The sequence below is a fragment of the Sarcophilus harrisii genome, chromosome 1, assembly GCF_902635505.1.
Source record: "Sarcophilus harrisii chromosome 1, mSarHar1.11, whole genome shotgun sequence".
Classification (NCBI taxonomy): Eukaryota; Metazoa; Chordata; class Mammalia; order Dasyuromorphia; family Dasyuridae; genus Sarcophilus; species Sarcophilus harrisii.
The window spans coordinates 686,488,050-686,611,250 of record NC_045426.1 but is presented as its reverse complement, the minus strand read 5'-3'; the positions used below and the strand labels follow the sequence as shown (position 1 = coordinate 686,611,250).

Sequence of the window (123,201 nt, the reverse complement as noted above, 5' to 3'; positions counted from 1 at the left end):
AAGTGTCTGAGACCAAATCTGAACTCAGGTCCTCCTGACTTCAAGGCTGGTGCTCTAACCACTGCACCACCTAGCTGCCCCACCCCCATTTCTTTAATGAAATGAGAGAGAAATATTTTCTTCTCTCTTCTCTGGGGCCAAACCTGGTTGTTATAATTGCATAACATTTAGATTCCTTTTTTTTTGCACTGATATTCCATGGACTTTGTGTGTATTATTTTTTGATTCCACTTATTTCACCCCACATTGGTTTATTTAAATCTTTCCAGGCTTCCCTGAATTCTTTATACTCATCATTTTTTGAAGTAATATTTTATCACATCCATATGCTGCAATTTGATCTGTAATCTGTAATCTTTGTTTCCAATAAATGTTTTGCTACCACAAAAAGTGTTACCACGATTATTTTGTTATATATGGGACTTTGCTTTTTGTCTTTGATCTCTTTGGGGTATGTCTAAAAGCTGAGATCTCTGGGTCCAAAGATTATGGGTATTTTGTCACCTTTTAAGCAAAATCCGGATTCCGAGACAGTTGGACAAGTTCACAGCTCCATCAACAATGTATTATTGTGATGGACAGAAGCAGCTACACCCAAAGAAAGAACACTGGGAAAGGAATGTAAAATGTTTGCATTTTGGTTCTTCATCCCAGGTTATTTCTACCTTCTGAATCCAATTCTCCCTGAGCAACAAGAGAACTGTTCGGTTCTGCACACATATATCTATACTGCAACATATTTAACATGTGTAGGACTGCTTGCCATCTAGGGGAGGGGGTGGAGGGAGGGAGGGGAAAAATCGGAACAGAAGTGAGTGCAAGGGATAATGTTGTAAAAAATTACCCAGGCATGGGTTCTGGCAATAAAAAGTTATAATTATTAAAAAAAATATACATATTATTGTGCCTCTCTTTCCACGACCCCATTTTTTTTTTTTTTTTTTTTTGGTAGAAGCAAAGTGAAACTTCAAGGTTGCATTGCTTTGCATTTTTCTTATTAGCATCTTCATCATTTCTGAGAAGCCCTCCTCCTTTTCTAGTCTAAAATTTAATCCTCTTTTGTGAAGATTCCTTTAGATTGTAAACTCTTTGGAGGAAGGGACTATTTTTTGGCCTCTTTGTATCCCAAGCAACTTAACACAAAATAGGTACTTAATAAATGTATATTGATAGATTGATTGAAGATGTTTTATAATGGCAAGATTTCACTTGCCTTTTAAAATAATAAGAATCAACATTGTAACGGTATTTTTGCTCTCATAATTTTTTACTTCCTTTCACTGTTTAGAAACTGGGACCGTATCAAGAGAAGTGACTCTTTTGTTTACTTTTGGACCTCATTAAAAGAGGAAATGCTTTGGATTTCTCTCTCTGGGCCTCAGTTTCCCCATGTTTAAAGCAAAGGGTATTTAACTAAAGGCCCTGCAATCTCTGCTTGATATTTTATGTTCAAGTGATCCAGGCTTAGGAAGTCTGAGGGCTAATCTTAGCAATAACCCTTCTCCAAATCACTCTTTTTGATTTGTTTTGTCCCTATCCAAGGTGACAATATCTCAGAATATAGCTTAAATATATATCTGTGTCTACTAGATCTCTACAAATGTGGGGAAAAAGGTTTCCAATTCCCATAGAAACACTCAAAGTAATAATGTATATAAAATCTAGGATAAATTCTATTTTAATCCACAGGCTATACAAAGAAGATTAGAGTAGCCCCTAAGTAATTGACACAATTCTCTTTCTTCTGTAACGATTCCCTCAGAGTCCAGTATAATTCCCCAGATTCGCAGCACCGCTCTGTGTATTGAACGAAAAGAAAAAGTAGCCTTGTGTTGGAGGCACTTTTATCTCATGCCTTGACATTCTTGTGGGTCCAACCAGAGACCCATAGAGACATGCAAGTTTATTTTTTTAGATTCCCTCAGGAAAGGAAATACACTCGGGCTTGCTACAGAGGGATTTAATTTTAACAATCTGAATAACACTAATATGGAAGAGTTAAATACAGATATTTTTTCTCTTCTCCAAATCATGCCATTAGTCCCCTGCTGATTATTTAATTAGAGAGGCCCTCATTTCTCATATAGACTAACACTATTCATGAGCTTCTTCTCTCACTAAGAACTCTTGAAAGAGTTTTTGAAAAGGTGTTTTATGCCATTTTTGAACATGGGTTGTATGATGAGGGAGGAGACAATATCAAGGAGAAACATGCAATGGGAAGATCAGGAAGTCTATTAACTTTGTCATCTCCATCCAGTAGATCAAGGAGAGAAAATATAAGAATAATTGGATTTCTGAGGCTACAACCAAAAAAAAATAAAAAAAAAAAAGAATTGTGATACAATACTACAAGAAATAAAGAAGTATCCTGAAGTGTTAGAACAGGAAAGGAAAGTAGAAATAGAAAAGATCCACTGATCACCATTAGAAGGTGATCCTATGAGGAAAACTTCAAAGAATATTATAGCCAAATTCTCAAACCCTCAGGTCAAACAGAAAATAGCATGAGTAACAAGGAAGAAACAATTCAAATATGGCAGAGCCACAATTAGAATCACGTGAGACCTAGCAGTGGCTATATTAAAAAACCACAGATCTTGGAATATTATATTTCAAAGAGCAAAAAAAAAAAACAACCCAAAAAACGGGTTGTGGCTGAAAATATAATATTCAGCAAAGGTAAACATAATCCTGAATGGAAAAAAAAAAAAAGAACATTCAATGAATTGCTGGATTTTCAGGATTTTGTTGCAAAAAGACTGAATTTAATAGAAAATCTGACACTTAAGATCCAAGAGAAGTATAAGATAAACATCAAAGACTAATTACAAAGAACTCAATAAGGACAAATTGTTTAATTTTTTATAAGTAGAAATATGAGCCACATGTCTAAGACTGTCATTAGTAATTGAATAGTTTGAAAGAAAGATTGGGATAGAGCTGTGTATGATGTGCTTCTAAAACACAAAACTGTTTAGGAAAAGGTAAAAGAGGTATGAGGAAGAACTGATAAGGATTGGATGGGGGGGAGCTGGTAGTTCTGGAACCCTACTCTTATTGGGAATGTGTTAAAGAGGGAACAATGTATATAAAACATATATAAGTAGAAGGGAATAAAAGTCTTCTAAATTTATAAAGAAATAATAAGGTAAAGGAAAAGGATAAGGGGGTGGGGTAGAGAAGGATATGTAGATGAACAGGAATGGGATAAAGAGAAAACAACATATGTATTTGGAAACGTATAAAAACCTTCTCACTCAGAGAGAAACAAGAGAGCAAGAGGCTAGACAAAAGGGGAAAGAGAAAAAGGAGACTGGACTAAAGGAGGGCAGTAGTGAAGCCATGGGCCACAAGTTGTGTTATATGGAAAATTTAACCTCAGAGACTTGAGAGAACTTGGATTTCTGACTGGAGTACCTCCACAGAGATGGGAACCATGGAGCTAAATTAATCTGCATCAGAGCCTTCTTTCTGCCTGCCCCAGGGAACAATTTAATTTTTATCAATACTTCACTTTCTCTCTGTCCACCACACACACCATTCAGGACCTCATCAACTGGACTAAAAAGTATGATTCCCAAAGTAAAATGTAAGAAGACTGGAATTGTAAGAGGAGACTAAGTTACAAAGGGCTTTGAATGCCAAGCAGAGCACTTTGTATTTGATTCTGGAGATGATCCTTGAAATTTAGTATCAAAACTGTCCCTTTACTACTTGCCCTCTAGGGGAGGGCTTGGGGGAAAGGGGAGTGGGGAATTGGAACACAGGGTCTTGCAAGAGCTAATGTTGAAGAATTGTCCATGCATATGTTTTAAAAAATAAAAAAAACTTTAATATAAAAAAGAAAACCATCTAAAAAACAAAACCAAAAAACCCTGTCCCTTTGAGTAATGGAGTCATTGTAGACAAAGTGGGGAGCAGAGAGACCAGGAACCTGTAGGGGGTGTCTCCAGGGATGCTACAAGCCCCCTCCACAAAGGCTACCCCCCACCCAGCCCAGCCCAGCCAGCCATTTGGCAGCTTCCTATCTAACCAATGATCTTGGCAATTAGTTGGAAGCTGCTCTGTTTCTTCCCATCTGAGAGTGGCCGGGCCACAACCTCTCTCCTGGATCCTCAGCAAGGGTTAGATGGAAGTGACTCTAGGGATCTCTTAGCCAAGAGGCTCTTTGTGCCATAATCCCTTTGCAGCCATTCTGGTGCCTAATTCTCAGAGGAACTTTTTCTTTTATTTTCTTTTTAAACTTTTTTATTTTTAAAGTACACGCAAAGACAGTTTTCAACATTTCATCCTTGCAAAACTTGTGTTCCCAATGTTTCTCCCTCTCCCTTCCTCTCCCCCCCCTCCCTTAGACAACACGTAATCCAATATATGTTAACACGTGAAATTCCTCTATACATATAGGAATGTTTTTTAAACATATAAAATACTCGGAATTACAAAGGAAAGTAATTATATTGAGATGTAGCTATCAACTTATTAAAAACAAACAAACTCCATGGATTCCAGGATGGGAATTTTGGGTTTAGTTCTTTTATGGAGAGGGAAATTAAGGCCCAATTTGGTGGATTGACTTGGCCATAGACACACAAGTAGGGGGAGAGCTTTAGAAGACATTTGAATCAGTAGCCATGCTGAGACTTCCAGAGTCTCAAGGAAACCCTCTTTCAGCTAGTAGTCCTTCAGTCATTTTTCATTCATCTCTGACTCTCTGTGATGCAATTTTCTTGACAAAGATAACTATGTACCTGGCTTGCCATTTCCTTCTTCAGCTCATTTTACAGGTGAGGGAATTAAGGCAAATAGAGTTAAGTGACTTGTCTGGCATCATACAACTAGTAAGTTTTTACCTAGAATGTTTTCCTCCTCATCTCTGACTACTAGCCTTTCTGACTGTCTTTAAGGTTCTGAGGAAATTCTCTCTTTTGCAGATGGCTCCCTTCCCCAGCATAATTTCTACCCCTTTCTTTCCCTCAGAGTTTATCTTCAAAATAACACTTTTTATCTATCATATCCTAACTTAGTCATTTACATGTTGTAAATATTGAAAGTAGTATTGAGAATAGAGATTATCTTTTGCCTTTCTTTGTACACTCATCTGAGTATTTGACATATAGTAGGAGCTTAAAAAAATACTTGATTGGCTGCCCCTTTGTGTATACAATGTCTTTCCCTGAAAGTTGAGAAAAGCTTAAAATTTTCGTATGCTTTATTTTCAGGATGTCACACTCATTTTAAGCCGATAGTTGCACTACATATTTTCCTAAAACTACTTTCTAAGAGTACTAGGAATCAGGCAGCTCAGTGGATAGAGTATTGCCCCTGGAGTGAGGAGGATCCTGAGTTCAAATTTAACTTCAGAGAATAGAATAAACAGGGGGAGAAATACACTTAGTAATAATAACTGAAAAAAGATTTTTAAAAAATTTCTCTGGTGAAGGCCTCATTTCTCAAATATATAGGGAACTGAATCAAATTTATAGATAAAAAAGTATTTTTCCCAATTTGTAAATGATCAAAAGATAAGAACTATACCCAAAAGGCTGCTCTAAACTCATGCATATCCTTTGATCTAACAATAACACTGCTAGGTGTGAATCCCAAAAGAGATGTTAAAAAAAGAAAAATGACCTAGCACCAAAATGTTTTTAGTAGCTCTTTTCTAAGGGCAAAGAATGGAAATTGAGAGGATGCCCATTATTTGGGGAATGGCTGAATAAGTTGTGGTGTTATGATGGAATATTATTGCTCTATGGGAAATGATGAGCAGGATGCTCTCAGAAAGAGAAAGTCCCCCAAGAGCTCAAGCAAAATGAAATGTACTGTATACAAAGTAATAGCAATGTTGTGGGATGATCAGTTGTGAATGACTGCCATTCTCAGCAATACAGTGATCCAAGACAGTATACTCTGAAGGACTTAAGATGAAAAATGTTATCCATTCCTAGAGAAAGATTTAATTGTGTCTGAATACAGATTGAAGCATACATTTTTAACTTTATTTTTCTTGAGGGTTTTTCTTTGGGGAGGAGACCTATGTTTTCTTTTGCAAGATAATTTTTATGGACTTTTAAAAAATTAAAGCTTTTTATTTTCAAAACATATGCATAGAAAAATTTTCAAAATTAACCCTTGCAAAACCTTGTGTGTTGTGTTAAACTATGTTTAACATGGTAAAAGTATATGTTAAATCCAATATATGTATACATTATTTCTACAATTACCTTGCTGAACAAGAAAAATCAAATCAAAAAAGAAAAAAATGAGGAAGAAAATAAAATGCAAGCAAACAACAAAAAGAGTGAAAATGCTATGTTGTGATCTATACTCAGTTCCCATAGTCTTCTCTCTGGGTGTAGATGGCTCTTTTCATCACAAGATCATTGAAACTGGCCTCAATCACTCAATCACTGCCAAAAAGAGCCATGTTTTGGGAATGTTTTGTATAACTGCATAAGTGCCTTTTTAATAGGGAGTGAGGGTGGGGAGGAAATTGGGGGAGAGTTCCCAATTCTCTAAAAATTTTTAAAACAAATGTAAAAAACTGTTTTACATGTAACTGGGAAAAATAAAAATATTACATAAGAAACAAACAAAAAAATTTAATCCCAGAAACTTATTATATGACCCTAGGCAAATCACTTAACCTGGATTGCCTCTAAAAAAATCCCTAAAGTATTTTCTAGGTACAAGTCTCCCACCTTGGATTTGTGAACTTGTTTTATTTAGCCTGCCTAGAATATTTGATTGACCACTACTAAACTGCATCTCATTCATATCAGAGCATGATCAGCCCGTTAGAGATTTTTTCAGCTCTGATTTCAAAATACTCTGCCCTGGTCAGCTACCAGCAGGAAGAAAGTGTTCAGTCTTTGGCATCAGATTTTGTAAATACACAAATAAATGGAGTATGTACAGTTTATAACAGGATGTGAGGAAGCTGGAGGACAGAGTGGATTAAGGATCAGTTTAAGAAATTTGGGTTGTTTAACTTGGAGAAGGGGAGATTTAAGGATAAAGATGGTTTAGAGTAAGTGAGATCAGTTTACGTTGGGCCCTGAGGGCAGGACAGAAAGCAAGGCAGGAAGATTTAGATGTGATGAAAAAAAAAAGAAAAAGAAAAATCTGCTATGACAAAACCAAATAGATTGACTCAGAAGAGAATTGCTTTTCCTTCTTTGGAGATCTTACAGAAAGGTCTGGATGAAGCTCTTTTGAGGCATCATACAGAAGGGATTCTTGGTCAAGAAAAGTCTATACAAAGTGGGCTCTAGGTTTCCTTCTAGGTCTCCCAGTTTATTGCAATGTTAATGTCATTTGAGCATTTATTAAGCACTTACTATGTACCAGGCAGGGTGGCTACAGGTACTATGGACAGCTTGGTCTAGAGTCAGGAAGACTCACCTTTCTGAGTTTAAATCTAGTCTCAGAACAGTTACTAAATGTATTATCTTGGTTAGGTCACTTTGCCCTCTTTACCTCAGTTTCCTGATCTATAAAATGATCTGGAGAGAGAAATGGCAAATTACTCCAGTATCCTTGTCAAAGAAACCCCAAATGAGTTAGTTAAGACTGAACAATGACATGTTCCATACATTGTGTTAAGCACCAGAGAAACAAGGATAGGGAACAACAATTCTTACAGTCTCATAGGGAGACAATATACAAAGTACCAACGAGTTATGTGGTACAAAAGATGGATCAGTTGAGATTGTCTACATAACTCTAGGGCAGCGCTGACAGGGACCGACTTCGGAGTCTCTCCTTTGGGCTCAGAGGCACCCACACAAGGCCCTGGACGGCAGCCCCCCAGGCCTGGCCATAACCTCTCTCCTGGATCCTCTGTAAAAGTTAGACTGGAAGTGACTCCAGGGATCTCTTAGCCCAGAGGCTCTTTGTGCCATAATCCCTTTGCAGGCTGTCAACCATTCTGGTGACTAATTCTCAGAGGAATTTTAAATACATATATATATATATATATATATATATATATATATATATATATATATAATTTTACAAAGGAAAGGAATTACACTGAAATGTAGCTATCAAAATATTAAAAACAAACAAACCTCATGGATTACAAGGTAAGAATCTTTGGCTGAATTCTTTTATGGAGAAGGGAATTAAGGCCCAATTTAGGTGTATTGACTTGGCCATGGATACACAAGTAGGGGCAGAGCTTCAAAGGGCATCCATCGAATCAGTAGCCATGCTGAGACAAGTTGCAGACTTCCAGAGTCTCAAGCCAACCCTCTTTCTGCCAGTAGTCCTTCAGTCAGTTTTCAGTTGTGTCTGACTCTCTGTGATCCAATTTGGGGTTTTCTTGGCAGAAATACTGGAGTGCTTGGCCATTTTCTTCTTCAGCTCATTTTACAGATGAGGAAACGGAGGTAAACAGAGTAAGGTGACTTGCCCAAGGTCACCTAGCTACAAAGTATCTGAGATCAGATTTGAATTCATGAAGATGTGTCTTTCTGACACCAGGCCCAGCTTGCTCTGGGGTATAGCACCTCTTACCTGCCCCTACTGCTGGTCACTGCCTCTCATTTGGGGCAGTTAATTGGCTTGTGACACTGAGAAAGTCACACTATGGGGTTTTGGGGGGGGGATTTTTTGATAGCTCTGCTGGGTGCAAGAAGAAACTCAATAATCATGAGGACTTATAGAAAATGATATCAAAATTGGGTTGCCAATCATCGGTGTAATATGCCAGTTTCATGGTGGTGTGTTTGCATGGTTCTGGATAACTTGCATTTTCCTAGTCACCAATGGAGCAAAACTATGCTGTGTGCTTGTTCCAAGGCTATGGGCTTGCTCACATTAAATATTTTTCATTTTTGGCAAGACAATGAATGAGGGTAAAGTGACTTGCCCAGAGTCACACAGCTAAGAAGTGTTATGTACCTGAGACTGGATTTGAACTCTGGTCCTCCTGACTCCAAGATTGGTGTTTTGTCCATTGTGCCATTTGGCTCCCTTCCCATGCTTTTTAGCATGATGTTTTCAACCATGTTGTCCAACTTCTTCATTGAGGATGAAAACAGCATCAAGGTCAGTTACTGTGCTGAGGGTAAGTTAATTATTGAAAAGCATTGCACTCTGTCTCACATCACCTTTGTCAGGCTCATGTCCTGTCTGTCTCTTGTCCTTATAATGACAGTCTTATTAAACGCCACTGTTTGCTGTGAGGGGGTATCCGTGATGTTTTATTGCATTTAGGTAAATAGAAGGGAGCCTTAGTGATGAGAAGGTCGTGGGTCACAAGTAGAGAAAATAGGATGGGAAAGTAAAGAAGGCAATGTGACTGAAGAAAGTTGGACTGGTCAAAGACCTATCCTCTCCAAGGTAAATATTTGCAGTCAACTTAAGTGGAGGCCCCAAGGCAAGATGAGTTCTAGAAGACTTAATATCAACAGATTAGAGCACTTCTCTGAGCCAGAATTCTTAACTTGGAGGGGAAATTGAGTCAACACAGAGTTGGGAACAGTGGAACAGAAAACAGTGGGAGGCTAATTTAATGTACAATCCTGCATTTCCTCATCTGGGCCAGAACAGTCACAAAAATCGAGACTGGTTTGATGAAAGTGATGGGGAAATTCAGAAGCTGCTAAATGAAAAATGAGAATTCCACAGGCAGCAGGATAGTTTATCTGGCTCTAAGAAGACATTATTTGCTACATTAAAAGTAAAGTGCAAATCTGATTATGATTTTTTCTGCCCTAATGCTGACTAGATACTGTGCATAACTCAATAGCTTGGTATGGGAAGAACAACCGAATAGAATAGGTACAATGTGCCCTGCTTGTATAAAATTCCAGCAATATTTATTGGCAAAGTATTTCTGGGTTTCTACAATAGAAAGTAAACCACAGAAGTCTCAAAAGAAAGTATACATTTCCCACACAATTTAAGGCCATTGACAGCTTTGCTCACTTACAGAAACTGGCCTAAGACCAGCTAATTATTTACTTTATGCTTGCTGAGTCATCTTAGAAAAATCCCATCTATTTGAGGATTCTCCTTAAGATAAATTTGTCCATTTCATTAGGGTTGTTTAAAAGATTTAAAACATTGTAAATACAAAGTGAAGTTGCTATTTGGACTCTGTGTCAGGTCCAGAGAAAGATTCTTGTCAAAATGTAACAATCATTTTGTTAATCAAATAAACAAAAATGCTTAAACTGTATGATGATAAATCCAGGAAAATGTCTTTTTTTAAAAAACCAATTTTTTTATTGTAAAGTATTTGAAATAATGTAAAAGCGAGTCTTAAAAACGTACAATAAAAATCATGTCTTAAGAAACAAACCAAAAAAGTGTAAATTTGGAACAATGCCCAAAGGACTATAAAGCTATTCATATTCTTTATACAATACTACTAGTACCTCAGCATCCCAGGAAGATAAAAGGAAAGAGAAAGGGATCAGTTTATACAAAAATTCATTTGTAGCAGTTCTTTTTATGGTGTCTACAAACTGGAGATCAAATGAGTGCCCATCCATTGGGGAATGACTGAACAAATTGTGGCACATGGTTATAATGGAATATTATTGTGCTATAAGAAATGACAAGCAGGATGATTTCAGAAAAACTTCAGACTTACATGAACTGATATAAAGTGAAATAAGCAGAACCAGGAAAGAATTGTACACTGTAAAAGGAATATTAGGTGATGATAAACTATGAATGGGTCAGCTATTCTCAACCATCAAAGGATCTAAAACAATCCAAAAAGACTCAGGTTGAAAAATGCTATTTGCCTCCAGAGACAGAATTAATGTCGGAATTCAGACTGAAGACATACTATTTTGACTTTCCTTCCTTCCTTCCTTCCTTCCTTCCTTCCTTCCTTCCTTCCTTCCCTCCTTCCTTCCCTTTTCTTTTTCTTTCTTTCTTCCTTTCTTCTTTTCTCCCTTTCTTTCTTTCTTTTTTGTTCAAGTCTTCTCACACAAAATGATTAATATAGAAATGTTTTACATGGCTTTACACATATAATCTATATCAGATTGCTTACCATCTCAGGGAGGGGGGAAGAGAAGGAGACAGAGATAGAATTTGGAATTCAAAACTTAAAAAAAAAAACCCCACAATATATATTAAAAATTGTTTTTAAACCATTCTGGAGAGCAATTTGGAATTATGCTCAAAAAGTTATCAAACTGTGCATACTCTTTGATCCAGCAGTGTTACTACTGGGCTTATATCCCAAAGAGATCTTAAAGGAGGGAAAGGGACCTGTATGTGCCAAAATGTTTGTGGCAGCCCTTTTTGTAGTGGCTAGAAATTGGAAATTGAATGGATGTCCATCAATTGGAGAATGGCTGAATAAATTGTTATGGATGTTATGGAATATTATTGTTTGGTAAGAAATGACCAACAGGATGATTTCAGAAAGGCCTGGAGAGACTTACACGAACTGAGGCTGAATGAAACAAGCAGGACCAGGAGATTATTATATACTTCAACAACAATATTATATGATGGTCAATTCTGATGGGCCTGGCCATCTTCAGCAATGGGATGAACCAAATCAGTTCCAATAGAGCAGTAATGAACTGAACCAGCTACGCCCAGAGAAAGAACTCTGGGAGATGACTAAGAACCATTAAAATGAATTCCCAATCCTTATATTTTTGCCTGCCGGCATTTTGGATTTTCTTCACAGGCTAATTGTACACTATTTCAGAGTCTGATTCTTTTTGTACAGCAAAATAACATTTTGGTCATGTATACTTATTGTGGATATAATTTATACTTTAATATATTTAACATCTACTGGTCATCCTGCCATCTGGGGGAGGGGGTGGGGGGAAGGAGGGGGAAAATGGGAAGAAAAGGTTTGACAATTGTCAATGCTGTAAAATTACCCATGCATATAACTTGTAAATAAAAAGCTATTTAAGAAGAAAAAAAATCATTTACATGTAATCGGGGAAGGGTAGAACAAATTCAGTTACCATGGAGTGAAAGCTCGAGAACAGTTGGTGATTGGTAGTCTAAGGAGACCAAAATGACATCCCTATGTCAGGATGAGGGTGCAGTACATCTAACTCTGGGTGATCAGACCAATATGAGTTCAGGAGGTTCTACCATAAGTTTGGCTAAAGTAGTCCATGTGAAAATTTGGGGTGGATTCTCTAAATTTGTACATCTCATGTTTATTTTGAGCTCCTGCAATTCTGCTTTGCTCATTGAGTAGAGCATTTTTTTTTTTTTTTTGATGTAGGCAACCAAATCCTACTTTCTGCAGAAGGCTCCCTTCTCCAGCATTCTACCCTCAAAGATTATCTTATAGGCACACTGTTTATATATCATGTTTTAACCTAGTCATTTACATGTTATATCTGACATTTTACCATGGCACGTGGCTTATTGAGGACAGAAATTATTTTTCGCCTTTCTTTGAACACTAATCTGAGTGTCTGACATATAGTAGTAGGAGCTTAAATAAAAATACCCCTTTCTGGATACTCTGTCCCTCCCTAATGGCTAGGAATAGCTTAAAGTTTTTGTTTGGTCTATTTTCAGAATGTCACACTCACTTTGAACTGTTAGTCTACTACATATTTTCATAAAACTATTTTCTAAGAGTACTAGGAATCAGGCAGTTCAATGGATAGAGCACTGTCCCAGGAATCAGGAGGATCTGAGTTCAAATTCAACCTCAGATAATAGAATAAACATGGGGAGGGAAAACAGTTAGCAATTGCAATTGAGAAAAGAATTTTAAAGAAGTTTCTCTGATGGAGGCCTCATTCCTTAAATGTATAAGGAACTGAATACAATTTATTAAAAAAAAAAAAAAAAAAGCAATTCCCCTATTGATCAATGATTGAAAAACATGAACTATGCCCAAAGGACTATTATAAAATCATGCATATCCTTTGATCTAACAATAAATACCATTATTAGCATAAACTCCAAAATAGATTTTTTTAAGGAAAATTACCTATATGTACAAAAATATTTATAGCAGCTTTTTTGTCAGGGCAAGAAGAGGTTGGTATTTATCTTATTATTATTTTTTTTTTACTCACTTCCTTTTTGTACTTTTTGCCAGCTTATTTTTTTTCACTAGTTGTTCTAGAACAATGAAGTTATTAATCTTGTCCACTACTTTTAAAACTTTAAAAAAAAAGTTTTTGTAAGATTTAGAGAATTAATTAATATCATAATTAATTAATTAATTAGAATTAATTAATATCAACCAGACCGGAATTGCTCTCTAACCAAAAACAAGTTAGAGAAAAGAGATTCAGAACCTAAAGAGAATTTTAATTAATTTCAGAATGAGGAAAAAGATGTTTGCAAATGGAAGCCATCCCTCCTAAGGAGAATTTAATATGCTGGACCAAAGCCAGGTTTTATATACCACAAGTGAGCCCGTTTAGGACATTATCAATTTTCCATCCTGAGTTACTATTCTCATTGGCCCTGGGGAAACAATATTATCTCAAGCCTTGGGGGATTGTTTCTGTGGGGAATAGAGCAGAGTTCTGCAATGAGAATAGTGGTGCAATACTTGTCATTGAAAAGGAACAAAGATTATGACTATGTGGAGGATGGCCCTGGGAAATAGGAGGAAGTAAATCCCTCAGTGAACAGCTGGTGCTGGTCCCAACAATATACTTTGCCAGAGGGTGCTATCATCCTGAACTTGAAGGATTATTGTTATGCCAAACACAGTACACAGGCCTTAATTCTGAAAAACAAGTATCTCCAAAATATTTTGATAAACACACACATCTCATTCTGCCCTGAGTCTTTCTCCTGTCCATCAGGAGATGGGAAGCATGCCCAGGTGCCCTGGTAAAATTTTAGCAGCAGGATTGGGGAAGGGGAAGAAACGTTCTCATATTTAAATTTTAAATTTCATTAACATTTTCTCTATCACTTTCCTAAGTCTAGACACAAAACAATAAATCAACTTTTTATTTGTTGCTTTCCAATTTCCAATGTGTAAATGTTTACTCTAGAAATTTATAACAATTGGTTCTCCAGAACTAATTCAAACTGATTCCAGCACATCCTTGCATGTTTCATCATGAATCCTCTGGAATTGTACATGGTGATCAGCATGCCTAAGTCTTTTTCCTTTTTTTAAGTTTTATTTAAATTTGAAGTTCTGTATTTTTTCTATTCTTTTATTCTCTTCCTCGACCACTGAGAAAGCATGAAAAACAATGTCTATTTATATATATACAGTCATGCAAAATATACACCACTTCTATACGACATGTGTGGACAAGAAAAATAAAGGGGAAAACTGCAGATTGAAAACAGGCTATTTTTTCACTTTCTGTTTTTATTGTTTTTCCTTTTGTTCTGTTTCTTTTTTCACAATATGACTAATATGGAAATAGGTTTTACATGATTGCACATGTATAACTTGTATCAGAATGCTTCCCATCTTGGGGGAGGGGTAGATAAGGAGAAAAATTTGGAACTCAAAATCTTATAAAAGACGAAGGTTGAAAATTCTTCTACTTGGAAGAATTGGAAAAATAAACTGGAAATTGGAATTGGAATTGGAAAAATAATTGGAAAATTGGAAATATAAATTTCCAATTGGAAATTTATAATTGGAAAAATAATTGGAAAAATTGGAAAAATTTGGAAATTTTGGAAAAATAATTGGAAAAATAAAATACTATTTACTTTTTTTAAAAATTAGGTGATGGCTGAAGTATCTTCAAGGTTCAAATCTGACTCTCAGCAATATGAGAAATGTGAGTTCGTTAGTTAACCCCACAGCTGGCATATATCAGTGGCGCTAAAAGGCAGAAAGCAAAGTTCCACAGTTCCCCGCTCCCAGAAATAAGAGAAAGCATCTTCCTCTCTTTTTTGCAGAAGGAGGAGACTGTGGAGGTGCGAAATTGCCAGACTTTGGTTTTTTTAAATTTTCCCCCTCTTTTTAATCTTTGTCACACAGGATGAGTCCAGAGGGAGGTTAAGGGGGAGGGGTATGAAGGAAGGTCATGTAAAACAATATATGAGTTTTTGCTTGTTTTTAATGAATTTTTTTTTAAATGCAGAGCACAAAGTGCCACCCAGTCAGGAGACTTCGTTCCCGCGGCTTTCTAGCTGAGTCTCCCGGCTCCTCCTCCGAGCGTAGCCACGCCCCCACCCACGTGATCCCCGGAGCGCTTCCCGCTCCGCCCCTGCCCGCTCGAGGCGGCTCTCTCCTCCTCTGCCCCTCCCACAGCTCCTGCGCGTCCCCTGCTACGGTTGCGGACGGAGAAGTTTTGGCCCGCGGGAGGAGCCGTAGTCGTCGCTTTTTCACGTCGTCGCGTCGCGAGCGGCGGTTCAGAGATGTCCGAGAGAAAGCAGTCGGACGACGAGAAGGCCTCGCCCTCGAGACCCCGGACGGCCCCCGTGACCATCAGCGACGTGCAGGAGCTGGTGCGGCGGAAGGATGAGATCGAGGCGCAGATCAAGGCCTACTATGACGTGCTGGAGGATGTGAGTGCGGCCGGGGCTGGGAGGGGGAGGGGCGGGGCGGCCATCCTCCCCGCGCCGGACCTCGCTGTCAGCGTCATTCATGTAAGGCCCCGCCCACCCCGACCTCCCCTGTTTTAAGGCCCCGCCCACCCCGACCTCCCCTGTTCTAAGGTCCTCCCACCCCGACCTCCCTTGTTCTCAGGTCCCTCTCAGCTCTGACCTCTCCTGTTCTCAGGCCCCGCCCACCCGACCTCTCCTGTTCTCAGGCCCCGCCCACCCTGCCCTCCCCTGTTCTAAGACCCGCCCACCCCGACCTTCCCTGTTCTCAGGCCCCTCCCACCCCGAACTCCCCTGTTCTCAGGCCCCGCCCATCCGTCCTCCCCTGTTCTCAGGCCCCGCCCACACTGCCCTCCCTTGTTCTCAGACCCCGCCCACACGCCCTCCCCTGTTCTAAGCGCCCCCTCCGGCTCTGACATCCCTTGTTCTCGGGTCCCTCTCAGCTCTGACCTCTCCTGTTCTCAGGCCCCGCCCACCCTGCCCTCCCCTGTTCTCAGGCCCCGCCCACCCCGACCTCCCCTGTTCTCAGGCCCCGCCCATCCGCCCTCCCCTGTTCTCAGGCCCCGCCCACACGCCCTCCCCTGTTCTCAGGCCCCGCCCACACGCCCTCCCCTGTTCTAAGCGCCCCCTCCGGCTCTGACATCCCTTGTTCTCGGGTCCCTCCCAGCTCTGACACTGTTCACTGTACCCTTCCCTTAGTCTCCCTTGCCTCTATGACACCGTCCTCTCCAGGGTTTTTTTTTTTTTAATTTCTTCTCCCCTCCTCCATCCGTCCTCCAGACTTCTCCGTTTTTGATGATGACCATCCCACGGCTCACCCAGGTTTCTCACCTTGGAGCCATTTGTCCTCTCCCATCCCAACGCCTCCTCAGTTGGTTTTTCCCCGTCAGTCTCTCCTTCAGTCTCTCCTCCGTATAACTTGCCATTGAGGGATCCGTAAAAGACAGTTCAGCCCGTACCTCTCTCCCTCACAAGTCTTCTGTGGCTCCCTATTGCCTTTAGGGTGGCGCACAAACTCCTCAGCCTAGAAGACTTTACTCTGCAGGCTGACTCCCACCTGCTTTTTTAGTCAGGTTTCATGCCTTCCCATTATGTGAGCTTCCTCTGGAGTTGGAATATAGTTGCCTTATCTCTGCCTGGTAAAATCTGAGCTTCCTTCAAAGTTCAGCTCAGGTGCCTTCTTTCCAAAAGGCATTTGTGGTCTTTTGCTCTTAAAATTCTTTCGTATTGTTCATGCATTTCCTTACTGTGTTGTATTTCTTAGGAGACGAGGCGGGGTTGTTTTGCTTTGTTTTCCCCTCATCTAGCACTTGGAGGTAGAATATTGCCAGACTTTGTCTGATTTTTAAAATTTCCCCCCCTCTTTTTAATCTTTGTTACATAGGATGAGTCTAGAGGGGGAAGGGCGGGGGCGGCCTAGCAGGTGCCTTGGACACATTTGTTAAAATGAACTGGCCCTTCCCCAGCCCCGACTTTCCTATCAGCCTCCTTCCATGTCCTATCAGAGACATTTAACGGGCCACCCCAGGGGCCTCCCCACTCCCTGCCCCTCCCGTTGCTGGAGTCTGTAGATTCGCCCATTGCCAAATTCACTTCTTGTAGCTCCTGGTCATATCGAAGGGCAGCCCCTGCCAGCGGACGATGGGAGCTGGCTCTTGTCAGGCCCATCTAGCCACCTGGCATGAGGAGGTTCCCTTTTTGACACTGCTTTCTTCAAACTCAGTGGCAAGTTTGGTTGCCATTGTCCATCTTATTTTGCAGAGGGGGCTGCTGCCTTTCAGAGAAGCACAGGTCACCCCGTTGGTGGGTGATTGTTGAAGCTCCTGTTAGCTCCACCTTCTGTGAAACTCTTTCATTCCCCACTCTACCTCACCTTAATCACTGATCGGAGCGGCCTCAGGCCCACTGAGACCTGGAGAAGACCCTGGAAGGGCCAGGGTCTCCCCCTGCATCCAGATATCCTCCTCCATGGCTGGCTTCAGAGGGGAAGGTGAGACCGGTGACCTTGGCAGCCCCCTGCTCCCCCCCTTACATGTAACTCACCTGCAGGTCATGGAGTCACCTCTCTGAGGTCATGGAGAATGAAGGACAAACAGCTCCGATCGCCATCAGCACAACTCACTCCCCCTGGCTGGGGCTGGGCATACTTTCTTTCTGTAATTGCTTAAGTAGAGAGCCCTGGAATAGGATATTGCTGGAGGCGAGTCTTCCTTTTCTCTTCTCTCCTTTACCCTTCTGAGAGCGTGAGGTTCTGGATGGGATGGGTTCTGTCCCAGGCTTTCTGCTCTGCTCCCGACACCTGACTTGGTTGGCATCGGTTCCTATGGGAGTAACTACCCTTTGCTGACAATTTCTCTCTGCTGACCATCCTCAGATCCATCTTTCTTGCCCTAGTCTCTTTGCTGGCCTCCAATTACCTTCCAGACCTTTCTGCCTGGGTGTCCAGTGACCATTTTAAATAGAGCTCCTCCCTTCCCTTTTACAACAGAGGCCACAGTTACCCTCCTGGTCCCTCGGGCTTCCAGCCTAGTGGTCATCCTGGATTCCTCCTGCCTCACATCCCGTGTTGAGGCTGTTTCCAAGGCCTGCCAGTTGCTCCTTTGCAAGCTCTCCTAATACACCCCTTTCTCTCCTCGGATATCGCCCCCCCTCCTGATTCAGGCCCTCACCATCTGATGCCTAGAATATTGCAGGGCTGCTGGGGGATGTTTCTAGACTCTTCCCACTCCATTCTTCCTTCAGCCAGTAAAGTGATTTTCCTAAAGTCCAGGCCCAAACATGTCACACTTCTACTTAATAAACTCCAAAAAAAAAAATTGCCCTCAGGATCAAATGCAAAATCTGTTTGGCATTCAGAGCCCTTCCTGACCTGCGCCTTTCATCAGTCCAGACTTTTTTTTTTTTTTTTTTTTTTTGGTTGAGACAATTGGGGTTCAGTGACTTGCCCAGGGTCACACAGCCAGGAAATGTTAAGTGAACTGTGGTCCTCCTGACTTCAGGGCTGGTGCTCTATCCGGCGCCCCCTAGCTACCCCTTCTTTCCTGTCTTTGCACTTTCCAACATGTTCCAGGGATATCAGCTTCTTGGCTGTTCCACAAACGAGACTCTCCCTGTCTCAGCTCTGGGCGTTTTCTCTTCCTCTTCTGTCATTACTGACCTTCCCACAGGAGCTTTCTAGTCCCAGCTGAAATTCTATCTTTAAAATGCTGATTCTGGTGCTTCACCCTGTTAATGATTCCCTATTTCTCCTGGATACCGCTTACTCTGTATAAATTTGTTCGTATGTCGTCCCCTCCATGAGACTGTAAGCTCCCTGAGGGCAGGGGCTGACTTTTTGCCTCTCTTGGTATACCCAGTGGTAGTGCAGTGCTTGGCATATAGTAAGTGCTTAATAAGTATTGATTTATTGACGAGGATCCATCAAGGCACTGCACAGATAGGATTTGGAGTCATTGGATTATAGATTTCGAATTGGTTCCCAAAGCCATCAAATCCAATCTTCTCCTTTTACTGATAAGGAAGCTAAGGCCTGGGAACCTGACATGACAGTGATTCATACAGAGGTCTTCCTAGCCCCTGAATCCAGTGCCCTATCCACTATGCCATCCTGCCTTTCGAGAGCAGAGTTTGTTACACTAATCGTGTGACTGAGTGGGTCACTTTTTGTCTGGGATCTTGCTTTCCCACGAATAAACAGGGTGATAATACTAGGACCGGAAAAAGCAGTGTGGTTTGTTGGAGAGGTGGCTGTAGGTCAGAAAGATCAGGCAATCCCTATCTCTCACTCCTACTGGCTTCCTTAATGGGGAAGTCCCGTGCACTTTCAGATCATCCAGACTTTGTGCTTCGCAATCAAGATTAAATGAGACGACATATGTAGAAGTTTTGTAAATGTTACTGTGCCCTGTTTGGGAGCTGCTAATTCTTGTGATCTGGAGTTGCTTCTGAAAAATTCCTCCCCTGATTGCTAATGTGACTGTAAGTGCTGCTGGGTCCTAGATCCAGGAGCCTAATCTGTCTGGGGACTCAGCTTGTACCCCCTAACTCTGTCCAGGCTCCCTTTGGTTTCTGAGAGCCTATTCTTCCCCACTAGGCCACAAATTCAGAATACAAAGCTTCCTTTGGGGATGCATCTTTTTGCTTTTTGTAGGATGGGGTACTTTATTTTTAAATAGATCATACCAGGAGACAAGAACATTTGTGTCCTTGAGGAGTTTATCATCAGGCAGGAAATTAAGGAGTATTAATAAGTCCATGTGGTAAAGGCTAGAACTGTCTGCAGCCTAGGAAACTTGAGGAGCAGTATGGGAATTGGGGCGCTGTGCTTGATCTGGGCAGCTTCTTGAAGTCTGGAAAAGCTGTGTTTTGCACAAGGGGGAAAGCTAAAATAAAATGAGTCTAAGAATCCGGCCTCCTTACTGTCTATGCTCTGGGGGTTCATTTTGCATGGGCGGGCCAGCATGTTTTTATTTTTTAAGTGTTATGTAGGAAGGAGTGTTTTTTAAAAAATCTTTTAGAACACCTGTTTTTCAGAATAATAAAGTTTCAGTAGTTTTGTTCTGCTTGGGGTTTTCACTCCTGTACTTCCTTTTTTGTTTGTTTCTTTCCAGGCAGTTGGAGTTAAGTGAGTTGTCCAGGATCAAGTCAGTGTTTGTCTTATCATGTGGTTAACCCTTTGAAGCTGGGGGAGATACTCTGTGTGAATACCCAAAGGTGGGATATGGCATGTTTATAAAATGTAGGGAAGAACTGATCATCTAGCTTGGCTTAAACATAGAGTTTTCTAGGAGCAGTGATATGAAATACAGTTGGAAAAGTCTTTTTGAGCCTTAACGAGAAAGGCCTTAAATCTCAGACTGAGGTGTTGATGTTTTTTTCTGAGGCAATAGAGGGCCAGGGAAGTTTTTGAGCAAAGAAGTGATGTATTCAGAATGGTAGATGAGGAAAATTTAAAGAGGAAAAGAAGATCATGAAAGATGTCAGTGTAGGAGTATAGGAGCCTGTGAGCCTCTGGAGGGCACTGAGGAGAGCCTCAGGCCCCAACACAGCATGGCCCCGAAGCTGAGGGTGACGGGGATCCTGACCAAGCCTGAAGCCGCGGGTGGTACAAGAAGCGCCAACGGCATTGAGAAGCGCTGTGTGGCTTTGACCCCATCCCTGGTAGTGGATGCCTGCCCTGGTGCAGCAGCCTAGTGGTGAAACCTTGTTCCAAGGACCCACCTCCCATCCTGTTGTTCTAGATCCGTAGAATCTTCTGGCTGGCTGAAGGGGGTGGGGCCAGCAGCAGTCCACCAGGGCTCCCACCAGGGGCAAGTGGTAAGGTTGGCAAGTAGAAAAGCTCAGACCAGGGAGACATCAGTCAGACTCTGCCTTAGAGAACACCAAGGGTCTGGGGTCTGCCTCGAACGGCTCCTGAGATCCTTGAAGAACACTGTACTTAGTGTCTGAGAACGCAGCAGCTGGACCCCAGGACATACAGATCCGAAGCAGAGTCCTGGATAAAGGCCGGGCAGGTGCTTGTGGCTTCTGACTCTGCCTTCCTTTAGGGCCCAGCTGAAGTCCCACTTTCTTTAAGAACCTTGAGGGCAGTAGCAGCCAGATGGTGCAGGAGGCAGGTCCTGGGGTCAGGTAGAGTGCAGATGTGGCCTCAAATACCTACTAGCCATATGACCCTGGGCAAGCCACTTGATCCAGTTTGCCTCAGTTTCCTCATCTATGGGTGGTGGGGGGGAAAGAAATGGCAAACCGCTCCGGTAAACCCCAAACGGGGTTATGAAGAACTGGGCTTAACTAAGATAACACCCAAAACAAGAAACTTTTCCTGGTTCTCTGTAACGTGCCTTCCCTCTGTTAGCTAGGCCAGGCTAAGTCCTGGCAGATGAGGAAACTGAGGTGCCAGGAGAGTAAATTACTTGCCCAACCACATGCAGGTTGTACATACAAGAGCCTGGATTTGAACTCAGATCCAGCACCCCAAATGTTTAGAGCAGATTACCTGCCTTTCTGAGAAATTCGTTCTTAGGTACTAAGTGTAGATGCTTTGCCCTAACACGAACCCTGCTTTCCCTCCTAAGTACCTGTAGTTCTTCCCCATAGGTGCAAAGAAAAATGCTTTAACAAAAGAGAGCATGATGAGTTTACATTCATGACTTTTGTTAACCCCATTCTTTCTCTCCAGCAAAAAGGAGTTGGGATGAATGAACCTTTGGTGGACATCGAGGGATATCCTCGAGCAGATGTCGATGTGTATCAAGTTCGTACGGCAAGACACAACATTATCTGTGAGTAGAGATGAGCATGACTGCCCCCCTGTGGCTTGGGAAACAAAAGGAGCAGAAGATCAGGTCCTAAATTCCTTTGCTTGGGTGCAACTAGTACCTTTGGGCCTCAGTTACACTTTCTGGTAATATGGGAAGATAAGTGAGTCTCCAGGTTGGAGTCAGAAGACCTCGATTCAATTCCCACCTATTCCAGTAACTCCCTTTTTGCATAAATAACTTCAGTTTTCCAAGCCTCAGTTTTATTATCTGCAAAGAACCCCAAAACAAAAACAAAGGGATTGGACTCAACTCTTGAACTTCCTTTCCGCTCTCGATCCATGATCTTCTGATTTTGCTGGGAGATTCTCATAGACAAAAGCCATTGTATCCAGTGGCTAACTTCACAGTGACAGATGCCACCAAATCACAAGTCCTGGCCCATCATTTACAGCATGGTTTGGGGGGGACATTCTGAGATAATTCTCAACTAACAATTCTTTCCTTTTCCCTTGAGGGGAAATCTGTCGAGAGAACTGTGACTAAGAATATGGCCTTGTTGGGGGGGGGGAGCATGGTTTCCTTCCTTCTCTACTAGGAATTTCTCTTCTAGGTCTACAGAATGACCACAAAGCCCTGATGAAGCAGGTAGAAGAAGCCTTGCACCAGCTCCATGCCAGGGGGAAGGAGAAGCAAGCAAGGGATGCGGCCGAGGCACAGAATGAGGCCTTGAGCCAGGGCCAGGGCCCAAGCCAGGGCTTGAGCCACAGTTCCCCTCAGCCCTTTGCTAAAGTAAACAGCATCAGCCCAGGCTCTCCTGCCAGCAACTCGGTAAGTTGGCAGCTGCTACGGGACCCCGAGTGCAGAGGTCAGCATGGACAGAGCAATTCATTGGGAAGGGAGATAGATGTGCAAAGCTTGGGCACCTTGTGGGCAGCAGCTTTGTGATCCAAGGCTGGTCTTCCTTATCACCCATAGGCCTGGAAGACTTTAGACCAAAGCCTTGTCTTCTCAGTGGCTTTTTTGGAAAATTCCATCCCCCAGGATGGAATGAGGACACAGATCACTGATGATTGCTCTTCCCTCTGAATTGGATTTCTCTGGAACACTCTGTATAGCCCAGTTAAGTGCTGAGGGCAGGAGATAGGGCCAGGGTTTCCTACATTCCCGTGAGAGCCTGTGGTTGTTTTTGCCCCAGAACCCTCCATTAGGCCCCTGCCATAGTTTTCAGAATGTCCTTTCTGTCAGATGGCCCTCAAAAAGTACCCAGAAATATCACAAGTAGCAGAAACTTGTGAGTTATGTTTTCACCATGTCTGCCCTGGAACCAGCAGGAGAAAGTGGTTTCTACCCTCAAGCGTCTAAATCGCTCATTTTTAGACTTCAGTATCATTCCTTTTAGGAAAACTAATCTCTTTCCTTTACAATTCTTGTGGCAAAGCGATTTATTGATGCTTTTAAAAAGTGTGCCCAGCATTTCCTAATGATTCTTCATCCTCTCCTCCAATGTCACCCTGACTCCTGCAAGAGAGTCCCATCCTCGCTGTGTTGTTCACTGCCACCTTGGAGCTTGCACAAATCACTCTTAAGGCAGATGAGGGCAGACAAGAGGGCCCCTCCAGCTCTAAATCCATGACCCTGTGATTGCTCCTGTATAAAGAGATACTGTCGCTCAAAATACATGTATACCTTGGCTGTCATTGATTGTTGAAAGGCATCGGACAGAGGAAGTCTCATTAAAATTTCCCATACGTTTTTGCTCTCATCTTCTTAGGGTCTCCAGGTTGATGATGAGATTGTGGAGTTTGGCTCAGTAAATGCCCACAACTTCCAGAATCTGCAGAACATTGGAATGGTGGTCCAACACAGTGAAGGGGTGAGTCGGGTGGCAACCCCCCCTCTTAATCTGAGGTTGGTCTTCTCGGTGCCTTTTATTTTAGCTCAAACAGTCTGTCCTACAAGAGCCCTGAATGGGCCCCGGTGCTTTTGGGGAGAGATCCTCGGGCCCTTTCCAGTGCTGGGCCCTGCCTGGCCCGGTGCTGAAGGGAGGCTCTGCCCCACTGTGTTCTCAGCCCCTGGCACAATGCCTCAGACATGATGGGTGCTGAAAATTGGCTGTATTGACAATTCCATGAATTCTTCTTCTCATACATAAAAGGTACTTGTGTAATACAGCAGTGGAATCCATTCATTAGGGAGAAAAAGCCTGAAGTTGTCTTGCAGAAAGTGCTGTAAATTCTTCCTTTCTTGATGAAAGCCCACACTAAGGCCCTCTAGAACAGATCTTGATCCTTGGGGGTGGGGGACATTGAAGATCTCAAGAACATCTTCCGCCCTAGGGGTACTTTTTAGTACTCTGCTCATCACCTCTCCTCCAGCCTGATTCTAACTGGGAATTGGGTTTCTTCAGGCCAAGTGCCTTCTCTCAGGGAAAGGGGAATAAGAGCTGCTTGAGCCTGCTCTTCAGAACTCTGTAGGATGGATGGCTCAGAGCCAGAATCCTCTGGGCTTTGCCCCCAGCCCTGCCTGTCTCCTGCTCCAGCAGGTGGGCTCGGGCTTGGCAGGATCAGTACAGAACTTGATTTCAAGAAGCTTCTTCTCATTTGATTTCCAAATTGACTTTTCTTTGTCTTTCAGCATCCACTGAATGTGACCGTGCTGCGCAGAGGTGAGAGGCTCCAGATCAGACTTGTCCCTGTGCGCTGGGCTGGGAAAGGCCTCCTTGGGTAAGATGGGGCTCTGGGAAAGTCATGCACAGTAGCTCTGTGATCCAAAGTAGCTGGTCTTCCCTACCGCCCATAGGCCTGGGGGACTTTAGGCCAAAGCCTTGTCTTCTGGGTGGCTTTTTGGGAAAATTCCTATTATTTTCTCTTGCTTTTGTTTCACCTTCCTTTCTAAATGTTTTCTCTAACTTTCTTTGCTCAGTAAGTCAGCGCTCATAACAAAAAAAAAAATTGGGGGTAAAAATGTGGTTCAGTAAACTCCTTTCTTAACTGAAGGTGAAAGTAGATGCAGTGTTCCACACCCAAGCATGGCACTTTTCCATGTGATCTCCACCCACCACCTCTTAGGACAGTGGAGGGAAGGAAGAAGCTACATTTCCCCTGCTCTTCTCAGGGGCCAGACTTGGTCATTAGGATAGCATCCAGCCCCAGTTTATTCTTTATATAGTGTTGTCATCATATAGATTATGGATAATTTTATTTTTTGTTTTTAATGCCTTGATTTCCCCCCAAATCCCTCATGCTCCTCCTGCTTCTCAAAGAGCCATTGTGATAATAAATGCTTTTTTTTTTTAAATAAAAGAAAGAAAAAAATCAGTAACAATCAATACTTTAAAAAAAAAAAAAACAGACCTTATTTGCAGTGTTCCCTACCAGTGGACCCTGACCTCTGCCAAAGAGCAAGCAGAAGGGGAGGTCTTCTTATTGGCCTTTTTTGGAACCAAACTTATTCTTTTTTAAAAAATCCATTTTTATTGTGATTGTGTCTTCTCTGCTCCCAGAAGGCCAAAGAATTTTTTTAAAAAGAGGAAGAGGGGCAGGTAGGTGGCGCAGTGGATAGAGCACCAGCCCTGAAGTCAGGAGGACCTGAGTTCAAATCTGATCTCAGACACTTAACACTTCTAGCTGTGTGACCCTGGGCAAGTCACTTAAACCCAATTGCCTCAGTCAAAAAAAGAAGAAGAAGAAATTAGAAAAACTGATACTTATATTGAAATACTCTTGCCTTATCATGCAATAATCCAGAACCATAGCTTCCAGCCTGCATGACAAGAATTCAAGTAGATATTCTTCTTCTCTCTCTTTGGGGCCATCATTTCATATGTGATTCTTTATATATTCACAGCATTCATTTTCAGTTGTTTTGGTTCCATCGAAAGCATTGGTGAAATCTCTGTGGATGTGCTTCCTTCACTGAGAGGGAAGCAGAGACTAGTGTGGCTGCAGAGCTCTGAATTCTCTTATTCCTCTTTTCTAACATTGCAGCACTAAAACTTCCTTCACTTTCAGGGTCCACAGTTAGTTTAGCCCTTCCCAGATGATGGGCGGCTGGACAGCAAGCATTTTCTTATGTTAGTGTAGATTATTATAGGATTATGATAAGGCACTTTGCACGTAGCTGTTGCTTGTTGTCACATTCAACTCCTCCTCAAGCTGTAAATTGTATTGTTTTCTTGCTTTTGTTTCACCTTCCTTTCTAAATATTTTCCCTAACCTTCTTTGCTCAGTAAGTAAAAATATGGTTCAGTAAACTCCTTTCTTAACTGAAGTTGATCCCAGTGTCAGCCATATTTAAATAGCTAACGTTTATACAGCATGTTAAAGATTTCAAAGTGCTTGATATATATAATCTCATTGGAGCTTCAGGATGAACAGCACTCTGGGGTAGATGCTGTGGGTATTTTACAGAAGAAGAAGCAGGTTCATGACATTTAAAAGACTTGTCCATGACAACATAGCTGATAAGCATGGGAGTTAGGATTTAATTCAGATTTTCTGACTACAAGTCCAGCACCCTATTTATTGTGCCGCATTGCCTCTCACTCTTTAAGTCACTTTTAGAAAGCAGAAGGCTTACTCTTTGGGCATCTGCTTTAAGATTGAATCACACAGAATTAAAGATTTAAAGCCAAAGAAGTAAGAGAACATCTTCTGGATTTCCTTAATGGTGTGCAAAAAGAAACCTGAATCCCTGTTTATTTTATATTTCAGCTGTAATATTATTCCTTTACAAAGATGATTGTCCTTCAGGACCAGTAAAGAAACCTTCCCCTTCCCATCTCCTGGACCTGGAGATGGCTTGGATTTCCCAGTTTCTACTCCTGCCGGGAGTTTAAGAATTTGCAATGGGTTTGGATGAGTGAACTCTCTTTCGGACATTGGAGATATACTTCCAGCAAGGGTTTTGACCAACATAGTCAGCCTGGATTGAGGCTGAAGTTAATTTGCTTAGAATCTCTTACAAATTATGCCTTGGTCTTTAATGGAAATTATTTTTGCTTGTGGGTGAGAATTTAATTTGATAGTATTTTTATTCTTTTAGAGGTTGCTTTTTTTTTTTTCTAATTTGGATAAAGAGATATGATTTGCAATATGCTGCTATATTGTCTATATATATATATATGTATGATCTATATGTATATATCACATTTAAACAATCCACTTAAACCAAAGTGGACAAAAATCGGAGTCCTCCCATAGAATCCCATCTACAAGAAGCTGCCAGTGGTGATGAGCTGCCCAGGCATTTCTGAACTCCTAACTTGACCACCCACTCTTACTTCCATGACATATTGTCTTCCATAAGGCTGGGACTATTGAAGCTGAGGATAGGGGAGGTAACTTATCTGGAGCATAGATGGTGAGGTTGTGATAAGAGTAAATTCTGGACTGTGTAAGCAGGGACCTATTGCAACTTTTTGGGGAAGGAACTCCGATCTCATTGGGAGGTGCGAATTTTCTGCCTCCACGAGGGGGCAGCAAGAGCTCCAATGTGTGGAGTCTGGGTCCCAGGAACCCACTTTTTTTTCTTCCACAATTCTGTCTCTCCTCTGTCTCAGCTAATCTCACACCCTTCTCAAGTTCTAAGATGGAAATTGTGAAATTGAACCCAAACGTTAACCCATGGGAATGCCAGAGTTTTTTAGATTTGGACGCTTCTCAAGTGTTTGAATTCTTCAAACATGTATCCTAATAAATATCAGTGATTATAAGTTACTGCCTGCCATCCTCATAGCTATTCTGCCTCTTTCAGGGTAAGGATTTAGAGATCTGTTTCCTTCTGGAAGAAGACAGTTCCATTAAGATGTATAGAGCCCTTGTTCACCAAAGGAGTATTTATTAGGTAGCTGAGATGGTGGGATTCAGGTCTGGGAGTGGGAGCTACCTGGGGCACCATTGTAGTCCTCATGCTCCAACAGAAACCTTGCTGTTGAGCATCCCTGCCCATATGGAGAAATCGGGCTCCAAACTGTGTTCCTTCCGTGTTCTATTGTAACTGCCAGGGCCTGCAAAGCCTTCTCACCACTCTGAGTGTTTTTGGATCTCTTTCCCCTGCATCCCAGTTTAATAAACACAACCTGTGCCATCCTGGTCCTTTGAGTCAGTTCCTTCCTTGTCAGAGGGTTGCACTCCAGAAGGGCAGGGAGGCCCACATCAAACATCCTTCTCTGCAGAGCATTCCCAGTTCTTAGGTGGCCCCAACCTTTCTAACTTCCAGATTTCCATCTCCAGCTGCCTATTGACATCTCAGACACCTAAACCCCAGTGGGTTGAAAGCTGAATTAGCTTCTTTTCTCTCTAGCCCCCCAAGACTGGCACCCCCCAGTTAGCACCTTGTACACCTAGTGTACGCCCTTGCACACTGTTAAGTGCAGTTCCCAGCACACAGCAGTCCCAATACATGTATGTGGAGTAAATCAGCCGGGCCTGCCACAACCAAGGCCCAGACCTGCCGCTTTTCGCCGCATTCGGGTAAGGATGGGTTTTTTGCCTTTTCAAATACAAAGAAAAACCAACACCCATCCACCCGGGACTATCATTTGCCAAGCGCGGAGAGGCTAACGCGGACCGGGTGGGGAGTTGGGGGGGAATATGGTTTGATGCAGAGCCGCCAGGAGTTGTATTCAGAAGGCACCAGGTGGTGGAGATTTCTGGTGAAGGCCTGCGGATTCATCAGCGATTATTAAGCACCTACTGTGTGCCAGAAACTGCTGAGGAACTCGGCCTGATCCAAATGGAGGGCGCGCGCACAATGGGGACACCAAGGAGCCTAAAGACAGCCCTGACCTCTGGGAGCGGACACAAATGGGAGATTAACGTGCAAACCCACCCAAGCAAGCCCCGGATGCGCGGCCTGAGGGGGAGGAAGGAGGCGGGGAGGGGCGAGAAGGGAAGGGCAGACGGCAGTGCAAGGGAGAAAAGGCCAGAGCCGCGGAGCGGAGCGTAGGGGGGGCTGGGAACGGGCATGGCTCGGAGCGCTTGGCGTTCCCTCCCGAAAACCCCAGGGAGTCCCTGCGGCCTTTTATTCTTTTGGGGGGTGGGGGTGCCTGGGGGGGTGACTAATCGAGCCTGTTCTTTAGCAAACATGCTAACATTTAAATGCCTCAGGAAAATGAGGGGGGGGAGACGGTTGTGCCCCGGCGGGGAATCACGGAGGGCTTCTAGGAGGAGGGAACCTTGAGCAGTCTCGAAAGAGGGATGTGAAACAGAGGAAATGAGGGCGGCGGGGTGGGCACGGGCGCCTGCTGAGACAGACAGAAGCCGGGGCGGATCCGAGCACCCTGAGAACGCCAACGAGACGAGAGGACCGAGCTCACAGGGGAATCGAGCACGTTCCCAATTTCCCCCGGAAGCACGTGGCCTACTAGGCTCCCTTCCGCCGCGTGTTCGCTCGCTTTACGGCCTGTCGTTCGAGGCGGCGGTGGCGGCGGCACCGGTTACTATGGAGACGCGGCTAAGTTGTAAACAGTAACCAAGGAACCGGAGGAGGAGGAGAAGGTGAGGGCGCTTCCTCTGGGACCTGCGGGGCCTGGGAGTGTGGAAGCGGCGGGCGGGGGTGTTGTGAGCAGAGGGGGCGTCCTCGGAAGCCGATGAGTCCAAGCTCCCACTTTACAGATAGGGAAACTGAGTCCAAGGGGAGGAAGCGCCCTGACTGAGACGCCCCCCGGCGGGTGAGAGTCTGAGTCCGCCCCAGGAGTTCGCGGGGGTCCCCGGGCCTTCTCTGGGAAATGCTCGGTCACGTGCCGGGGGCACTGTGGGAGAGGGGCTGTTAGTGGGTGTCAGGCCCCCCGAGTCTGAGCGCTTCACGCGGCCTCAGTGCACGGACGGCAGGGGCTTTTGTTTGTTCTAACAGCGCCTGCTCGTCCCACTTGTAGCCCATTAAAGCCAAATACTTGCACACAGTAGGTACGATGTAACGGCTAGCTATTATTAATGTCTTGACTATCTGCACACAGTAGGTGCTGTATAATTGTTAGCGGTTGTTATTGTTTTGAATACTTGCACACAGTAGGTACTGTTAGCTATTATTGTCTTGACTGTTTGCACACAGTAGGTGCTATATAATTGTTATTGTTTTGAATAATTGCACACAGTAGGTACTATGTATCTGTTAACTATTATTATTAGTGTCTTGACTGCACACAGTAGGTGCTGTATAATTGTTAGCGGTTGTTATTGTTTTGAATGCTTGCACACAGTAGGTGCTATCTGTTAGCTGTTATTATTGTCTTGACTATTTGCACACAGTAGGTGCTATATAATTGTTATTGTTTTGAATAATTGCACACAGTAGGTACTATGTATCTGTTAACTATTATTATTAATGTCTTGACTGCACACAGTAGGTGCTGTATGATTGTTAGCGGCTGTTATTGTTTTGAATACTTGCACACAGTAGGTACCATATAACTGTTAGCTACTATTATTATTGTCTTGAATATTTGCGCTTAGGATTCTAAATTCTGTTCAAAGTTCATTTCAAGTGCTTCTTTCCATTGCGGCCCCCATTTGTTCTCTTTCCACTTCCGATCACTTTGCACTTATTTCTTCATCTGCACCTGTGGTGTTTTCTCCCAGTCCCCGATCTCTTTGACTTTTTGGGGTCCCAGGAGCCTGTATGCTGTAGGTGATTGATCGCCACTTATTGAATTTCAGTACAATGGACTGAGCTGGGAAGGAGAGAGACTAGAGACTGGGGGAGAAGAAAGGAGTTTAAAAAGAGGGAGATGGGAGGAGGTTATGGTCAGAGGGAGTTCAGAAGGAAGGGTGATGGCAGGAGTGCCATTATGGGAGCCCACTGGGGGGGCACGGCAGTGGGTGAAGGCAGGGATTTCTGAGGAACGAGTGGCCTGGAGGCCAGTGAGTGACCGTGACAGTGGGGCTAGACAGGGCTGGGCACCCACGGAATGACCTTCAGAGGGAGGAGGGTTTGGAAGGGACAGCGCTGAGCAAGGGCCATGAGCCTTGTTTGCCTCCTGCGGTGGAGAAGGGTGGTCTGGGGTCTTAGGCCTTCAGCGGGAGCTGGATCTCTGTCAGCTTCCAGAAGATGGAGTGACTGAGGGAAGAAGAGGAGGTCTAGGACCAAGGGAAGAGGGTTTGATCAGTCAGCAACATTTATTAAGCCCTTACTGTGTACCAGACACTGGGCTAAGAGCTGGGCCTACAAAAGGCAGCCCCAGAAACAATTTCTACTCCCAAGGAGCTTACATTCAAACGGAGAGACCAGGACAGGAGAAGGAGGTTGAGTTTGGAGTCCTAATTCCAAGTTTGAGAGAGAGGAGCAGGCTGGGGCTCAGCAGTGGATGGGAGTAAGGGAGAAGTGGGTCCAGCAGAGGGAAGGGGCTTCAGCTCACAAACACTGATGGGAGTTCCGGGCTTTGGAGAGGGGAGCTGAGAATTTCCCATTTATCAGTAGTTGACCAATTCCCAGAGACTTGAAGGTTCGCAAAGTGCTTTAACTCACTCGACCACAGTCTGGAGCAGGCCGAGCTGGTTCGGGCTGCCCCCCGCAAGGGTCCCGTGAGACCCCTGTTGTTATCTCTCAGACACCAGAGCAGGGCTTGGCCGGACAGGGAAGGGAGCCAGGTGACAGATAGTTGGCAAGCTGGTCTCGGGGCCCAACTGAATTCATGCTCTTGGAGAGTTTCTTTGTCCGTACCAAGATGCTGGGAGGGCCCAGGCAGCCCGAGCCTGAGACCCCCACACATGCACCTGGTAATGGGGAGTCTCACCCCCTGGGGCTTTGTGGCCATGGAGGCTGTGCCAGGAGAGCACTTCCATACGCTTCTGCTCCTTCAAGAAGTCTGTGCTCCCGCAGCAAAGGTGGAGGACCAGAGGCTACTGAAACAGGAGCTTTGGCCCCTGCCAGTCTGCACAGTCTGTCCATGGAGGGGCCCTGGCCTCTGTTGGGGAAGGACTTTGGGAAACAGCAAGGTTCCCAAAGGAGCCCCCAGGAAGGGGAGCCCGAGAGGAGAAGGCTCAGCGGACCTCATTGCGTCCACGTGGAGCAGAGAGATTTGTTCCCTTGGGCCCGTGAGATAGAACCGTGAGCAAGGAGGAGAGACCGCAAAGAAGGGGAGTGAGGGCGCAGCCACGGGGTGCGGGCCTGCGGTCGGTGGGATGAGTCGGCCGACTTCCAGCGGGGCCCCAGGCTCTCACCAGCTGGGGGCACCCTGGGTGCCTCAGGGGAGAAGGACGTGGCCGGCCTGGGCTCTCCCAGGACCACCCCAGATGGGATCATGGAGGGGCAGAAAACAAGCGAGTCACCACCAGAACTGTTCTGGGCTGTGGAGAGGCCAATGGGCCGCTCAGCGGGGCCGGCTCTCCCAGCTACAGGCGCTGCCTCTCAGCACACGGTGCCAGAACTCGGGGGCCACCAGAGGGCCCCCCAGCTCCGGGCGGCCGGTCCCTGGGGAGTCGGTGAGAGTTGTGCCGGGCAGATCTTTGGAAGCTGGCCGTGTGGTCTGTGTGCGAAGGTGGGCTGTGTGAGGGGGCTCTAGTGGATGGTTGTCTCTGCAGGCCTCGAAGGCCGAAAACTGGAAGGCGCCACGCTATGAGAAGCCCCGGCCTCTCCTCCTGCCCCTTCCACTGGCTGGGGGGGGAGGGGTGGGGGAGAGGAGACAGGGAGTGCGTGGCTTCGAGTAGGAGGCTGGGGGGGGGGGGTGAGTGGGTGAGAGATGAAAGTCAGAGGGACAAGGCCGGGGCCATCTTGGGGGCTCCCAGCAGGAGGCCCGCAGCCCTTGCTCCCGCCCCTTGCAGAGGGGCCCCTGGCAGCCGGCCCCGGGTGATGGAGCAGGAGGAGTGGGAGGACTGCTGTCTGAATTTGGATGCAGACCCTTCCTGGCAGTGAGACTCTGGGCAAGTCCCTTTGCTTCTGTCTGAGTGGGTTCCCCCTCCAGAGCGGAGATGGCAGTCGCTCTCTTGCAGCCTCCTTTGCTTTCCCCGCCACAGGCCGGCCTTTGAGTTGCAGGAGTCCCCGGTGGTCCTCGGCCCCCTGCGTGCAGCCCCTCTGCTGGTCTTGCCCAGGCCTGGGGCTGACACTGCTGGCTGCCAGGAGCCGTTCCTCACGGCTTGGCTCTGGACTGTCTCTTGGGACTGGACTCCTGTGATCTCCATTCCAGCCTCCTCCCCTCGGCCTTTCCTTTCCAGACTCCTCCTGGCCCTCCTGGGGTGTCGGGAGCCCACCACCCTCCTCGGACAATCAATGAGGCTGGGTTTTTTCCCCAGCAGGATGTAGGTTCCTTGAGGGCAGAGCCCCCGAAGGGGTGCGCGCTCTCCCGGGGGAGCCGGGCCTGGCTCCTCCTTGGAAGGGTGCGGAAGTGTTCCCCGGGACCGAGCCTGGGGAGGGAGAGGGGCCGGGGCGGTTCGGATGACCTTGTGGCCTTTTTTTTAAGGAAAGTCCCACAGGGAAGGACCCCGGGGGACAAGGAGGGACAATGGAAAGAAAGGACCGCGAGGGCTCCTCGGATGACTCGGGCTTCCACCGAAAAGGCAGCATGGAGCGCATCCCGGAGGCGCCCAGTGAACCGGAGGCGCCCAAAGAACCGTCGGCGCCCGGAGAGTCGGAGGTGCCCAAAGAACCGCAGCCGTCCAAAATGTCGAAGGGCCGCCGGAAGGATTCATCCCACGAGTCCATGAAGAAGATAGCGGCCCGGGCCATCCAGGCCCTCAAAGCCCAGATGCCCTTGGAAGAGGAGGAGCTCAAGTACTTGCAGACCCTGACCTCCGTCTCCCCCGCCGACTCCCCCGCCCCCCCCCCCCTCGGCCCCCCGGTGAGTGGGGGCCTGTTTATGGGGGTCCCTGCCTGCGGCCTCCGGAGACCCGACGCTCCGCCCCTTTCTTTCCTCTCGGCTCGGAGGACTTGGAAGGACTGGGCAGGCCTGGGGGCTTGTCCCGCCTCCTCTGCTCCCTCCCCCCGCCTCCGGCCCCCTCCCACCCCCCCCCTCTGTCCTTTCCTCTGGCCCCACTTCTCTCCCCACCCCCTTTTCTCCTCCCCTTTCCCCCCTCTCCCCCCACCTCTCTGTTCTCTCCTCCGAGCTTGCTGGTAAATCTCCGGGAATCTTCCCGGAGCCGGCTCCGCTCACCTCCCTCGGGCCCCTCCCGCCTGGGGTGGCCCCCCATTGGCTGAGGAGCCGGGAGCCAGGGCTCCCCGGGGTCTGCCACCCCCTTCCCTTCCCAGCTTTGCCCCCTGCTCCGCAGCCACGAGCTCCTTCCCCCAGCCTCTCCCCGAAGCCCGGCCCTCTCTCGCCCCGGGCCTGGGCTGACGCCCCATTCGGCCTCCCCCATCCGGCCGGCGGAGCCCCTCCCCCGAGAAGCCTTCCCTGGTTGCCCGCCTGCCTTCCCGAAGCACTTTCCTGTGGCCGGAGGCTCCCGACCCTCGGGCGCGCCCGCCCCCTCCCAGGCGCACCCGGAGGTGTCGGGCGGTGGCCTTCCCCGAGGGTGGCCCTGGCGCCCCTTGCCAGCAACCAAGCCCAGGGGACGGAGGCAGAGAGCGGGTTTCTGGACCTTTGTCCCTGGGCCCCATCCTCTCCATCGGGGCATTTCCGGAACCACAGGGCCCCTTGACGGGCTTGAATTCCTTTTTTTGCCTTTTTCTTTGTCCCTGGGTCTCCCTGCCTCGCCAAGGCCGGAAGCACCCGCTGCTGCCCGCACCCTCCGGGGGCAGACCGGTGCCAGCCCCACCGGCGGGGAGCCCCCCAGCCCCCACCCGCGGTTCCGCCGGCCCTGCTCCGTTCCCACCTCCTAGATGAGCTCGGGGCCGTCCCCATTGTTCCTCTCTCCCTCCTAGAGCCCAGCATCTGGCTCTCCAGCATCTCTAACCGAGGTTCCTGTTTTGTTTCATTATGATTCTTAAAATTATTGTTCTATTTTGTTTTTAATATCACTTTCAATTTCTGGCGCAAGCTTCCCTCCTGCCACCCAGAGAGCCGTCTCTGGGAATAAAATAAGGGGGAGAATTCATCAGTACATGAACTCTGTCAGATGGTGGTGCATGTTGCACGCTCTGTCAGACGCCATATGCGGTTCCACACGCTCCCACCATTGCAGGGAAGGAGGCAGGGAGCGGCCGCTCATTGTCCCTGGGCTGCAGCTTTCTCGGGGTCACAGGGCTAGGCCCCGAAGGGTAAGGGCTGGGGGGGGGACCTCCTTGCTGCATCTCTAGCCTCCTGAGAGCACTTCAAAACCGCAGCTTGTGAGCCCCTAACTTGGAAGAAAAGCTCCCATTAAGCGCTGACCTACTCTGTGCCAAGGAGGCATTCCCTGCCCACAGCCAGCAGCAGGAGCCAGCACAGGGAGGGGGCGTTCGGGGCACCCCAGCACAGAGGTGCCCTCTTACCCCACCCAACCAGAGACATTAGCTCAAAACAAAGAGTCAGCTAGGCAGAATATCCAAAGAAAGAAAAGCAAAAACCTCTCCCTGTGCGAGGGCTCCATGGCCAAGAGATTCTCAGGCTCCCAGGGGCCAAGGCAGCATTTATAACGAGACAAGAAGCATTCCGGGGGCCTTGCCTCCTCCCCCCTGTGGACCACCTCTTTGCCTCGAAGCTGTCGGGGCCATCTCTGCTCTGGTCTCTCTCGGCCGGGTTGCTCCCTCTGTGGAAGTCTGTCTGGCCTCCCATGAACAACCGTGACATGGAGCCAGTCATGAGGTTTCCCCTTCCAGGAAAGGGCTCTAATGTGATTCAGTCTTAGACACTCAGTAGCCGGGTAACCCTGGGCAAGGCACTTCACCCTGTGGCCTCAGTTTCCTCAGCTGGAAAAGGAAATGGCAAACGACTCCAGGACCTTGACCAAGAAGACCCCAAATGGGGTCAGAAAGAGTAGGATATGACTGGAATCTCTGAACAACAAAATGCGAGCCGGTACAGAGCTGAAGGCTCTTTTCATTCCTTTGTGAGTCGGAATCACAGCAGTGCCCAGCACAGCTGAGAGTTAGTTACTCTGTCTTTTTAAAGTAAGATTTTGTTTTTGAGACAAAGGTATTGTAGACTACAAAATAAGCTTGTTTCCTTAAGGGTCATGCAGAGAGGTGAAGGAAGTAAGAGTCTTAATGGGGAATTAAGCTTGAGCTGCAGTGTCCTGGAATTCTAGGTGAGGTCAGTAATAATAATAATAATAATAATAATAATAGCTAACATTTATGTAGCACCTATTATATTCCAGGGACTGTGCTAGGTGTTTTATTACTGGTATAATTATCTCATTTGATCATCAAAACAATCTGGGGGTAGGGGGAAGAAGGGTAAGTACTACAATATCACCCTCATCTTACAGAGGAGGAAACTGAGGCAAACAGAGGTTAAGTGACTTGTCCAGGTTCCCACAGCTAGAAGGTGTCTGAGGTCAGATTTGATCTCAGAACACCCCCCCCCAATTCCTTCCAGTGTGTTACCTAACTGTCCCTAAAAAGAGCAAAGTCCTGAACTAGTTTCTGATGTTTATGAAATACTGTGGACATTTTAAACTCTAAATGGAGGTTAGAGATCACTGAGCCAAAATAAGGGAGGAAAGGAGCTACTTGATGCTATTAGGACAGCGTCCTCAACTCTGTAGCACTAACTCAAGGCCTTTTTTGTTGGGGAAGGGCTAACTAAGCCAATCTTTTCTTCCTACCTCTGGGCGAGAGGCCGGGCCAAGGGCATTCCACTCATCCCCTGCACTGGGGAGCCAGATGCTCATTACATTTTTTAACAGTTGAATAGATAACCCAATTGACAAGATGTCAAAGAAATAATCTGGTTAGTGTTGACTGTGGTGGTGAAAGGGATAGAATTATAGTATGGGAGACATCAGGATATTTACCTCCTTCAAAGTGGTGACTAATTTTTGAATTACCTTTTTTTCCCCCCGTGACAAAAAGGCAATTGCAGGTGGAAAGTCTGAAGGAACAGAGAGAAGTGAAGGAGCAAAAAAAGTTTTTGGAGAATTGAGTAGACAGGGTACTGTACGGTCTCCTCACAGTACTAAGGTCTCCTTCCTTGAAAAAAAACCCTCAATCCGCGTTTATGACAATGGGGCTTTTCCTTATGATGAGAATGAGGAAGAGGAGGAAGAATACGAGCAATTTGGAGAAGAGGAGGCTTCTTCCTCCAAAGAGCCATTACTACAAGACTCATTGGTGTACCACTCCAGGGAAGATGGTCTCTTTAGAGAAAAGACTGAGAAGGACAAAATGTATCCCCTGGTAAGAAATGGAGATTTTTTTTTCAGCACTTTTATAAGACTCACATGCATATTTTTAAGGCCAATTAGCAGAATAATAATTTTAATCTTATGTTTTGTTACATTGTTTTGTTTCCATTTTTAAAGACCATTAAAGTGTTGGGCCCGGGGATGGTGTGACAGACTGTGAAATGTGTCAATATTGTAACAATTTCAACGAACAGGAAATTCCCAGCAGAGTTTGTCCTTTCCACCGGTACGCTATTTTCTGTGGGCTCTTCATTCTGATTTTCTGCTCCCTGTGAATTGTGGCACTTCTCCCACGTTTGACAGCCTCTTTCCGATCCAATTCCTCTCCCTTCTTCTCTTCTGTCGTGTCTTTTACCCTTATGGTTTGAAAGGAGTTGATCTAATGAAAAGCAAAAAAAATCGAACAATACCGAAAACTGTTGAAATGCGTCAAGCTTTTTCGAAAAGCAACTGCCAGTGCCAAGCCTGAAAATATTCCAGGGAGGAGCCATCTGTTAAGAATAAAAATATTCTCATTCACCCAGAGAAGGAAGCGGGGCTTGGGTTTTTCCTTCCCCCATCTGCTAACAGTTAGTTCTGAAAACTCCAAAACCTGAGATCGTTTACGTGTAGGAACAGGGCCCATTTCACCTGTAGAAGACCATGACTGCCGATTCCTGCACTTTGAAAGATTTTAGTGTCAGTCTGCTGGCCATAAAAGACCTTAATTGAAAGTTTACAAGAACCGTGTCCTCTGTCTTCCCATAGCGTTGACAGAACAGAAGGGGGTGGGGGGACTGAGTTTTGAGGCCTCCGGGAATGGTTTGTTCCGTTCATCCTGGACCATTAAGTGGTTTCATGTCAGGGACAGTGTTGCATAATGGGCATGCCAGTAATTCCTCTCATCATCCACCAGATGGCCAGGACGCTTAGTTTCCTAGGATAGCTAAAAATTTCCAGTGTCCCATTTGCCAAGTTCCCTTAAGCTCTCTCTAGTCTCAACATTTTTATTTTTATCCTTAGGCCTGCCATGCCACATTCTTAAAGAATGTAACTGTCACTTCTTATATAAGAAGTAAACTCATGATTCCCATAGTTATGTGATGTGACAGTGGTTTCCATTTCAATTATAGAAACAAAAAAGGAAATTCCAAATTGGTGAGGTCTTATGAAGGGTCAAATACAATCAGATCTGTTTTTAGTATGGATTTGGCTGAAAAAATGTTTTCAACGAGAAATATATTTGACAGATCCCATGTCTTTAGTTGAGAAATGTTGACGGAGGAAAGGCACACATCGTCCCCTGCGTTTGCAGCAAACGTTGGACCCGAGTAGAGAAGGCTTATTAGTACATAAATTCAGCTGCTGGTTGTCAGTGAGAGGCATCCAGCTTGAATAAGCAACCTTTGTCATAGCTACATGACATGTAGCTTCACCTTTGAATTTATAACAGCAAGTGTGGAAAACCGATGGCAGTCAACTGTTTAGGGAGCTTTGGTGTTTGTGCAGCCAGTTTTCCAGAAGCCAGCATATATTTGAAGTTTTAATTCCTTAAAAAATTCTGGAAAGATTCGCACGTTCTGAAAAGAACAGTCAAATTTCTAGATATGTAGAAAGGGTTTTCAAAAGGGAAATCAGATGTTACATGATTCTGTTCCTGGAAGTTGCTGCTTGAGACAATTAGGATCCTATGAGTCTATCGCTCACACCTACGCACGAGGTCTGAGTAGAAAGGATGGGAAATAAGCAGATGGAACCTGGAGCTAAGTGGAGGAGAAAGGAATCAGTCTCTGTATGTGTGATGGCTTCTAGGAGGGTCACATCTAGAACAGATCTAAAATTTAAAAAATGTTTTGTTTTTAAATGAGATTGCTATCAATTAGCCTTAATTAATCTCTGAATAGTAACATTCCCATCTAGGAAAGGTCATTTGGCAAACATTAATAAAAGTTCAGTGAGAGGATTGCATACTGCAGATGGTAAATGGCTCTCTAAACAAGTATTTTGAGGAGCACTGATTTCCGTATCTAATCCAGTGCTGGCCACTGTGAGACCTAGAATGGTTAGAACTCATGATCCTCCTCCCTCCCCTCAGAGGGGGACATTCTATTCTATTTAGAATATATTCTATTCTAGTGAAGGGAACAAGTCTAACATGAAAAAGTTGGAAAAACAATACCAGACAGTCTGTGTTTAAGTGCTAAATTATCTGATGCCGTTTATCTTTGTGGTGGGAGGTCAGAGGAAAATGCCTTACCTCAAGGTAAGCAAGGAAATTTAGCAAGGAAATAAATGAGCATGGTGGTGTTCAGTCATGTTCTCTGGGCAAAGATATTAGAGAGGTTGGCCATTTCCTTCTCAAGACATTTCCCCGATGAGGAAATAGGTCCTGGGTCACCCAGCTAGTTAGTGTCTGAGGCCAGATTTGAACTCAGGAAAATGCTTCCTGATGGCAGCTCTGGAGCTCATTAGCTGTACCACCCAGATGTCCAGTGTGGCTCCGTCATGGGCAGCAACTGGTTTTGGTTTTTTATTAAGCATGTCTTGCTTTTTAAAAAATTAATTAAATTTCTCTTTTTCAGTTTGTTTTAACACATTTTGTTTCCAGTTGAATCCTAACCAATGTGTGATATGTGGGGGAAGAACAACAAGTAAAACAAGAGAACAATAATTCCTCTTAAAAATCTGGAAAAAGAAAAGGTGTTTCTAGTCTTTCTACATTTCTTTAAAATCTCGAAAAACAGAATCTCATATTAAAAATAGTGTATTAGTGTACATTGTTGCTGGAACTGTGAACGGATCCAACCATTCTGGAGAGCAATTTGGAACTATGCTCAAAAAGTTATCAGTCTGTGCAGACCCTTTGATCTAGCAGTGTTACTACTGGGCTTATATCCCAAAGGGATCTTAAAAAAGGGAAAGGGACCTGTATGTACAAGAATGTTTGTGGAATCCCATTTTGTCGTGGCAAGGAACTGGAAAACTGAATGGATGCCCATCAATTGGAGGAATGACTGAATAAGTTCAATATTATACGAAGATCAATTCTGATGGATGTGGCTCTTTTCAACAGTGAGATGACTGAGGCCAGTTCCAATGATCTTGTGATGAAGAGAGCCATCTGCACCTAGAGAGAGGACTGTGGGAACTTAATGTGGATCACAACTTAACATTCTCACTCTTTTTGTTATTGTTTGCTTGCCTTTTGTTTTCTACTCATTTACTCTTTTTTGGATCTGATTTCTCTTGTGTAGCAAGAGAATTGTATAAAGATGTTTATACATATTAGATTTAACATATATTTTTAACATGTATAACATATATTGGATCACTTGCCATCTAGGGGAGGGGGTGGGGGGAAGGAGGGGAAAATCTGAAGCACAAGACTATGCAAGGGTCAATGTTGTCAAAATATCCATACATATGTTTTGAAGATTAAAAAGCTTAATAAAAAAAGAAAAATAGTATATAGCTTCAGCACCAACTTATAAAGCATATATGTATTATTTCTTTTAACAAATAGAAAATTACAATTTTTATCTGAGTTGTGCTACTGTTTAAAAAGGTGTGCTCGTTTACAGAGTTCAGTGATGTTATATATTGTCCTGTGACTTCTGCACCATTTAAGCTGTATCATTTTATGTGTCTTTCTATGTTTCTTTAAAATCTTCATATTCATCATTCCTTATAGAGCAGGGTTCTAAGTCCTGCACCCTTTTTTATTTTCCCTCTACCTGATTTCACTTGGTGATCTCGCAGCTTCCACGGATTAAATGACCATTTCTTTGCTGGTGCCTCTCAAATCTACCTTTCCTGCCCCAGTTTCTCTGCTAATCTCCAGTCTCACATCTTCAACTGCCTTTCATCTTAAACTGGATACACAGGAGACATCTTAAATGTCCAAAACCAAAACTGTCTTTTCCTGAGTCCTCTCCCCATCTTTCCTATTACTGCAGAGGGCAATACCTACTGGCTTCCTAGTGCCTCCAGATCAAAGCCAGAATGTGCTGATCAGATCCCTTCGTAGTCTGCCCCTCTCCTACCTTTCCAGCTCTTAGACCTTACTCTCTGATATATGCTTTTCAGTTTAGTGACCTGGATCTCCTGCTGTTCCAACAAGCAAGTGTCTCCATCTCTCAGCTTTTTCTCTGGCTCTTCCCTATCCTTGAAATGTTCTCCCTCCCTCTTATTACTAAGCTCCCTGGCTTCCTTCAAGTCCCACCTAAAATCCCATCTTCCACAGCAAGCCTGCCCCAACCCCTCTTAATTCCAGCGCCTTCCATCTGTTAACATTTCTTCTTTATCCTGTCTATAGCTTGCTTTGTATTTATTTGTTTGCGTGTCCTCTCCTGCATTCAAACATAAGCTTTATGAGGGCAGGGCCTGTCTTTTGCCTTTTTTTGTATCCCCATTTTCAGCAGGATGCTTGGCTCTTAACAGGCACTTAATGTTTATGGATTCGTTGATTAAACAGCCAGAAAGTGAGCATTTGTGTTCAGCTCTGGAGACAGAAAGACCAGAATGACACTGTCATTGCCATCAGGAAAGTTACATTTTATTGAGTGGAAACAGTCCGGATACCTAAAAGTAAATGTTCTACTTTCTCTCCAAAATCTTGGAAACAAGCCCTTGCATTTGTTCCATTTGTTCTCCAGTAGAAATATACAGGAGAAAGAGATGACTTTTATAGGTGATTTTCTGCAGCGCACCTTATTGTCATGGGCACACAATGCAAAGATGAAGGAAACAGAAGCTCCTACTGTGTTTATTGATTACAAAAAGTCATTAGTCTTGAGAGGATTGAATAGGGCTCCCATTTCATCTCCCAAAGCATATGTGCTGACAAGGGGCCTCCAGAGATGCAGCTCCCTCCCCTAGTGACCAGCCCTACTCTTTATGACAATCAAAACAATGATTAGATAAACTCCAAAATGTCAAATCCATTATTTCTTTTTTCAACATTTCGAATCATTTTTTATACCACTGTCATTTCTTAATTCTTCCCTCGCCAGTAAAAAGCAAAAGAAGTCAGACCTTTTAAATAATTCCATCTGACAGAATATGTGATATTCTACTTGGGTGTGTAGACCCCTACTTTTTGCCAAGAATGGGACATGGGCTTGGGTCTCCCATCTCAGGAACCAAAGCTGTTCATTGTCTCTAATCTGGATTCTGAACTTTTGTTGGTTTTTTTTTTTTTTATCCCCCATTTGTATTTGTTTGAATATACTGGTCTCATGGTTCTGCTTTCTCTGCTCTGTATTAGTTCGGATGAGTCTTTCATATTTCGGGGAGCCCTCTCTCTCTCCCTCTCCCTCCCCTGGCTGTCACTCACCCGGAGAAGGTGCTGGGAGATGAGACAGGCCCTCGGAAGCCGGGACCTCGTGGGGCGCTGAGGTCCCGGGCCTGCTTTTCCCTTGCAGAGTCTGGCCTGGTGCTACGGATGGAACAGCTCCCTCCCCATCTACAACATGCGCGACGGGAACGACCGGGTTGTGCTCTACGCCTGCTCCCACACGGCCGTGCTCTACGACGCCTTTAAGAACTGCCAGCACCATCTCCAGGTGAGGCCTGTTCCCCAGAAGGGGAGGGAATCCCAGCCTCGCCAGCCGCCCTCGGCCTGAGAGGGCAACGGGGCAGTCGGGCGGACGTGGCCCGGCCGGCGGGCGAGTGCCCAGTGCCGGACTCGACCTCAGACCAGCCTTCCCGACTGCTGCCCCGAGGCAGTAGGACTGGCAAAGGGGTGTGTGGCGTGCGTCCGGTGCCCGCTGGGATCCCGGGTGCTTGGAGCGGCCACGTCAGGCCTCCCGTGAGAATCAGGAGACAAGGCCTTGCCTGGCCCAGAGGTTGCTGCCTGGGCCCTCGTCTCGGCCCCCTCACTGACCTGGGAGGGGCTGGGAGATCAGGAGCCGGCAAGGGAAGAGGGGCCGAGAGGGGCAGCGGAGACTCCTCCCTTCCCTTCCCGGCAGCAGAAGCACGAGGCTTCTCCCGCGGAGCAGGCTGGCCTCCAGAGGAAAGAGAGCCTGGGGCCAGGACCCGATGCTCTGGATACGGGGGTGCCAGGCTGTAGAGATGCCCCGCTGACACCCAGGGGGAGTCCCTATGCCAGGGGGAAGGCGGGCACCCTGGCGATGGCAGCCAAGGGTTCTCGGATGGAAAGAACGGGGTCAGAGCAGTCCAGCAGCAGCAGGAGTGGGAGCCGTCTCCCTGTGTGGTCCCTCCGCTCGGGAACCCCAGGAGAGCTCCCCTCTTCCCACTGGCACGGGGCGAGACTGCCCCGAATGTCTGAGCTGGCTCTGCTCTCGAGCTGACGAGACAAGGCCGACGTAGCGGAGGGGGGGTTCCTGGTGGTGCTTGGTGCCAGTGGATGGCCAGATACCGTTCTTGCCTTTGCTCTAGACATGGCCGCCCGCCCTTTCCCTGGGATCAGCAGGAGCTCCCCCCTCCTGCTTCCCATCTCTCCATCTCTTACCAACCCTTCAGTCTTTAATTGACTCATTGGAGTGGGGGGGGCACACAATCAATGGGGCCCCTGATCCACCTTAGACTACCCCCAGATTATGTGTAGAAACTTTATGCTGTTGATTGTAAACTACCAAAGGGAGAACTTGAGGGAAAGTCCAGGTGGACTGAGTTGTGGGGAAAGGGCCTGGAAGGAGACCAGACTGGAGTCTGGGCAGGATTTGACGGGGCTGGGGGGAGGGGGAGACCAGGATTTCTTTAATGGGAGGAGAGAGGGGGAGCAAAGGCCTGGAGGGGGAATGAGCCAGCCCAAGGTCAGGTACCGGGAGGGGTGGAAGTAGCAGGGAGAGAAGTAGCTCTGGCTTTGGGGGGGGGGGCCGGCTTGTGAAACCTGGAAGCAGCATTTTAGGTCCAGGTTGAAAGCGGATCTGTAGGTTACAGGATAATGCTGCTGTTACCACCAATAATCGGGAGACATTTATAGATGACTTAATGTTGCAGAGTGCTGCCTAGTCATCACCCTGGATTTGATGAAGTAATTAGAGGATAGTGGTATGGAAAGGTATGGAAGATAAGGCCATTAGTTGGATTCCAATTCCTCTACAGATACTCATTAATTTTGTGACATCCCTCCCTCCCCCCCCCCCCCCCCCCCCCCCCCCCCCCCCCCCGCCCACTTCCATCAGTCACTTAACCTTTCATTCCCTCAATTTTCCCAATCTGTAAAATGGAGACAATACATTACCTTCTTAAGGTGATTGTGCTTTAGAAATTTTGTGAGCTATATAAACATTAGTTACTACTAATTATCATTGTTCCAGTATGTTTTTTCATTAAATAATTCTCATTACATGTAAAATTTTTTAAACATTAAATTATCAAAATTTTGAATTTCAAATTTTCTCCAACCCTCCCCCTCCTTGAGAAAGCATATAAGTGGATCGCAATTATATATGTGAAATCATGCAAAACCTATTTCCATATTAGCTATGTTGCAAAAGAAAGACACAGACAAAAAAAAAAGGAGAAGGAAAAAAATTATGTTTCAACTTGCACTCAGACTCCCCCAGTTTTCTTTCTGGAGGTGGAGGGTTCATCGTGGGTCCTTTGGAATTGTCTTGGATCATTGTTTTGATCAGAGTGGCTAAGTCTTTCACAGTGGATCCTCGGTGTTACTGTCTACAATGTTCTTCTGGTGCTGCTCATTTCACTTTGCATGAGTTTATGTAAGTCTTCCTGGGTTTTTCAGAGGCCATCTTATAGCACAGTAGAATTCCATCACAATCATGTACCCACAGTTTGTTCAGCCATTCCCCAATTGTTGGGCACCCATAATTTCTAGTTTGTTTGTTTTTTGCCACCAGAAAAGAAAATATTCTGATACAAAGAGGACCTTTTCCCAAAGAGATCATAAAGAAGGGAAAGGGACCTGTATGTGCACGAATGTTTGTGGCAGCCCTCTTTGTAGTGGCTAGAAACGGGAAGCTGAATGGATGTCCATCAGTTGGAGAATGGCTGAATAAATTGTGGTATATGAAAATTATGGAATATTACTGTTCTGTAAGAAATGACCAACAGGATGATTTCAGAAAGGCCTGGAGAGACTTACACGAACTGATGCTGAGTGAAATGAGCAGGACCAGGAGATCATTATATACTTCAACAACAATACTATATGATGACCAGTTCTGATGGACCACGCCATCCTCAGCAACGAGATCAACCAAATCATTTCTAATGGAGCAGTAATGAACTGAACTAGCTATGCCCAGAAAAAGAACTCTGGGAGATGATTAAAAACCATTACATTGAATTCCCAATCCCTATATTTATGCACACCTGCATTTTTGATTTCCTTCACAAGCTAATTGTACAATATTTCAGAGTCTGATTCTTTTTATACAGCAAAATAATGTTTTGGTCATGTATACTTATTGTGTATCTAATTTATATTTTAATGTATTTAACATCTACTGGTCATCCTGCCATCTGGGGGAGGGGGGAGGGGGTAAGAGGTGAAAAATTGGAACAAGAGGTTTGGCAATTGTTAATGCTGTAAAGTTACCCATACATATAACCTGTAAATAAAAGGCTATTAAATAAAAAAACAAATAAAAAAAAAGTAAAAAAACCAAAAAACCAAAAAACAAAGAGGACCTTTTCCCTTTTTTTAATCTGCTCTCTTTGGGATACAGATCTATTTTCTGTGTCAAAGGGTACACACAATTTAATAACACTTTGGCCTAGTTCCAAATTGAACTACTTTACAATGCCACCAATAATGCATTAGTATCCTATTTTTCTAAATCCCTTCCATCATTTGCCCTTTTCCTTTTCTTTCTTGTTGACCAATCTGATGGAACCTCAAAATTGTTTTAATTTTCATTTTCTATTCAATTACTAATTATCGTTATTCATTATTATTACTGTCATTACTAAAAAATTAAAACGATAAGGCTATGTCTCAGGGAGAAGCTTAGAGTCAGTTAAAAAACTTTTCAGCTTCCCTAAGTCAAGCTAGCCTACTCTCCTCCTGTTTAAATCTAGGCCCAACTCATTGGTAATGTCCATCGCTGAGTCAGTCAATAAGTATTAAGCTCTTCCTAAATACCAGGCACTGTACTAGGTATTGGGGATTCAGAGACAAAAATGAGGGAGTTCCCATACTTAAGGAGCTTTCATCCTATTGGGAGAGACAACAGGTACCCACAGAAATGTAAAATCAATGTAAGAAAATAAGGAAGATGCTTTGAGCCCAGTCTGACCCTGGACCCCCCCTCCGATTTTGCCCCACATGCAGTTCCCTATGCTGTCCTCCTATGGGGCTGGTCTAGCCTTTGTGTTTTTCTCTATCTCTGTAGGGCCACAGTAACGTGATCACTTGTATGTGTGTGAGTGAAAACAGAAGGTGGATTGCAACAGCTGACAAAGGCCCCCACTGCTTGGTGATTGTATGGGATGGCTTCTCGGGGTAGGCTTGGAATTTAATATTTTTATCTTCTTTCCCGTTGTCGTTACTGGTGTGCACAATAGTAAACAAGCCATATTTCTGCACCTTCTGTTTTTATATTGTGAAGGGATCATGGCTGTCACCCTGTGAGGTCCAGAGAAGTAACCTTTGCTCAGTTTTTCAATTTATAAGAGATTTTTTAAAAAATCCCCAGATAAACCAGTCCTTTAAATCAATCATTAGAACATGATAAAAAAAAATTTTTTTGGTTTAAAAATAATCCTGTTACCTGAATGCTATTGAAGGAGGCCAACAGAAGAATTAAGTTATCAGGATACTTTTGGGGAAAACAAAGAAGAAAAACTTGATAATTGGGTTTGTATTGTCAAGCCCTAAAACTAAATTTTTCTCTCTTTAAAAATGTCTTTCTCCACATAACTAATTTTCTTCTATTTTGCCTCCTGCTTTTAAAATCAAATTTGTAGAATGGTTTTGATTCACAGATATTTTCACTATGAGATATTCTTATTTCATTTTAGCTTCATTTTCCCCTCTTGTACTAAATTCTCGGAGCTGTTATTCAAAGTAAAACTATTTTTATACATGTGTTTGCATAGTCACTTGAATTATTTCACAAAAAGGGCTTTAATAATAAGCAATAAGTTCCTTGAATTCCTTTTCCCATAGACAGTATATTTCTCAACTCATCTTCTTGAAGCTGTGAAAAAAAAAGAAACAAAATCAGAAAAATTCCTACATGTTTTTCCCCTGGGTAAATGAAAGGAACATCAGTCTATACCCTACCCCTAACCCGCCTCATCATAGTGGGAAGGTGACCCTTCATTTACTAAAGCCTTGCCAGGCAAAACACAAGTTCAGGCAGGTCTGACCAGGCTGGAAAGGTTCCAAGTGTGAGTCTGGCTCAAGGACCCGGGCTCTTTGCTAAACTCTTAAGAGCAAGGGGTTGGGTTCAGTCTTTGGAGCCCGATGCATTGACCACAAAACAATTTTAATGCTAGCTTTTAAAAAAATTATTTTATTTTCAGCTCCAGATTCAGTTTTTCCTTTCTCTGCCCCTTGTCCCCTTGAGAAGTACAAAAAAATTACAATACACATTATACATATGACAAGACATAGTTCTATATTAGCCACTTTCCAAAAAAAATAAATAAAAATAAAAATAAACCAAAAAAAGAGAAAAAAGCCGGCTTCAGTCTGCATGCATTTTGAGTCTGTCGGCCCTCTGTCTGGGAGTGGGATAGCATTTTTCATCCCGAGTCCTTTGGAATTGTGGTGGTTCATTGTGTTGATCAGAGCTCTTTCACAGTTATTGTTACAATATTGTCATTTCTGTGTACGTAGTTTTCCTGGTTCTGCTCACTTTACTCTGTATCAGTTATTAGGGATCATCCCAGTTATTTCCAAAACCGTGCCCTTCATCACTTTTTACAGCACAGTAGTAACTTATACAAGTCACAGCTTTACCCTGTCTGGGGAAGCAAAGACCCTGAAGGTTTGTGGGGCTCCTAACCACGTTTCCCCTTTGCCTCTGATCTCTACCGTCCAAGCAGCGGTTTTGGGGTCCATCTCTTCTGGCTAGCCAGACCTTCTCTGGGGGTGGGGGCTCCTCCTTCTCTTCTGAGAAGGGCCCCTCCTGCTGCCCCTCAGTACCCCGGAACTCCTGAGGGAGATAGACAAGCCCAGGAGAAATGCACCCACAGAAAATCCTGTGCCCTACCACTGTAGCCGAGCTCCCCTTCCCCCTGGCCTGGGGCTGGGAAGCCAGGAGACTGAGAAGTGTCTGTATGTTGGATGTTAGACAAGGGTCTCTGAAACTCCTTATTAAAAACGGTTCCCTCTTCATCACTGAGCAGGGGGCTTCCCTCCGAACCGCAGCTCGTCCCTTCCGTTGCACTGCATGAGTTCCCAATCCTGACCTACAGAAGGGGATAGGCCTGGCCACCCCCTACTTCAGAGCCCCCTGCCCAGAGAGCCTGCAGAGGAGAGTCCCAAGCCCCATATTCCAAAGGGAGGAGCACAAGAATGGCCCTTGTTCTCTTTGCTTACTGGCTTGTCCGTCACCTTTGATGCAGCCTTTAGTGACAGGGACACCCCCAGGAGCCTTCAGCAAGAGGCCCAAGCCTGGGACCCACCAGGGGAGGTCAGGGAGGACAGACTTGGCTCTGCAGGAGGGTCCCAGCCCAGCTGGTCAGGGGGATTCCCTTGTTGGCTCCTGTGACTAAACAAACACAAGGGAATAGACCACCATCATTGGTCAGCGCTCTTTGTGGAGCTCTGCCTTGAGGACACAAAGAGGTGCCGTCCTTGAGGACACAAAGAGGTGCCGTCCTCAAGGAGCTCAGGGGCTGGTTGAGAAATGGACCTTGGATCCAGGGAGAGAAGCAGCGTCCTTAAGAGCCTCGGTCACAGTGATCGAAGGCTGGGGTAGCGAGGAAGGGTCTGCAGAGGGGCCTGGGAGAAGGGGCAGAGGGAGGGAGGGAATCGCAGGGTCGGGGAAAAGGCGAGCACGGAGTGGGGAACGGGGAGCGATCTGGTGACAGAGCACAGATGAGGGACCCAGGTGACGGGGGGGGGGGCTCAGAAAGGTGGGGGACACCAGCAGAGACTGCTGGGGCTGCAGGGAGGTTTAGGTGGTGCCCTCTGCCAGCACAGGAAGGAAGAGGCTGAATTTACTTGCTGAGATTTAGAGAAATCAGGGGGAGGCTTAGAGCCTGGCAGCTCTGAAGATGATTTAGGGGAACTGCCGCCCGGATTCATTAGGTAGGGAGGAGTCAAGGGATGGATGAATGATTGTTACAGGGTAGTGAGGGCCCAGTAGAGATTAGCCTAAATTGGAAATGGGCCCAGTCAGCCCTGTTAACCAGACTTCTGCAATGGCCATCAAGCAGCCAAAGACCAGGGAAAGCACTCGGTGGGGACGGCCTGGGCTTGGCGGTCGGCATGGGGGCAGGTGGTGGGGAGGGACCTCAGGTGACATGGAGGATGGCACTGAAATGGCAAACGGTGGGGTCCGCATTGATCAGAGGCCAAACCAGAAAGCGATTGATAGACCGGGAGCCTGTCCTTGTGAAAAAATGACCTCATGGATTCTCCTGAAGCTGAATGGTGTGGGAGGAGGGGGGAGCAAGTAGCCAGCCCTGGTCCAGAAAGGCGACAGTCGTGTCTTAGTAGCCACTTGCCCCTCTGTTGCTTTGCAGCATTCCCGTGCACACGATATTCGACAGCTGCCCAGAAGGAAACGGCATCAAAGCCATGGCCATGACCAAAGATGCCAAGTTTTTAGTGACAATCGATGACGCGCCACTTCAGGTAACGGCTGCGCTGGGTCTGCTAGTAAAGCTCTGTCTCCTCGCAGCTCCTGCAGACGGGTGTCCCCAAGCCTGCCTGTCCCACGTGCCCCTGGTCTCCTCCCCGGGTGGAGCACCAGCTGGTGGCTGTGCCCGGGGACTGCGCGGTGTCACGGCTGCTCTCACTCCCCCATCAGCCCGCCTTCCTTACGCTCTCTTTGTTACCTTCCCTTAAAGAGACTTTGCATCTGGAGGTGGACTGTGGACACAGAGACACCCACGTGTTCTGTCACCCTACAGGCAGATATCGGTGTGCAGGTGAGTTCCCTGTTAGAAGCTGGAGAAGGAAAGAGGAACTGAAAGATGAATCGGGCCCGTCCCGTTACAGGAGATGCTCCCACTTTTTGTCATAGTGGGAATCAGATATAGGTCTCCATCCACTGAGCCATTTTCTGAAGCAAGAGACCCAAATGGCATTCCCGTTTTGGGGCGCATCGGTCGGTCATTTAGCAGGTATTAAGCACCTGCTGGATGTCAGGAATTGTCCTAACCCCTGGGGATCCAAGAGAGGCAAAAGTCAGTCCCCGCCCTCAAGGAGCTTACAATCTAATAGGAGAGACAAGGAAAATGTGCAAACAAGCTATATAGGAGATAAAGAGGGGATGTTAGCAGAGAGAAGGCCCTGGAATGGAGAAGGTTGGGAAAGTAGAAGACGGGATTTTAGTGGAGGCTTAAAGGAGGCAGGGAGGCCAGGAGGCTCGTGTCGCTGGATCAGAGAGAGTGTGTGGGAAAGCTGGAAAGGCAGGAGGAGCTTTGAATGCCAAGCAGAGCGTTTTGTCTTTGCTCTCGGAGGTGAGAGGAGCCCTGGAGGATCTGGAGCGGGTGAGGGAGGGGGTGACGTCTCTGCAGTGGCCAAGGATGTACCGAAGCAGGGAGAGACTCGAGGCAAACAGGCCCCCCAGGATCTGCCGTGATGGTCCCGACACGGGAAGCAGAGGCTGCACCAGGGTGGCGGCAGGGGCTGCCGGGGCTCTCTCCCCTTTCAGTGCCCTCTCCATCAGGCCGCCAGAGGGACCGCCGGGGACAGTGTGAGCTTTGTCTTTGCCTCCCCCTTATCCGGTAGTGCCCAGTAAGTGCCAAGTCCATTGAAGCAATGGAATGAAAATGATTTACCTAGTACTACTTCTCTATTCTCCTCTGTAGTTTATTATATAATTCATTCAGCAGATATTTATTGGAAATCTGGAGGGAACCTAGAGATCATCTGGATAAGTTTTTATCCTCATGGGATTTACAGTTGTGTACAGGGGAAAAGACAATTAATAATACACTGAACACACAGGAGGGCCAAGCTCGATCCCCTTCAGAGGGGAATGGTGCCCTGCTGCTGAAATGGGGCCTGAGGCATGTTACGGCTCTGCTTTTCAACATGGAGACTGGAAAATGCAAACTTTATGCTAAAACTGGATTTTTTTTACCCCATTGTTTTCTCTTCTAACATTTCAGGAATACATTATTTTTAATCCTGGTAATCACAGAGAATTGGTGAGCAACAGCAAAACCCATCTACTGTACTTTGAATGGGTAAGTGAAACTGGAAGTAGCTTTGGAGGCAGGGCAGAAACAGGATCATTCTCTAGTATATGACTTTGGTCAGGTCCTTGTGTTAGATTATTTGTAAATTTAAAGAGGTATCATATTTCAGAATGTTTTCTTAAAATTGTGCTATCCTCATCCTGTTTTTTTAAATATTATTTTTTATTAAAACTTTTCTTTTTCAAAATATATACATGCATAATTTTTCAACACTGACCCTTACAAAACCTTGTGTTCCAAATTTTCCCCTCCTTCCCCCATCCCCTGCCCTAGATGGCAGGTAGTCCAGTATATGTTAAACATGATAAAATATATGTTAAATCCAATATATGTGTACATATTTAGACAGTTATCTTGCTGCACAAGAAAAATCAGATCAAAAAGGAAAAAAAATGAGAAAGAAAATATAATGCAAGTGAACAACAACATCAAGAGTGAGAATGCTGTGTTGTGACCCACACTCAGTTCCCACAGTCCTCTCTCTGGGTGCAGATGGCATTCTCCATCACAAGATCATTGGAACTGGCCTGGATCATGTCATTGTCTATTCTTATCCTATTACAAAGCATATCTTGATTTTTCAACCCTGGATCTGAAATTCCAAATTCTAGGAATCCTTCCTTAAGATGATAAAAAAAGATTTATTTGAGAACCGTTTTCTTCCACACAGCTAGAAACTTTTCCCCCTTAGTAGACATTTCCTTAAAATAAAATGCTCCTGAAAGAAGTGGGTGGAACTTGAGGCGTTGGTTCTCAAATACAGTTCACTGTTTTCTTATGTGGTCAGCAATATTCAAAAAAATTCCCGAGTACAAAGTTGACTCAAATCAGTATCCTGGAGGGTAGAACTGACTTATTCTCCTAGAAGGTGGGAGGGGAGGCTAGTCAGTCACAGAATTCTCTTCCCAAAGGGGCTGCTAATCCACATCCTCCTACAGGGAGCACCCATCTCCCTACACCCTCCCCAGCAAGTGATTGGCCAGCATCCCCTTCCAGGCCTGTGATAGGAAGCTTGCCGCATCCTGTTCTATTCTGGGGATGCTCTAATTAGCAATAAATTCTGTAAATTGAGTAAATCTCCAGAACTTCTACCCCCAGAGAAAGGAGCATAGCTGGCTCACACTATGTCCATCCAGGAGTGATTCTGATGATGAACTCATGGTGCTACTGCCAAGAGCCTTTAACCTTACTCCTGGCTGCCTGCCTGCCACGCAAATCTTGGGGGCACTCAGAAATCCAGGGTGTCTGGTGTTTCTCTTTGTGCTGATTGTATTATGATGGTACAGAAGCACCCTGAGAAAGAGGAGGCAGCAGCCCAAAGTGACAGGTCTCTCCGGCCCTTAGACAGTTCCCCAAGCTCTACCCGCCCTAAATGGAAGGTGCCCCCTTGCCCATTCCTGTTCCCTCCTACCGTCTCTTCTGGTACCCAGAGATCCTGAAAAGGTCGGATGGGAAAGGAGGCCAGAAGGAGTGAGCAGCAGAATTCTGGCTGCTACTGTAGGAGGTTACGGCCTGGTTTTTAACTCAGTTTATAACACATGAAATGCCTTTTAATTTCTGTCTTTGTTCGGACTCTGATCCTGGGGAGTGTGCAAGAGACAACTGGTCATTTTTAACTCTGTGAGATAAAACCCTCTTACCCTTGTCAGGCCATTTATATGTTTTTGTTGTGACTGTCCTGATGTTATGAAATTCCTCTTTTTGGAACAGAAATATTAACATTCACCTGTACTTAACAGGATGATGACAATGAAGCTATTGAAGTTAGCCTGCCAGCTTTAAGTGAAAAAGTGAGTATGTTTATGGCATTTCCGAACATCGGCTTTTAGAGAGAATGTTTCATTGCTAATTAGAAAGGTGCTTATGGGTTTAAGCTTCCCCATTTTCTGTATGACCGACTAAGGCCAAAGAGGCACAAGTAAGAGGGAGTGCTAGGATTTGACACAGAGTCCCAGGAGCTCCCGTTGGAAGGGCCCTCAAAGATCATCGCATCCAGCCCTGACTTACTAAGGATCAAGTTCTCTTCTCTAACATCCTTGAGAAGTAGAATGCCATCCCCCCCGTGAAGGGCAGAACTCTGGGAAGTATACTTGGAACAAGGTGTCAACTCAGAGGAAGTGATAAGACAGTAGTTATCTAGTTTAGCATGGGAGCTCTCTAGTTCCCTATGATTGATTTAATCCTAAAACAAGGTGTTAACTCAGTGGAATTAAGATAATGATTCTCTGGTACTTAGTATTGTTCCACAAGATTGACACCTATGATGATGTACTTAGAGTAAAAAGAGCTCAGAGACCTGGGAGGGAGACAGACTGCAAGTCTCCTTGGGGGCAGGGAGTATCTCGGCCTTTCATCCCCAAGACCTGGCCCACAGGAGGGAGTTCTTAGATGCTGGTAGATTGGCTAATGGATTGAGATGGTCAGCTGAAGGCAGAGAGGACAAGGGAGAAGAGATAAATAATACAAAGGAATCTAGGAGCTAAGAGGTGAACTGAACCCCGAATAGAGACAAGGATTCCAAGAGATGGGGAGAGAACATTTCTGGCTTGGGGCCCACAGCCTCTGCAGAGCCAGGGCGACAAGGGGGACGTGGGGGTGGGGAGTGTCCAGAAGCCGAATGCTTGTGCTAGACCTGGAAAGGTCGGCCGGACCCACATTGGGAAGAGCTTTCAAAGCCAAATAATAGTTACAGCAGTGTTTGCATAGCACCTACTATGTGCCAGTCACTGCACCCAGCTCTTTCCAATAAAATACTGATAATATTCCCATCCGTCAAACCAACCCATTATTGTCCCTAGATACCATTATTAGGTAGGTGCTGTTATTACCCCCATTTTAGAGATGAGGAAAATGGGGTGAAGTGACTGGCTCAGTCACACCTGAACTCGAGCCTTCCTGACTCCGGGTTCGCACTCTCCCCACTGTGCCACCCAGCTGCCTACACAGAAGCTTGTCGTTATCCGTGAAGCAACAGGAAGTCAGTGAAGTGGAGCAAAAAAGGGACATTCTTGTGCTTTAGAAATATCAACATGGGGCAACTAGGGGGGTGCAGTGGAGAGAGCATCAACCCTGGATTCAGGAGAACCTGAGTTCAAATCCATTCTCAGACACTTAACACTTCCTGGCTGTGTGACCCTGGGCAAGTCACTTAACCTCAATTGCCTCAGGAAAAAAAAAAGAAAGAAATATCAATCTGGTGACAGTATTGAGGATAGGTTGGAAAGGGGAGAAAGAGTCCAGTTAGGAGGTTATTTCAATAGTCGGGGGAGGAATGGGGTTGGAACAAGGGATGGGGCTGTGGAGTTGAAAGAAGGAATTGGGTAAGATTTATATCGTAGAGAAAGAATCAAGATTTGCAACCGATGGCTTGTGCAAGTGAGAGAATGAAAAGTCAAGGATAACTCTGCGACGAATGAGGAAAGAGGGATATTGAGAATAACGGGTTTGGGTGCTTGGGACCTGCTGAGTGGGTGGTTAATGGGCTCTGGCAGGCAATTGGTGACACAGGGCCAGACTCTGAGGCTGACCTCAAATATTGTCCTTTATGGGGTGAAGTTTGGAAAGTTTGATGTAAGGAAAGGCCCCAGAGTGCAACGGACCCTCTTAGAGCCTCCACCCCAGGGGGGTGCGGGTTCTTGCCGGCCTTCTGGTCTATAGACAGAGGAGTTTCTCCTCCCTGCAGGGGCAGCAGAGCCCAGGAGAAAGGGAGCTGTCAGGCAGCTTTGCCTCCCCAGGGCACAGCCTCCCGGTGAGCCACCAGGTGTCACTGTGGGCCCAAGCTGCTCCAGCTCCCCTTGGGCAGGGGCAAGTGGGGCAAGTTCCCAAGCAGGGTCTTGTTACTCGAGGGTATGAAACACCGAGATGATCATAAAATACATGGGACTCGTGTCCTGATTTCCATCTTTCCCACTTCATTTAAATGTATTCAGCCAGCCTCCCTGAAGCTTTTACCTTGCTCTGGGTGCTGGGCTGAGCTCTGCAGCTGCTAAGCCCCCAAAATGCATATATATTCCCTGTCCTCAAGATCCAAAAGGTCCAAAAGTAATTGCCTCTTATGGCTGGGAAGAGTTCCTGGTCTCCAGGAACCGTATGTAATGTGAGTCTTGATGACAAAGGAGAGCATTTGGTGAGTTTCCTCTAGTACCAGGAAAGATAAAACACTGATTTTCACTAACCCCTTCCTTTCAAAGAGCTCAGGGAACTTCCTCGACTAGTGGTCTTTATTTGATTGATTGTCATAATATGTTTGAGACAGAGAGAAAATATGATGATTCCCATTGTACATTTGGGGAAACTGAGTAATATACTTGAAAAATCACATAGCGAATCACTAAATTTTGCTTTGTTTCCTTTTTTTTTTTTTTTTAGGACTTAAAAAAATAGGTCTCCTGGTACCTAAACTGATACAGTCTAGGTGAATGTATGATATATGTGAATGTATGTATATACATGTATATGTGTAAATATATATGTATTTATATATATCCATGTGTGTGTGAACATAATGCACATATGTGAGTATATCTTTATAAAGCACTGACTTTGGGTCCCGTCTCTCCTGGGATGAGACTTTTCATCCTTACTTACCTTCACGTCCGTGACCATTTAACCTCCATGGGCCTCTGTTACCTCTGTACACAAACAGACTTCTGGTGCCGTGACTAGGTGGGCTCTGGAAGCCCCTGGAGGCTCCTAGGCCTTCTCACACATCACATTGAAAGCCAGTTCTGATGCTTCCTTAGGCAAAAGAAACTGTGATCAACCACTCACAGCCTCAGTTTCTCCATCTGCACAATGAAGAAATGAGAATTGGTGGCTCTTCCTATAGGCCTAAATCTTATGGTTCTATTGCAGATAGGGCTTCATTCTTCTACAAGTGAGCAATAAGCTACGTTCCAGGGCTGATACTACTTCTCCTGAATCATCCTGTCCTGGAGAAATAATTTTCTGGCAGAGAGCAGATCAGGAAATTTTGAATGTGTCGACATTATTCTATAACTACAGCAAGGTTTTTTGACAGGTTGCACCCACCTGAAATTCCCTTCTCACTCTCTGAAAATCAGAGAAGTTTGAGTGATTCATCTCTCTTTGATCTGCTTTTAGTAGATTATTTTATTAAATTCAATTCTCTGAGGCCCTCACCAGGCTTTTAACAGTTCAGGTCTTTTGTGGACCTTAGAAGTGTCTACAAAGTAACTGTGTTTTTCTTTTAGGGGCTTAAATTGTATATTTATTTTTGTACTGATAAGTATTGCAGAATTTTCATGGGCGGCTTCTTTGACTTGCAACCCCTAACTTTTCTCCTGTAGACGTTCAACAAGATTGTGGGCAGATTTAGCCAGTCCGTCTTTCATTTTGCGGCCAGACAGATTTTGACCGCCACGCTGGAAGGGAAGCTGGTGGTCTGGGACCTTCACCCCCCACCTCGATCTTATACTTCCTTAGAGGTGCTTCATATCAAGGCCTGTAAACTGCTGCATCTGCAGAAGGATGGTCTTACCGTCTTAACTACTGTGGACAGGTAAGGCGTGCAGCCCAGCCCTGGGACTGACCGCAGAGGCAGTTGTTCCAGCTTCCAACTGATGTTTCGTTCCCTTGGCAGCTCCACTGAGGCTCTTTGTTTTTAATATATGGGTGATAGCTAAAAAGATGATAAAAGAAATAAAGGGGTTGTGGTCTTTATTTAACACACCGTTAAGTGCTTATTACACACCTGCTTTATGTCAGATAATAAGTGGCCTTGTTCTTGCCTTAAAAGAGGGAGGATGATGAGAATCTAACATACCTAGAAAAGTATAATCTACTAATAATTACTCCTGTCTGCAAGGGTTTTGAGATTTGAGACAAAGCAACCAAATCAAAAGGTAAAGTACAATTGTTTCCCTTGCAGCTCTATTAACCTTGGTATGTATCTTCAAAAACAAAAACAAAAACAAACAATAGCTGTGGCTTTGCAATTTATCCTTTTATAGGTTCTGAATTCATTCAGGGTTGGAGTGAAGGTGGAGTCCCTCCACCCTCTCCTACCCCCAGCCCAGCAGTGGAAGCTTCCTAACTTAAGCCTCCCAGAACTCTCTGTTCCCTTTGGAGATGGCTCTCATTGCTGGGAAGTTCTTCCTGACATTGGGGCTAAGTCTGTCTTTTCAGATGGCCTGTGTTATTCCTTGTTGCTGTTGCTTTCTCTTAAGTTCATACCAACTTCATCATTTTAGTTCCTTCCACTTAGTTTCTTGATGGATACATACATACACTCTCTCTCTCTCTCTCTCTCTCTCTCTCTCTCTCTCTCTCTCTCTCTCTGTTTCTCTCTGTTTCTCTCTCTCTCTCTGTTTCTCTCTGTCTCTCTCTCTCTCTCTGTTTATCTCTGTCTCTCTCTGTCTCTGTCTCTTTCTCTCTCTGTCTCTCCAAGAGAGAGCAATGTTAGACCCCTGGGGCACCAAGCTGATGCTTTTGACCAATCTCAGGGCACGGCTTAGCACGGAAACAAACACTTGCCTTGGTTCTGTGTTCTGGGGCGGCTCTCTCATGTGGGAAATGGGAAACATGGAGGGAGGAAGCCGCGGGATTGACACATGGCCTTGTGTTTTCCAGGTTCTTCGTAACCGGTGATGTCAAAGGTCACATCAAGTTCTATGATAGCAAACTGTCCCTGGTTAACTGGTACAGCCAGTTGAAGCTGAGCCCCATCATAATGCTGTCCTTTTCTAAGGACCCCCTCCTTGTTGCGAGCAACAAATCGAGCTTCCTCTCAGACTGCACCCTTCCTGGAGACCCTTTCATGGTGAGGTGAGTCAGGCGGGCTCTGCCCAGGGGACTTAGAAGCCAGAAACCCCTCACCTGGACCCTCAGAGCACACCGACCGTTGTGGACAGATGTGTTTCCTCCGTGGCGACTCCTCAGATTCAGAGGGGGTCTCTCCCTGGAAGGCCTGCCTGCTCCCAGAGATCAGGCCTTGTTTGATTTCTTTGGGTAGGAAAGCCACTCACTGGCCTGCAAAGGAGTCCCTTCGCTGATAACTTTATTGCTAATGAATAAGCAATAATATTCAGTAATGAATAACCTAATGAATAAGGTTTCAAATACTCGATAAACCTGAAAGATTTTTCAGAAACTTGATAGATTTTTTTTTTTTAAAGAATTGTCTGAATTTATCTGAAATCGGGAAGCTCCTCCCCTTGGCGCTCCCCTCCCTGTTGAGTTTGGTTTCCCTCCTGTGCTGTTCTAGCTCCTTTCTTCTTCTCTCAGCTCATCCTAGCTGCTGCATTTAAAGATGTTTGATAATTAATAGCCATAAATTTTCAAGACCAAATTGTCAAATGAGGCTGTTTAATTACCCCTACAACATTTACAGGCACATCTGCATATGTGCACAGAACTCTGCATTTGCATACACAAATGAATATTTGCATGTGCAGATTAGCTAATTGTACAATGGCTGTCCATCTGCATACCTAATGACTCAATTTGCATGTTGAAAAGTAGGCTTTTTCACTTGCAAATGGTGCTGTTGGATATTGATGGTGTATTTTTGGAGATGGAAGGTTAATAATGTCACAAAATTACAGACACAGAGTGGTTTCATGTGCAATTAGGAGCTGAATGGCTGTTGTGGCCCAGCTCCCCACAAACGCTGACATGGCCTGGTCTCTCCTTGGCAAACAGAAATTTTATCATCGGCACATCGAATGCCAGAGTGTACCATTTCACAGCAGATGGGAACAAACTGGAGAAAGTCTTGATCGAGCCCAGGGAAGCCATTCACGCCATTGCTTGCCATCCTTACAAGCCCCTTATTGCTATTGGGAGTATGTGTGGGCTGCTCAAAATGTGGAATTACCGCAAGAAGATGTACGTGGTGAGCAGGATCTTCGACGAAGGGCTGGGCGTCCAGTGCCTGACCTTCAACCCTGAAGGTATTTATCTCCCCTTGGATGGGCCTTCCCAGGCCCCAGCCCGTCTTCCTGAGCCCTTGTCCTCTGGCCTGTGTTGTCAGGGTACCTTCTGGGGGCCGGCTTCAATGACGGGGCGGTTTACATCATGGACGCCGTGTCCCTGAAAAACGAGATTTCCGAGCCTTTCAGATATTCCAGAGACACCGTGACCCTCATCAGCTTCTCCCACGACTCCCAATACCTGGCAACTGCGGTAAGTACGTCCCCCGAGAAGGACCCAAGGGCATCTGGGCAGCTGCCTCCTTGTCAGCCCCATATGGGGGTCCTGCCGTGTTTGGCTCTCGTCAAGGACCCTGCACTAAGGGACCTGTTCACTTGAGCCCTAGTTTTCTCCTAACGCACAGCGCCCGCTGCGTCACTCCCTTGCTCAAGAAGCTGCAGGGCCTCCCCGTTGCCTCTCTCAAGGTCCTTCTGCCCGTACTTGGCTCTGGTCTGTGTTTCTGGCAATTTGGCCTGCTTCCCTGTTAAGATTGGACTTAGGATCAGGGAGACCCAAGTTCAAGTCCCGCCCCAGACAGAGTAGCTTTGTGAAGTCTCTTAAATCTCTGTTTTCTCATCTGTAAAATAGAGATAACAGTATTGTCAGCTTTCCCAGGTGGTTGGAGGATGGCCGAGAAGGCCACAGATGCACTGAAACACACACCTTCCTCTCTCTCACCTCGAGTTTAAGAACCTGATTCCCCCTCCAGCTACTAAGGATTTTTTTTTTTTTTAAACTTTTGTATGCACTTTGCTCTGTCTCTGTCCCTCCATTCTGTCCCTCAGGGGAATATGGGCTCCTTCAGGGCAGGGGCCGTTTTGTCTTATCTTTTCTCCCTTAGCACTGGGCACAATGACCAGCTTAAAGTATGGGCTTAATAAATGCTCGTATGTTGGTCCTTTGCCAAAGATTTTTTATTAACTGTACTGAGACTGATGAAAGTAAATGGAAATTCACTGGTAAAACATCCTAAAGGGGGGATAATGATGAAGTCTATATTTTGGGGTTCCCTTCAGTCAGGAAACTAAATGATGAGATTAGATTCAGGGAACCAGATGAGGAGATTAGGGTTCCTGGTGGTCAGGGAGTAAAATGGTGAGATTAGTGGCAGGTTCGGGGTTCAGGGAACCAAATGAAGAGGTTTGGCTCCCCTAAATCCCCGTTAGGATCGGCACAAGGTAGAGAGTTGTTGGAACCTCCTTCTGGCGGTCCTTTGTAAAGGAATTTACAAACTCAAAAAGCTGAATTGGTAAAAAGACGTTTATTATTGGCTCTAGGAAGTCAGCCTTTGCTATGCATGAATAGAAAGGCAGAATCCTTAGTGGCAAGGTCCCAAAAGGAGAGTAAAGTAGCGGAGAAGTCCTGGAGAAGTAAAGTTTCTAGTAAAGAGGTCCTGACAGAGAGGTATAAAGTCTTGTTAGGGATATAAGTGAGGATAAAGAGAGGGTAGCGCTGAAAGAGAATATCACTCCAGCGGGCAGAGGCTGCTGCTGTGCCGAGGAGGGCATGTTAGCTCCTCTGCAAGGACCGAGTTCCAAATTGGCTTTTTATTTACAAGCTGGGTTTTAGCTTGAGCTGGAATTGAATAGAAAATCTTAGAATTGAATGGGTGTTTCTTTAACTTAGTGGGGTTACAATCTCCAACTCTAGGGTCATAGAATGAAGCTGTCTGTCCTGAGGCGGGATCTCCACTGAGGCCAGATTCAAGGAGAATCTCTCCTTCAAGGAGTTTTAGAGAGTTTTGGGGTCCCTTCGTCACTATTAGGGCAAGAGATAGGATGAGAATTCTGGAGTTTTTAAAATGCCCCTTGGTACAAATGATGCGGGGGACCCTCCAATTTTAAGAATGATTTGTATTGTTCTGTTCTCATTTAGGATGTAAATTTTACTGTGGCCGTTTACATGATAGTGATAAAAAATGGAGAAAAGGTCTGGGAATATTTAGCAAGGCTTCATTCTCACCACAAGAAAATCCAGAGTTTGCTTTTTGGGGTTCAGGTGGACAGCTACGAGCCCAGACTTCTCAGCCTTAGCAAGGACAGATTTCTGGTAAGCCGTCATCTGTGGCCTCCTTTGGCGGAGGCTCTCCCTTTAGTTTCTCCTTGAAAGGGAGGTAACTGCTTACCCGGGGCCTAAAGTGTGGGAAGGAAAGGAACAAAGGAGAGGCCATTACGGGCTTTAGGGCCTCAGAGGCGGGCCTGTTTTACAGATGCACAGACCGAGGCCCAGGGAGCCGGCCAGCTTTGTTCAGGGTCCCATGGCAGTCAGTGGCTGAGCGGAGAATCTCCCTCAGAGCTTCTAGGCCCAAACACTGCCTTCTTTCCTCCGAGATGTTTGTGAAGAGACCTTGCCTTTGTGAATTCTGAGAAGAAGGCACGCGAAGCTCTGCCTTGGCTTCCCTGCCTCGCCAGTGGCGGGGATTCTGGCCCAGCGCCTTCCCTCCATCGATCCCGGGGGGCTGGAGCTGGTTTGGACCTTTTATTTGCACGTGGTCTTCCCCATTCGATCACCAGCCCCTGCTGTATCCCTGGCCCTCAGCCCAGAGCCTGCCTCACAGCCGGTGGAAGGGGCGAGGCTGGTGCTACCCCTCCCATAGTAAGTGGGGACAGCTTATTCACAGTGGTCACCGAGACCTTGATGTTTGAAGTGACACAAAAGGGACTGAGCAGGAGGAGAGGAGGCTTCAGGCCTCCCCTCCTGGTAGCTGTGGGACGGGAGCTTTCTGAGCCTCAGTTTCTCCACCTCTAGAGTGGGCATATTACCTAGAGTGGTTGCCTCCCAGGATTATTGTGAAGATCAAAGAAGGTAGTGCATGCAAGGCCCTTTGTAAACCTTTAAGTGCTGTGTAAATGTCCAATTATTCTTCCTGTACCACCCCCCAGGTGACTCAGCAGTTTGAGGGCTCCATGACCCGGATTTAAATCCAGCCTCATCTGTGTAATGGGCTTCCTAGGAGCACCCATCTCCCAGAGTTGGTGTGAGCATCAAATAAGATAATAGCTGTTAAAAAAAAACAACAACAAAAAACAAAAACAGTTCTTAGTGCAGTTCCTGGCACTCATCCAGCGATTCGTTAATTAATGCTGGTTTGCTTCCCCTTCAGCACCGAGGGTCCAGACAAGGTGGGCATCTAGCTACGGGGCAGGAGCAGCCAAAGAGTCTTTACTGTGACCCTTCTTAGGAATTTTTAAGTTCTTCCACCTTGAATGGCAAAAAGGAAACAGAGCGAAGCAAAATGGGATCCAGGGAAGAAGGCTGGGATAGCAGGCGGCCATGGGGTGCCCCCCTGCTGGGCGGCTGTTCTTCTTGCCTGACACTGGGGCTGCTGCTTCCTTCGCAGATAGAGTACGACCTCCTCAACAGCGGCAAGGACCACCTGGAGGTCCTGGACATCCACCGCACGGAGCAGGAGGCCATCCCCAAGTGCATGGTGTGGTACCCTCCCATCACCAGAGAGTCCTTCTTGCTCGTCTGCAATAGCGTGTACAAAGTGAAGCTGTTCAACTCCATCACCAAGATGTGCAGGTAACCCGAGGGTCCCACCCGTGGGCTTCCTTCCAGTCCCAGCTCCTGTGGAGGCGGGCTCTTCCTCCTGCAACTGCTGAGGGGGAGCACATGGGGACCTAACAAACAGGGAGGAGGAAAAGAGGTCCTCCAAGAAGGAGGTGCTCCTCCCTGGAGGCTCTTGCTTTTAACCTGGGAAGAACCTTTTTTTTAGTTGATTTATTTATTTTTAATACATCTTGTTTTATAAATTATGTTGGGAGAGAAAAATCAGAGCAAAAGGGAAAAACCATGGGAGAGATTAAAAAAAACAACCAGGGGAGCTGGGTGGTGCAGTGGGTAGAGTACCAGCTCTGAAGTCAGGAGAACCTGAGTTTAAATCCGACTCAGACACTGAATACTTCCTGGCTGTGTGACCCTGGGCAAGTCACTGAACACCAATTGTCTCAGCAAAAAAAAAAAAGTGACCATAGCATGTGCTGATTTCTATTCAGTCTCCTTAGTTCTTCTCTGGTTGCAGACGGCATTTTCTGTCCAAAGTCTATTGGGATTGCTCTGGATCACTGAACCACTGAGAGGAACGGAGTCTTTCATAGTTGATGATCACAATAGTTGCTGTTATTGTGTGCGACGTACTCCTGGTTCTGCTCGTTTGGCTCAGCATCAGTTCATGTGAATCTTTCCAGGGCTCAGCTTGTTCATCATTTTTTACAGAACAATGATATTCCCTCGCCTTCATGGGTCACATGTAGCAGCCATCCCCCAGATGTTGGGCAGCCACTCAGTTCCCAATTCTTTGCCATCACAAAAAGAGCTGCTACAAACGTTCTTGCACACGCGGGTCCCTTTCCCTCCATTATGGTTTCCTTGGGATACAGACCCAGTCATGGCCCTGCTGGGTCAAAGGGTATGTGCTGTTTATAGCTGGGCCCAGTTCCAGATTGCTTGGACCAGATTGGCTGGATCAGTTCACAACTCCACCAACAATGCATCAGTGTCAACTTGGGAAGACCTTCAGGGTAGCTGAGGTCACAGGGGCCAGAGAAAGGGCCCACCTGAACACTGATGCTGGGTTGGCTGGGGACTTCCAGGGGTCCCCAGGCTGCTGGGGGTTGGGTTCTCCACTGCAATGAGAGCGGGCTGAGGCCCTTGGGAAGAGAATGGGGTAATGGCAGCCATGCTGAACGTGGTCTGGCTTTGGGGAGCTGCCGTGAACATCGCTGCTGCAGAACCAGAAGGAGCAGATGCCCTTCCTTAACAGAGGTGACAAAGCCAGTTCTGGCCAGCCAGGACGTGCTCCTGGGCAGAGGCTGCGCTGAGTGCCGAGCCCAGTCTGCCAGCTCCCTCTGTCACGAGGCCCACCAGCCGAGACAAGGTGATAGGCCGGGGATCCGGGGGGCAGGACTGGTCTGTCAGTGAAGGTGATCTGTGCCTTGGCTGTGGGGAGTCCCTGTCCCCGTGCAGCCCCCAGCCTCTCCCTCAGCCTCTGGGGGCCTACTGCCCCCCAGGATGGCTCACAGAACTCCCCAGGGTGAAAACACATCCAAATGGGCTTTCATGGCAGCAGTTGGAGTTCAGGTGGGGGAAGGGAAACCATTTTAAGGGCAAAGACTAGAGAGAAACCTACCGCAGTGTTCCCCTCAGTCAGTCATTTAGGGAACGCCTGTGGGGGGCCGGGCACTGGCAGCAAACCCGAGATGGACCCTGGCAAGCCCTGGGCCTTGGGCACTTTGCTGCTCTTGCTGCTGAACCCACTGAGGGGCTGTTTGCCTCCCATGTCCGCTGATGGCAGATGGGAAACGCAGGGGCAGAGGCTTGGGAGTGAGAGAGCGTTTCAGAACAACCCGAGGGTGACCTCTGACCTTGGAGCCCAGAGACTTTCCAAAACTTGGTGACTTTCAGCATTAGGACTTAGAGAGCCGTAGGACCCGGCGCTCTCTCCACAACTGCTTAAGGTCACTTGGCGGGCGCTTTTTGGAGTGTGAGCAGGCAGTTTCCCTGCACTTCTGGTGCTTTCAGAAATCACGTCTCAGATGGGCTGGTAACCTTAGTGCAGTCAGCAGTGCCAGCCTCTGGGAAGGAAGTGCCTGCTAAGGTTGCTGGATGCTCCCTTTAGGTCCCTCTGGGCCATAACCATCGCCTTTGCGCCTTCCCTCGTGCTTCTGAATAAAAGAGTGTCATGGCTCTGGCAAGGGAAGAGGGGACTACAGCAGTTTCACTTGGCCCCATTTCCCAGGATCCAGGTTCACCTGTCGCGTCAGACTATGCAGAGCAGTGGAGACCGGCCCGGCCCAGCCCGGACACTGACTGCTCGGGCTCAAGGGCTTTCCCCCGAGGCTGCTCACCTGAAATGGGCCTTGCTGTTCCTTTGTCCTGGGGCATTGTGCCCATCTCTCTCAGTCACCCCGGGGGGAAGCCCGAGTCCCCGACTACTTCTTTGCACAGAGATTTCTCTGCAGCGTTTGCCCTTGGAGCTGCCCCCACACCCGGCCCGCCTCCTCTGAAGTGGTCCTCAGTGTCGTGGATGGCGTTCCGGGCTTGGGCGCTGTGCCTTCCAAAAGCTTTGTACCTAAAATCCCCCCCACTCGGACTGTGCATGCTTAGGTTTGATCTCTGAAACAAGAGCAGACAGACTAGTTTTTGTTTGTTTTTGTCCCTCCAGAAAGACTCTGATTGGGCCGACTTATGGGTCACCCATCAAGCAAGTCCTGGTCCTCCCAGAGGCCTCCTCAAAAGGCTCACAGAGACGATACTTGGCGTTTGTGAACAAAGACAAGGTAGGGTGTCTGAGACTCCTTGGAAGGTTGGGGCCGGCTGTCTGGGGCCCAGGCTTGCCATGGAAGGGCAGCCAGAGGCCTCTGGGCTGTTGGGCTCAGGGAGCCCAGGGACCTCTGCGTGGTGGGGTGTTCTTCCAGTTTGGAATAGTCCTTAGCCATGGCAGGTAGAGCGCCACCGCATCGGACAAGCTGGTGGAGACTTTGGCCACTGACTGGGACGCCCTGGGGTCTGGCTTGGGTTTGGAGTGTCCATGTGGCAGCTGGTAGGGGAGGGTCGGCCGGCCGCTCGGTGGTCCTTGTGGGGAAGGGCTGGCGGACCCCTGTTCCAGCCCCTTCACACCTCTCACCAGGTCGGACTTCAGATCTTGCCAGTTGATGGCAACCCCCACAAGACAGCCGCCATCATTTGCCACCCCAGTGGAGTGTCCAGCATGGCTGTTTCTTATGACGGCACCCACGTCTTCACCGCAGGAGGAGAAGACCACAGCGTGTTACAGTGGGAGATTAATTTAAGGTAAGGGATGGTGACAGAGAACCCTCCCCGGGAGACATGGGATAACTTTCTGATGTCACCTGCCCCCTGGGAGACCCTGTTTATCCAGCAAGCTGCCGTTTCTCATTCGAGGTGGGCATGAGGCTTTACCCATGTCCTATTCTAAACATACATTGATACAGAGCCCGGCTGGGTGGCTGCTTCCTCCAGGTAACTGCTTCTTTTTAGCGGCCCCAGAATCTGAGTGGCCACCTAGTCCAGCGCAAACCCCTAGATGTGACAGAAAGGGAAGGTTTGCTCCTCTTCTCTTTCGCAGGACACGCATTTGTGGGGACAAAAGTCCACATCTGTATCACTTTAAGGAAAGGGTTCCTTCTTTTAAAAGAGATTTTTATGGATAAACTCCCCCTTGCCTGTTTCTCCCTGAATCTCTCTCTCTCTCACACATCCTCCCCTTATTTCTAGACCCTGATCCATTATGATAACCAGTATTTATATAATGCTTTAAGGTTTGCAAAGCACTTCCCATGTGTTAACTCATTTGATCTTACAACAGCCTGGTGAGGGAGGTGCTACTATTATCTCCAGTTTTAGAGTGTATGTGACTTGTGCAGAACCTCACGGCTGGCACGTGTCTGAGGCAGGATTTGAACTCAAGGTTCTCACTCCAGGTTCTGGACTATCCACTGCGTCATCTAGGGGCCCATAGAACAAAGAATTTTTTTTCCTCAATAGTATTTTATTTTACCAATTACATGGAAAGATAGTTTTCAACATTCCTTTTTCTAAGTTCCAAATTTTTTTCCTCCTTCCCTTATTAATCTCCCTATTATCCCAAGATAGCGAGCACTCTCGACTATACATGTAAATCCTTTTTAAACACATTTCCATATTTGTCACATTGTAAAAGAAAAATCAGAAGAAAAGGGAAAAAATTGTGAGAAAGAAAAAGCAAACAAATAAAAAAAAAAGGTGAAAACAGTATGTTTCGATCTGCCTTCACACTGTAATTCTCTATCGGATGCTGCTGGCATTTCCCATCTCAAGCCTATTGGAGTGGTTTGGAATCGCTCAGTTGCTGAGAAGAGCTAGCATAGCTGATCACCACTCAGTCTTGCTGTTACGGAGAACTTTTTTTAAGGAAAGAAAAAGAAGAAGAAAATCAGTCCCCCAATCACTGCCTCGAACTAGTCTGGCGTTACCTGGAGTTCCGCACCTGTGACCCCTGCCCTGTGCCAAGGAGCAGAGGGAGACATCCTCCCATCTCTCTCCAGGCCAGGCTTGTCCCCAGTAGTTCCCCATCATTCAGCTGGAGTGGTTTGGTGGCCATTCCTTAGAGCCACCCTCTTGTCGTCACTGTATCTCTTGTTTTTCTGACTCAGTTCATGCAAGTCTTTCCATGTTTTCCTGTATTTGTCCTGCTGCTTGTTTCTTACCACACGATATTTCATTACATTCACGTTCCATCAAAAAAATCTACTCAGTTTCCAGTTTGTTGCTACCCCAAAAGGTTGGCTACAGATATTTCATCATGTCATCAGTGATTTTCACGGGGTGTACGTCTAACAACAGAACCTCAGGGTCACTCTTTCCAGAACAGTCGGGCCGATTCACAGCTTCTTCCACAAGGCATCTGTGTGGTGGAGTTTTCACACCTTTTCCAACATCGACTCTTCCCACCATTTGTCATCTTGGCCAGTTTGCTGGATGTGAGGGAAATCTTACAGTTGCCTTCATTTGCATTTCTCTTCTCATCAGCTATTTAGAGCACCCTTTATTCTATTTATTAATAACTTGCCATTCTTTTGGGAACTGTTTGTTCACATCCTTTGACCATATTTCATCTTTTATTCTAGGGATTAAATGTAAATAATTTAAGTTGTCACATCCACAGAAGGCAGGAAGAGAGGTTGGAGGGGTGGGGCATGAGAGCAAGCTGCAGTATGCTGTGGAGGACCAGTGGTGTGGGGGCCATCATCGGAGAGACATGTCACGGGCAAGGGGCTGCCTACCATAGGACAAGAGTGAGGACTCCCTCTACTACATTTTAAGTCTCTAAATCAGGAGTCCTCAAACTTTTTAAATAGGGGGCCAGTTCACTGTCCCTCAGACTGTTGGAGGGCCAGACTATAGTAAAAACAAAAATTTTGTTTTGTGGGCCTTTAAATAAAGAAACTTCATAGCCCTGAGTGAGGGGGATAAATGTCTTCAGCTACTGCATCTGGCCCGCAGGCCGTAATTTGAGGACCCCTGCTTTAAATGCTCTTCCCCCTGTGAGAGGGAGAGCTCCAGCCATTCTTTGTAATGAGAACAGAAGAACAACCAACAAAGCGTTTAGAGACAATGTTGAGGGTGGGGAGGGACCCCAAAAGTTTGGGGTCGCAGACCGGTGTCACAAAAGAATTTTCAGGCTTGAACCCATTTCCTGGTCAAGGGGAAAAATTTTTATTGTAATTGTAATTGTTACATCATTATAAGCGGGCTAAGATCCAAAAGACATGAGCAAAGTGCTGAGAGAGGAGACCCTTTATCCAGCTTTCTGTCCTTGACATGCTAATTCTGTGGCCCAGAGAAGTGGTCAGGACTTTGGTTCTCACTGACCAGATTATCAGCAGTGAATTGGGGCAGGGTCTATTCAGAACCACACAAATGGTTGTTCTTAGATTGGGAGTGGGGGAAGTCTCTGGGGCAGACTCCAAAGCCAGAAGCTTTAGGGTCACTGATTTATGTTACAACAGAAGCTCTCTAAGGTTGTTGCTGTCTCCCCTAGAAGCTATATTACATCAAAATGATATTTCTGATCCGTGACATAAATCTTGTGAGTAAGTCCACGTAAACCTAGAACCTGCTTGGAAGAGGGTAATACCTCATCAGCCTTTGCTGTGTCTCAGTGCCTCACCCAGTGCACTTACTGTAAGGGAAAGGGAATGAACATTTGGTAAGCACCTACTGTATGCTGTGCCCCTTCTATATATGATCTTATTTGGTCTCATTAATTAATACCTGGATACATGATGGAGGAATGGATGGAGAGAAGCAATTTTAGGGAAAGAGCATGGGATTCATAATCAGAAGAATGAGATTCAAATCCCAACTCCAATTCTTTTTCTGGTTTCCTTAGGGAAATCCCTTCCTCTCTTTGGGCCCTAGCTTCTTCATATGTAAAATGACTAGATTGACCTAGATCAGAATCTCTTTATTTCTCATCCAAGTCCTACCTTTCATCTCCCAATTTAGGCCGGCTTTCAGCCTGGTCACTCAGCTGAAACTGCTCCCCAAAGTTATCAAAGCTCTCTTAGGGGCCAAATCTAATGACCTCTTCTGCAGCCTTTGAAACTGTCGATAACTTTCTTTTCTTTCTTTCCACCTTCTTATTAAAGCTTTTTTATTTTTAAAACATATGCACGCATAATTTTTCAACATTAACTCTTGCAAAACCTTGTGTTCCAATTTTTCCTCCTCTTCTCCTAACCCCTCCCGTAAGTAGCATGAAGTCCAGTATATGTTAAACATGGTAGAAATATATGTTAAATCCAACATATGCATATATATATATTTATACAGTTATCTTGCTGCACAAGAAGAATCAAATCGATCACTTTTTTTTTCTTGAAAACTCTCTTCTCTAGGTTTGTGGGACACTGTTCCCTCCAGTTCTCCCACCTGTCTGACTTCTTCAGTCTTTTAAAATATGTCTGTATTCACAACCCACTCACTGTGTCACCCAAGACTGTGTATTGGAACCCTCTTTTCTTCCTCCATATTTATCTCTGTTGACGATCTCATCAGCTGCTATGGATTCTAACATAGTCTCTGTGGATTTGAATCTCCCAGTGGTCATCCAGCCCTAACCTCTCTCCTGACCTCACATCTGATCTCACATCATCAACTGTTTATTTGCTATCTTGGACTGGATATCCCATAAACATTTTAAACCCAATATGCATGAAACAGAACTCATTGTCTTAAGCCCCAAGCCCTCCTCGCTCCCTTATTATCAAAGGCTTCCCCATCCTCCTGGTTACCCAGACTTGAAACCTCAGGGTCATCCACAGCTCCTCACTCAGATTCATCCCATATTTCCAATCTTTGCTGAATCTTAACGTTTCTACTTCTGTCTCTCCCACACATCTCTTTCTCTCCACTTGTAGTCCCATATCCCTGGGCTATAAAAATAATCTTCTTAAGGGTCTTTGCACGCTGACCCATCTTCCACTCAGAAGCCAAAGTTTATTGACTACTATAAACTCTGTTGGCTCCTTATTGCCTCCAGGATCAAATCTAAAATCTACTTGACTTTTAAGGCCCTTCTAATCTTTTTTTATCCTACCTTTCTTACTCCCCACTACAACATCCAGTGCCATCCAACAACACTCGCTTTCTTGCTGTTTCTTGTACACAATACTGTCCCCTTTTCGCTAGCTGTCCCCCTTCTTTGAAATGCTCATCTTCATCCCCTCTTCCTCCTGGCTTCCTTCTAGATTCAGCTCAAATTCCTTCTTGAAAGGCCTTTCCTGATCTTCCCAATTGTCAGTGACTTCCCTCTGAGATTTCCTCCCATTTATTTCCATTGTAAATATCTTATAGTTGTTTGCATGTTTACTCCCCAATTTTGTTGTAAGCACCTTAAAAGCAGGGTCCTATTTTTGTCTATCTTTGAATTCTTAAAATAATACTGTGCCTATCACATAGTAAATATTTAGTAATTTTTGATGATGATATCTTAATAGAATGGGTTTCTTTTGCAATCCTGTGTATGTTATTTTATGTGTTTAAGAACATGACTCCGAGAAGTGGTCCATGTTCACCAGATTGATTGTCAAAGTGGTCCAGGAAGCAAAAAACTTTAAGAAACTCTGACCCAGATGATTGCTAAGAGCACTTCTGGTTGTAAGTCCAGTGATACGGTGGGAAAGTCTCAGAGAAAAATCTTCAGAATAATAGCTGTTTTCCTTTCCCCAGAAATGGGGCCTGTTTAAAATTGGAGCTCTGTAAGCTCTAGCAGGAACAGGAGCACAATTCACCACTCCACCTCATTACCAAGGGCCAGAGAGGCAAAGTAAGTGTGAAGAAGTAAAACTATTGATGTACATCTCTTCACAGTGATTGGAGAAGATCCCAGAAGAATGAAAGCTTAGTTTAATTTGATTTGTGTGACAGAGGTCCTTCATTAATTAACTAGCACTTGTAAGTAGCTTTGGCCTTTTAATAACATTCAGCAATTGAGTAGGAAAAAGGCCGTAAGAAATCCAAAACAATCAAACCAACCTTTTTAGGTCAAAATCAACAGGCTGTAAACTGAAAAGGAAGAGGAAATTTAAAAATAACTGCCTGCAGATAGCCAGCAAGCAGAAGGATAGCAGTGGGAACAGCCAGAAATGTACAGGGAAAACCCAAGAGAAGAACCAGAGCTCAACTGTACGAAGGATGGGCAAAGACCAAGAGGAAGCCAAAGTAGAACGGGGCGCCTAACCTCATATAGACTGGAGAGCAGGGTGATGGGCTCGCAGTAGGTTGTTGCTCTGCAAGGGGGAGCAGCTGAAAGGAGCAGAACAGGGAAAGGCAGAAGCTGGAGAGCACTGCAGCTGGGGATGTGCCGGAATCAGGGGGAAAAGGGCAGGAGCTGGGGAGCACTGCAGCTGGGGATGTGCCAGAGTCCCGGGGGAGAAGGGGAAGAGCTGGGGAGCACTGCAGCCGGGGACATGCCGGAATCCGGGGGAAGAAGGGCAGGAGCTGGGGAGCACTGCAGCTGGGGATGTGCCGGAATCAGGGGGAAAAGGGCAGGAGCTGGGGAGCACTGCAGCTGGGGATGTGCCGGAATCTGGGGGGAGAAGGGGAGGAGCTGGGGAGCATTGCAGCTGGGGATGTGCCAGAGTCCCAGGGGAGAAGGGGAAGAGCTGGGGAGCACTGCAGCCGGGGATGTGCCGGAGTCCCGGGGGAAATGGGCAGAAAGCACGTTGGTAACAATCTGGGGAAGAGGAAGCAGAAGCAGCGGTGGCTGGAGACCCCAGGAGAAACAGAGGACTTACTAGAGTTTGATGAGGTCTCTCAGTCAGTGGCCAATTAGGAAGAGCAGACTGTGTGATGATCATGGGATAGAAAGGCAAAAACGTCCCTTCCTGCCCGGGGCTTAACAGTAACAAGGAAGCTAGAGGGGAGGTTTGGGGAGAAAGAGCAGGAGTTGTGCTTTAGACCTGCGGCAGGCCAGAGGGGGGAGGGGCGGGGAGGGAGTGGTAGCAGGCTGCACTTTGTGGCTAATTGTGGCTTAAACTCGTTGGTTTGAGATCACGAGGGGAATCCAAGTCAAAGGATAAGCGGGCAGGCCCTTAGCAAGCCTGTGAATGCAGGACTGTGCCGACCCCATGGGGACAGGTACAGGTGGTCCCCTGCAGAGGGCGGCAACCCAGAAAAGGGGCGTGTGAATCTAAGGCCGCAGAGCACCAAGTACCTCCCCAAGGCGGGCTGATGGTTCTGTAGACATGTGGTGCCTTGATGGCCTCCTCACGACCGGCTGAATGTGCGGTGATAAGGTAATCGGAGGCAAGGACTGCAGGGCTGAGGGAGGGGGTCAGGCCTCTCTGCCACAGCGGCTCTGCAGGGAAGACTCCAGGCTCTGGACTCCAGGGTCCGGGATCCATCTTTGACAAGCCACGTGGCAGTTTGCCCACCTGCTTCCCTCCTCCTAAAGACACCGAGGACTTTGACTGATCCTGACTCTGGCTGATCCTGAGGCCTCCGGGGCTGAGCCCGGACATTGTAGTCCCTGACCTCAAGGGGATCACAGTCTGATGGAGACAGCGTGAAAGGCAGCCATGGGAGGTAGACTGGAACAATCAGCAGAGGGAGGGCTCTGCCTTCGGGAGGCTGGGACAGCCGGCTCGCAGAAAGGACTCTGCCCGAGACTTGGAGGAAGCCGGGAGACAGGACGAGGAGGGAGAGTGTTCCTGACCTGGGGGATGCTAGAGAAAATGCCTGGAGGCCAGAGATGGAGCGTCCCCTGGAAAGGCCGCCTGACACCCATCACGGCACGTGGAGGGGGCGAGGAACTAAAAAGCCAGCAGGCCAGGAAGGGGCTAGGGATGGCGGTTTGGGGGTCATTAGAGTTAGCTGACCAGGAGGAGGACATCAGCTTGACAGCCGAGGTGATGAGATCCTAGACCAAGATGGCGGCAGTGGCCAAGAAGAGTGTGAGAAGGGGACCAGGAGAGAGTGAAGAGGGGAGGATGGCCCCCAGGTGGGCACCTGAGTGGCTGCTGCTGATGTTCTTTCAGGAACAAGTTGGGGGAGGGGGGAGACAGGGAGTTCAGTTTTGTAAAATTTGGAGCTTATGATCTCTGCCAGCTAATACAGCTTTAAATGCCCATTGGGCGGTTGGGAGACGTGAAATGAGAAGGCAGGAGAGGGGTTAGGTTTAAACATATCTGAGAGTCATCTGTGGGAGCTGATGAGATCTCGAAGTAAAATAGAATAGAGGGAGAAGAGCAGAGGGCAGAGTCTTGTAGGATACCCACAATTAACAGACATGACCTGGATGGATAACCCAGCAAAGGAGACTGAGAATGACCTTTGGATGGGAAAAGACAGAATGAAAATGATAGGGAATTAAAACCCAAGAAAGTCAGGGGGTTGTTAGGATTCAGTTACTCTTAATGAATTCAGATCACTGACCCAAATGTATAATAATAAACCCCAAAAATATAATAGCCCAGATTGCTAGAAGACCCAGTCTATATGATAGCCAAGTTGGCATTTTCAGTGATAATATTATTTTTCCCTGAGGCAGTTGGGATTAAGTGACTTGCCCAGGGTCCCACAGCTAGGAAGTGTTAAGTGTCTGAAGTTAGATTTGAACTCAAGTCCTCCTGACTTCAGGGCTGCTGCATTATCCACTGCACCCCCAGCTGCCCCTTCAGTGAAGTTTGAAAGATGATAGAGACAAGGAGAGAAATGCCGTGGTACTGAGAAAGCAAATGTTCTGAGTTTCCAAGAAAGAGAGAAATTGGAATCTTCAAACTATAGGTTAGTGATTTTAACATCAATTACTGGCAAAATTCTAGGATGTTTCATTAAAGGGATGAACAGTGAACCTCCAGAAAAAAGAAATGGTCTCAAAGTGCCAGCAAAGTTTTGTCAAGGAAAGATCCTGCCAGATTAACCTCGTTTTCTTTTTAGACAGGGTTACTAGGCGAGCATGTCCAAGGATGGTATAATGTTAGTTCCCCTAGATTTTTTTTTTGATATATTACTAAGATCTCATACAGTCTTCTTGTGACTGAGATAGAGAAATACAGACTATATTAAGTTCACACTCCATATAATAATAGAGCTTACTAAGAGGTGGATAGAGGGGTCTGGTTGAAGGGCCAGACCCAGCAAAGATCAGTGGAGTGGATCAATGTCAGCTTAGGAGGAGGTCTCCAGTAGCAACCTCCTTTTATGCTATTTTAACATTTATATCAGTGATCTAGATGAAGGAATTATCAGACTTGCATATGACATAAATCTGGGAGGGATAGTCAACATGTTACGTGACAAAATTAGGATCCAAAAAGATTTTGACAGGCTAGAGAATTGGGCCAGATTTATCATATGAAATTGAATAAGGCTGAATGTAATGTTGGTTTTTTTCCTTAACCAGCTTCACAAACAAAAAAAGGAGTCTCAATAAAATGCATTCAATATCTGAAATAAGCTACCCAGATACACATGACTTAAAAAGCTACAACTAAAAATAATATAAATAAAATAATTTTATTTATAAAAATATGTAACAAATATGTTAATATGTAATTATATTAAATATGCAACATACAATATATTATGTATATATAAATATATAAAATATATGAAAAATAACTGGAAAGATGGGCTTTGCCAATATAGCAAAAAATAATCTCAATATCTGAGTTATACTGCAGATTTAGTGCTAAACCAATCAAATTATGAAAGGAATAGAATTAGTCAAAATAATAGCAAAACTCCTTTGGAAGACTAAAAGGTCAAGAAGATCAAGAGACATAATGAAAAAGGAGTAATAATGACAAATAAGAATTTAGAGAAACTAGGCCTGATACATTTTATTACTAGGACTACAGTACACATCGGTCTCTTCCTTATATTGAGAAATCACAGAGGTTGAGGAGTGCAAGGATCCTAAAACAATCTACTCTGACCCACACCTGAAAGGAATTACTGCCAAAACACACCAAACAAGTGGCCATCTGGCCTTAAATATCTCCAAGGAGGGAGACCCGTCATATCCTAAAGCAGCCCATTGCAATTTGGGAAAGCTGTGATGGTCAGGAAGGGCCTCAGGAGATCCAGCCTGAAGGGCTTCTTTGCAGTTTCCTCTCAGGCTCCCGGTTTTATCCTCTGGGACCAAACAGAACATGCCTCCACCTTCCTCCACACAACAGTTCTTCCAGTACTTGAAGTAGCTACCATGCTCTGTTAGACTCCACTTAACCAGAGTTAGTTATTTATTTGGCTTCTCTCATTGTACATTCAAAGATTTTCCAAGCACTTTTGTCATCTTCACCTATTTGCACCTTTGCATGAAATCATCAAATAACAGAGTCTGACTTTTCACGTTCTTCCTGAAATTTCCCTACTCCGTCCTTTACAACTGATGTTGGCCCAGAAATGTTAATTATTTTCATGGTGCATTAGTCGCATGGTTATAAAAACTCATCTTGACCATTACAATATGAAATGATAAAACATTTGACTTAATAATGTTTCTCGTTGCCTTTGGATGCGTGACAAAAAACAATTTTCTCCAGTCTTGTTTGGTTTTTTTTTTGCTTTTCTAAGGAAAAACCATTTAACCACTTGTGTATATCCTCCAATTTCATTATAATGGGAACATCAAGGCTGGTACAGTTTAGTTCTTCAGTGTCAACTACTAGTCTTTGGACAAAGTTCTTACATTTTGTATACAAATTGTTGTAATGTGTTGCCACGGCCAAAAAAATCACCAGTGGCCAGCCTACTGGCAAGGATTTTCCCTGTACTTAGCCAGGCTGGTCTTTGGAAGGTGGGTGCCATATTTTTCTGGGCTTATACTCAAAACTATTCCAATCAATCAATCGATAAACATTAAGTACCTTCTATGTACCAGCCACTGTGCTAAGCATAGGGGATATAAAAAAAGAAGCAAAAGACATTGCCTTCAAGGAGCTCATAATTTTAATAGAAAATATAAACAGATACAGACAAGCTATATACAGGAGATATAGGAAATAATAGGAGGAATTGAGGGCTTCCTATAAAAGATGGGATTTTGCTTAGGATTGAAAGGAAGCCAGAAAAGTCAATAGGTAGAGTTGATGAACAGTCAGAGAAAACACCCTTTGCAGTATATCAGAGTATATAAGAGACTGTGCTCCATTGAAGCTTTTGAGAAGCCAGAAACACTTTCATTCCACCATGAGCTACTGGAGCTGGACTTTGTGGAAAGGATGTGGAAAGTGATCAAGCTAATCCAAAACTCTCAAGTATTCTAGTGCAAAGTAGTTAATTTCTCAATATATTCCAAGTATATTCACTTTCAGTGAAGTTCTTCTCCATTGAATCCTTACAGTGACCTTTGTTTCAAGTATGGGCCTAGCAACTGAGTTTTTAAAATATAGATCCAGCTATGGATAACGTGACATTAGTGAAGACAGTAAAACTAATGTGAGTTTGGAGAGATTCATCATGTTTGGTCATAGGTTGATGTTTTTTTGGCCATAGTAACTCTTGAAAAAAATCTCCTAGCTTCTGGATCATGTAAGCAATAGGATGGAAGGCTAGACATTTTCACCATTCCCCACAAATTCCTAAAACAGAAATTATGCACCAAACATGACATAACTTCTGCTGTTTTCATCACCAGAATCCAAAAGAAGGTTTAAAAAAAATGCACTCCAAGGCTGGGACCTGAACACTGATCCTGAGCTCACTGAGTATTCTTCTCCCATTCCCATGGGGTTGCACTATGAGTCCTAAGGATGCAACACAAGCTTACATCAAAACCCACCCCCGTGACCCTTTCCCTCTTTTCTAGTGCTATATCTAGAGCAAAGTTTCTTAAACTCTGGGTTGTGGTCCTATATGGAGTCTTGTAACTGAATGTTGTAGGGGTCATGAAATTATGATTTAGTATCAGTGAATGTTGGATTTGAGTCCCTATTTTATATATCTATTGGGATTGCATAAAAATTTCTTAGATAAAAAGGGGTTCTGAGTGGAAAAAATTTAATAAGACCTTTAATAAGAAACAGCTCCAGGTTGGGGAAGTTTGCTTAGGCCTTGGTAGCCAGCTTGGGGACAGCTCTTCAAGAGCAAAAGCCTCTCTAGGGCTACAGGCAGGAAACATCAACAATACAAAACTCTGAAGTACTTGGAGAAAGGAGGCTCTTACTGCTGCCATCAGGCCAGAAAACCTAGAAATGGAGGGAGTGGGCCAGGTCACCAGGACAAGATGAATAGATTGTGTGTGCAGCACTCCAGCAAGCTGAGGGAAAGAGCACAGCATCCAATTGGGGCTGGTTCTGATCACCTAAAAGTCAGTCAGAGATATAGGCTGGTGAACCTAGAATTTGCCAGTGTGGGAGAAGACTGAGATGCTTTGAGATCCAACCCCTAAGGGCACCATCATCTAAGGAGAGGGAGTCAGTAGGTGAGTGATAGAAAAAATAAGAGGAATGGGGGAAAGACCAAAAGGACCAAAGATTCCAGGAAGAAGAAATTGTGAAGACTGAATACAAACAGATAAACCAACAGGAAAACCAGTAAGAAGAGAAGGAAATGGGACCCCTAGATCTAGTAAATGAGTTCATTCAATTTATGAATAAAAACTGCAAAATGAAGGAAAATGATCCAGCACTTGATGAGATAGAGGATCCTGGGAAGTCTGAGGAGAACATGGAACTACTACAATATGCTATCCAGATAGATTGGCAAGCTTTACCAAAGAAACAAAAGAGAGAACGACTGATTGGGAATTACACAGACATGAAGGACTATCCAGAAGAAGAGAAGCAAAAACCAAGAACATTAAAAGAAAGTATACTTATTATGAAAACAAAATATGTGGATCTTGAAGACAGGATGAAGAGATAACCTAAGATTCATAGTTCTCCCAGAAGAATATGACAGGGCAAAAAAAACCCCAAACAAACAAAAACTACTCTTTATCACCATCATGAAGAATATATTAGAAGAGAACTGCACAGAACTTCTGAACATAGGAAATGAAATTTCAATGGAAAGAATTCACAGATCGCCTCCAGAAAAATATCCGAGGCTGTAAATTCCAAAATACATAGTGGTTAAATTTAACAATTTAATTTAGAAACAACAAGTACTGAAAGCCATCAGGACAAAAACCTTCAAATACAGTAGAAAAGACATTTGAATAATGCAAGGCTATTCTGTGCCCACTAGAAGAAGGAGGAGGAGGAAATGGAATAATGTGTTCCAAAAAGCATTTTAAGTGAGGATACAACCCAGAGTTACCTGCAAAACTGAGCTTAACCATATGTACAAAAGAGATGTAAAAATAATAAAGAAGAGTTAAACACATTCTTAGAAAGAAAACTAGAACTACAGAGATGATTTATTTCTCAGACACTCCAGTCAACAGAAATGCAGGAGGAGTGAAAAAAGTAGACAATTAGCAATCAACAGAGTGACAATGGAAAACCAATAAGAGATTTCTTTCTAAATGTACGCAAGAAGAACAGAGGTGAAAGTAAAATCTAGTAGAGGAGTGAAGAGCCAGGTGGGGACATTATGGAAAGACCCTGATAACACTCTGCCTAAATAGGTAAGTGCTTCTTTTGTGGAACAACATGGAAGGGCACATGAAAAGCAGGGGAGGGAAATGGGGGGATAGAGAAGAGGGAGTGATGCATCAGAGTCAAATCAAGATCTCTCAGTGAGGGGAAGGTGACCTCTCTGGTTTCAAAGCCTACAAGGGAATAGATAAAGGGGGAAAAGATTACAAAGGTGGGAGCAGGAAGGAAGGGACCCTTACTTTAGAGCTTCACTGATAGTAAAGTGAGATGCAGACTTTATACTGCATGATGAAGTCTGGTGGGGGAGGATTTAGTGATTGAAAAGTCTATTTGTTCTCAAAAAGAAGGAGAAGGAATAACTCCTCCCTGGGAGGAGAGGAAGAACATGGACACAAGGAATCCATGAGGTCATCCCTACCAAGCAGTAACAGCACCTAGAGGCAGGAACCAGAATGAATACCTTGCCACCTCAAAAAAAAAATTGAAGTACAGTATCTAAAGAAACAATACTGTGTTTATAGCAGGAGGCTTGAAAAAAGCCCTGATTTTAGGGACAGACAGATGGAAGAAAATATAAACCTAACTCTTAAGAAATTTTAGATGTGAATGGATTAAACAATCCAACAAGATGAAAAAAAAGCAGCAGATTGCATAAGAAAACAAAACTCAGCAAACACTTGCTTATTAGAAATATTTAAAATACAAAAACATGAAATAAAACAGAGGATGGGGCAAAATTTACTATGCATCAAATGAATTTTAAAAAGAAAAGAAGTACTCTCATGCTATCTGATAAAGCAAAAACAATCATTAAAAACTTTAAAAATAAACAAGGAAAGTATAGTATGCTGAAAGGAATGTGGCAGATAAAAGGTGAAATGACTAAGAAAACAAAGGCTCAAGCTTCCTCAGTTATTTCATCTTTCACCTTCCACAGAAACTATAGACAATTAACCAATATCAGTCTTCATAAAGCTTCAAGAAGACAATGACAGTAACACAGTAGTGAGAAAAGACTCACTTTTTTTCAGTTTTGACCAAGTCTAACAGAAAGACAAAAGGAGAAATAAGAAATTGAAAGTAGAGAAAAAAAACTGAAAAAATTGAATTAAAAGATTTATGGTGCGTCCTAAATGGGATAGTAAAAGAACACATATTTATCCACTCCACAGGGAACTTTTATTTGTTTATCCCCCCCCAACAGGGACCTTTTACAAAAATTAATCATGTACTAGGGCTCAGAGATAATTTGAAACAAATGTAAAAAGGCAGAAATAGTTGATACATCCTTTAAAGACCAAAATGCAATAAGAATAGAAATTGATTCAGAGACAAAAGATACAGGCTCAAATGGAGACTTAATTAAATTTTAGTGAATGAGTCAACAAATCATGGAAACAATAACTATGTAAAAGAAAATTACAATAATGAAAATTACAATTCCAATATACTGAAATTTCTGAGATGCAGAGTTCACAGGGGAGTTCATGTTCTTAAAATCATATATTAAAATTGAAAAAAGTTTTTAAATTTTTGATATTCTCTATTCCCTTATCCATCCCTTGAAAAAGCAAGCAATATGATGTCAACTGTACTTGTGAAACCATGTGAAATATAGTTCCATATTGGCCATGTTACAAAAGAAAATTCATACTAAAAAGTCCCAAGAAAAATAAAGAAAAGAAACAAATTATATTTCAGTCTGCCCTCTGAGTTCTATTATCTTTTTGGAAATGGATAACATTTTTCTTCATGAGTCCTTTGAAATTGTCTTGGATCAATGTTTTGATCAAAGTAACTAAGAATTTCACAGCTGATCATCCTCACAGTATTTCTGTCAAATGTACAGAACTATTCCTAGTTCTGCTCACCTTACTCTGTGTCAATTCCATAAGTCTTCCCAGGTTTTTCTGAACCATCCTGCTGTTCACTTCTTAAAGAACAATAGATTCTATCATATCTATTGTTCAGTCATTTCCTAACTGATCAACATTCTCTCAGTTTCTTTTATACCAAAAAAAGAGCTATAATAAATATTTTTGAACATGTGAGTTTTTCCTTTTCCTATGGTCTCTCTGGGATTCAGATCTGGTAATATTGCTAAATCAAAGGATATGCAGTTTTGTAGCCCTTTGGGCAAAGTTCCAAATTATTTTCCAGCATTCTACCAGTTCACAATTCTACTAAGAGTTTATTAGTGTTTACTTACATTTCTTCTTGTAGCTGTCATTTATCTTTCCTGTCATATTGTAAGAGGTGTGTATCTCAAAGTTGCTTTAATGTGCATATCTCCAGTTATTAGTCATGTAGAGCATTTTTTCATGTGATTATTGGTAGTTTGATTTCTTTATCTGAAAACTGCTTGTTTATATCCTTTGGACTATTTGCTCTTATTTTTAGAAATTTACCTCAGTTCCTATATATTTGAGAAATGAGGCTTTTATCAGAGAAACTTATTTTTGTCCAGTTCCTTGCTTTTCTTCCATTTTTGGCCATATTGATTTTGTTTCTACAAATTAAATTTGTTATGAAAAGTATCCATTTTACTCCCTATGATCCCTTCTCTATCAATCTGACAGGTAATTTTTACTATACTCCCTTAATTTGTTTATGATATCATCCTTGATGATTATATTATATATCCATTTTGTGCTTATCTTGGTATAATATATGAAATGTTGCTTTATACCTAATTTCTGCCAGACTGTTTTCCAGTTTTCCTGACAGTTGTCAAATAGTGAATTGCCCCAGTAGCTAGGATCTTTGGGTTTATCAAACACAAGGTTACTGTGGTCATTTAGTTCCATATATTGTGTCCCTAATCAAATTTCATTCATTAGCCACTATTTCAATCCATTACTTGATTTGTTTGGTGATCACTGCTTTGTAGTATAGTTGAGATGTAATACTGATATCTATCTTCATTCACTAATTTTTTTTCATTCATTCCCATGATATTCTTGACTTTTCATTCTTCCTTATAAATTTTGTTACTATTTTTCCAGCTCTATATAATAATTCTTTGATAGTTTGTTTGGTATAGCACTTAATTAATTTAAATCGAATTGTCATTTTTATTATATAGACCTACCCCATGAGTAATTAACATTTTTCTAATTGTTTAAATCTGTATTTGTATGAAAAGTGTTTTGTAATTGCGTGTATGTAGTTCTTGGGTGTGTCTCATCAGGTAAATTTATATCCTGCAACTTTGCTAAAATTGTTAGTTGCTTCACATAGTTTTTTGGTAGTTGACTCTAGGATTTTCTAAGTAACCCATCATGTCATCAGAAAGTGATATTTTTGTTTCCTTGTTGTCTTGTGCTTCAATTTTTTTTGTCTTATTGCTATAGTTAGCATTTCTAGTATGATATTAAATAATAATGGTGATAATGGATATCTTGCTTCATTCCCTAACCTCATTGGAAAGGTTTCTGAATTTTTTCTGAATATCTCTCAGTATAATTGGTTTCCTTTGTAATCCCATATACTTTATTTTATGTGCTTAAAAATATAATTCAGAGAAAGGATCCAGAGATTTCAGCAGACAGCAAAAGCAGTCTAGGAAACAAAAAAAGATTAAGAAACCTCAATTTCCTCTTCAACTTGGACTCTAATAGATCTCCAGGTCAGTGACAGACACCTTTGGCAAGCACATATCTCTATTTTATGCCTCACTTGACGTTAATGAGCAGAAGATTGCTGAACAAAGTTATCTCAATTGTTAGGCCTTTCCATAAACTTGTATAGTTTTGACATATGCATGCAAAACCTCGTTAGAGATGAGCTTTTAAAGCATTATATAATTCTATTGAATCTAATGTTAGTTTTTGTTTGTTTTTTAATCAGTAATATTTTATTTTTCCAAATACACATGAAGATTTCTACATTCATTTTTGTGAGACTGTGTTCCCAGTTTTCCTTCCTCCCTCCCTTACCTCCCCTCTCTCCAAGATAGCAAGAAATCTGATATAGGTTACAGTTCTTTTAAACATATTTCCCCATTTTTCATGGTGTGCAAGAAAAATCAGACCAAAAGGAGAAAAAACAAGAAACAAAAAAAGAAACAAAAAAAGGTGAAAATACTGTGTTTCAATCCATATTCAGTCTCTATAGTTCTTTGTCTGGATGCAAATGGCATCTTCCATTCCAAGTTCTAATGTTTGGGTTTTTTTAATAGCCAATAAACAATAAGTTCCAAGAGAGCTTGTAAAATAGGAAAGATGTGATTTTTGACCCATAGAACTTTGCTGTGAAGTATCACTTATGAAAGTCTGACTGTTTCCTGCAAATGCTCTTATCAAAGATGTCTCAGTGTATGTGTAGATCATGTCATAATGTTTCCTATGGGCCAGCAGTATCTTTTGGGATTCCCTAAGCCCCCTTTTAACCATAGTAATAAGACACAAACTTTCTCCATGCCTTTGATATCTCCTTTCACTGCCTTTGAGATCAGTCACTCGACACATTCAGAATGACACTGCTGTCACCACAGGTTTCCTCCTTTTTCCTTTGGTGCCATTTCCATTTCTTCTATGAATATATCTGAGACCATAAAAATGTGGTAGCCCAAGTAGGGGTCCTTCCATTAGTACATCTCACTTGGACAGACAGTGAAAATGGGCAGTGAGTTTGTCCCAGAGTTGAACCCAAGAAGGAGAGCATACTAAATTGCTTTGGGGAAATTGCAGAATTCTTGGGATTACCCCAAGTTTTCCTCTAAAACAAAGGTCCATCTTTGAATATCAGTTATTCATCCAGTGATGATATATTGTTGTAAGTCTCAGAACTCTATAGACTACAAAGATTGGACTTAAGGATTACCCAAAGGATAAGGAGGACATACCATAGACATGGTGGATGTGATACCATAGACATGGTGGATGTGATACCATAGACATGGTGGATGTGAGCAGTCTATGACACACTAAAAATAAGGGATGAGGATACTATTAGAAATATATGATATAACATTCTCACTCTTTTTCATATTATTTGCTTGCATTTTGTTTTCTTATTCATTTTCTTTCCTTTTTGATCTGACTTTTCTTGTGCAACGAGAATTGTATAAATATGTTTGCACATATTGGATTTAACACATATTTTAACATGTATAACATATATTGGATTGCTTGCCATCTAGGGAGGGGAAAGAGAGGACAGTCTGACAAGGCTATGAAGGGTCAATGTTGACAAATTATCTGTGCATGTTTTAAAAATAAAAAGCTTTAATAAAAAATACATATGATTAAAAAAAAGATGGACTGGCCAAGAGATAAGAGGTAAGATAATTAAAAGTCCCCATGCTCCGCTGATATCCTCTCAAAGTTTAGGGAATCCAAGATTAGCCACCAGCACATTGGGTGGACCTCCTTGGGGTGATCTCTTGGGAGGCCACCAAGATGATCCCACGTGGAAAGGTTGGGATCTGCCCTGTTGGAGGAGATGCCCACATCAGGGAGATGGGGATCCATCCTAATGTTCTCCACAGGGTTGTTGAGAGCCCTGAGTGAAAGGCTAACTCTAACACACTACGAAGCGAGGGTGCAGCACATGGAATTGTCCGGAATCACTCCATGTCCTGCTCTTTATCTGTTTTCCGTGGCCTGTGGAAAAGCAGGTCTTTACAAGGTTCAGATAGCCTGGCTCAGAAACTCGGACCGTGTGAGCCAAAGCTCCAGGCTGCCCCTTTACCTGGGGTTGTCATTTGATGGCATCCTCAAGGCTCTGTGGGAGCTTTGGCTGTGTTGGGGGAAATTTGAGTTTTAGCTATAATGGGGCCCCTCCTGACCTCCTGTGGGGAGCCCTGGATTTATAGGCAGAAGCCTAAAACTCAGATTCTTGTCTCTACCACTTCCTAGCTACCTGATCTTGGGCAGGGGACCTCTCTGGGCTTCCATTTCTACCTCTGTAAAAATGAGCGGTTTCAGTTCCAGAACATGGGATTTCTCCCCCAAGTTCTGTGCTTTGAGAGACCCCCCAAAGGTAGGTCTGTCCCCAGGAGAGCCGGAGGGCCAGCTGCAGTGTTGGCCATTCAGTGCCAGTTGTAGGAAGTGCCTCTTCTGGGCAAAGCCCAGTGCCCAAGTGACACCCTAATAACAGTCACTTCTTCCATCCTGTGGCTTACCAAGGGCTTGGATTCCCAGCATCCCCGTGGGGCCGGCAGCTTCGCATTTTCTCCACATTTGACAAAGGGAGAAACTGAGTTTTAGAGGGCTTGGCCCGAGGCCACACAACTGGGATGTAACAAAAGCGGGGTTTCCGCGGTCGGAGGGGTGCTCTCCTACCGCTGGCTGCCGCCTGCCATCCGAATGTTCAGTTTTCATGTTGCTCTCCGAGGGATTTTTCCTAACAAGCCAACCAAGACTTTAATTGTGCTTCATTGTCTAATCTAGTCAGCAGCTGCTTGTGTTCTGGGGCAGACTACCGGCTAAAGTCTATTCTTGCATGAGTGCTCCCCAATAGTGATGTTTTGTTATTATTCCAGGGCTCTGGAGGCAGCTGTTCACCTGGGGGGTGAAGATCTGACCCCATTCTATGGTCTGCTGGATGGGGGCCGGGAAGGAGAATTCTATAAGGTAATTGTATTCACAGGAGATACTTCCCAGCAACCTCCGTTGGGATTGTTGAGAAAAATGTACCCAGAAATACCCAAGTGCCTTTTATTAAAGCTTTTCACCCTGATACCTGCAAGACACTTCCTAGAAAATGCTAGCGAGGTGTTGCCTGGTGCATATTATCCCAAAGTCTAAATCGGTCGTGTTTCTTTTGTATTCCCTCTTAGGAACTGGAGGACTATTTTTATTATTCTCAGCTCCGGAGTCAGGGTATTGATACAATGGAGACCAGACAGGTGTCTACACGCATTCCCCTGAGTGAGCTGCCTTTTGTCATGAGAGCAATTGGCTTCTATCCATCTGAAGAGCAGGTAGGTAGAGTGAGCAGGAATATTTTATTGACACCTGAAAAGTCAAATAATCCAACCCTGTATTCTCTGAGAAATAATAGTTGTGAGTCAAAGATGGATCTTACATTTATTCTTGTGAGAAGGATTTGGAAATTCAGTTGTGGACACTACAGATGCATTATTGGAAAAGGACTTAACGTGACAAAGAATATGATATTATGAAAGGGGAGAGAGAACGAGAATGAGAAAGACAGAGGGATAGAGACATTGTGAGGGTCAGAGAGAGACAGAAGAAAAGAGAGAGAGGAAAAAGAGGAAAAGAGAAAAGAGAGAAAAAGAAATGAAAGAGAAGAAAAGAAAAAAGAGAAAAAGAGATATAGAGGAAAAGAAAAAAAGAGATAGGGGAAAAAGAAAAAAGACAGCGATAGAGGGACAGAGATAAAGAGGAAAAGAGAAGAGGGACAGGAAAAGAGAGAGGAAAAGAAAAGAGACAGAGAAAGGAAAAGAGAAAGAGGAAAAGATAAGAGAGACAGAGGAAAAGACAAAAAAGATGGAGAGAGAGAAGAAAAGAGAAAAAAGATGGAAAGAGAAAGGAAAAGAGAAACGGGAAATGGAAAAAAGAGAGAGAGGAAAAGAGAAGAGGGACAGAGTTAAAAAGGAGGAGGAAGGGAGAAGAGGACAGACAGAGACAGAGTGAGTTGCTCTCAGGAATTGGCATAAACAGGTGAAAACAAGGTCAGTTTCTCCTGGGAGGTCTGTTCCTATCTTTGGCTATATGATGCATTCATTCTCTTTTTAGTCTCCTAGAAACACACTTTGTGGCTAGCCAGTGTACTTATTTAATAATAATAATAATAGCTATCATTTATACAACTCTTAGTCGCCAAAGTGCTTTACATATGTTATTTCATTTAATCTCCATAGCGGTTGTGGGAGGAAGGTGCTGGTATTGTCCCCATTTTGCAAATAAGGAAACAGGCTCGAAGGGGCCCCGTGATTTGCTCATGGTCACATGGCTAAGAAGTGTCTGAGCCATATTTGAATCCAGGTCCTCCTGATTCTCAGCCCAGCACCTTTTCCCGTTGCCACCTAGTTGTCTCAGCTTGTTTATTAGCTATTTTTATTTTAATATCATGGTCCTTCTTAGATATATTCCAATCCAAAACTGACTTCTCCTTTGAAACAAAGAAAAAGAGCTGTTAATTAAGTCAATAAGTATTAAGTGTCTGATGTGCCTCTGTCTAACTAAGCTCTAGGGATACAGAGAAAAAAACAAACCAGTCTTTGTTCCCAAGGAGCTCACAGCTATCAGAGACGGCATCAAACACCTGTGTGCGGATGAGACATTCGCAGGAAAAGTGGAAGGGCATCTCCCAGGGCAGGCCCCCAGATTAAGCAAAAATCTCAGGAGGTGGGGGCTGAAATTTGGAAAAGCTACAAGGAGATGGGCCAGAGGAGGAGGAGGGGAGGCGCTGTGGATGTTAGGAAGGGAGAATGTGCAGAACTGGGCCTCAGGTGGGACAGAGGGGGATGAGGAGGCCGTGGGAGAGGCACTGGTGGGTGCGGGAGGATCGAGGCGGCCTCCACTGTCTCAGGGAGCCCAGCCAAGGGGAGCTGGGTCTGGGACAGGTTGAGTTTAAAACGTCCACATCTTGTTGGAGAGGTCTTGTCACTTGGTTCTTCGACTGGAAGTTAGGGCTAGCTCGGCAGATCTGGGTATAGCATAGGGAAGGCGGTTGCATCCGTGGGAGCTGTGAGATGCCCAAGGGAAGCAGTAGAGGTATATGGCCGGGTGAGAGAGGGAAGCCCCCCCAACAGGGTGTGGAGCACCCCACCCTTCCGACTCCTCCCAGGGAGGCCGACGGTCAGTCCTGCTTCAGCCCCCACTCCCCAGGAGGGGAGATTCTCATGGAAACCGGCTCAGGCTCCTGGCTCTCAGCCCCAGCAGGCTTACTTAAAGGGCTCCCCCGGGTTCCATGTGGCTCCAGCCCGGAGGTCTCTCCATTGGGCCCGGCTGCTTCTGTGTCAGGATACTGTGGGACCAGAAGAGAGCTCGTCCTCGCCCCACATGGCCGCGAGCCAGCCAGCAGAGCCTCCCGGTGGATCTCTGTGGGCTCGCCGAGGAGAGCGTTTGTTGGGGCCTTTCAGTTCCCGCACACACCCCTCCTCCCAACATTCATCTCTGAGGAATTAAAAAAAAAGACAAGAAAAGAAAATCTGAAACCCCTGCTGATGAGGGGGGAGGGGGAGGCCCAAACAAAAGCCTCATTTCATCCGCTTCTTACTGAGAAACGGCTTCCGAGAATTAGGCTGGAATGGGCGGAGGAAGAGGTGCCGTTCACCTCTTGATCAGGGGTGAGTCCCTGTCTTCTAGTGATCGTACCATGGACACGTCGTGGTTGGTGATCAAGGGAGGGAACCCCAACAATGGCGGGAAGTTCAGTATATTCAATTCAGATATTTGGCTCCTGTCCTGGGCAGCTCTGTCCTAGGTGCTAAGGACACAGAGAGGGGGAACAGACTCTGCCCCCCTAATTTGTGCAGAAACCAGGGAAGGCTTCCCAGGGAGGGCCGTACTGGGGCCTGAAGGAGGTCAGGCTGCTGAGAGAGGAACGGCTCCAAGGCCGGAGCTGGACAGCATCAGACTAACAGACAAGGATTTATTCAGCTGCAGGACCCAGCCTTAAGCACTGGGAGAGAGACCACTGTACATCGGATACAGCCCCTTTCCGAGATGACAGATAACAGATCTGAACGTATGGCCACAGATAAAAATAGTTGATGTTACAATATGGGAAGGGTGTGCAAATGAGGGAGACTGCCGCTAGCTGGAGCAGGCTGTGGATAGACTTCAGGGAATCTGAATTTGGGTGGTTATTAGCCTCTAACTAAATCCATTTCCTTCCATTACAATTTTTCTAAAAATACATTACTTTTTTTTAACACTTCCTAGCTGTGTGACTCTGGGCAAGTCACTTAACCCCAACTGCCTCAGCAAAAAGTAATAATAATAAACATAAAAATACATTCTTCTGTGGAGGCGCCAAGTCTTGCCCAGACTGTCCCAGAGGTCTGTGACCCACAGACCTTAAGAACCCCTGAGCTAGAGATCACGAGCGCCATCCTGGCCGTATTTAGGCTGAGTGGGATGTTGCCCGGCGGGACTGTACCCAGCGGTACAGTCGGGTGCCCTTTGCTGCTCTTCTGTGAGTGGGAAAGCCCGTTAGGTAAAGGAGCCAAGAGTGATCCACCTGGATTGTCTCAGAGAGACTAGTGACCAGTGGTTAGTCAGGGGCACATTAGCCTGGGGTTGGAGTCGCTGAGGGAGTAGGTCGGTGGGCCTGGAGTCCGCAGGACAGGGGGCACACCCGGCCTGCAGCATTTACTGGCTGTGGCAGCCTGGGAAGGCGCTTCACTCTGTTTGCCTCAGTTTACTCATCTGTAAAATGAGCCGGGCGAGGAAATGGCCAAGACTCCAGCATCTCTGCCAAGAAAGCCCCAAACGGGGACGCGAGAGTGGGCAGCGACTCAGCAGCTGAACAACAGTAACAAAGCAGTCTGCGCCACGTGCCGGTTATTTATAAGTGGAGCCAGCAGGTAGCCCGAGCAGGTGTGGGGAGTGTCAGCTGGCTCTGGTCTGTGCAGGAAGAGGCGCCTGCCTCTGATCAGCGTCATTACAAATCCATTCTCCGTTCAGATGCTGGTGAAGGACACAGGCGCCCCTTTTGTGGCCCTGTGTGAGGACCATCCCAGGCCCTTTCATCCAGATCGCATGGCTTTCCACGAACTCTGCTCACTGACAAGGCATTCTATCTTGAGCTCTTGGGGAAAGCTTTTGGCCCTTTTCTTTTCCTGTCAGATATAGAGACTTTAATAGAAATTTTCTCAGGGCTTTTCTTGGCTCAAAAGCTGCCTCTGCTGTGGTTAATGGGACATTCCCCATTGAGACATTGCCGTCCTTTCCCACATTGACCATGGAGGGCCCAGACGCTGATGTCACCCCCAGCAGTCCAAAGTCACTTTCTCTATGAGTCTGAGGGATTGTTACATATGGTTCCCTTCTCATCATAATTGTCTTAGGAATTTAAAACTGGTTAATGCAGGAATGGGGGTCCGGCACTCCCGAGAGCTGCTCCTCGGCAGCCATGTTTGGGGCATGGGTGGAATGGACCCCACTTTGGAGAAGCTCTGATGTGCTCTTAGGGCCACAGTCTGGTCCTGGGGTGCACAAGAGCTGCTGATTCTGCCCAGGGAACCCCTGATGTTCTCGGTAGCCGTGGCACTGCTGGGCATCTGTGGCAAGTAACAGGCCTTTCAGGAACATGGCTGTTTCCTCGGAGTTCTTCCCAAACTCGGTACACTAATCTTTGGGACTGACTCACTTCCAGTGGGGGCGGAAGGCCTACAGCCAACTGGCATGGCCCCATGCACGCAGCGAGCAAGGGCCAAGAGGCCAGATTTCTGCTTCCGAGCAGCCCGTGGGAACCCCAGAGAGAGTCCTCGGCACCGTGGCCTTCCCCAAAATCCCCAAGCCTGTTCCGGTACAAAAGGGACGAGATCTCTCCTGACTTTGGCTGGAGGGAGTCTGCTCCTCCGGCCCACTGAGCAAAGCCCCTTAGGCCGACAAGCAGCGGGCTGCTCCGCTTTCAGCTCTGCAAAGAAATGTCTCTGATCTGGCTCCATCCACTAAAGATTCTTCCTAACTAATCATGGGCCACCCAGTTCTACAGTAAATAAAATCACTAAGCTAGGATTAAGGCTTTGGGAGAACAGCAAGCAGGAAGGATTTATTCCACAAACGTTTATTGAATTTCTGCTGAGGTTGTGGGTGAAAAGCCAAAAGGGACATTAGAGATTTTCTGGCCCACCTTGGCCTTGTGCTGTCAGGGGGCTGTGGCCAAACTAGGGTTAGACCTGTGCTCTCTGACCTGCCCTATATTGCTGTGCCCCCTTCCCCGTGGTGAGGAAGACAGACCCACAAACAGCCCCCCACCCCATGTGAGCTTGGTGGTCTTGCAGAGATAAGACAAGAGCTCGGGTTACAGTCACGAGCTACGCTGCCAGTTTGGGTCAGAGGAAGGAGAATGGTTTTTAGCCAGGCAGACCAGGGAAGGTTTCATGGAGGGTAGAGACGGTACATTCCAAGGGCGTGGATGGTGTGAGGTTCCGTTCTAGGTGTCCCCTTTCAGAGTGGGCGTTGTTAAACTGGAGAACATCCGGAAAAGGCCAGTGAGGATGCAGAAGGACCTTGAGACCACAAGGATGAGTTGGAGGAATTGGGGATGTTGGGATGGAAGAAAGGGAGGATGAACCTGAAAGTAGATCGGTCACAAAAGGGATTCGGTTTGCTCTCTGCCCCCAAGGGCAGACTCAGGATCAAGGAGCAGAAGCAGTAGAAAGGCTTCCTATCAGAAGCATCCCAAAGTGCGAGCCCACCATGATTGAAAGACTCAAAGACTACCTGATGGGCCCGAGATTGTTGCTTGGGTACAGATTGGGCCAAATAGTCTCTAGAGTCTCCCAAAATGCTGCAATTGTGTAATTTGACAGTAACTTGGCAACAGCCAGAGCATCCAAGAACTTAAATGTCGCGGTTTTCTCAGTCCTTTCCAAGCCTTGTACTAATCTTTGGGCCCCGTGAGAGGCTTCCACTTGAGGTGGAGCAGAGGTTAGGTTGCAGCAAAGCAGGGGATGAAGATCGGGTTTTTTTTCCCCTTTGTTAAAATTAATATTTATTGACCTGAATCACTTTAGTTGTCAGTTTGGACATGCACACTCCTATTCCTGTGATTCTAGCTCAGAGCCTGTCGGTGAAAGAAAGATGAGAGAAAAAGGTAGCTTGGAGTAGTGGGAAGCAGACGGGTTTGTAGTCAATCGGAGCTCCTGCACTGCGTGACCTGGAGTGAGTCATCCCTAGCCTTTACCCTAACTGAGCAAATAAGGAGAACGACAACCCCCTAATAAAGCCCTCAGTATGTTGCCAAGTGGTCCACAGGCCAGATTCCCACTTTGGCTGTATCTGGAAATCTATGGCTCTGCACTTTCATTCTATGGCCTCTCTGTCTGGAAGTGAATGGGATGTTTCATATTCCTTTGTTTGGACCTGTGGTTTGTGTTCTTAATCTTCCAAATCAGAGTTCTGAAATCTCCCCGAGGAGTTGTCATTCTCTTGGTTCTGCTCAGCTTGGTCCACATCATTTCCTAAGAGGACTTTCCAGTTTCCTACACAACTGTCCATTTCATCATCGTTCATGGGCCATTGCTCATGGGCATCCATACACCGCAAATTATTTAGCTATTCTTTAGCAGGAACATGCTCCCTCTCTAATTTCTGGCTATCATTAAAAGAACTGTTGCAAATATTTTTGTATGTAGAGGTCCTTTCCCTCTTTCTTTGATTTCTTGAGGGAATTTCAGATCAAAATTGAATCAAAGAGTATGCACAGTTTGGTAACTTTGGAGGGAATAATTCCAAATTTCTTTCCTGACAGATCAAGCCAGATGAAAAGTAAGACATTTTCAATACTGCATTTAAAAAGTCATTATTTTCCACATTATGATTTTGACATTTCAAAATTTTTCCTTATTTAGAAAAAGAACAAAAAAGAGGATTACATGTAAAATCTGAAATCTAATAAATTTAACATAACGGTTCTAAAACTGACTTGCCTCTTTGTGTCTTTTTTGCGTATTTTTTTAATGTTTCACTAGTGCCTCTTTCCTTTTGTGGGATATCACCTTTTTTTTTCTTTTTCTGTGATATCACTATGATACCTTTCAAATTTTGAGTTCAAATTCTCCTTTGAGAAGGCAAGAAATTTGACATACATTATAAAATCCTATTAACTCTTTTTAAGAAATATGCAATTAGAAGCTTTAGGGTACATAACTTGGTCAGTCCAAGTCAATAAATAGGCACCTGACATCTATTAAGACCTATCTATAATCATTTCAGCTCTGAAGGGAGGACTTATTCAACCACAGCTCAAACTAGATGGGGATTTCCAGGTCAAATGATCAGTAAGATGAACTGAACCTCTCACCCTGTCAACACATAAATGATTAGCCAAAGATAAAGAAATTTCAGTTATATCCATGATCTATGACTCCTAAAATCCAAAAGAAGGTTAAAAAAAATTTCCCCCAAACCAGGAAATGAGCTCAGGTGAGCCTGAGCTCACCCCTCACCCACCTCCAGCACTGTTGGCAGCAAGGCCACACTGGCAGACACAAGGGCACAACACAGGTTTAAAACCACCTGTGCATCCCATTCCCCACTTTTTTCCCAGTGCCTGGCAATACACTACGAAAGTTTGCTCGGGCTGTCAACAGCTAACATGCCTTTGGCGTGCAATCCACAAGTACCAGGGCTGCAAAGCTCCAGAAAAAGCAGGTTCTGCTAGAACCAGGGAGAGCAAGTTCTGATCTACTGGTGCTCGGTCAGAGAAGGAAGGAGCAGAGGGGAGGGAAAGGTCATCAGGACAGGACACTGCGCACTTGGGGAGTTGTGTAGTTCTAAGTAGCCCAGCATCTGGACTTATGAGTTCCCAAGGAAACCACAGTGAGAAGGGAGGGAGTCAGGAAGCGAGCGATAAGGAAAATAAGAGGGGAAAAGACTGAAAGTACCAAAAATTTCAGGGAGGAGAAATCTAAAGGCCTTGAAAATAAATATATAAATCAACAGAGAAAAAAAAAACTAACAATAGAAGGAAATATGGACCTAGATCTAGTAAATGAGTTCAGCTATCTATGAATAAGTATTTATTCATATATTATAAATTCATATATATATTCATATATTCAAAAAAAGGAAAAAGATCTAACCCTTGATGAGACAAAGGACCCTGTGGAAGCTGAGAAGAGCATTGAACCACAATATACTGTATCTGAGTCATTTAAAATAGAAATGAAAATTATGACAGTGGAATTTATATCCTGCTCAGCAAAAATGAGTAGAATAGAAAGATTTGAATGATAATGGCAAACCTCATCAAAGAAATGAGAGAACAATAGATTGGGAATGCAAATACACAGAAGCAAAAGACAGCCTAAAAGAAGAAAAAAAAAAGAAAAGAATTTTAAAAGAAAATATGCTAATTGTGCAAGAAAAACATACTCAACTCGAAGACAGCATGGACAGAGACGGCCTAATGATCATAGGAACAGAAGAACTTAACAGGACAAAAAACTTAACACTAGAATGCAGAAAATAATAGAAGAGAACTGCCCAGAACTTCTAAATATAGAAAATGACATTTCAGTTGAAAAAATTCACACATCATCTCCAGAAAAAAAATAATTTTAGGCTACAAACTCTTAAAGACTTTATTACTGGTTAAATTCGACAATTCAGAAACAAGTTGTATGAGCATCAAGAGCAGCCTAAATGCTTTCTCTTCATACTCTGTCTTTCTGTATGATTGTCTTGTTTAATTGACATAAGATCTGTACAGTGGAGTAGTGGGAAATGGGGGGCATTTGGGGGTTCAGTTCAAATATGGCCTCAGATACTTCCTAGTTGTGTGACCTTAGACAGATCACTTAATCCTTTTGCCTCAGTTTCCTCATCTGTAAAATGAGCTGGAGAAGGAAGTAGCAAACCACTACAATATCGTTGCCAATAAAATCCCAGATGGAGGCATGAAGAATTAGACACAACTGAAAATGGTTAAACAATAAGATGTGTAGTGGACAAGAGTACAGGACCTGCCATTAGGAAGATCTTGTCTTCAGGCATTAAATGGGTAACCCTAAACAAGTCACTTAATTTCTCCTAGTCTGTTTTTTCATCTGGAAAATAGGGATGATAATAGCACCTATTTGTTAATGTTGTGAGGATTGTTGTGAGGATAAAAGGAAATGATCTATGTAAAGCATTATCATCTTTATCATTATTGTTTGGAGTATTTCTGAATCGATGATCATGCTGAGAAAAATTAGACATGGACCAACATTGTGCCTGTTGTTTTCTGCTTTTTTAAAAGTATATGAGTCCTGCATCCAGAGAGAGAACAATGGGAACTGAATGTGGACCACAACATAGTATTTTCACTTTTTGTTGTGGTTTGCTTGCATTTTGTTTTCTTATTTTTTTCTTTTTCGATCTGATTTCTCTTGTGCAGTTTGATATTTGTGGACATACATATAGAGGAATTGTTCATGTTTAACATATAATGCATCACTTACCGACTAGGGGAGAAGGTGGGGGAAAGGAAGGAAGAAAATTACAACACATGATTTTGTAGGGGTGAATGTTGAAAATTATCCATGTCTGTATTTTGAAAATAAAAAGCTTTAATTAAAAAAAGTTTATGAGCAACACACAAAACAAATTAATAGTAAATGTAACAAAATTATAAATATCCATCAGGACTCAAATGAAGAGACTTGAGAACAAACCCCCCAACCTACACCTTTGTCAAGGTAGGAGGTCCACAGGTGTTACGCATTGCACATTTTTTGGAAATTTTTCAATTTATCAAATCAATTGCACTGACTTTTCCTTTCTTCTCTTAAAAAATACTATTTGTCATATGGGATGCTTGAAATAATTACGGTGTTGTAAAAAACAATATACTAATAAAAACTTATTTTTTAAGTATATGATTCCTGTCTACCAAGAGTAAATATACATAGATATATATTTAATTCTACATCTTTTTTAGATTGATGATATGTTAAACGAAATTAAATTTGGTGAGTATGTGGATACAGGAAAGCTCGCTGATTCAATCGACTTGCCAGAGTTTGTGAAGCTTTATATCAATCACAGGCCACCTTTTGGTCAAACCATAAGTGACATACGAAAGGCTTTCAAAATTCTTGGCACTCCTAATGAGGATGGGGAAATGGCTATTGAGAGAGAACATTTCCTAGAACTGCTTCTAACCAAAGGTCAGTATATATACCCAAGTGGACTACATGTTAGCCTCCCACCCACCAGTATTGTCGAGCAATAAATAACACAAAGGGTGTTGTTTGAGATACACAGGATCAGGGGGTGATGTGCTGGAGAGGACTTGGGGGATGCCTCAGCCCCCCAAGATGAGCTTATGGGTTACAATCAGTCAGTTAACATCCGTGAAGGAGCAGGAGGAGGAGCTGTACCTCCATCATGAAATGATGATTGTAACGGGATTGCCGGAGCGCTCGCAGATTTGCAAAGGGCTCTTCATATTTATTGCAACATTGCTCATACTGATAGCAACATCTTTACAGAAATTCAGAGAAAGATAGGATCTTGCTCACCATCATATAGTGAGTAAAGGCCAGAGGAAGAATGGAGAGCCTTGTCCTTTGGGTCCGTGTCTAGCCTTTGGATTAGCCAAGGATATAAGTCCTTTGGAGATGAATGGCAAACAAGGGCCCTCCTTTATATAATAATGCTCCATTTATGGGGGTGAAGATGGATGTTCCCACTGGAAAAAGCCCAAGGGGAAGAGGAGGAAGCCCCCGGGACCATGCTTTGGCAGTGTCCTTCAGCTGTTGGGGAAGCCCCTGGTGACTCATTCCTTGATCTGAGCACCCTGAATTAGCGCTCTCTGCACCAGGTCTCCTGTAGGTTTGAAGAGGGGGACATGAGTATCACCTGGCCCAGTGTAATTGGGCCGCTCTTGGTGGGGACGCGCCCACCATAGGTGGCCTCTTGGGTTCTAAGGGCAGCCGGGGAGCCCCCACTCCTACTTAACACCGACAAGCCCCGAACGATAAATCAGAAGTCCTTTACTCCAGTGGCCTAGCAAGAATTAGGGGATGCTCCTCTTCTAGAGTGGGACCGTACTCTTGCAAATACAGATAACGTCTGTGTGAAGGGGGAGCACAGACTTAGTGTGTTGTGGGCAGCATCAAGGACACAACCCACGTTTGTGGTCCTGCAGACCCCGGAAAGCTGCTCTCTCTCTCTGTGTAAAGAAGTTGGCTCTTTGGCTTGGGTCCCAGGTCCTGGAAGGCCTCTGCCCTCCTGCCCCCACTACCTGGGGGCGGGGGGGAATCGGCCATATCTGGTAACAGCCAGATGGGCTCCCCATCCAAGCTGCAGGGGCTTCCCCTCCGCCCCTCGTGGTCCTCAGTCCACAGAAGGCTTGTGATCTTTCCCTCTTGAACTACTGAAATTTGTCCAGGGCTTAGCTATTTAAAGCTCCCACAGGCCCCGGCTAATTTGTTTGCTCAGCCAATTGCTTTGTTCCCTTCTTAACGGGGAGAAGTGTTTGTGTCTCATAAAGGGATCCCAGGGTAGTCTAGCTTGTTAACTCATTAAAACCTCTCCCCGGCCCTCACCCATAAGTCCAAACCTAAGGACTGAAGAGGTGTCATTAAAAGCTCCTGGGGAAGTCTGGGGGACGAGGAACTGACCCGCGCGCCATTTAAGAGGCTTGTTTTTCCAGTTAAGGAAATAATGAAATAACTGATGAGAGCCCTTCACACTAATGCCGGCTCAGACGGCCTCTCCGCCTCCTCTCCTGTGCCATTTGGGTCCCTGCTCTTTGGTCAATACTCCACAAGGATTGCCCCGACACACAAATGATTAAATTAAAACTTAATCATTTAAAAATATTAAAAGACACTCTCAGTCTTTTAATATTTTTTTGGGGAAAAAAGTCTAATCCTCAGACTTCTCATTTTATTTGCCCCTCGCCTTAAATAGGGGAACTGGCTCCCCTCACTTTCCAGCCACCATCACCTGGGACTGGAGGTAAATCTGGGTCCTGGAGGCCTTTGCATCCGTGAGCTCTGGCAAACTCCTCCAAAGGAGGAAAGTTGGAGCAGGAACTTCTGTCATGGTCCAAAGATCAGCCCGACTGAGCTGGAAGGGGCTTGTCCCCCCAGGGTCAGCCTTCAGTGGGGATGAGCTGGCCTTTGGGGCCCCAGCCAGTCATGAAACCCTCCCTACAGAGGGACAGGCAGGTCAGAGGCCGTGTAAGGGGGGTTCGTGATGAAATAATGAGCCCACAGAGGATTGGGGTTCTCTGGGGTGGTGTCGGCCACTTAGCCAAGCGCCCTCCTGTCCACAGCCTCCCAGCAACTAACCCTGTGTCTTTTCCCTGACGGGGCCTAGGGGAGCACATGACTGAGGAGGAGCTGTCAGACTGCTTCACGGTGCTATTTGGACTGAACCCGGAGGGCTGGAAATCGGAACCTGCCACCCTGGACTACAAAGGTACCGTATGACTTTTCACTCTGCCCAGGCACTAACAAATGTGCTTCAGAACCAGCGGGGCATTGATTTTCGTGACTAGTTGAGTTTTAACCAAATCACCCAAGATTTGGAGGAATGTCAGAGAGGAATGCATATTTCCAATGAGAACATTTTAATTTTAATTTTTTGATTTCCTGATGTCTTGCTTGCTTTTCACTATCTGTCCCCCTCTTAATAATATTACCAAACTCATTTGTACATAATGCTCCAAGAGAAACCGCACTCTGGGAGGGTAGGTAACACAGGCATTATTATCCCCATTTTACAGCTAAAGCTAAAGGTCAGGTTAAGTAATCTGTCTGTGCTCACACAGCTAGTTAGGAGTTGGAGGCACCCTGAAGTCAGGAGGACCCGAGTTCAAATCTGGCCTCAGACACTTAACACTTCCTGGCTGTGTGATCCTGGGCAAGTCACTTAAACCCAATTGTCTCAGCAAAAAATAAAATAAAATAAAAGGAGTTGGAGGCAGAATTCAAATCTAAGATGGCAAAACATTTATTTAAGTGTCTTTGATGTACAGTGCAGTGCCTGGTACCGTGCCAGGAGCTAGGGCTACAAAAATAAAAATGAAATAGCTCCTTTTCTCAAAAAAGACATTTGTGGGAGAAGGAGTAAAACATGAACATAAATAATCAAATAGATGGGCCTTTGAAGGGAGAGTATCAACATTTAGAGGAAAGATTTCTCAGAGGAGGAAGAACTTCAGCTGAACCTTGAAGGAAGCTCAGTAGCTTAGAGGGGATGCTTATACCTATGCAAATTACAGACTGGCAAGGGACTAGTTTGTTTGGAACATCGAATGGGTACAAGGTAAAATGTGGATGGAAAGAAGGTGGGCAGGAGTCTTGAAGTGAAGTGCTTTGAATGTCAGTGAGGGTCAATTGTAAAAGGTGTCCAGAAAGTCTCAGTGTGTGCCATGGCATGGAGACTTTGGGAAACCCCCTATTTTGTTATGGAGGCAATCAGGAAAGAGCCACTAAAGATTTCTGAGTCAGGAAGGGGTATAGTCAGACCCCTACCTTAAGAAGACCATGGTGGAAACTGCAGAGGATGGATTACAGGGAGAGTAAGAGAGGGGAAGAAGGGCAGCTAGGTGGCTCAGGGGATAGAGCCCTGGAGTCAAAAGGACCTAAGTTCAAATGTGACCTCAGACAATTACTAGCTGTGTGATCTCATAAGTCACTTAACTCTGATTGACGTCAACAGCAAAAAAGGCAGGGAGAGCAATGAGGAAGCTGTGGGAATAATCTAGGCAGGTTGGTAGGGCCTGAACTAATGTAACTCCACAGAATGGAGAGCAGAGAGCAGAGGCAAGAGGAATTACAGAGGGAGAATCTCCAACACTTGGCAGCTGGTGGGACGTGGTGGGTAAAGGAGAAAGAAAAGCCAAGAATGACTCTGGGGTTCTGACTTGGGGAGACCGGAAAGATGGCGGTACTTTTGATAGAAATAGGAACTTTTGGAAGGAGAGGAAGGCGAAGGGAGAATTTTGCCCATTTAAAATTTGAGATGCTTTGGGGACGTTCAGGCAGAGATGTCCAGGTGTTTGGTGAAAAGCATCTCTAGTTTGGGTGAGAGACCGGGGCCAAATATGTTCTTTCAGGAGTTTTCTTCATAGAGGTTGCCATTGGACCCATGAAAACTGAGGGGAATTGCCAAGATATAAGGGGGGAGAACCGGGGACTTCCAAAACCTTGAAGGAAGGATGCACACATTCAGAGGCAGGAGATGGAATGATGGTGATCAATGGCTGATCAGATAAGCAGGAAGAGAGCAGGTGCGGAGGGAGGCGGAGGGATTACCAGGGCCAAAAACTGCCCAGGGGTCAAGGAGGACCAGGAGTGAGAACAGTAGTTAAGAGAAGGATGGTAGCTTTGAAAAAAAAAATACAAGGCAGTGTAGTAGAAGGGAAAGGGTACTGGGTGTGAAGTTAGAGAACTGGCTTGTGTGACTTTGAGCTTCAAAAGACATTGGTGGAAGGAGGGGAGAACACCTGCATCTGTGGAGCCGGGAATCAGAGACTCTGGACCTCAGATTCTCCGGTAAAAATAAGGGGGCTATAGGGAGCGAGGTGGCCCGGTGGTAGAGCACTGGCTCAGGAATCAGGCGGCCCTCAGACACTTGGCACTTATTACCTGACTAAGTCACTTAGCCCCTCACAGAAATAAAATAAAATAAAAAATAAGGGGACTAGACTCGATGGCCCTTAAGATTGTCTTTAAGATAAGTCTGTAAACCTATGAACCTTTAAATGGTGGGACTGTAGGCCAGATTGCAAGCCACAGAGAAATGGAAGGGGAGGAAGTGAAAGGAACAGATAAAAGTTATTTTTCTAGAGAGAGAATAATCCCTTTTGAAGGGATGGCAGCTTCAAAGGCAACTTTTTTAACCAATAATAACTATAGCATTTATATTGCACTTTGAGGTTTGCAAAACACCTTACAAAGAGTATCTCTTTTTATCCTCACAAGAGCCTTAGGAGACGGGTTTTGTTATTATCCTCATTTTATAGATGAAGAAATTCGGGGAGGCAAAGATTAAATGACTTCCTTGGCGTCATATAGCTAGTACACATCTAAGGTTGGATTTGAATTAAGTCTGCCTGACTCCAGGTCCCGTGCTCTAATCCCCGCCATCCCTGGCAGCCTTTTTAAGGGTGGAAGAAATATAGACACGCTGTAAGTCGTGAGGAAGGAGCAGCAGATAATGAGCAAATGAGGTGAGAGAGGGGCAGAGGAAAGGATCCAAGGGGCAAAACTCCCAGAGAAAGCACTAGCAAGCATCAAAGGCGTAAATAGAGGGCTTAGTCTTGGCAAGGAAAAGGATCCCATCTCCCCGTCAGACAAAGGAGAGAAGGGAGGTGATGGAGAGAGACTCGGTTGTATGGAAAAGACTCCCGGACTCCGGACTAGTGCACCAAACTGCCTCATTCCCGTTGCTTGGATGGATGGAGACAAGGGCACAGTGAAGGATTTTTTACAAAGAAAGGGATCCTTAGGAAGGAAATGACAGGACTTCTGGTTTCCTGAAAAACTAGCATTTCACAGAATTTTTAAATGCATACAAATATTGTTTTTAATGAATCGGGTCCCTATGTTCCTGCACACAGAATATGTGTGTGCTTGTGTATATGCTTCTCAGGTCTTCTTTCCAAGAGAAGGAAAAATAAAATTCTAACTCTTCCTTCAAAGCTCAGCTAAGTTGCAGCCTCCTCTGTGGAGCCTTTTCTGAATACCACACACACACACACACACACACACACACACACACACACATACATACAAGTATTCTCTCCCTCTTCAAATTTTTCTTTTTCTTTTTAAAAAAATTAATTTTTTTCAGATAATTACAATAGTATTTTATTTTCCAAATGCATTCATTTTTGTAAGACTTTGTATTCTAAATTTTTTACCCTTCATCCATTATTTCCCTCCTCCCCAAGACAATCTGATATAAATTAAATATGTACAATCCTAAAAATTTATTTTTTAAAGCACAGATTTTTTTTTTTTGCAGTTTCAGATTCTCTTCATCCTCCTATCCACTCTCCCAGCCATTGAGAAATCAAAAAAAAAAAAAAAAACCCTAAAACTAAACCTATTATAAATATGTACAGATATGCAAAACAAGTTTCCATCTTCACTGTGTTCCCTGCCCCCCAGGAAAAAGAAAGAACTAGAAAAAAAAAAAGTTTTATTCTGCACTCTTTGAGTTCAACAGCTCTCTATCTGGAAGGGGAACAGCATATTTCATCATGAATCTTTTGGTTTCATTGTATTGATCAGAGTTCACACTTGATTATCATCAGGATGTTGCTATTTCTATATAGATTGTTCTCCTGGTTTTGCTTACTTTGCATCAATCATTCAAGTCTTCCCAAGTTTTTCTGAAACCATTTGGCTCATCAGAGTTGTTTTTCCCTCATTATTCCCTGTCTTATATTATATATCTGTGGACATGTCATATCAATGGTTTTGGGAGAATGTAAGTTAAGCATAGATAATTTTCAATTACATTAAATTAAAAAGATTTTGCACAAACAAAACCAATACAGCCAAGATTAGAAGGGAAATAAAAAGTGGGAGAAAAATTTACAGCAAGTTTCTCTGATAAAGGCCTCATTTCTCAGATATATAGAGAACTTAAGTCAAATTTATAAAAATATGAACCATTCTCTGATAAAGGTCAATGAATAAAAGTCAAAAGAATATGAACAAGTAGTTTTTGGATGAAAAAATCAAATCTGTCTACAGTCATGTGAAAAAGTTCTTTAAATCACTATTGATTACAGAAATGCAAATTAAAACAATTCTGAGGTACCCCCTCACAACCATCAGATTGGCTAATCTAACAAAAGAGGAAATGTTGATGTTGAAGGGAATATGGAAAATTTGGGATACTCATGCACCGTTGGTAGAATTGTGAACTTATCCAACCATTTTGGAGAGCATTAGGAATTATGCTCAAAGAGTTATAATACTGTACATCTCCTTTGACCCAACAATATCACTACTAAGTCTGTATTCCAAAGAGATTTTTTTTAAAAAGGAAAAGGACTTATATGTCCCAAAATATTTAAAGCAGCTCCTTTTGTGGTAACAAAGAATTGAAAATCAAGCAGATGCCCATCAATTGTGGAATGACTGAAGAAGTTGTGATGGAATACTGTTGTGTTATTATAATACATGACAAGCAGGAGGCCTTCTGAAAAACCTGGAAAAACTTACATGAACTGATACAAGGTGAAGTGCAGAACCAGTACGCAGTAATAGCAATACTGTCCAATGAACAACTGTGAATGACTTAGTTATTTTTGGAAATATAAAAATCCAAGAAAGTCCTGAAGAACTTATGAAAAATGTTGTTCTTCTCCAGGGAAAGAACTGGTGGAGTCTGAATGCAGACCAAAATAGACTTGTTAATTTTTTTTCCTCTGTTTTCTTTCATAAAATGAGTAATATGGAAATATGGTTTACATGTCTGCATATATATAACCTATATCAAATTGCTTGCCTTCTCAATGAGGGGGAAGGTGTAGGAGGGAAGGAAAGAATTTGGAACTCATAATTTAAGGAAAGAAAAAATTGTTTTCACATGTAATTAAAAACATTTTTTTCATTTGAATTTTTTAAAAGAATGTAAGTAAGCTCCTTGAAGGCTTGAGACTATCAAGTCAACAGGTACTTATTAATCACCTGTTAGACACTTATGGTAAATCCTGAGGACTCAAAAGTTCCCTGCCTTCAAGAAGTACTTAGCCTAATGGGGGAGAAAACATGCTACAGACGGGATAGACCAGGGAAGCACAAGCAGTAAGGGGGACCATGAATAGCTTCTCACAGGAGGCGAGATCTTAAAGAAGGCAGGAGGTAGGGAGAGTTTTGGGCATGGAGGCAGTCAGTGAAAGTGTGCAGTTATGGCAGGGGAGCAGCCACAAGACTGATGCTGGTGGGTAGCTTGAGTTGGGGAGTTTTGAGCTGCCTTCGGACAGGAATGGATCAGGTGGCCACAGTAGGAGTAATACTGAGATGGGATGCCAGCACTCGGGGCTGCCACCGGGCAGGGGAAGTAGCCAGCTCAGGAAAATGGAGCCAGTTAAAGCTTTGTGCGGATGGTATTGTGACCTGGCTCGGTCCCTGCTCTTTTAACTCGACTGAGGTAAGGAAGAGACTTAGTCAGAAAGGAAAAGAAAGGAAGGGAAGAGAAAGGGGAGAAAAAGAACAGAAGGAAGGGAAAGTCAGAGGGCAGGAAAGGAAGGAAGGGAAAAGGATGAACACTGGGGAGCTGTGGAATCTTGTTCAAAGAACAGCCAGGCAGCCCATGTCATCGGACCCCAGAGAGGCTGGAATGATTGCAGAGATCAGGTGGAGAAGGGCTTTAGAAGACAAAGAGAAGGTTTTCTGTCTGGTATTAGAGCTGAGTCAGGGAACCACTGACATTCGCTGGCTAAGAGGAGGACACAGTCAGACTTGGGCTCTGGATAAATCCAAAATAAAGCAGGGGTGGGGGTGGTGCCTCGGCCCGCGAGGCAGAGTGTGTGGACCCTGGAAGAAAAGAGATAAGGGCAAGAGAGAGGGGACTGGCAAAATGGAGGCAAGACAAATCCATCTGATCAAGCCTCATTTTAATGGGTGCAATAGTACAGATGTATATAGCAGTAGAAAAGAAGGCAGGGTTGTTCAAACACAGTACAGGGTGGGGGTCCTAGACACAGGGTGGGGAGATTCTCAAGTCAGGCTGATCCTCTGCAGTGGTCCAGGTGTGAGACAATGCCTTCAGCAGGTTGGGGTATTGTCAGAGGAGAGAAGGGGGACGTCGTGAAGGACTCGGCAACATACTGGGTATCAGGGCGAGAGAAGGAGGCATCAGAAACGCGTAAGGAGGCGACCATGGAATTTCCAGGCCCCCTTCTGTCTCCTGTCCTCTCCCTGTCCTTTACCTGGTCCGGGCAGGTTGGCATAGAAAGTTCGTTCACCGCATGTAAAGCTTGTGGACAGCTTACCCTTTCTGTCAGGATCTCCCTGGAGTCACCCAAGGGGACTTCATTCATAACTGTTCATCCCTCCATACTGCCAGTATTTTGGGCCAGAATTACTCCCATTCTCCATGTAAGGCTGCTCAATGGGGTTTGCAGAAAATTGGTTAAATCATCACTATGTTGAAAATGAGATTTTAACCAAATTCCCCACAAGGATGTTCAAGAAACTGAAGCCAGGTTCTAGAACAGAGCCCTTTTAATGTTGCTGTTGCTATTTACAGAGCCCTCCTGAGGTGGATCCTGATCATGCTGGGGCCATTTGGTTTCATCTTGTTTATCCGGGGTCTAACATTTCTCTTGAGGAAGAGCTCCCAGAGATGCTGTCTCTCACTATTCAAGTGTCAGAGAGAAGGACGTCAATAATACTAACAAAATTTCCAAATCCAGACCAATCCAGAGTAGGCTAGACTGGCTGGCCATTTTCAGCTTTAAACACGAGCATTCTCATCTTTGACAGCTTTGAGGGGTTGGGGGATAGAGTAGGGACAGAGGGCTGGTCTTGGACCCAGTTAGGCTTGGGTTTGAATCCTGAATCGAATCCACTTAACCTCAAGGAGCCTGATGGAGACAACATCTGCAGCTCCTTTTTAAAAAAAATATTTTATTTCCCCCCCCAATTACCCGATATTTTTACCCATTTTTTCAGAGTTTTAACTTATGAATTGTATCCCTCCCTCCCCTCCTCCCCAAGATGACAAGCAATTCAGTATAGTTTATACATGTGCAACCACGTTAAACAGTTCCATATTAATCATTTTGTATAAGAAGGCTCAAGTAAAAGAAAGAAGGAAGGAAGGAAGGCAGGAAGAAAGGAAGGATGGAAGGGAGGGAGGGAGGGAGGGAGGGAAGGAAGGAAGGAAAGAAAGAAGGAAAAACATAGTATGTTTTGGTTTGTGTTCAGATGCCATCAGTTCTTTCTCTGGAGGCAAATAGCATTTTTCATCATGGGTCCTTTGGGATTGTCTTGGACCACTGCATTACTTGCTAAGAGCATCATTAATAATTGTTCATCCCAAATGTTGCTGTTACTGTGTACAATGTTCCCCTGGTTCTGCTTACTTCTCTTTGCATCAGTCTTCCCACATTTTCCAGAAATCATCTGGCTTATCATTTCTTATGACACAATAATATTCCATCACAATCATTTGCTAATTGATTTAGCCTGTTTAGCTTTTAGCTATTCCACGATTGATGGGCATCCCTGCAACTTCCAGTTCTTAGCCACCATAAAAAGTGCAGCTCTTCCTCCTTAGAGATTAGATGAGATAAGTAGAAAAGGGGCTTTGCCAACCTTACAGGTCTGTAGTAAGGAGAGTTGACAACCAGCATGTGGAATATTTTCGGAAAGACTCAAACCCCGTAGAACACTCACTGAGAGGGGGAGCTGGGCAAGTGGGAGGCAGAGAGCGAGAAGCGTGAGAAGGGGCTGCAGGAACAAGGGGTGTTTGCCCACAGAGAAGACTTGGAGGCTTGAGATCTGGCAGGGCAGGTTGGAGAACACTGGGTAAAAGGTGGGGAGAAGAGTTAGGTTTAATGTTTGTTAAAAGAACTTCCTCACAATGAAAAGTGTCAAGAAGGCACAGGCCAGTCAGTAGTTCTAGGATGCAGTGGCTTCCCCTTCACTTCGAAGTCTCATGTGGCCCCTGGAGGATCCCTTGTCTAGGGTGTTTGTTTTAGAGGGAATTTTTAGGTGAAGGTTATTGGGATGTTGCCTCCGAGGATCCTTCCATTGCAGAGATTCAGATTCATTGAGGCAGTTCCGAAAATACTTACAATGTGTCCTTTCTAAGCCTCCTTTATCCTAACTATAAAATGGGAATAATAATATTTGTGTTATCTACATAGCTCTTTGAGTGAGGAAAGTGCTTTGCAACTGGTAAAGTGCTTTAAAAGTATGAGTGATCATTGTTACTACGTTCCATTTGTTCTTTATTTGGGCTTTTCTTCCCAAGTATCTTGAGCCAGAATTACTCCAATTTTCCATGTAAGACTGCTCAATGAAGTTTGCAGAAAATTGTCATCACTATGTTGAAAATGGGATTTTAAGCAGCTTCCACGCAATGAGGTTCAAGGAACCGAAACCAGATTCTAGAACAGAGCCCTTTTAATGTTGTTGTTGATATTTACTGAGCCCTCCCGAGGTGGGTCCTGATCATTCTGGGGCCATTTGGTTTCATCTTGTTTGTCCAGGATCTAACATTCGTCTGGAGGAAGAGCTCCCGGAAGAAATCACTGCCGAGATATTCACTTCTGATATTCTTGGCTTGCCCATTCCCGAAGACTTCTGAAAAGGCTCTCAAAGTGGGAGCGATGGCAGAAAAGAGAACACTGGGTCTGCTTCCCCTATAGATTCTCCCTTCACTTAACTCCCTCCCTCCTCTTCCCCTCCATCCCTCACCCCGCTGACTCTTAGGAATTTTTAGGATTACAAGGAAATTTCTGTAAAGCACAGCATCCAAGATGTTGGAAGGACCAGAATCCCGCGAGTTGACAGAGCCAGTGAGCTGGAGAATTGGGTTAAATATGAGACATGAAAATTAAAAAGATAAGCTGTAAATTGCAGAAAGCTCTTTGGGTCTGTTTCCATTCTCTGGAGGTGATTTTTCCAGGACAGAGAGGGGCCTCTGAGCGTGACGGCTGAGTAGGGTGGGCGTCGGGGCCTAGGAGAGCCGGTGCACAGGAAGCACCTTCTCTCTCCGACTTCCTCTGCAAGCCTCGTTCCCAGAGGAGTCAGCTCTCTGTAAGTCACTCATGGCTGCCCAAGTAAGTCCTCAGTCTCTGTGTGGGCAGGGTGGGGAGACCCAGGTCCCCTTTGCTGTCAGGGGCGGGGACCTTCTAGAACTGGCTGCAGCTGCAGATGGGGATGGCTGAGCCATGCTCAGCACAAACAGGAACCCCGGCAGCTGGTCCCCTCGCCCGGGCCACCCGCGGGCACTGCCCAGAGCCACCGACCTCCTGGCCAAAGCCAGCGCATCCAAACAGCACCTGGGCTGGCCCACCTGGACCTTCCTGGCACATTTTGTTTGTTCTCTTGTGTCTCCTCTGGGTGGATGACCCTGAGAGTGGGGAGTTGGGGAGTGAATCCCCTCAGCAGGCTTACTCTGTGAACAATCGTGCACATTTCCATGGCTCTTTAGGGTTGCAAAATACTTTCCTCAAAATAGTCCTCTTAGGTGTCAGTTGGCACTTAGTATTTGCCAACGGCTTTGTACTTTATGATCCTCAGAACAATCCAGGAGGAGGGGAGGTGCTCCTGTTATCCCCATTTTATAGAGGGGGACACTGAGGCAGAGATCAGTGAAGTGCCATGCTCAGTCACACTATTTGGAAGTGTCTGAGGCCACATTTGAATTCAGGCCCTCCTGACTCCAGGACCTGGCTGAAAGAACTAGGGAATGGCCAGCAAGGAGAAGGGAAGGCTTGGAAGGGTGAGCAGGAAGTCCCTGGGCTCTCCATCCTCAGCTCCCCTGGGCAGCTCCTCCCCAGGAGACTGCAGGGAGGACCGTCAAGCAAAAGCTGCCATAGGCTCTAGGTGGTGGGACTGGACTCGTGGGACCCCCAAGGTTCCTCCCTGATCTGAAATTCTGTGATTCTACCTCGCACCTTCCCTATCCTGGACATTTGGGAAACAAATGCGAGAAGACACAATTCCAACCTGCCTTTGAGAGTTTGTAGTCAAACTGAGACAGGGCAAGAGGGGCATGAGAATGATGAGTCAACTAGATAGCGCCAGGTCTGGAGTCAGAAAAACCTGAGTTCCAGTCCAGCCTCAGACATGTACCAGCTGCGTGACTCTGGCCAAATCACTTAACCACTACGTGCCTCAGTTCCCCCATCTGGAAAATGGGGAGAATTGCACCTAAACGCCCCCCCCATCCAGATGATGTGAAGATCAAACGAGATATTTGTAATGGGGGTACCTCAGCGCCTGGCACGTAGTAGGGGCGACTGAATTCTATTATGTTGACGAGCTGTGCCGGAAAGATTGTGCTCCAAAGGGGCTAAAAGCGCTAAGTGCAGAGGAGAGGTCCAAACTGCTGGGTTGTAATCACAACGGCCCTTTCAGTCACAGACCTGATCAGTCCCCCCGCCCCTCGCCCAGGCGCCCAATCGATATTCTTAAAGATCAGGCCTGATCAGGTCGCTCCCCTGTTCAAGTAGCTTCCTGTCCCCTCTGGACTAAGATGCAGAGTCCTCCTCTTTTGGTATTTAAGCCGTTTCCCAGTCTGGCTCCAGCTCCTCTGCCCCTCACACATTCACTCCCTCCTGCATCTAAGGACGGATTCTTTCTTGGGAAAACGTGCTGCAGTTTGGCTCCGTACAGGCGCCCGTTCATCCGTGACCTCGAGTCCTATTCTTCGCTGGGAGGCCAACAATGGAGCCGGAGTTCTTGATCCAATTAAACAACTTCCTTCTTCACGGGTGGGCGTCATAAGTGCCAGATGAAATAGCCAAGTCCTCAATTACGCACAAAGCCTCCCACCTGCACCGGCTCCGATCGGAGAAACGCTTCCCGGGAGCTTTGTCGTCCTCCGGAACATCAGACGGAACCGCGCGCCCCAAACCCGCCCGGTCGCGGTGACCTGGGACGGCGGAGGCCAAAAGTCCCAAACACTCGCTAGATTATGTCCTTTTATAAAACCCACAAAACACCACGAATCAATTATGCTCCTGCCCGGGGCCTAATGAGGATAGGACCAAATCAGCAAGATGTTCCCGGAGCCGCTTTGGAGAGGATGCGGGCAGATGGTCCTGCCTTCCGACAAGCAGCCTCGGATGCCGTCTGCACGCGGCGGGGATGGTCGGGACTCCGGAGGAGGCTGGACCACCGACTTCCCGGCAGGGCCGTGCCCAAGGGATTTACGCCCCGGGAGGAAGACAGCCCGGTCCTTTCCAACTCAGCGGGCCTTTTCATTCAGCATGGCTTTTCAAATCTACAAATCTACACCTCCTATGTGCAGCGCAGCTGGAATTAGCTCATCCTCCAAATATACTACAAGGTTAGAAGTGGGATTCTCTGATACGGCCCAGCAAAGCAGTGAAATCTCCATTTAGAACTGCAGCCTTTTTTTAGCCATGAGATATAAAGAGATGAAGGGTATAGAGGCTCTTATGAGACTTCAACAAACATTTATAAGCACCTATGATACCCCGGACCCTGGCCTAGATTTTGAGGATTCAAAAAATATAGAAATGAAAAAAGTCCCCATTTCTACTGGGATGAAACAGTAGGGTCACAGAGAAGTAAATAAAATTAATCAGAGCAACAGCCCACCCCCAAAGCATTGATTTTTATTTTTACTTTTAATATATATATATTTTTTGCTGAGGCAATTGGGGTTAAGTGACTTGCCCATGGTCACACAGCTAGGCAGTGTTAAGTGTCTGAGGCCAGATTTGAACTCAGGGCCTCCTGACTTAAGGGTTAGTGCCCCAGGTAGTAATTTAAATTTAATTTTAAAAAATTAAAATTTTTATTTTAATGGATAGGTGTTGTGTTTCGATGACCTATGGTCTTTCCCTGTTATTTCAAATTGCAAACCAATTGTACATAATTGTACAATAAGCAACAATATACTCTTGTTCTATAAGAAATGATGACCAGGCTGATTTCAGAAAAGATGGAAAGATTTACATGAACTAATGCTGAGTGAAACGTACAGAATTAGGAAAATATTGTTCCCAGTGATGGACAGACTGATTTCAGAAAAGCCTGGAAAGATTTATATGAACTAATACTGAGTGAAACCTACAAAATCAGGAAAACATTGTTCACAGCAGTGGCAGGATTGTGTGATGATCTATGATAGATTTGGCTCCTCTCAGCAATTCAGTCATCCAAGGCAATTCCAATCAACTTTGGATGGAAAAAGCCATCCACATCCTGAGAGAGAACTATGGAGACTAAAGGTGGATCAGAAGTATATATACTATTGTCACCTTTTTTTTATCTTCAGTTTTTCTTTTCTTTTTTGTGATTTTTCCCTTTTGTTCTGATTTTTCTCTTCAATATGACTCAAATGGAAATATGTAGAAAATGAATGTGCATATATAATCTAAAAAAAATAAAATTTTAAGAATTAAAAATATTTAATTTTCCCTCCCTTTTCTATTATAGCTATGATAAGCTGACATTTGCATAGTGTGTTTTACTCACATTATTTTATATGAACCTTATGGGATCATAAGATCCCAGATCTAGACCAGGAAAGAATCATAAAGGCCATCTAATTAGTTTTATAAATGAGGAAATTGAAGTTTGAGAAGTGGACTAGGATAGTGGCCATTGTGTTGGAGAGAAGAGAGAGATAAGAAATAGAATCAGAATCGATAAGGCTGAGTGGGTGTAGGGGGGATAGGAGAAGGGGTGAAGAAGAAGGAAGGGAGAAGGATCATCCTAAAGGTGTGACAGAAAGGCAAGGTTTAGGTTTGGACACATTGAGAATGGAAGAGCAAATCTCCACACAAGAACCTTCTTGACTGTCCCAAAGCCAGGAGAGGGAGTGCTGTTTGCCCGTGGTTCCGGGACTGGCCGCTCTCCAGAGTTGGGCAACTCAGACCTTTGGAATGACCTTCCCTGCTGCCCATCAAGTCAAGTAGCATTACTGCTTACCCTCAGCCAAGAGGTTAGAGGGGCTGTGTAGACCTCTCTCCTCCCAGACTGCGGGGAAGCTGCCTTCTCCTTTCTCATGGCTAAAGTTCATGGTGGTTAGAAGTCCAAGGACCCAGAGCGGTCACTTGGCAGGGAACCGAGTCCTTGAGCCACCACTTACCAGCTGTGGTGAGTCTCTAAGGGGCTGGAGCATTGGAGTGTCAAGGCTGGAGTTTGAATCCAACCACTTCCCTCACTCCATTTATCAGCTAAGAAGCCTCCTCCCAATGAGTGGATGCCCATCAGTTGAGGAATGGCTGAAGAAGTTAAGCTATATGGAAATAATACTATGTCTTGTTCTATAAGATGGACAGGCTGATTTCAGAAAAGCCTGGAAAGATTTACGCAAACTAATGTTGAATGAAACATACAGAATCAGGAAAACATTGTTCACAGCAGCAATAGCAAGATTATGTGATGATCAACTATGATAGACATAGCCCTTCTCAGCAATTCAATCATCCAAGGCAATTCCAATCAACTTTGGATGGAAAATGCCATCCACATCCAGAGAACTGTGGAGACCAAATACAGATCAAAGCATACTATTGTCACCTTTTTTTTCTTGTGTTTTTTCCTTTTTGTAGTTTTACCCTTTTGTTCTGATTTTTCTCTTCCAATATGTCATGTGGAAATATGTAGAAAATGAATTTGCGTATATAATCTAAAAAATAAAATTTTGAGAATTAAAAATTTTAAAAAGAAGCTTCCTTTCAGATCCAGAATCCTTTTGGATTTAACCTTGCTGGATTTAATTCTCAGCCTCCTCCTTTCTAGAATGAGGGATATCATAATGCAAACAAAGAAAAGTAGAGAAAGACCTGGTTCTGGAGACCGAAGACCTAGGTTTGAATCCGTCTTTGGGGGTTTACTTACCTGTGCTGATTGATCTCTGCCCCTTAATTTCTTCATGTATAAAAGAAAAGGCTGCTGAAGCTCCTTCCATTCAGCTTTGGAGCTATGAGCCTATGAAGACCAAATGAGAAAATGGACATAAAATTTTATCTGATTATCAATTGTACTTATTATCACAATCATTACAGAAAAGGAAAGGAAGGAAAAAATAATTTACCCAATGTACAATTTAACTTGCTATTCAGATAGACCACTGGCCATCAACAATCACATTCTTTTTTTTTTAAAACTAAATAAAAATGGTTCAAAAATAGACATTTTGGTAGTGTCACACTGCTAGCTCACTAAAATCAATCCAACCTCAGAAGGAACTGGCTTATTAGTCAGAATGTCGAGCCATCTTGGGCACTCTGCACAGCAGCTGCTCCCTCAGGGACCAGAAGGAAGCCAGACCTGCCCCATCCTACTTCTGGACGTCGTTACACTGTCTAAATCAGGCCGTGGTGGTTCTAGCCCGTTACTGAGAACAGGGGCCAAGATGTGATGGTCAGGAATTGATGAGTATTGACATCTCCTCCCCAAGGGTCAGAGCACTAATGAAAACTCCCGACACAGAGGCGGGTCCTGGCTTTGCCGAGCTGACACTATTTTTCAGAAAGACTTTGTTAAATAAATCAGAAGGTCATTGCCAGCTGTCTAGACTGGGGGTCTCTGTCCCAACAGACTTTTGGAAAATAGAATGAAGTCTCTTACCAAATCCGTGACCTGCTCGCTCCCTGAGTCACTTGCATAACATAGATGGCCTATGAATTCTCAGGGACCTTCATTCTGCATGAGTTAAAACCATCAAAAGCCAATCAATACAAGCTTGGTCAGACCTTCATTTCCTGCCCCATGCATCGAGCCCGAAGACAGCAGCTACTGTCTACTGTGTTCCGAGAGTGATGGAGAGGAAGCAGATGTCTTTTAAAAGATCTGTCCTCTCATGAGACGCTTGGGCTAGATAGAACATTTGGTATTTCCTGGATGGTTGTATTCAGAAGGGATTTGGCGAGCCATTTCCCAAAGGCGGCTGCTTCAAAGACAGCTGAAGTACATATAGGGTATGGACATAAACAGCCAATTGCCAGGCTCTGGCTTACTCCCTATGAGATAAACTTGAAGAAATATATGTATTTTTTGTCTTTATGTATATATTTTTATTGAAGCTTTTTATTTTCAAAACATATGCAAGGATAATTTTTCAACATTGACCCTTGCAAAACCGTGTGTTCCAATTCCTCCCCTTTCCCCCCATCCCTTCACCTATATGGCAAGTAATCTAATATATGTTAAACATGGTAAAAATATATGTAAATCGAATATAGGTATATTATCTTGAAGAAATATTTTAAAAATCAATTCACCACAGATTGGGACCAAAAGAGACTTGTGTTTGGAAGTAAGTTACATAGCTGTCAATAGTGACATGACCACCAAAAAGTCAAAACTCATCTTAGAAATGTAATGTCTAGAATAAGGGAGATATACTTGTTTGACTCTGCCCTAGTAATATTCCATTTAGAGTATGATATTTACTTCTGGGGATACCACATTTCAGTAGGAAGAACATTGATAAGTTGGAGCATAGCTATAGATATAGATAAAAGGATGAAAACAAGGAAACTGAAAAACATTAGATTCAATATAAAATCCTAGATAGCCATTAAATTATCAATCACAAAAGAATATATATTTTTAAAAGTAGGGAAGAAATAAATAAAATTGAAAATAAAAAGATTATTGAACTTTTAAAAAAACAAGAGCTAGTTAAAAAAAAAGAGAGAGATCAATAACCATTAGCTAGATTGACTTTAAAAAGATGAAATTGTAACGAATACAAAAATGAACATGGCAGTTCATAACAATAAATAAAATTATTAGAAATGACTATGCACAATTACATGCCAGCAAAACTCAGAATTTAAGGCAAATAGGTGATTAGTTACTACATATGTGTGTGTGTGTGTGTGTGTGTGTGTATGATAAATTAATGAGAGGCAGTATGGCCTAGTTGATAGAGGTCCTCATCCCCCTTTGGAGTCCAGAAGAGGTGAGTTAGTTCTGCCTCTGACACATACATACTATTTGTGTGAGTACAATTAAGTCACATAATCTCTCAATGCTTTACCTGGCAACTTAGAGACAGGTTGCTAATCTGCAGCACTAAATAGAGTTTCCACACTGGGAACTGCCCACACCTAAGAAATAATTGTACTGACCAAAAACTAAGACCCAAATTAAAATCTTAAACAATCCAATCTTGGATACATCTTCTAGAGACTGACCTGTAAATGAATGACAAAAGGGAGGGGAAAACCCTTAGGTAGATTTATAAGTAAATTTTATCTACTATTTAAAGAGCAATTAATACATATGATCTAAAAACTCTTTCCAACTCAAGCAACTCCTTCATGAGACAAATATGCAAATCAGGAAGGGATAAGCTTAAGAAAGATAATATAGAGTAATGTAACTAACGAATATGAAATATGTTAATAAGAATTCATTAATATGAATAAAATTTTAGCAAAGAAATAATAGCAACACATCTAAAAAAAAATACATAGTATAGTGCAGCATTAAGATACTCAAGGTTTGGAATTAAGGGACCTGGATTATTCCAGCTTTGCTACTTCCTGAGTGCCTTTGAGCAATTCATTTAACCTCCTTAAGCCTCAGAGTTTCTCTATTTCTGAAATGAAGGAGTTGGACTGCATGACCTTTAAAAAGGTCCATTCTAACTCTCTCTGTGACTCTATAATTCTTTAAATATGTTTTTTTCCATTCTGCTCTAAATAAACGGCAAAAAAAAAAAAAATCTTGATCATTTCCATATGCAAAGTAGAGTAGAAATGGGTATACGAAACTATGACTGTTACATATAGCTTGATGTTTTAAAGCAAATAATAATTTCAGGATGTTATTTTCAAGGGTGACCTGTTTGACTCTTTCTTTTTGACCTAGTCTCTATTTTAGTCATTTTCTTTTAAATAATTCAATTGAGTTTATAATTCTTCAAGAAGAATTTTAAGAGGAGCTAGATACAGATAGGTACCAAATAAGGTGACAAAAATTTAGTTATATTTTAATAATAATATTTCAGTTTTGTGACCCCATTTGGGATTTTCTTAGCAAAGGTACTAGAATAGTTGGCCACTTCCCTCTCCAGCTCATTTTACAGATGAGTAAACTGGGGTTAAATGAGTTGTGCAAAGTCACACAGCTAAGAAGTTTCTGAGGTCAAATTTGAACTCACAAAATGGGTCTTCCTGACTCCAGACCCTGGGCCACCTCACTGCCCTTTAATAATAATAATTTGTATTTATTTAGAAATTTATTTGATTAAATTTATTTAGAAATTTGATCTTCACAACAACTCTGGGAGGTAGATGCTATTATTATCCCCATTTTACAGATGAGGAAATTGAGGCGGATAGAAGTTAAGTGACTTGTTCAGGGTCACATAGCTACTTAAGTGTCTGAGGCTGGATTTGAACTTGGCTTGCCTGACTATTTATTTTATCCAGCACTTTATCTACAGCCTGAAAATGCTAGTCTGCTTGATGCATCAAATTAGAATAAAATTAAAAGACATACTACTGAGCCATTGAGGCAACTTAGGCCTAACATATTCAAGCAGATTTTTGATGCCCTAAACCCTTCCTCCCCCAAAATGGAAAATGTTTGGGACATGTAGGTGGCACAGAGAATAGAATACTGGCCTGGAGTCAGGAGGACTTGAGTTTAACTCAGTGTGTACTAGTTCTGGACAAGTTACATGTGCTCAATGGTGAGAGAGAGAGGGGGAGGAGGGAGGGAAGGAAAGAAGGAGGAAGATAGAGAAAGAGAGAGAAACTGAGACAAAGAGAGGGAAGGAGCAAAAGAGAGGAAGAGAAAGAAAGAAAGAGAGGAAGAGAGAGGGGGAAGGAAGGGAGGAAAAGAGAGAAAGAGAGGGAGGGGGAAGGGAGGGAAAGAGAGAGAGAGAGAGAGAGAGAGAGAGACAGAAACAAAGAGACAAAGAGAGAATATGAATATAAGGAAAACAGTATCAACCTGAATCCAGTTGTGGGAATGGAACTCCATTTTACCCCTATAGTTTTGTTAAGTGAACTTTTGGGAGAATTTGTTTGGCTCTGGTGCTTGCTACTGGATAAGTGATGGGAGCTAAAAAGGATTTACTTAGCCCAGCCCCAATACCAAGTTAGCTTAGAGGAGTTCCCACTGAGGGAGAGGTTATCTAAGACATGTTCAGCCTGCATGAGGCCTAAAAATTGGCCCTAAAAATGGCCCTAAAAAAATTGGAAATGGAAGGAGGAGCTGGGTTTGACCAAGTATCCATAGAAAGGATCCACATAGGATCAACACAAGTTGGAGAACATGGAATTCTTCAGACACCTGAAAGGTTGCCAAATATGTAGGGGGAAGCCACCAGTCTTATTATTTTATTTATCTAGTGGGAGGAAGAGGAGAGTCAGTTAGAGTTAAGTCACTCTCCCAGAATCACACAACTAGTAAGTGTCTGAGACTGAATTTGAACTTAAGTCTGCCAGCTTTAAAGGCAGTAACTCTAGCCCCTGTACCACTTAGCCACTCTCTCAGTTTTATTATTTAAAAAAAATGGAAACAACTAAAAATATTAGTGCCAGGATTCTCATCTCTATAAAATTTGTATTAGAAGCTATCTATCCTTGATAAAAGTGAGAAAAGAGCTTTTGCAAACACTATCTTACCATAGACTATATCTTTAAGATCACACAATGGACTGAAAGATATAGAACATACAAATCTGGCCTCAGACGCTTAGTAGCTCAGTGATCCTGGGCAAGTCACTTAACTCTGATTGCCTCAGCTTCCTCATCTGCAAAATGAGCTGGAGAAGGAAATAACCAACCACTGCAGTATCTTTGCCAAGAAAACTCCAAATGGGGTCATTAAAAGTCAGACGTGACCCACTAACAACCACAATCTGTCAGATAATGTGTTAAATGCTGGGAATACAAATACAAGTAAAAAGCAAATAGCACATGAACACAGAGGATAGTATAAACATCCATGAAAAAAAATCTCATATTATACTACTGTGCTTTTTTTTTGTTGAAAAGGAAAAAAAAAATGATTTGGTAGACCAAACCATTGCCTTAAAGGCTCTTCTTCCAAAAAGGTATCTCCTGTCTGTGTGTAAAAACCATGAAATCTCCTTAAAAGAGATAAAACTACAGAAATAACATTTTTTTTTGTTTTAATTCAGTCGTGTCCCGCTCTTCATGACTCCTTTTGGGATTTTCTTGGCAGAGATACTGGTGCGGTTAGCCATTTCCTTCTCCAGCTCATTTTACAGATGAGAAAACTGAGACAGACAAGGTAACGTGATCTGCCCAGAGTCACTCAACTAGGACTCCAGCTATCCATTATTCCATGCTGTCTCTCGTTAATATTGATACATTCACCAAAGATATTTCTGCCATTCTCATGAAAGATGAGTCCAAATGGAAGCAGGGTTCCCTAAAGATGGCAAAGCCTCCAGATGTCATCTTCTCAGATGACAGCAGTGCTGATTACACTGGAACAATGCAGATCCCCCTCAATGCCTGCTACATTTACCCTATATTCTTTGGCCTGACTATTCACAGAGGAAATAATCAAGTGGGTGAAAAATGCCTGTTTTCTAGATTATGTTATATGGCAAGGATGAATAATCCCATAGAACAGATCCATCTGTACATAACTTGGATAAATATTATGGCAGAAAATGAATTAAGTCCAGAATTGAGTAGGAGGAAAGGAATGGAGAAATGCTCAGTGCTTTTAATTACCCTAAACTTCTTCCTGAAACAAGGGCCCAAGGGCCCAACAACAATATTATTTCAGTGACGCAGTATGAATAAGAGTCATGAAATTCCACAGTCCTTGCTCTCAAGGAGTTTGCAGTCTGATGGGGGAGCCACTCTGATAAAGGCATAGTCACCAGAGAGGGGCACTTATTCCACAAAGTTACAAGAATGGTGAATGGAGGCACAGAAGAAAAGATTGATACAACCCATCCATGGACAATGGCAGCATTTATTTCTCAATGTTCACAGTTCTAGAACTGGAAGTTTGGTAGAGGAGGATTTGGGGAGATAGGGATGTGAAAAGGATGGATTTTGAAGAAGCTTACAGAGGAGAGGAATAAAAAGGGAAGCATGGCTGGGGCAATATCATAATGCAACAAATATAGTTTAGGCAAAGTGGAATGGTAGATTTGGATTTAAATTCTTGTCTTAGTCACTTGCTTGTCATTTGAAGCTCAGCAAGCCCTCACCCTCCCAGCATCCTCCTTAATTGTGAGAATTAAATGAAATATTACTCATAAAAAGCTGAAGAATTGCATTGCATGATAGCAGCTGGTAAATTGAATTATCAATGCTAGACATGCAATGCTAAGAGATCTAGAAAAAGGTTTCCAGCATTTTGAGTGGATCCCATGTGTAGGATTTTCAGAAAGATGAGGACAGAAGGACCTGGTTCAGGAAAAGGACCCACATGGGCAAAAATATTTGCAGCAGCCCTTTTTGTAGTGGTGAGGATCTGGAAATTGAATGGATGCTCATCAGTTGGAAAATGGCTGTTATGGTACATGAATGTTATGGAATATTATTGTTCTATAAGAAATGATGAGCAAGATGATTTCAGAAAAGCCTGGAAAGACTTACATGAACTGATGTTACGTGAAATGAGCAAAATCAGGAGGTCTTTGTACATAGTAACAAGATTATGTGATTATGTGATTGGACTTTTGATGGGAAGAGCCATCAACGTCCAGAGAAAGAACCGTGGAGACTGAATATAGATGAAAGCATAATATTTTCACCTTTTTGTTGTTATCTGCTTGGTTTTTTTCCTCATGTTTTTTTCCTTTTTGATCTGATTTTTCTTGTGCATCATGGCAAATAAGGAAATATTTCAGAATTGTACATGTTAAATCTACATCAGATGGCTTGCTGATCTGAGGAGAAGGGAGGGAGGGAGAGGCAAAAAAATTTGGAACACAAGGTTTTGCAAAGGTGAATGTTGAAAGCTATCTTTGCATGTATTTGGAAAAATAAAACACAATTTTAAAAAAGATGTGGATGAGTTGTGCCAGAGCATATTGCTTCATTGCATAGAGCTTCATTGAAGGGAGTGATTATACATCCTCTGAAATAGTGAAGTATAAATGTGGAATGGGGCTGTTCTGGAAGGTAGTGAATTCCCCATTACTAAAAATCTTCAACTTTCATCTATCCTTCAGGAAACTCAAACTCTAAGATAAGATACCAAGTCTTAAGGGTGTCTCTGAGGTTCCTTCCACTCAGAGGTTTTGGTAGTTGTGATGCAATAGCTCAATAGTGATTGTCATAATTGCCACTGGGAGTTGGCCAATATAACATTTGAACACCTGTGCCTTCTAACGTCCCTTCACCCTTCAGATGAGTCGAATGGGTATTGGCCACCACACAGGTTAGAGATAGCTTTTCCAAGGAAACTCTTCCAGTGCCGTGTTCCTCCCCATTTTGTCATCCTTGTCTTTCTTAATCTTGTTTGGATGTACATAGGGGTCAAAAAGAGATGGTGGTAACTAAGGATACCACTATATCACCTTCTTCCTAAAAGAAAGGAATAATACATTTCTGCAGCATTTGTAACTCTGCTACTTAGTGTTCCTGTTTCATTAAGGTCTCTTTGTATAATATCTGATGCTTCTTTTGTATAATTCTCATCAAATGAACATCTCTTTGGGCACTGTTGAGGCGAACTGTCTAGGAATATTTTTCAAGTGGGAAATCAGGCAGAGTAAGAGGATAATTTTGGTTCAGCTGTTTGAAGCCTCATTCTCCCTTCATCCTATTATGTCAAAAGAGGGTTTAGAAGGGTTTTTGTCTAGATATGAAACTGCACAGGGTTCCAAGGATCCCCCAAAAGGCCAGATGTTTCAATGCCATTTTGCTCCGCTTGAAGCTGATGGGTATGAATATATCTTATTCATGTGCCACTCACCAGAGTTAGAAATTCATGGCAGATTTCAACTCTATGAATTCTAAGAACCTGAGTCAGCACCTGCTCATCTTTCCAAGTTTTCCAGGGATTTCCAGGACCAAAAGGTTTTAATTAACCATTTTATTTTCACTGCTTACATTTCACTCTCCTGTCCCTACATGTAGCACTGTCAGCTGCAAACACCATCTTCAATTCAATTCAATGTGGTATTTTTAAAGTAAATTTTATTTTTTCCCCAATTACATAGCAAAGACGATTCTTAACATTCTTTTTTAAAATATAATTTTGGGTTCCAAATTTTTTTCTTTCCTCCCTCAATTCCCCCTCCCTAAGATAATTTTTTAAGCATTCACTGGTATTCAAGGCACTGAGCTTCATATTGAGAATATTAAGTCAAAAATCAAAGCAGTCCCTGTCCTTGAAGAATTTACATTCTACAGGAACTATTCAGTATATATATATATATATATATATATATATATATATATATATATATATATATATATATATATGTGTGTGTGTGTGTGTGTGTGTGTAAATATAAACTATTATAGCATGGAAGTGGAAAAAGAACATCTGGAGAGAGCTTGGTGATCCATGCTATAAGTCATGGAGGGAGCTAAGGATTCTAAGAGGTGATTCCAAGTTCTATCTGTTTATATATCTCTCATATATCTCGAAGGGACCTGAAAGATCATCTAACCCAACAGCCTTATCTTACAAATGAGGAAACTAAAGCTCAGAAGTGACCTTCCAAGGTCACACAGGTAGTCAATAAGCAGTAACAATTACAAAAGTATCTGGTGCTGTGATAAGTGCTGGTGATACAAAAAGAAAAAGAAATAAAAGACAGGCTCTGTCCTCAAGAAGCTTACAATCTAATGAGGAAGAAAACATGCAAAGTAAATAAACAGACAAATACACAAGTTATATGTAGGATAAATGGGAAATTATGAGAGAAAAGGCACTAGAAAATTGAGAGGTTAGGAAAAGCTTGCTGTAGAAGGGTAGGATTTTGGTCAGGACTTGAAGAAAGCCAAGAAGATCAATGGGTGGAGATAAGTGTTCTAGGCACGAGGGAACAGCCAGAAAAAATACCAGAAGTCTAGAGTGAGTGTGTCTTGTTCATGGTACAGCCAGGATACCATTGTCACTTTATCAAGGAGTAACATGTGTGGGGAGTAAGATATCTTGTAAGAGAATTGAAAAGTAGAAGAGTTATAAGGGGATTTGAACACCAAACAGAGGATTTTATATTTGATCCTGGAGTTTATTGACATGATGAGACCTGTGCTTTGGGGAAATTACTTTGGTAGCTGAATGAGGAATGAGTTGGAGTAGGGAGAGATCTGAGGCAAGAAGGCCCATGGATTGAAGTAGCATCATGTCAGGGGAGTGAAGAGGGCCTATTGGAAAGATGTGATTTGAAAGGCCTTGGCAACAGATTGGATATGGGGCTGGGGGAGTGAGATAGTAACTCCAGATTTTCCATTCAAATCCAGGCCCTGTGGCTCCAAATTCTATGCTGCTTCTAATATACTAATATTCTGACGTTACTACCAAGGCAACAACTGATATTTCTATAGTATTTTTAAGTTTGCCAAAAACAAAAGTGCTTCTGGAAGGTGATTTGCACAATATAAATATTAACATCAAGCCTATTATGTGCCTGATTGATGATGACTGACTAGGTCGTTGGATGGGTACAGCTCCAGCTCTGGAGTCAGGCACATCTGAGTTTAAATCTGGCCCCATATATCTAGTAGTTGTGTGACTTTGGGCAAGTCACTTTAGCATATTTGCCTCAGTTTCCTCATCTGTCAAATGAGCTGGACAAGGAAATGGCAAACCACACTAGTATCTTTGCCAAGGAAATCCCAAATGGGGTGGTGAAGAGTGGGACATGACTGAACAAATGTACCAGATGGACTTAGTATTAGCCACTGGTCTTAGTCAAAAGTATTACACTTTCTGCACATAAGGAGCTTATATTACACTGGGAATTGGAGGGTAGGTGGAACATCTACCCAGATAAGCGAAAATTTCATTTTCATGGGTTGAGGCGGGAGGATCAGGAGGGTTCTTTTTTAGGAAGTGGCGCTCAGCCGACGAGCCTGGAATGGAGCTACAATCTACAAGAGGTGGTGAGGAAGAGAATGCATTCCATCACCATGGTGGGTGTTAATCCTGCTTTCCCAAATGGGGAAACCAAGAACAGGAAGATAAGCAAGCCCCTGTGTACTGCAGTGCGGAAAGAGCAGAACCTCTCCTGGTTCTTGGATTCCTTCTCTCTAAAACGAGGGAGCTGGACGCAGGGGCCTTGCAGCTCCCTCCCAGCTGTGAGCACCTAAAGCCCAAGCTCCTCAGGTTGGTGCCAGAGATTTCCTTCCTAGCACTCTCGCTGACAGACCAGACTGCCTCTCGACATCGAGCCGTTCCCATTACTGACCTAACTTTAAATTCTGGGCCACGAAGCAAAAATTTCAGGAGGGCCCCTTTCCCCCCAGATCTCCAGTGGAAAGAGACAACGGACAAATTGTCTGGCCACGATTCTTGGCCCGATGGCTCGCGGCACAGCTCGCGATTCCGGGTGTGAGTGTGTGTGTGAGTGTTTCTGGTTCAGAAGCTGTTGAAACAGCGAGGTAAAGGTCCTGGATGGGAGCTCTCGGCCAGGGATGATCCCAGTTCTTTCGAGAACGGGATAAAGTGGGGGAGAGGGGGCACTTTTCTTTCTTTGCCCTTCTCTTTACACAAAGGGTTCCAAACGGCTGGGACTATTTCCCACGTGAAGTTGAGGTCCCACGAGTGCAGCTTCCGGCCTCCAGACGTGGAAAAGGCCCCGCGGGGAACTCGCAGTAATCCTGCCTGGAGAAGGCAAGCAAGCGGGGGCTGGGAAGAGAGGAGTCCGCGTCCCCCGGAGTGCAAGGAGAGCCCACGGGGCGCGGGCATCCCGAGGCTAGAAAGCAGCCTGCGGGAGCGCTCGCTCCGGGCGCTTTTGAGGAAAGATATGGCGTGGGGGGGGGGCGAGGGGAGGTGGGAGATGCCGCGTGCAGCCGCGTCGGGGCCTCCCCTCCCCCTTCCCCCCCCCCCCCCAGGCTCGCGGCGAGGTTGGCTCCGATCTGGGGGCGCAGGGAGTTGCGGTGACCTTGTCAAAAGGGGCCTCCTGCAGGGGGCGAGGGGCAGGACGAAGTGGGGGCCACCCCCTCCCGGCGCAAAGCCCTCATAATGCCCACTTATTGATGTATTTATTATGG

General features: G+C 44.4%; 2 protein-coding genes across 2 annotated transcripts; both read left to right on the top strand.

Moving 5' to 3' along the window:
• The first annotated feature begins 15,206 nt into the window (after positions 1 to 15,206).
• On the top strand, positions 15,207 to 27,857 carry PSMD9 (proteasome 26S subunit, non-ATPase 9). The gene is made up of 6 exons (XM_003761046.4): positions 15,207 to 15,468; positions 21,683 to 21,785; positions 22,375 to 22,592; positions 23,536 to 23,637; positions 24,399 to 24,487; positions 26,477 to 27,857. Exons 1-6 carry the CDS (start codon positions 15,319 to 15,321, stop codon positions 26,502 to 26,504), a joined length of 690 nt encoding a protein of 229 aa, XP_003761094.1. The 5' UTR covers positions 15,207 to 15,318; the 3' UTR covers positions 26,505 to 27,857.
• A 1,457-nt stretch (positions 27,858 to 29,314) lies between these two features.
• On the top strand, positions 29,315 to 108,147 carry WDR66 (WD repeat domain 66). Its single transcript, XM_031948493.1, has 24 exons — positions 29,315 to 29,436; positions 33,160 to 33,689; positions 33,965 to 34,204; positions 34,814 to 34,889; positions 36,597 to 36,950; positions 42,361 to 42,501; positions 46,261 to 46,370; positions 49,568 to 49,679; positions 49,895 to 49,975; positions 51,164 to 51,241; positions 52,993 to 53,043; positions 56,563 to 56,774; positions 57,845 to 58,039; positions 58,916 to 59,166; positions 59,247 to 59,398; positions 61,061 to 61,234; positions 62,526 to 62,710; positions 65,352 to 65,466; positions 65,817 to 65,980; positions 85,229 to 85,319; positions 85,526 to 85,669; positions 95,314 to 95,542; positions 97,704 to 97,805; positions 106,573 to 108,147. The coding sequence occupies exons 2-24, from the start codon at positions 33,202 to 33,204 to the stop codon at positions 106,668 to 106,670; spliced, it is 3,843 nt and encodes a 1,280-aa protein (XP_031804353.1). The 5' UTR covers positions 29,315 to 29,436; positions 33,160 to 33,201; the 3' UTR covers positions 106,671 to 108,147.
• The last annotated feature ends 15,054 nt before the right edge of the window (positions 108,148 to 123,201 follow it).

Excerpts from the sequence above, each read along its gene's own strand:
- PSMD9 (XM_003761046.4), top strand. The coding sequence starts at position 15,319 with ATGTCCGAGAGAAAGCAGTCGGACGACGAGAAGGCCTCGCCCTCGAGA. Across the intron at positions 21,786-22,374 it reads GGCAAGACACAACATTATCT|GTCTACAGAATGACCACAAA; the intron begins GTGAGTAGAGAT and ends TTTCTCTTCTAG. Across the intron at positions 23,638-24,398 it reads TGGTCCAACACAGTGAAGGG|CATCCACTGAATGTGACCGT; the intron begins GTGAGTCGGGTG and ends TTTGTCTTTCAG.
- WDR66 (XM_031948493.1), top strand. The coding sequence starts at position 33,202 with ATGGAAAGAAAGGACCGCGAGGGCTCCTCGGATGACTCGGGCTTCCAC. Across the intron at positions 56,775-57,844 it reads GTCTTAACTACTGTGGACAG|GTTCTTCGTAACCGGTGATG; the intron begins GTAAGGCGTGCA and ends TGTGTTTTCCAG. Across the intron at positions 85,320-85,525 it reads GGGAAGGAGAATTCTATAAG|GAACTGGAGGACTATTTTTA; the intron begins GTAATTGTATTC and ends ATTCCCTCTTAG.